This window comes from Lissotriton helveticus, chromosome 10 (assembly GCF_964261635.1).
Source record: "Lissotriton helveticus chromosome 10, aLisHel1.1, whole genome shotgun sequence".
NCBI lineage: Eukaryota > Metazoa > Chordata > Amphibia > Caudata > Salamandridae > Lissotriton > Lissotriton helveticus.
The window spans coordinates 661,136,351-661,273,635 of NC_136071.1; the positions used below are offsets into that span (position 1 = coordinate 661,136,351).

At 45.7% G+C, this 137,285-nt stretch overlaps 1 long non-coding RNA gene across 1 annotated transcript; it reads left to right on the top strand.

Annotated features, from left to right (window-relative positions):
- The first annotated feature begins 582 nt into the window (after window positions 1–582).
- Window positions 583–100,276, top strand: LOC144785442 (uncharacterized). Its single transcript, XR_013601887.1, has 3 exons — window positions 583–799; window positions 1,345–1,408; window positions 100,186–100,276. It is a non-coding gene; the product is annotated as an uncharacterized LOC144785442 (long non-coding RNA).
- Window positions 100,277–137,285: the final 37,009 nt, after the last annotated feature.

The window sequence follows — 137,285 nt, forward strand, 5'->3', positions numbered from 1 at the left end:
GTACTTGATGAGGGGAAAGAAGTAAACCCTCTTAATCATTAAGAAAATTCTGAGGTCAAGTCACAGTGGACCTTTAAATATCTTTTTAATGCCGTGCTATGCTACATTGACTTTGCCAGCATTGTATTTCAACATTCCGTTGTGTCAAAGCACTTTTTCAAATATTCACCGATTATAGAACCGGTTTTGATCATGTTTGCCTTCACCTGGTATAATTCTTGAACTTTGACACTCCTATCATACTTTTTTCAGCATTGCTTCATTGAATACTGACACTCTCCATTTATATATGGCTGTTTTCCATTTCATGGATACCGCTGAGATCCACTGTGACTTGACCTCAGAATTTTCTTAATGATTAAGAGGGTTTACTTCTTTCCCCTCATCAAGTACAGGCACCACGTATAATAATATTTTTTTTAAACCATCGCGCCACCCTGATTGATGGGTTTGTACTTTATGTATCAAAACTAATACCGACGCCTTCATTCAGCTGAGCACAGGCACGAGGGTATAGTGTTCTCTCTGAACACTACCGCGCATGCGTCTCCTGATTAGTGCCAGTACTGCATAATTGTGTTTAGCTCGGCTCCTAATTAACTCACTGCTGACTACCGGAGTCGGGGTTTTTCCTACAATGTACTGAGACAGACTTGATCGGTGATCTTGCGATCTTATGGCCTCTATGCCTGCTTTAATTGGCGGACGAGTGGAACAGCCCTTATATAAAAACGTGTCCGTCGGACCCTTCGGCGCCTCCCCTTCCGCTCGGATCGGAGCATGGGGTACCGACGGATAGGTAAGTTTAACGAGAGCGTATACAGATTAACTTGCAGCGCGCTTGTCTTTGAGATGAGTAGTACCGATAGTGAGTGGTTTTCAGTTTTAGTTGTAGTGAAGGTTTTGCAGTAATGTTTTCAGACTGTGTTTTGGGTCCGTCTGGTACTCTTTAGACTTGGGCCGGTTTCTGTTACACAACGTAGCAGTTTGTGCTACATACAGCATTGGTCACTAGGCAACATATGTGAGCCAACGGCATTAATAATAATAATTATTGTAGTTTTCCCACCTGGGGTTCTTATCCATCACAGGTACCCAGGACTATTTATTATATTAGCATATCACTACATATTACATTAGCAATGGTCATACTTTTTTGTTTTCCCAGGCCTCTTATGTGAGGCTTCACTTTTCCATCAATTGTGGCAATTAAGTGACAGTGGGAGTTCCCTGGCGGGTTGGATAGTAGTCTATCTCAGTTCAACTGGGTTTAGTGTTTGTAGAGCGATTCGGCTGGACACAGCAGGATGGTGCACTAACTGTGTCCTTTTCTTTACACATCAGAGCGGGGCCTCAATTTCCCGAACAGTTGCCGGGCGAGGTGAGGTCTTCACCCACACAAAGCTGGGTGAGTATCACTATTAGGAAATGCCTCTTAGTGGTCAAGCTAATATACTTTATGGTTGTGCAGAACGCAAATTGTTCCTGCAGGTGTTTACTGTTTTGGTGGGGTGCGAGGTGTTATGCGGATACATGTGCGTAAATCGATATATGGTATTTTTGTTTTTTGACAGGAAGAAGACTTTTTCCCGTGATCAGTGGACACTGGGGTTCCAAGGTTTGAGGGGCAGATATGATTTGTTTAAGTATATCACATGATATTGATTCAATTCATTCCCTCTTACGTATGTATATACCCCCCATTTTGTTTTGCAGTAGTTTATTATGTTTTATAAGGTCCTGAGGAAAGCTGGAGCAATACTCCTTCTAGCTGAAACTAGTCGACCACTTTGCACAGCGCCATAATGTAGTCTTACTCACCCACTACCAGGCGTGTTTTTAATCTTGACACCTAGACTAATAGCTGTTTTTCAATCTAGGTAGTCAATTTTAGCAAGCACTTCTTCACCAGCACTGCACTTTTTTCAACTTTTTTTCATCTAATTTTCAGAGAACTACTGTGGCTGAAATTGCCGCCCTCCATGTATGCAACGCCACTTGAAAGTGTAGGCGTTGTTTGGAGCAACCACTAATTCCCATATGATGATATGCCGCCAAATGGGTGGTCTGATGGTTTTTTTTCAGCCCAGCAGGACTCAATATTCTTTTTTCGCATTTCTGTATTCATGTTACTCTCGCACGCCTTTCCAATCAGTACACCACTTGTGACCTGGTCTTCTCTCTTTGTTGTTTCATGCCATGGCTGAGCGCCTGTGAGTATGGCATAAGCATAGAAACTGAGGGGGGTGGGGTCAAGAGGAATTTATACCCCCAGATTTTGGAGTGGGAGCACAGGGGACAATATCCACTCCCCAGATTTTGAAGTGAAAATCGAAAATTAAACATGGCAGAACGAACATGCAGTGGTGGCTCCTCCACTAAGGGGGAGGAGCGTCACCCCACTACTCAAAAAGGAAACTAAAATGATAATAACGTATAGTTATTATCAATTTATTTTCCCTATTGCAGTCAGTGGCGGGCGGGGCTGGCCAGAGAAGGGGAGGAGTAGTATTCACTTCCCATGTGTGCATGAACTGTTTGGTCGGACAGTTCATGTGCGCTTTGCATGTTCCTACCAGTCTGCATTACACTACCTGGTCAGGAACATGCACAGGCTCTTTGTTCCAGTCTGAGCGCAGATCCACGGCACACATACCAATCATAACGCTGCATTGGAGCAGTGATTGGCTCAGGGGAGCCTGTCTGCCCTGGTGCTCCTTGCTGCCGGCCGGGACAGGAAGATTAAGAGGATGGAGGAGAGGCGGCTGCCAGCCATTTTTAAAATTATATTCCTCTCCCTCACCATCCCCGTCTGGTAGCAGCCGCTACTCAGGACACGTATCGCTGAAGCAATATTGCATAACATAGCAACAGTCTCCTTGAAGCCCTGCAACTTGAGGAGAAAAACTCTCTAACGGTCATTCAGGTGTTGTGCCTCTCCTATAATCACTATGACCCTCATTTAAATATAGGCTGGTCGTTCGTTTCTCCATCACCCCGACAGAGGTGCTGTTCACCTAATTTAGAAATGACCATCAAGCTGGCGGCCATTTCTAAAGCATTGGCAGGAATCGCTCTCAATGTTGTTTACAGTTTGGTGCATGGGTCTGTCAACATGACAAAGCCCTTCACCAAACTGTTTTCTTCTTTATTTTCAAAAAGACAATCCTGAAGCGGGATTTACTTTTTTAAATATAAAATAAAATGCCCCCCCCTGCAACGTAGTCATCTGGGGAGCATATTGGGGGTTTCGCTGCCTCTTGCAGCCAGAGTTTTCCTGACAGTGTCCGGACCGGCAGTGAAAACTGGCCTCTAGTAAGGCACGGCCAGTGCAGGTAAGAGCGGTGGAGCCCGGTCGAGGTTTTGACAGACGACGGTGAGGGAAAATGTATTATTTATTTAATTTTCCCTCTTGGTCATCTGCCGAATCCCCCGCCAACCCGGCCCCACCGCCCTATTGCTCTTACCTGCATGGGCTGCGGCTGCCTCTAGTCCAAGCCATCTAAATTCCGTTGGCGGAATTAGAGGTCTGCCTCCCACACCCCTTACTCCAAAGGGGCATCGGAGGGGGTTTCATCACAGCAGAGATGTGATTAAACCTAAGGCCCACCCGCTTGTAAGTTTGGCAGGTGCACCTTTATCTTGGCGGGATCTATACTCAGTCTGCAATATTTTCAATAAATGTCACTCAATTCCGCAATGTAATCTTATGTTTTTAATTGAGACATTGAGAAATGTAGAAAAATAATTTTGGAAAAATGTAAAGTGTTTATCATTTTTTTTCATGACATTTGTTGCTTGATTTGCATCTTTTGATGGCTCACTCCATGTTTTGGCTCACAGAAACTAGCAAGACACCTGGTTCTTCCAAAGGCCGTCTGTGTCCCCCTAAAAAATTAGGGTCTCCGACGCCATTGCCAAAAGGGTTAAGGTCTTACAGTTTCTATATGATGGGCATGCCTGGAACGCGTGGCCCACTAAGTAATATCAAGCTATTTTGCTATTGGTCATTTCCAGTGGGGGGAAGGAGTTTTTTTTCATTTTCAGTATTTTCAGCTTAGATTTATCACTTTTATCGTAAGTCCATTTTAGTAAGATTGAGGTGCTAGTGTATACATTTACAATATATGCATGACGCTATTTAATTTCCTTGTTGTCATATCCTGTGTTGTCATTGATATCAGAGGTCGTATAACACTTACTGTGGTGTCATCAAATATTCTAACTAATTCTATTCCTTACCATTGAGTCCATTTTGTTCAAGGGGTGCCTTGGTGGGGAAGAGGGGCCTGCAACATCTCATGCTCAGGTCTTTTGTAGGAGTTGTGGATAGTGGTAAGGCAGGGTTGAGTCTTAAGAGGTAAAGTCTGGTGTAGAAAGGAAGACTTTTTCCTGCATTCCTGGAGAAGTCAGAGTTTACCCCATTTTCTCTCCCTGATTCCTGGGTAACTCCGGGGTGTACAGTAAAGGCTGCTGGCTTCTTGGGGGTAGGCAAGTTGCTGTTAACAAGCAAGGATGTTTTTTCATGCTCATTTCAGGTGAGCAGTGGTGGCCACCACTAACAAAGGGTGGTGAGGCGGGTGGGGGAGCATGGTGGCAGAGAGTGCAAGGGTTAATAGTCGCTCCTGCTGGCCTTTTCCTAGTCCCAGCAGCCCCTGGGACAGACTCCAATCCAATCCCCATGCTGCAGAGCAGCACGATTTGCCTGAGCAAGCAGGAAAGATGGTCCGCTCAGGCCATGGAGTCTGTGGGGTTTCTCTATCCCGGCTGTTGAATGCAGCCAGGAAGGAGAAACCTAAGTGGGCATGTGTGTTTTGGTACGGCCTGAGACAGCCGGCCAAACAAATACGCATACTTAAGGAGTGCACAATCACTCCTTCTCCCCCCTCCCATGCCCCCCCCATGCACAAGCTGGCTCAGCAAACGAAAAATAAAATTATGCTAGAGCATCTGCACCAGGCAGTGGTGTGACACTCTTCCACCATTGGGGAGGAGCCGCCACTGCTGCTGAGACAGATCCGAAAAAGTGGTTTCTGTTTTTGTTATTTTTGCTGCTGGAGGGACAGGTTTGCATTGTTGGTGCTCTGTAGGCTGGGGACTACTTTAAAGGGGCAGAGGAGTAAAGTGGCATGCAGTGGCGAAGAGTGGAAAGCCGTAGAGTGAAGTGGAGTGTCGTAAAGTGGAATGTGGTGAAGTAGAGTGGAGTGGTGTTGAGTGGAGTAGAGTGTCATGGAGTGGAATGGCGTGACAGAGTGGAGTAATGTAGAGTGGCATAGATAGGCGTAGAGTGGTGTGAGTGGAGTGGCATAGAGTAGAGTGGTGAGTGGAATGTTGTGCAGTAGAGTGGAGTGGCATAGAGTGGAGTAGAGTGCCGTAGTGCCGACTATTGTAGAGTGGAGTGGCATAGAGTGGAGTAGTGTGGAATGGCATAGGGTGAAGTGCCATAGTCTGGAGGGGCATAGAGTGGAGTGGAGTGGAGTGTCATTGGGTGGAGTAGAGTGTCGTAGAGTAGAATGTCATAGAGTGGAGTGGCATAGAGTGGAGTAGTGTAGAGTGAAGTAGAGTGGAATGGATTAGAGTGGAGTGTTGTAGAGTGGCATATATTGGACTAAAGTGTCGTAGAGTGGAGTAGAATGGAACAGAGTGTAGTATTGTAGAGTTGAATAACATACAGTGGATAGAGTGGCGTGGTGTGGCGTAGAGTGGTGTGGCAAACAGTGGCATGGCATAGAGTGGCGTAAAGTAGCATGGAGTGCAGTGCGTGGTTTTGAGTGTCAGAGAGTGTTGCAGAGTAGAGTGTTGTACAGTGGGGGGAAGTAGAGTGGAGTGGAGTAGAATGTCGTAAAGTGGAGTGCCTTAGAGTGGAGTGGGTGTAGAGTGGAGTGGCGTAGAGTTGAGTAAAGTGGTCTGTAGTGTCACGGAATGGAGTGGTGTACAGTGGAGTAGAGTGTTGTAGAGTGGAGTGGGGTGTGGTGTGGTAGAGTGGCTTAAAGTGGAGTAGTGTAGAGTGGTGTGTAGTGTTGTAGAGTGGAGTGGCATAGAGTAGAGTGGCATATAATTGAATGGTGTAGAGTGGAGTAGAGTGTTGTAGAGTGGAGCAGAGTGATGTAGCGTGGAGTGCTGCAGAGTAGAGTATAGTGTCATACAGTGCAAAGGCACAGAGTGGAGTAGAGTGGAGTGATGTAGAGTGGAACGGCAAAGGTGGAGTGGCATAGAGGAGAGTGGTGTAGAGGGGAGTTGAGTGGAGTGGTATAAAGTGGAATAGAGTAGAGTGGAGTGGTATAGAGTGGCGTAGAGTGAAGTAGTACAGAGTGAAGTAGAGTGTCAGAGTTGAGTGGCATAGAGTGGAGTGGGATCGCACAGAGTGGAGTGGCGCAGAGTGGAGTGGTGTAGTTTGGAGTAGGGCGAAGTGGCGTAAAGTGGAATGGAGTAGAGTGGAGTGATGTAGAGTGGCATAGAGTGGAGTGGAGTACAGGGTCGTAGAGAGGAGTGGCGTAGAGTGGCGTATGCATGGTGCCATAGTCCACTGCCATTACAGACTACACACTTTCACTTGAAATTACCTTTACATTTGTACAGACATACAGATTTACTGATAAAACTATACAACACACAAACGATAATGTGTGGAAATTGGCATCACCTAGTTGATTGATTTGTTTCGATCACATTAAAATATTAGTTTCCACGGCACTTCAGAATTACAAATAAATGTGCTTCATTTGTACAGTTATTATACTGGCATTTACATTTTGTTAAGTGCTAGAAACAAATAACATCCTGCAGCCTTTCCTTTCATACAGCAAGACTGTCACATAAATCCTCTCACTTTGCAGTCAGCGAAAGAAAAGTAAACACTAACCTCTCTCTGAAGACAGAGCCTAACATTTTACCTCTGTCTCACCAGAAGATCTGTAACACATTCGGTCCAACAACCCATCCCACCCCTCGCCTACACACACCACACCACAGTTCCCAAGAAGAACAATATAGACAAATATCACAACAATAAGTCCACAGCTGCGACCAAGAAAAACATTAGACTGGGGAGTCACTGACAACCAGCCACTCAATTGGGTCAGGGCTAGCAGGCTGTACAAGGAAGGACAGGTCGACACCCCTGTATTTTGCCCACCTAGTCCAAATTTTTCCATGTTTCTGTGGGCGCCCCCATGTCTGAAATACCGCCTCCTCAGCCGACATACGTTTGTCTAAGACCGTTTTCCATGCCGCCACCCCAGGAGGGCAAGGAGATTTCCAATGCTGCGCAATGTCACGCTTGGCCAAGGTGAGGCCTAGGAACAGAAGACGTTTCTTATATCTGTTTCCCCCGATGTCTTCCGTGCCATAAAGAAGTGTAAGTCTAGGGTCTGGCGGGATGTCCCTACCCAACACCCTCCTCAGACAAGACAACACACCCGACCAAAACTGTTGTAGTGCGTCGCATCCCCAGACGGTGTGGAGAAACGACCCATCCTCAGAGTTACAGCGGAGGCATGTAGGGGACTGAATAGCTCCCATCTTCCACAGGCGAAGGCGAGTGTAATATATTCTGTGTATGTATTTAAACTGAATCAGCTTGCACCTAGAGGAGACAGCAGCAAATTTAGGGCTGGCAAGGGCCTCTGTCCAATCATCGTCTGTTAGGGCCGGTAAATCTGCCTCCCACGCTGCCCTAGTATTATGTATGGTTGTCGTGGAGTGTGTAGTCAAAGTTTGATAGATTTTATGGATTTTGTGTCCTTCCAGATCCCTCAGTAACAGTCTACCCTCCAGTGGGTGGAATTTGGGCAGGGGCTCAAGGTGCTTTATCAGGGGGGACAGGGCATGGCGGAGCTGAAGGTACTTATGAAACTGAGATTTATGCAGGTCAAACTCCTCATGCAGCCTCTGAAAAGATTTGGGTGTGCGCCCACGCATCACGTCTCCCAGCATAGATATTCCTATAATATCCCACCTGTGAAATCCGGTTCGAGTGGAGATGGGCCGGAGGCGCGTGCCCTGCCAAATGGGAGTCACGCCCATCAACATGCCCCACCAGCCCATGATCCGGGACACACGTCTCCAAACCTTAAGTACAGTACGGCAGGCCGGGCGAAGGGCTTCTAATTATACTCTGTTTTTAACCCATGGAGACAGATTTTCCCTTTCTTTTCAAAGTCTTGGGACATAGCAGCATGAGTCTTGCCAGTTGCAACAAAATCTTCTCTCTCAGCCCATTTAGGTATCTGAGGTTTAGGTTCAGTAGCCCTTCTATGGAAATCCTGTCTCCTTTTCTCTACTAAATTCAAAAATATATTTTCTTCTTCATGTAACTTACAGGTAAATTGTGCTTATGTGCTGAAGCTATATCTATTGTCTTCATTGTTAGAAAATATTCACCCATAAATTGCGAATGTCTACTGCTAAGGACGAGGTTCATGTTTTTACGCAAGGGAATTTCTGAAAATAGTTAATCTATATTAAAATAATAATACTGTAATTTTCCAGTTCTATAAAATAAACTCGATAAAATACTACATGAAATACCATAGGTCAATGATAAATGATGATATGTTACTCCTTCTGCTACAGATGTCGGCAATTTCATACATACATAACAATCACTAACTTCCATGGTTTCTACATAATGTACTAACAGATTAGCGAAAACATTTAAATCTGTGTCATTTTTATACCTACTGTGATGTAGATCTGTCTCATCTGGTGCTTCTAATTCCACTCTGTCTTGCTTAATGTTAGCTACCTTTCCGTGTGCACTAGTGCTATTCTGTTTATTGGCAGGCATTAGATGAGGAATGGCTATTGTCAGTCCTAACCACACTATGAGCACTAAAAATAGGCTACAAATGCTTTTTCTACAGCATCTCTTTATACAATTTCGTTTCGGTTTTCCAGCAGCTCTATTATCAGCCATTTTACCCCTCTTTGTAACTTTTGTACCGAATTCAACTTGTGGATCTATTTTCTTCAAGTTGGTCTCGCTTCTTTATCAATTGGATCAACTTCTAATTCTTCATCACTTTCTCCACATATTTCTAGATTCTCAAAATCCTCAAGAATTACATATGTCCATTCAGGACCCCTGCATTTATTATTCAGTCTTTGCAATCGTGGACTTCTCCTTCTTGGCTTTTTAGTAGATGGTCCAGATTGGCTTGTTACTTCATTTACTTGGTCAGGTTCTTCATTTATTGAATAAGGCGATATTGCAGTCTCTCGATAACACTACGCCAAGTATCACCTTTTCTGAGTCTTTTAGCTGGCATTGTGCTTTCAGTTTCTTCAATTGCTCTTTTATTTTCGCTGATTTGTGGCACAATTCGATTATTTCCATCTTCTGAATTCCTCTCTATCTGACCCGGTCCAGGGCTTATTATCTCTGCTGTTTCTACCTGGATGTGTTCTTCGCTATACTGACCCTGTTCAGGAATTTGTTTGCTTTGACTTTGTTCTCCTTTTTCTTCCTGAACTTGTTTTCTTTACCTAACTGGTCCTGCTCAGGTCTTATAATTTCTTGATTGTCTTCTGCTTGAACGTTTTCTCTAGTACCTATCTGTCCCTCCTCAGACTCACAAGTGTTGCTTCTATTTGCTTCTGTCTGGGTACATTGTTTTTTCCTTATCTGGTCCACCTCAGATTTAATGTTAGCTTTTTTTCTGTAATCTGATTGTGTTCTTCTATTCCTGTCTCATCCTCACTATCACTGTCTGTCTAGATAAGTTTGGCTTCTTTTTCTCACAGTTATTTCAGGTATGTCTACTATTGGGATCCAGTCATCCTGACTAGTGCTAGGTTGTTCTTGATCAGCTATTTCAGAATCAATTGTCTGTGATTCTTCAGCTGTACAACCATCAGCCCTCTCAACCACTTGAGATTCTGTTTCGTCAGGTGTTGGTATCCTTTTCGTGTGGCTGGCATGTATCTAATTAGGCAGACCTGCACATTTTACAGCTGTTGTTGTAACCAATATAACCTGATGTGGCTTTCCCCACCTTGGTGCTAGGCACGATTCTCAAGTGTGATCTTTCACTACTACCCAAGTCACCAGGATTCAGATCATGTGCTTGGTTCGACTGCCTGGCAACAGCGTCTTCCCCACCCTGGTGAGAGATAGAACACACTTGGTCAGCCAACTCTTTGCAATACTCCAGTACCAAATCATCAGTTATATTCAACAGCTTGTGTCCTGGTATACATGCTTGCCTCATTGCCCTCCCCATGAGTATCTCATGGGGACTCAAGCCTGTATTCTTGTCTGGAATGCTTCTGAGTCCCATCAGGACAAGAGGTAAAGCATCAGACCACTCAAGTGGGGTGGATGCACACACTTTTCCCAGTCTTGACTTGATTGTGCCACTCAATTGTTCTACCATTCCAGAAGCCTCTGGGCGGTATGCACAGTGCAGCTTTTGCTCAATTTTAAATGCTTCACAAATTAATCGAATTATTTCATTATTAAAATGAGACCCTTGGTCTGATTCAATAGTTACTGGAAAACCAAACCTAGGAATGAGTTCTCCTAATAGGAGTTTGGCCACTGTCAAGCTGTCTTTTCTCCTGGTAGGGTATGCTTCCACCCACTTGGAAAATAAACAAACAATGACAAGTGCATATTTTAATCCCCGACAAGCAGGTAATTGAATGAAATCAATCTGAAGTCTTATAAATGGTCCCTCAGCTTTCCCAATCTTTCCTGGACAAACTACAGTTTTCCTGCCTATTCTTTCCCATTCCTCCTTTTCTTTTGTTTCTGCTTCATTTTGTAATTCTCTCACTTCCTCCCATGTTCCTTTGCCCCCAAGTAGCATAAGTTGGCAGCGGATTCCACATGCATCAATTTTCTTGTTTATTGCTATTTTGTATTTTGCACAATGTTGGGCAACTTGGTCAGCATAACGATTACCAGCTGTCACTTTATCATTTCCTGATTGGTAAGCAGCACACTTGACCACAGCCACTTCTTTTGGTAATTGAATTGCTTCAATTATTATTTTACAAAATGTCCATTCTTAATAGGGGTGCCTGAAGAAGTCATGAAATCCCTTTGCACCCAGAGTTGGCCAAAGTCATGCACAACCCCGTAACTATACTGGCTATCAGTGTAAATAGTTTCTCTCCAATTTTTCCCAATTTTGCAAGCTTTGATTAAAGCTACCAATTTGGCTAATTGTGCAGACTTGACTCCTGGTAAATAGGATGCTTAGACTATTCCAGCCAATGTACATACAGCATAAGCAGCACTCAATCCAACTTCATCGTGGCACATACACAAGCCATCTACAAACAGCTCATGTTCTGCATTCTTTAAAATGTTCTTCTTGTATGTCTGGTCGAGGTTTGGTGCTTAGTTCAGTCACATCGAGGCATTCATGCTCGACCTCATCTCTTACTTCTTCAAAAGGTGAATCAGGTAACAGAGTTGCAGGGTTTAAGACAGTAATCTGACTACCGTTACATTTTCAGCACCTAGTATAACTCGCTCATACTTAGTCAGCCGACTAGGAGTAAGGTACTGTGTTCGGGTTCCTGTCAGTAAAATCACAACTGCATGTGGGACATAGACTGTTACAGGGTGTCCCATTATCATTGATTCTCTTTGTTCCAGACTCATACATGTTGCAGTTACAGCTTTTAGGCACCCTGGCAATGCAGATGCCACTGGGTCCAATGTAGCAGAGAAATATGCCACAGGACGTCGCATTAAGCCATGTGTCTGTGTTAGGACTGAGAGTGCAAAATTGTCTCTCACATCACAGAATAATGCAAATTCTTTTGAATAGTCTGGCATACCTAACGCAGGTGCTTCGCACAGAGAGTTACGTAATTTCAAAAAGGCTGTCATGCTTTCATCATCCCACTCTACTGGATCTCTTGCTCTCTTGTTTGTCAATTGTATCAATGGTTTGGCTAGTACTGCAAATCCCTCAATCCACTGTCTGTCATATCCTACGACTCCAAGAAACATCCTTATTTCTTTCTGAGTCTGAGGTAACTTCATCTTTCTAATTATTGTGATTCTTTCTGAAGTCACTCTTCTGACCCCTCTTTTTATTTGGTGTCCCAAATATTTGACCGAAGTTGTGCAAAATTGCAATTTCTCTGGCGATACCTTAAGTCCAGCTTCAGCCAGGTGATTCAATAATGCAATTGAATCAATGACACAATCATTTCGGGTTTTTGAGGCGACTAATAAGTCGTCTATGTACTGCACCAAAACAGACTGTCGAGGCAACACCAACGATTCAAGAAATGTTTTCAAAATCTGATTAAAAATGGATGGACTTTCTGTGTATCCTTGAGGAACACGATTCCAAACATAAACATGTTCGTCAAATTTAAACGAAAATAAAAACTGACTCTCAGGATGCTAGGGAATGGAGAAAAAGGCATGGCATAAATCAATTACAGTGAACCATCCTGCTCTCCATGGTATCTGATATAGGATCACTGCTGGATTCAGTACTATTGGACAACATGGTACAATAATTTTATTTATTTTTTGCAGATCTTGGACCACTCTATATTTTCCGTTGGGTTTCTTTATACCAATTACAGGTGAATTACAGGGACTACTCATTATTCCTTTTAATATGCCTTGCTTGACCAAATGTTTAATTTCTGCTGCAACACCAGCTTTTATTTCTGGGCTCATTTTGTATTATCGGGTATTTGGGTAGACTGCACCTTCTTTTATAGTCACTTTTACTGGATCTATATTTGCCATTAATCCTACTTCTTTTCGGGTAAAATCCCACACATCAGCATTTACGGTAGTCTGAACCTCTTCTGGTAACTCATTTAGTGTCATTCTTTTGACTGTGTCATTTACTGCAGTTCCCTGTCTAGCTAAGATGATCTTATACACTCATCTTCATCAGAAGTCTGAATTGCAACACTATCCGGTGTGCAAAATATTGTGCAGTTCATTTTGCACAATAAATCCCTTCCTAGCAAATTTACAGGACTCAAGTCACACACAACAAACTTGTGCAGTTCTCGGAAATTGCCAATTCATACCTCAATTGGTTCGGTAATTGGAGTCCTAATCTGTTTATTAGAAACGCCCACTACTTGGGTCGCTTCACCCGAGAGGGGTAGGTTTGGGATTTCTGCTGTTCTCACAGTAGAACGGGTAGCACCAGTGTCTAATAAGAAGGTGATGTAATTTCCCTCAACCTTACCTTCTATGTATGGACCTGACTGATCTACCGGCAGGGATGCGCCAAGTACGCATTCTGTTACCCCCCCTCTCAGGCACTGTCATTGGGTTTCCTCGTCAAAAAATGAATCCTGCAAAAGAAACTGTGGTGTTACAGAAGTTTTCTTACCACTTCCCTCCTGGGATCCGGTGTCCACACAGCACTTGGCTTGACTCACAAAATCTGGCATAGGGGCAGGTGGTAACTGATGCTGTACAACCTGCTGCGGTTGCCTCATTAACATCTCATTCTGCATCTGTGGATTTAAAGTTTGATTTTGGACATTATTACTCTGTATAAATTTACACTCGTTTTTCCAATGCCCCAATTTTCCGCACCTGTGACAGGAACTAACAGTGTTTTCAGAAGCAGGGCACTAGGGGTAATTCTATTTAATTCTTCTTGATAGGGTGGAGCATTTTTCATTAATAAATCTTCAAAATAATCATCCCCAGAATCTCCACTACCAATCATTAAGTGTTTTGTTTTCTCTGTACATTTACTACCTATTGTTTGTTCTGTGGTCAGTACAGGATATAATCCTTCCACTACCATGGCTTGTCTCCATTGTTTCATCTGTTTATCTTGGTTTTCACAAGGAAATCTGGGATAAAATGTACTTAAGTTACTGTCACATTGTGGTCTGTCTCGTTCAAAAGCCTCAGTCTCCCATTCTTCTAAAGCTTCGTACTAAGTTAATCTAGGCCTTGGTTCTAATTCATTCATGCGAGTTTGTAAACTGTGCAAAATGCTCCCATTAAATATTCAATTTTCAGGAAATGCTAATAATCCATCATCTTTTGTGTATTCTATCCAATTTTCTAAACAGACACAAGTGTGATAACCTCTTTCTATCATCATATATGATGCAATGTATTTGGAGGAGGAATAATAATTCCTTCTCTAGTTTTAATGGGCTTATCTTTTTTTAAATAATTTTTAATCTTCTACATGAATGACATTTTTCTTTTCTCTCGGTACATGGTTCTTGGTTTCCTTCTAATGTACTGCTCGTGGGCAAAACCTATAAATCTTCTATCTGGACGGGACTCTATTATAGGTGGATAGAGTCACCACATATATTTTCCACTATCTACTAATACTGAATATTCAATTTTGACAACTAATTAATTGTTTACGTTTACTCTAATGCTTCGCCAATACCAGCGCGTTTTCTGCTCTGAGGATCAATTAACATTATGTTTACTATTTTCTTTAACAATTATTGAGTTTAGACTCGCTGAACTCCAGACGGGTTACCAATTCACAATGAAAACATGGTTTTCTATGATAAGTTCATTAGCATTTTATTTCCAAGTTTAACGTGAGTGTTACTTTAGCGTGTTAATATACGAGTCTTGGTTATAAGATTTGCCACACTGTGATGTTATTGCAATGAACTGGAAGTTGAGATCTATAAGGGGTTGCAAATCATAGAGGTACGCGACATGAGTACAATCAACTTTGATTAATTGAGAACGTTGTTTACAATATCGTTTGCCAGATGAATGTTATTTTTGTGCATTTTACTTTGCATGAGTTAAATGCATTGTTGACTTTATATGTAGACAATATGAGGAGTGACTAATCTGGTCCTGTTTTGTTTTCATTCAACAGACCCCTGACGAAGGGTCATGTATTTTCGACCCGAAATGCATTGGGTGTTGTCAAAATAGTAGATTATTTACATGGATGCCAGTAGCATAAGAATTGGATTATGTTACTAATATGAAGGAAATTGAAAAAATTTACAAATGAATCAAGGCAAATTTGAACATTGGAAATAAAATGCTAATGAACTTATCATAGAAAACCATGTTTTCATTGTGAATTGGTAACCCGTCTGGAGTTCAGCGAGTCTAAACTCAATAATTGTTACTGTTCATAAGGCACGCTTATGACTGTGTGCGACGACGTGGGAGACCAACAATAATAGGATTTAACTATATTGAACAGGAGTGCTCGGGATACTATTCTTTTTCATATTACTATTTTCTTTAACCAATGATTGCGCAGCTTTCTTGTGACGTGAATTCCACTCTCTTCACTCACCCCTCCTTTACAATTTTTACCTCAGCTATACACCCTCTGTTTCAACTAATCCCAGCGTGGCTCTCGGTGACATCAGTGCAGCACCCGCGACTGACCTCTCCTTTGCAAGGTAATACGAAAACTCAATTTCTTTCAATTTTACTTACACATTTAATTAATTAACAATGTATAAACATTCGCTACTGTGCCTGATTGACTAAATTCAAAGGGAAAGCAAATTAATTTCACTGTGGGTAAAACCCTTCCGTTTACCCTTCACACACTACAAGTAAAACCTCTTCTGCTTACTCTTCTCTCAAGCATCAAAGAACCTGTTACTCCTTCAGTATCGCCCTTTCTAGGTGATATAAGACCAAAATTTCACCAGCAAACTCTAAAGCAATCAGTCACTCTCACTTTTATAGGAAAATAATCCCTAACTAGTGCTTCAAGTTTTACCTACATGTTCATACTTTCTTCATCAAGGCAAGTAACCTAACTGCAGTGCGGCCTCCATTTACCACCTGCTATTCGGTATTCCCGGGGACTTTTAGACAACATGAAACAATACAAACTGGTTTTGGTTAATACATAAATCAATATTCTAAAACAACTTAACTACCTATCTTAACTAAAACCTAACCATCATTCTGCTTCCAAGAAATACTGATGGCGCGAGATTACCAGCTTGGGTTACTCATAATAAACCATACTCACCTGAGCCCATAAACATACACACCATAAGCCGGTAATTTATTTGCTGACAATCAGAAATTAATTTACTTTATAATGGTTTATACTTGTACACCATCTTACCAATTTCCTTGTCAGCTTGATTCTTAATTTTACTCAGGTCTATGGATCAGGGGATCAGGTTGTTAGAATAATAGGCATAAACAACAATTTACCTTATTTCATAAAATGATCACAGACTTGGGAGAGTATTAAAGCTTTTATCTATACAATATTTTGTGAGTCAAATACCAATACATGTCAATCACCAGCTTCTCACGGATAAAAATAACGATCAAAGCAACATTTTTTACAGATTTAGTAAAATCTCTCGACATTGGAACCTGGAAAGGGTGGAAAAAGGGAAAAGGTACAAGGACATACCACACAGATTTATATTTACCTAGAATGGTGCGAGGACCAACTCCCTGGCCAAGGGCTAGAAAAGAAAGGGGCTCCCGACTAATCAAGAGCCAGCAGGTCAGGACAGGTGCAGGACAGGACAGGAAACCTCCTCTAAGTGCAACGGAAACGCCCTCTATGCCGGAACCACAGCCAAGCTACAGAAAAGACTCCAGCGCATCCAGAACGCCTCCGCCCGACTCATCCTGGATGTCCCCCAACGCAGCCACATCTCCAGCCACCTGAGGAACCTGCACTGGCTCCCCGTCGACAAGAGGATCACGTTCCGGCTCCTCACCCACGCACACAAGTCTCTCCACGACCTGGGCCCCAAGTACCTCAATGACCGCCTGACCTTCTACACGCCCACCCGCCAGCTACGGTCCACCAGCCTCGCCCTCGCAGCCGTACCACGCATCCGAAGAGCCACCGCCGGAGGAAGATCCTTCTCTTACCTGGCTGCCAAGACTTGGAACTCCCTCCCCATCCACCTTCGGCTGACCCAGGACCATCTCGCCTTCAGGAAACAACTCAAGACCTGGCTGTTCGAGCAGTAGCATACCCCTCCCCCCAAGCGCCTTGAGACCCTTCCGGGTGAGTAGTGCGCTATACAAATGGCATGATTGATTGATTGATTGATCAGCGTTACAGCCCTCTCTGGTGCTACTCTCGTTCCCTTCTAGATGGATCGATTCTTCTCCTTCTCCAGATTCTTCTGTCAGAGTGCTCAACCAGCCTTCTGCGCTCAGTGACATCCACGATTTCACGCAGTAATGTTGGGTCAGTGACAGGTCTGTGACAAGTCGGACAATCTAACTGACTAAGCCTACCTTAATTATACTATTCACAATGTATGTACCACCCCCCAATTTTTCAATCTTTGTGTATTCCCTGCATTTGATTAGTCAATAGGATGGGGTGAGGTCATCACACCATACTAATATGAAGTCATCTTTTTTAGTTTAATTGTTCTAAGTTCCCACCCTTAATTTTATTTTCCCATGCTTTTATTCCTCCCAGCAACATTCATATTACTTTTAATACAATATATTTCATTTGTTCGCATCTTCTTCCCCTCTCTGGGTCAAGAGGTAAAGTTCCCAAAGGCATCGCTTGTGAGACACACATTCAATGTCACCGTCGCAGGAGGTTCCGGGTTCAGTGCGCATGTGTAGAGTTTAGACAAGATGGAGTATTCAGTCACCCTCCAGGCCCAAACACGAGCTAATAATAAAGTCAAAGAAAGACATGTTAGAGTACGAAAATAAATGAATGCACTGTGTACCACTTATTCCTACTCTAATCCCATTAATTTATTTTATCTATTGCATTAGTAGTTAAGCAAAACATATACGAGATTTAGATTAAGCATAGCGATATGCATTAGCATGTGAGGTTCAAAGCGGCCATTTTAGAATCTACTGCGCAGATGTAAAGTATTCCCACCAGAAGCAAAGGACGTCATACTACGTAGATGCAGTAGACGCATGCGAAGAAGAATTCCTGTTTTTTCGTCAGCCATATTAAGACACTCGGTTTACTTGTTAGTGAAGCACATTGGAAAGCTTCCACTACATGAAATAAGATGTTGTGTGGTGCAAGAATGAGTAATCACAAAACATGTTGGTTAATTTATTACATGTTATTTCGAGAGGATTCAATCTGAGCAAGTTTCTTTACATATGAAACCTTGCTCCATCACATATATCATGCCAGAGAGCGTTCGTGTGAGTCAATGGAAAGTCATCTGACTTGTTACCAATTGCTTGTGGCACCCGGCAGGGTTGCCCAGTATCCCCCCTCCTTCTTGCGCTGTACATGGAGCTGCTAGTGCAAAGAATCTGCGATGACCCGCAGATCGAGGGATCCAATTTGGGGCAGACACTCACACTATCAACCTCAACGCAGATGATGTCATTCTCTCATTAACGAACTCTCTGACATCTCTACCGACATTAATAGAAGAGCTAAGGTGCTTTGGAGAGATCTTAGGATTTAAAGTTAACTTAAACAAATCCCAAATCCTTACTTTATCAGTGGCCCCTTCCCAGGAAGAAAAGCTGAAGAGGAGGTTTCCACTGTCATCGGCAGCGCAGTCCATACCTTATTTAGGCATCCTGCTGGCCCAACCAACCCTAAGACCTTGGCACTAAAATATATGGGACTTATCGAACAAACGGTTAAGGCACTGGACTGCTGGAGCCGGCTGAAATTGGCTTGGTTTGGACGAATAGCGGCAGACTGCATTACGGTTGTGCCACGTATCCACAACACTTTCCAAACTATGCCACTAGTTCCATCCCGAAGGCACTCCGCACACTGTAACTCAAAATTAATATATTTGTCTGGGGGGCAAGAAACTACTCCTATTGATCGCACAGCTGGCGCAGCCCAAACACTATGGCGGGGTGGGGCTTTCATTAGTCCATAGATACCTCCAAGTGGCACACCTCCACTACATTGTTGAATGGAACCAACCACTATCTGAGAAATATTGGTCCTTTATGGATTTGATGGTTGCAGGAGTGAATATTTGTCGGGAAGTCTGGCTACCCTGTAAACACAGAGCTTGGGGGTTGTACTCTTCCCAAGTGACCTCATCACCTATGAGAGTCTGGGATAGAGTGGCCCGTGAAAAAGGACTGACACCGTTCCCCTCGCTGATGTCCCCAATAACATACAATCCCGATTTCCCCCCTGGATGCAGCTCAGAAGTGTTCAGCACAGGGATGCAAACGAATAGGCTTCAACCTAAAAAGGGAGGGAAATTGGAAAGGAGTTAGTGGAGTGAGGAAATTGTGGAAAGTTAAGGAGCAAAGAAGGTGACCCTAGGACGGTTAGATGACAACTGTGAGGTGAAATGGCTTGCGTGTGATTTAATAGTGTTGAGATGGGGAATTATGCATGGGCAGCATTATGATGGTTTGCTTGTAGGTATGAGTAACATATTAGTGACATGATTGTTTTGTGCTGAAAAGTGATGCCAGTATTTGTTACTGTTATAGCGCACCTATCTCATTCAAGCAGCCGTTTCCACATCATGGAGGCATATGCCATGATTTTCACCGTATTGCTTGATTGGGGTAAATCGGGACGATTGTACAACTGAATATTAACACCAACAATATTGTGGCATACTAATATCGTGAAAAAGCAGCAATGTGTCCTTCGTTCCACCTCTACTAGGAAACCCCTTATATATTCAACCATCTCTATCACACAGATTCAAGCAGGGGGGACACTGTTACAATTGGGAAAGCAGTGTGCCAATACACAAATAATATTGAGCTTATTATATATCAATTTATTAAAAACATATAAGACAAATATAGCAAGTTAAAAACAAGAGAACGATGAATCATGCCTAATTCATATTTTTCAATACAAAAACATCGCACCATAAGTTGACAAACAAATTTGATAACAAAAAAAACAAATAAAAAAGAGAGTATTAAAAGACACTGCACTTTGTCATTAAAAACACATAAATAAATTATCGAGAACAGAATATTGAGGGACAAAATATTGAAAGGTAAGTGATTAGGGAAGTATTGATTTAGTATCCCTAACTCTACATTTATGTACAGCATAGACACATATATGTTGAGCTAGGTATAGAAAATCTAGACTTACTTACCTGTCGATATTTTTTGTTTTTGATATTCTGTCCCATCGACATTCTATTATTGATTCAATATTCAGGGGGCACATCTATAATTCTTACAACTCTCACAATGCATTGTTCTATTCAATCAATCAATCAATCACTGCATTTATATAGCGTGCTACTCACCCGGGAGGGTCTGAAGGCGCTGGGGGAAGGGGTGTGTTACTGCTCGAACAGCCAGGTCTTGAGTTGCTTCCTGAAGGAGAGATGGTCTTGGGTGCGTCGAAGGTGAGTGGGGAGGGAGTTCCAGGTCTTGGCTGCCAAGTAGGAGAAGGATCTTCCTCCGGCGGTGGTTCTGCGGATGCGAGGTACGGTGGCGAGTGCGTGGCTGGTGGATCGTAGCTGGCGCGTGGGCGTGTAGAAGGTCATTCGGTCGTTGAGGTACTTGGGTCCCAGGTCGTGTAGGGCCTTGTGTGCGTGGGTGAGGATTCTGAACGTGATTCTCTTGCTGACGGGGAGCCAGTGCAGTTCTCTCAGGTGTCCGGTGATGTGGCTGTGTCGGGGGATGTCCAGGATGAGTCATGCGGAGGCGTTCTGGATTCGTTGGAGTCTTCTCTGGAGTTTGGCTGTAGTTCCGGCGTAGTGGGCGTTCCCGTAGTCCAGTCGGCTGGTGACGAGTGCCTGGGTGACGGTCTTCCTGGTTTCAGTGGGGATCCATCTGAAGATCTTACGGAACATGCGCAGGGTGTTGAAGAACGAGGAAGAAACGGCGTTGACTTGCCTGGTCATTGACAGGGAGGAGTCCAGGATGAAGCCCAGGTTGCGTGCGTGGTCTGTAGGTTTGGGGGCGGTGCCCAGGGCCGGGGGCCACCAGGAGTCGTCCCAGGTGGAGGGTGATGATCCCAGGATGAGGACTTCCGTCTTGTCTGAGTTCAGTTTGAGACGGCTGTTTCTCATCCAGTCGGCGACGTCATTCATCCCTTCGTGTAGGTTGGCTCTGGCGGTGGTGGGATCGTTGGTGAGGGAGAGGATCAGCTGGGTGTCGTCGGCGTAGGAGATGATGTTGAGGTTGTGTTGGCGTGCGATGGCTGCGAGGGGGCTCATGTAGACGTTGAAGAGGGTCGGGCTGAGAGAAGATCCTTGTGGTACGCCGCAGATGACTTCGGTGGCCTCGGATCTGAACGGAGGGAGGCGGACTCTCTGGGTTCTTCCGGTGAGGAACGAGATGATCCATTCCAGTGCTTTCTCTCGGATTCCGATGTTGCTGAGGCGCTTCACTAGGGTTCGGTGGCAGACTGTGTCGAATGCTGCGGAGAGGTCCAGGAGGATGAGGGCTGCTGTTTCCCCGTTGTCGATCAGGGTTCTGATGTCGTCAGTGGCTGCGATCAGGGCGGTCTTGGTGCTGTGGTTGGCCCGAAATCTGGACTGCGAGTGGTCGAGGGATCCGTTCGTCTCGAGGAAGGCGGCAAGCTGTATGTTGACGGTCTTCTCGATGACTTTGGCCGGGAAAGGAAGGAGCGAGATGGGACGGTAGTTCTTGAGGTCGGTGGGGTCCGCTGTTGGTTTCTTCAGGAGGGCGGTCAGCTAGGCGTGCTTCCAGCTCTCCGGGAAGGTGGCGGTGTGGAAGGAGGCGTTGATGGTGTCTCGGAGATGGGGTGCGATGGTGGCGGCGGCTTTGTTGAAGACGTGGTGTGGGCAGGGGTCGGTTGGTGATCCGGAGTGGATGGAGTTCATCGCGCGGGTGGTGTCTTCGGTGCTGATCGGGGTCCAGTTGCAGAGGGTGGTGGTGGCGGGCGTTGGTTCGGTGGTAGGGTGCGTGGTCTGTGAGTCGAAGCTGTTGTGTATGTCGGCGATCTTGCGTTGGAAGAACGAGGCGAGGGAGTCGCAGAGGTCTTGCGTGGGAGTGATGTCGCTGGTTCCGGCGCTGGGGTTGGAGAACTCTTTGACGATGCTGAAGAGTTCTTTGCTGTCGTGGGTGTTGTTGTCCAGTCGTTCTTTGAGTGCCGTCTTCTTGGTGGCGCGGATCAGTTGATGGTGTTTGCGGGTGGCGTGCTTGAGGGCAGTCCAGTTGTCTGTGGTGCGGTTGAGCCGCCAGGCTTTCTCGAGGTTGCGGCAGTTCTTCTTGGATTCCTTGAGTTCGTCGGTGAACCAGGGAGTTTTCTTGCTGCCGGGTCTGCTGGGAGGGTTCTTGAGTGGTGCGAGGTCATCGGCGCAGGCGGTCAGCCACTTGTTGAGGTTGCTGGCTGCTACGTTGGGGTCTGTTGTGCTGGTGGGAGTGTTCTGGCTGAGGGAGGCGGTGAGTTGCTCGGCGGTGATCTTGTTCCAGCTGCGGCGGGGGACCCGTTGCGGATGGAGGTGGGTCGTAGTTCTACTGAAGCTGAAGTGGACGCAGCTGTGGTCTGTCCAGTGGAGTCCGGTGGCGTGGCTGAAGGAGATGTGCTTGCTGGATGTGAAGACAGGGTCCAGAGTGTGTCTGGCGTAGATGGTGGGGGTGTCCACCAGTTGCTTGAGTCCGAGGTTGGCGAGGTTGTCCAGCAGGGCGGTGGTGTTTCTGTCGTTGTTGTTCTCCCGGTGGAAGTTGAGGTCCCCTAGGAGGATGTAGTCGGCGGAGGGGAGGGCGTGCGGGCGGATGAAGTCTGCGATGTCTTCGCTGAACTGCGTGCGTGGTCCCGGTGGTCTGTAGATGAGGGTGCCTCAGAGGGTGGTTTTAGGGTCGGTGTGTATCTGGAAGTGCAGGTGCTCGGCGGCGGGGAAGGTTTTGTCGGAGTTAGTCGAGATGCGGATGGTGTTCTTGTGTACGATGGCGATGCCTCCTCCGGTCTGGTTGACGCGGTCCTTCCGGGTGATCTTGTAGCCGTCCGGGAGGGCTGTGGCGATGTCGGGCGCCGAGGAGGCGTTCATCCAGGTTTCGGTGAGGAATGCGACGTCCGGTGCAGTTGTGTCGAGCAGGTCCCAGAGTTCCACGTGCCTGTGGACGGAACAGGTGTTCAGCAGGATGCACTTCAAGTGGTTGCTGTTAGTGTTGGCGTCTGCGGGGGCGGTGCAGGTCCGGTGGCAGGTAAAGCGGCAGGCTTTGCAGGCGAAGGTTCCGTTGGTGCGTCTCGGGGTGGCTTGGTAGCAGGCAGGGTTCCGGCCGGTATTGAGTGCGTTGAGCGTGGTGGCGTCGTAGGTCTGTCGTGGAGTCTTGCAATGGTGGTGGGGACCAGGGGTTCTGGCGCTGGGCGCGGTCCAGGTGCGGACGGACGCAGACGGGCTTACCTTTGGCGCACCTTCGGCGCTCATTCGGTGCTCCCGCTGCGCGCGTCCGCTGCGCGGTCGCTCTGGGGGCGTCATAAGAAGGGAGCCGGGAGGGAGGGTCCGCTGGGAGGCAGGAGCGTGGGAGCCTATCGGCTGGCGGGGGGGCGGGGCCGCGGCAGGCAGCGGCGGGAAAAAACGAGTGCGGGCTGGCGGGCGGCCCTGCGGCGGCTGGGGCGCTTGAGGGAGAAGCAGTCGGCGTAGGCAATCAGGAAGCCACAGGCAGCAGGAGGCAGGTAAGGCACAGGAAGCAGGAGGCACGAGGAGCGTGGGGGCGACCAGGCCGATGAGGGCACAGTGGTCGCTCCAGATAAGGAGTCGGGGTCCCCTTAAGAAGGGAGCCGGGAGGGAGGGTCCGCTGGGAGGCGGGAGCGTGGGAGCCTATCGGCTGGCGGGGGGCGGGGCCGCGACAGGCAGCGGCGGGAAAAACGAGTGCGGGCTGGCGGGCGGCCCTGTGGCGGCTGGGGTGCTTGAGGGAGAAGCAGTCGGCGTAGGCGATCAGGAAGGCACAGGCAGCAGGAGGCAGGTAAGGCACAGGAAGCAGGAGGCACGAGGAGCGTGGGGGCGACCAGGCGATGAGGGCGCAGTGGTCTATTAAGTTAATGACAGAGACTGGGATATGGTATCTTTCTCGTAATTTAGAAATGATCATAATCAGACATAGAGGGAATTTGGTCAAGCCACAAGTAGTAAAGCTTTGTTTTTATTGGACAGTATGGATATTTTAGGCACAATATTTTATAACACGCAGCTTACCTGTTTTGAACATGGCTGTTTATTACCGTTGCCCTATAAGGCCAAGTTTTATAACATCCTCTACGTAGGTTGATAACATTATCTCACTAAAATACACCAGATGCCATTTACTGATTTATTTGTTCTGCACGAATGCACAATAGGGTGATAATTAAGCTTTGTGTAACTACAGTTCATTAACTAGCATGCTGGCATCTCATCAAGGGACATTAGCTAATAATAGGACTGAACAGTCTTAATGTCTGGTGATAATCCTGAATGGGCTTTCTGATTAACTGGTCTTTAAATCAAATTAATTGAACGTTTGCAGATTCTTAAGCACAATAAACATGTTAAGACAAGGATAAGACATTAAAAAAAAAAGACGGATGAGACACGCAATCAGCACATTTGTTTATGGAGGAGACATCATCTCATCCCAGTGTTTGCTTATTTATGAAATAAGAAATAGGCGCCCCTCTCTAAATTTGTGGGCGGTGCCGTCCATGGCCACCTAACATAAAATGCCTACTGGGTTTAGGTACTGACTATTTTATTACCAGACATTCGTAAACCTGGTTAAAGAAGCACACTTTTTTCATGGTTTTTTTTTTCATTTTGGTATGGTGTTTTCTACATTAGCAGTGCTCTGGAACATAATATATAGGGACCATCTCCTGGGTAAGGGATTCTAGAGGGGCACAGCAAAGCATGCTCCCAGATCCGTGCTGAGGTTAAGTCTGAAACTAATATGGCACGTGTCACCCACCTGGATTCTGTGGGTTGTGCACTGATGCCATGCCTTCTCCGGTTCCCGAGAGGCTTGATCTGATGGAGTAATTGAGCCAGGCAACTACTGATCTGATTAGAGGACAGTCCTAGCCTAGGCGAGCCAGATGTATCACCCAGAGTGTAACCAGCTGAGCTCCACATTGGATAGGGCCTGTCGATGACATAATTTGGCCTCTACACTGCTTTTGAGTCATTAACCTAGAGTTTACACAAGTAAGTGCAAACCATGATTTTGTGGCATCTTGAGGCCACGCCATCATTACACAGAAAGCACGTGTTGGGGTGACATGTCCTTGCACCCACACCATCCGCGGAGAGATACAAGGGTTCTTTCATGTGAGAATATAGGATTTCTTGTTCAGCTGTGGAAGGTATTTGTCCATTGTGTAATTAACACACTAAGCATGAAGAGAGGTAGAGAAGGAAACAGCTCTGCTAAGTTGGCATCTAGATTGACCAGATCTGACTTAATCCCAGCCTTTGCCCACTCCTTCCAAGGTGTCTAGAGCAAAAGCAGGGTAGGACATAGTAGAGGTTAAGCTGCCCCATAAATCTAAGAGGGAGTCTAAAGCGCTATTGAATATTTTGTCTACTGTCTCAAAATGCAAAAGGTCTCGGGTGCCTGAAGGTTCTTCCATCTCCCTAAATTCCTCCTGGTGTTCCTAGGACACAGCGTTAAGGAAGGAGATGATGAAGAGGAGAGCTGCCAGTCATATAGGATCAGCCTCTTCACAGGCATGGGATGTATGTGTCTGCAATCCTAGGCTTGGTTTATGGTACACTTCTTATGGGCATTTCCTTCTTGTCAATAAAGTCTCCCTTGGCTCTCCTCTTCAGCATCAGAGTACATTGGTACTTAGCTGGAAAACAATATTTTTTCCCTTTTTTGAAAGTAGAATTCGCCTTCTCTGTGAGTTACAAAGGAACGCATAAATGTGTTGTGACCTAAAATGCGGTCACAAACCATTGAAATGTTGCCACCTCTTCAGTTGGGGTGGTAAACAGTTCGCAAAGGGAGAGCTGCCCTTCTCTATGCTGCAATACAGGACCTTTAGAAGGATAAATCACTTTTATTGGTGCCACAGAGCAAGTAGAACCTTGGAATGAATGTATAATGTTACAACGCAAACATTTACAACACATGCCTTTACAACGCAGTTTTTACATCACAACATCCATTACAATGCATGATTTTACATTGCATGCCATCATAACGCCTTTTTAGAAACTACATTTACAAAGCATTCCATTACAATGCACACCATTACAATGCATACCATTACAACGCATATTACTTTTAGGGCAACAATAGGGTAAGTGTTGGATAGTGTGGGGGTAAAAATGACTATTCCCACTCCAGTGAGTGCAACAGTAGGGTAAATGTTGGCTAGCATAGGAGTAGAAATTACTATTCCCACTCCAGTGAGTGCAACAGTAGGGTAAGTGTTGGATAGTGTAGGGGTTAAAATTACTATTCCCACTCCAGTGAGTGCAACAGTAGGGTAAGTGTTAGATAGTGTAGGGGTAAAAATTACTATTCCCCATTACTTATCTTATAATGCGTTGTAATGGCATGCGTTTTAGTGACATGCGTTGCAATGACATGCGTTGTAGTGAAATGCGATGTAATGTCTGAGCTGTAATGGCTTGCGTGTAAAGGATGTTGTGTTGTAATGACTGCATCGTAAAGGTAGTGCGTTGTAATGACTGCATTGTAAAGGTTGTTTCATCCTTGGAATGTACGCAATAGTTTTTGTAGTCTGAAAGTTATCTAGATGCTAATGTCTGATTCTGAAAATAAAGGCAGTCAATTTACATTTTATTCCAAGATGAACGCCTTCAAGTAGATAATTCTAATAGTTCTGCCGGTAGGTTTCATGGCTTCATTTGATTTCATTGATGCTTCCTTGCATATTCCTATTCAGCATTTTCTTTGATTTCCAGTTCTAGATTTCTTTGTTCAGTTTCAGGCTCATCTTTTTATACACAAGTCTGTTCCAAGATACTGTATTAAGATCCTTGCATTATTGATTGGGTGTCTCAGCAAAGGAAGGATAAAAATTCACTCCCACTTGTATGAATATTTTTTTAATTCTCCTTCCAGATTATTGATGTTTTTAGACACTCTGAAGGTATTTGTCTACTGAACACACACAGCTTCATTTTCAACCAAAAGATGTATTTCTCTATATCTCAGGATTCAAAGTAAGCTGCAGCCAGCCTTATTACCCTTCTTGGACCAGTGATTCTTCCAGACTCAAAGTCAATCACAATCACTGTAAACACATCCACTGTCCAAAATGTAAGAGATAACTAGCCCACTTTGATGGACTAGCTCTAGGTTCGGGTAAGAATAGAAGATTATTGTAATGTTGGGGGTTGTGTTACTTCTTTTGGAGAACTGTTTTATGCAACTCCCTTTCCAAATCCCATTTTGTTTATCCTTCTTATCTTATTTTCAGGCAGCAATTAAATCCATTGGTCAATGGACAGGAATCTAATTTATTCTGGTTGCAAGACATCCGTTCACTTCTTGCGGCAACATCCCCAACGATACAAAGACCAAATCTACAATGAGTTACGATGGTAGTTGGATCGCAATACTGTACCCCAAGTCATTCCCCCTTCTCCTTTCTCACCCCTACATTATTACTACAGATGTGAGCAGTTATGGATGAGATGCAATGCTGGGGGCTGCTGGCGGTTCTTTCCATGCAGGGGCACTTTGGAAATTAGTCACACCTCAAATTGAAAGGATATCTATGTGGTTTCACCACCCGTGGGAAGATGTGTTTCCGTCTTCAAATGCCAGGCTGTGGTGATCTGCATGGAACAATGCGGTCATCATGGTGTGTTCTTAGTTTCTTAACTTGTGCCTCTCCCTGCTAATGTTTCTAGGGTAATATAGGAAGGCAGGACTCCTCGCATTGATCTGTTTGCGAACCAGGAAACTGCTCATCTTTTCTGTTCTTGATCTCAATTCCTTGTGAAGTGTGCATGGAAGAGAATCTCTTTGGGTGTCTTACTTCTTAATGTCTGTCCCCATTTTCATCTCATTCCCAGGCTTCAGCTTGTGTCTGATGGGTCATGGCCCAGTTGATATTGGTGTAGCCTAGTTGCCAGAGGATTAACAGGTTTCACTCCTTTGCCAGGTAGCTTCTTGATCACAATGGATTTTTCTGTTGGTCTCGTATCTCAGATCTCCTGCCATCGCTATTGAGGTTTGCCTCCAGCCCAGTCTATAGGCACTTAAGTTTATGTGGTAGGCAGTGTAATGACCTGGCTTACACTACCCAGGTAACTGCTGACTCTTTACTTTGAGGTCTTTCAACTAACTTTGGTTTTCCTTACAAAGATGGAGTAACTTATAAGAACCATTGGATTATGATGCTTCACAGAGTCTCGCCTGACCAAGTGGGCTTTAAGCTGGGTATTGCTGTTTTAAAACATTTCATACAGTAGGCCAACATAAAGGTTTTCCAGTGTGTTTATTGGGGCTAGGCACTGAGTGAGCATATTCCCCTAAACACTTTTGAGGGAGATCACTCACTGAAGTTATTTGGCTTCACGCATTGGAATATGCTCTTCATTTTCCACTTTTGGGACCATTGGCTCAGAGTTTTTTAAAAAGGTGCCTGGTAGCTAAACAAGTTGAGTGGCTTTATAAATAGGCTATCCAATCTTCAAGTTTTTTAAAACATGTTGATCCTTGGGGTAGGTACTGGTTTAATTTTCAAGGCAATTGTTTGTGTTCACATTGAACGGGAGATTAACCTTCCTTCCTTCCTTTTGTCTAATAAAGCATGATGAAGACCAACCCAAAGGTCACATGGCACAGGGATGTAATGGCACAGGCTAATATGTGTATATTAAAGTTATTTCTTAAGCAAATTAGGAATGCAGTTACAATAGTTGAAAAATGCAAGGGGGAGAAGGTTAACAAAAAGGATGATTCTCTAGCGCATTCTTTGCTGAACATTGAGCATTATGCATGAATGTGGATGTGAACAGTCAGGACTAACAAACCTTTCAGAAAGAACAAAAGTAAAATAATTACATAATACATTAGGTAATATTTTATGAATGCTACTTCATCTCTAGCCATTCTGATACACTAATATTTAAATAGTCAATTCAGTTTCCAATGGATGTCACAAGATAGCCAAGCCTATACATCCCATTCATGACAATGCATCAGTCATGGATCAGCCATGAATGGGTGACCAGCACTACACTTTGATTGACTTGATTATTGTCAGGTCTGCAATAACAAATACCCTGAATATTCCTTCATCCATTTCAGGTAAGACACTTTTTTTTAAAACTGAGGCATGGCTACAGGAGGTCTGTTCATCTATATGCCCTTTTTTATTGCTCACACAGTTCCTAAAGGCTATACAATAAAAGTGTTGATTTGTTAATTTAAGATAATGGACAACCTACCTGTCATCTACAAGAAACAGTTGGAAAGTGTGGCATGTCCTACAAAAGAATATATGTGGACCTTAGCATGTATGCATATTCATGAGTTTCTTAATAACTAGGTGGCCCATTGGAGCTTGCTTTGTTATTACCCTCAAGGTGACACTGATGGTTTGAACAACCCTTTTACAGATGTTCTAGCCACCTGGTCATTAGCCTACTTGCATTAGCCTGTGCATTGAAAATGTTAGTACTTGGCTGGATGACACAGGTCTTCACGTTTCTTAATCTCTTTGATGTTCATGACCTAACTTTTCTGACCAACTGATAATCACATAATTATGGCCAATTTCTGGATGCTATATTTTGTTGAGGAATATCTGTTCCTGTTAGAGACACCATACAAATTGGTTGGTCTCCTTATTTCTCACATCTATTTCCTATTGAATTACCCAAGTCATCAATATGAGACCAGAGGCCAGGTTTATGTATGCGTCTTATCAAGAGATGAATGACCAGAGGGCCATGTCCACTCGAGACTCAAGTTTTGGAATAGTCATCTCCATCTGAGCGCTACGTTGGAAATTATGTTTCCTGTGGTAACCAATCTGAAGGATCACATGAGAACCAAAGGGCTGATATATGCAGAGTGGGAGCCCCTTAATATGGCATGTCGCCTAGTATAAAGAGCCCCTGGTTGAGATATCATAGTTGAGTTCTGTTCTGCCATAAGCCCTACACAAGTGGAGAGCAAGTGTTGGAAGCAGCTGGTCTTGCTGCGTAAAGAGGCTTGCCATGGTGATAGTGAACGGTCCCCTCATGCAGTTTACAAGAATATTATTATATCAGCTGTTCAAGCCTAGAAAGGAATATGGAGCAGAAAGAATGATCTCCACCAATCGATTTGCCTGTACCATGAGGAAAGGGTATCTCCGCTTGGGTTCTGGACTTGAAATGTGGGCAACTTCATCATTGGATAACAGATGTTTGAGGTTCTCGAGCCATTGAAACAACATGTGAGGAACTTGGGCCTGATGTTGGATTGTCAACCTTTTGAACAGGAGGGCCACTGGCAAAAACACATCACCTGCCAAAGACACCCCTGTCAGGAAGAACATATCAAGAAGGTCATGTTGAGGGCTACTTTCTGTGTTAGCCTCAGCACTAGGATGCTTTGCAATACGCAAATGGAAGTGAAACAGGGGACGGTTTTCTGACTGATAACCTGATGCAGGGGGGGAAATTTAACATGGAGTACATAACTTTATGGAAAAATGGATGTGGTGAAGCCGAAGATAACAGCTAGGGATCTGAGGCTGAAAAGACTGTCCACTACCGAGGTTGCCACTAATAAAATTGAGATGAAGTTGGTAGAGGAATTTTCTGTTAAATGGAAAGACACTAAAAAGGTGATCATCTGAAAGAATGTGGGGTGACCTCATTGCATCAAATAGAGGTGAGGTTGAAAAGATTGGAGAATACTAGAGGAGCTTCAAACATGAAGATACCGAGATGGCCCAACAATAGAGATGTATCTGAGCTGAAGTTTTCAGTACAGAGACTTCTTTATTAAAATTGTGAAACACCCTGAAAAAGGGACTCCAGTCTGACACCTTTCATGGGGGAAGCTAAAGCAGACAATACAAATATGGAGACCATCCATGCATTCCTACTAGAAAGGATACTCTAGGAGGGGGCATTCAAAATGGTGACAGAGAATAATGAGGTATACTTAAGGAATATAGAACACTGCTCTTCAAAGGCACATGCTGAGAATTGCAGAAATAAGACGAATGGATGATTTCAATAAAACACTTGCTGTTCCAGGGATGCAACAAGCATGTTCTTGGCCAGGATGGTGGTAGGAGGTAAGACTTTACTGTTGGCTCAGGTGAAGGAGGTTGCTGAGTTTTGTCAGATGCTTCAGGCTTCAACAATGTGAAATTTTGAAAATGAATTTCATTTTTGTGGTATAATATGCTCCAGGACCAAAAAACGTTATTGCAGACCGGTGAACAACCTTTACAACGAAACTTTTACAACGCACTACCATTACAACGCGGTCATTACAACGCAAACCATTACAACGCATTGCGCTGAGGGGCGCTCTAGGATAGGGAATACTTTAATTTACTATTCAACACCTTCCCTAGTGTCCACGGGGACTGGAGTTGGAATAGTAAATTAAACTTTTCACTATCCAGCACCCCAAAGCGCTATGCGTTGTAATGGATTGCGATGTAAAAACCACGTTGTAAAGGCAGGCATTGTAATAGCCTGCGTTGTAACGTCATACATCCTTGCAGACCTTTTGAGCAGAATGCCACTGCAAAGGTTTGAGTTGGATGGGCATGTGTGGAATGGTTACAATGTGGCTATTCTGTTGGTATGAGCAAGACATGTAATGGTGCAGTCAAAGGAAGTGGGTGGTTGGAGACGTATGAGAAGGATGCCACCTGTCAGCTGTTGGTCTTCGTGTGAAGAAAGGGTGGATCCAGATCTTGTTCTCTGTTCGAAGAGTAACCCAAGTTGAATGAGTAAGTACGGAATACTGCAATGGAGTCCTAAGGAAGTGAAAGGGGGCATTGAGAAATCCCATAATATGTACAAGAGATACTATGCTAACAAACCTAGAGTCAAAGATGTTGGTCTACTTGTTGGTGATTGGCTACGTATCAGGAGAGCAGCTGTTTGTTTAAGAAAGAAGAAGGCATGTTTTTTGAACTTAAGAGAATTGTGAAGGTGATGTGAAATGCTGTGAGGCTTTGGTGGTGGGCTAGTGTGCTATCAGGTACATCAGTCAGTTGACCAAGTCCCGCATGGATAATCATCATGGTCAACCCACACAAAAGGATGTAGGAATTAATGAAAGGTTGCAGAATTACATGCTTTCGAGTGAGAAGATCAATATTTCAATATAGTCAAGTGAGGGCAGTTATGTCTGGATCTAGTAAAGTAAATAATGCTTCTACATCTGGAGATAATGTAACCTGTGAAGATTCCCGCGGGTATGGGCAAGTTGTTAGTTACAGTGGGCTGCAGAATCTTCCAGTGGTACAGATGATCATAATATTTGGGATATTTGGATGTACTATCAAGATGCACACAAAATAGAAAGACTCTAAAGGTTGAAAAATAGCTTTGGTAATGAATTCTGTAAGTTAATAATTTAGGTCTTATTTGGGTTTGCAAAGAATGTATTTCGTTTTATTTGTTTTTAATGTTGATGCTTTGGGAAAAGGGTGCCTGTGTAGTGTGTAGTATGTTTGGTGGTACCACCCAAGTAGTTACACCTTATTTGTTGATCCAACTCCACATATGTTGTTTAGAATATTTACTTGAATATGATGATTGGTACTGGGAGAGCAGTGGAGGAGGGGAGCCAGATATACAGAGGCTGGCATTTATTTTGCTGTGTCCAGGGTTGGATCAATAAATCTTATTATAAACTTGAACTATTTCGCAGCGTCAGTACTGTTGTCTTAACCCGAAATATTTTTCCTGCTATTCACTTTTTTTCTATCACGGTTGTCCATTTTCAGTAATGCGTGTGTTAAACAACTAAGGGGCATATTACCAACAACTAGCAATATTTATCGCAAAGTAGGCTTAGCGTGAATATTTTTATCGCCGCGCATCGCCGGGTATTATCGCTGAGATAACGTGCTATTAGCAACGTTTATCTCAAAAGCGATAATATTTCCGGTTATAGCGGCAAAATCCGTGAACATCGCTCAGAATACAGCGATATTCATGCATTATCGCTAACAGGGTGTTAGCCATTATATCCACCTCTCATTGGCTATAATGGCTAAGAACTGGTCTGAGCAGGCGTTAGTTTTTGGAGATATTCACGCTTAGCGCGAATATTTCCATTGCTACGCCTGCCTTGCTAATAGGCGATAGCGACGTTAGCGACTGCTTTCAGTCGCTAACAGGTTGGGTACGCCCACTTTGCTTGTCATTAGCGATAAATATCGCTGACATGCAAAGCGGGCCCCAAACCGCTCGCTATCGCCTACAAGCTGTCGCTAACTGCTGTTAGCAACAGCTTGCTAATAGGGCAATAGAATTATCGCCGCTTAGTGGCCGAAAACGCCCGCTAAAGCGGCGATAATCACATATCGCCCGCCTTGGTAATATGCCCCTAAATACTTGTAGTTTCCTGTGCTTTCTAACATTTCCAGAAACAATTCAACCAGACGTATAAGTAGAAACTTGCCAAATCCAATATATCTAGTAAGCCACTTAATTAGGCTACACATACTAGACACTTTTTTATGAGTTTATATTCACATGTAAAAGGTAGCCGGACTAATATCAAATAAGATGACAAATATATCAAGGATTTGGGGATATCAGTTGAGAGTAGAAGTGACTGATTGATAAATCGTGATGCGCTTGTAGGGACACCAATGCATTCACAACAATGTAGGTATTTTGATTCCCATACGTAATCTATAGGGCCTGCTCCCTTTTCTTACTGCCCTCCATACATTGCTGATTGTTGTGATGCAGTTCTAGCAGGGCCTCCCCTTGTGAAGAATAGCTGTCACCCAGATCAGATCTGACAGCCCTGAAACACCTATTGATTTAACTGAGCAACAGAAGGGAAAATCAAGACAGAACACCTGGAGACATAATTTTAAGAAGACAAAGAGCGACAGGAACAATAAAATAGCGCGAAAGCTTAAAGCAAAACATGTCAAATGGAAAAAGAATATACGCGATATTAAAAGTCTGGGGATTTGACAATTTCAGTTGATTATTTAAGAGCTTTTTTGTCCATTCTGGATGCTTTGTCTCAGTGATCTGAAACAAGTGTTGACACACGTTATTTTTTAAACTCCAAGTAAACACAGGCAGCAAGATCATTCAAACTAACACACAAACCAGAAATGTTGTGCTAGGCGAGGAAGGAAGTAAAGGGAGATTCACTTACTCTGGTAGCTGCGTGCCACATATCTGTGCGCTTGCTACGCTTGCTACTGCTACCGTGTGCTGTGCACACACTGAGCCCTTGTCATCAATGCATCAATGACCGTAGAGCAGCGCAAATGATGAGAGTTTTCAGATGACCCATCAAACATAAGTAGATGTTAAATTAGTGCACGTGCACAGATTGCTGCACGTGAAGCCTGCTCCCTGCCTTTAACCCAGAAGAGGCTCCATCCTAGCTAGCACCGAGTTGGACTTCGTGGTTGCCCAACGCAATCGCTATTTCTGCACTTTGTTGGTAAGGAGATACGCCAATTCTACTCACGTTACTAATCATAAGAGCTCATGACAACGTTGCTGTAGCAGTGGCGGCCCTCAGTGCCTAGTTAAAAGTAGATGATGAATGGGGGTAAATACAGAGGGAATCGAGAGACACCTTCTATGCTGTGTTGAGGGAACTGACACCACATGCACTTTTGCCCACTTCTGCTCCTGCAGCTCCCCCTGCGCCTTTGCATCCACTTAGTGGTGACCCCACCCTCCTGAGGTCACCACACTCAGAGAACAATCCGCTTTTTCTTGCAGGCCAGTCTGGGGCTGCAAGGCATTATGGGGCGATTTGCTCCTGCCCGTGAATAACAGAGCAGCAGCTACCCCACTGCTCAGGGAGTGCCACGCTGCCATCGTGGGCAACCTCACGCCGCAACTGCTCTTCGGTGGGGGTCCGGTCCCACCTGGACCCCGTTCAGTTGAGGTCTTCCTGGCAACTCAGGGAAGCCCACCCCGGCCGCTCCTGCCAGCTCCCTGTCCTGCTCGCAACCAATCATTCTTCAATATACATTGGCATATATAGATATAACATTTTTGAACTTTTTAGAAACACTCAGGCACTGGATGATGTCATCAGTGATGTCATCAGTGATGTCATTTGAGATGTCATCAGTGATGTCATCAGTGATGTCACTGAGCATGTCATGAGTGATATAATATGTGACGTCATCAGCAGGGGCACGAGTCATAGTTAGCTCTACTAACCAAATTTCTCTGGTTTTGTATGAGTGAAATGTCCAGCTAACTATAACGTCCCTGAAACCTATGTTTTTTTCAGTGAATTTCTAAGGTTTTTTAAATGTTAATTTCTAACTGTATCGTACCTAAAACCTATGTTTGTTCAGTGAATTTCAAAGGTTTTTTAAATGCTAATTTCTAACTTTAACATAGCAGTTGGGTTTGCAGAGTGGTGGAGAAAGGTGAGCGTTGCCTCCGAACACCTCTTAGCAATCCCACTGTGTGGGATTTACTGGAAGTACAGGAGGGGTAGTTAGCCCCCAACGTCAACCTTGGGGGCCAACTACCCCTCCTAATACCTCCAGTAAGTCCCACACAGCAGGGTTGCTAACTTCTTTTACCAGGCCACGCCCCCTTTCTCCATCACTCTGCAGATGCACCTCCTGGCGCGTTCTGGGTTGAGGGAGTAAGTCCCCTTGAATCCTGAGGGTCCCTGGGGCCCAACTAGCCCACCAGGTACGTCCAGTAAGTCCCACAGAGAGGGATTGCAGAGAGGTGGTCCGAGGCCATGCCCCTTTTCACACCACTCTGCAAACGTGGCTCCAGGCGCACTGCTGCTTGGAGGATGAAGTCCACTGGTGTCCTGAGGTCCTCAGGACATAAGAGGACCTTATCGCCCCACTAGCAGTGCGCCAATAGGCACGTTTACAGAGTGGTGGAAAAAGCGGTGTGGCCTCGGAGCACCTCTCTGCAATCCAGCTCTGTGGCGCTTACTGGATGTACCTGGGTGGCTAGTTGGCTCCCAGGAACCCTCAGTATATAATGGAAGGACATTCAAGTTGCTGGTAAGTGCAGTTAAAATTATTTTTCAGGATCCGTACTGGGCTCAAAGATGCAGCACTGACGTCTCTCCTGATAACAGGTGAGTACATCAGAATTCGTAGTTCGGCTGATTTTAGAGGAATATTTGTAAGTTTCAAAAATCAACACTTCAAAACTTTTTCAGCAAAAAGCAGGCAACGATATCCTATGGAAGGAAATTCAAGTTACTGGTAAGTATGGTTAGAATTAATTTTCAGGATCAGTACTGGGCTCAAAGATGCAGCACTGAGGTCTCTCCTGATAACAGGTGAATAAATCGGAATTTGTAGTTCGGCTGATTGTAGAGGAATATTTTAAAGTTCCAAAACTCCACACAGAAGAATTTCCAAGTGAAACCAGTCAATGTTAGCCTATGGAAGGAAATTCAAGTTACTAGTAAGTACGGTTAGAATTACTTTTCAGGATCATTACTGGGCTCAAAGATGCAGCACTGAAGTCTCTTCTGATACCAGGTGAGTAAATCGGAATTCGTAGTTCGGCGGATTTTAGATCAATATTTTAAAGTTCCAAAACTTCACACTTGGAAACATTTCCAAGTGAAACCAGTCAATGTTTGCCTATGGAATGAAATTCAAGTTACTGGTAAGTACGGTTAGAATTACTTTTCAGGATCAGTACTGGGCTAAAAGATGCAGCACTGAGGTCTCTCCTGATAACAGGTGAGTAAATCAGAATTCGTAGTTCAGCTGATTTTACTTTGTTCCAGTATATATAGAGCCACTTTCCTACACCATCCCCTCCCTTCACCACTGTGCAAACATGCCCTATGGCACGTTTTAAGTTGGAGAAATAATTCCCCTTCAATCATGAGGGTCCCTAGGGTCCAACTAACCCACTAGGTACATCCAGTAAGCGCCACAGAGCTGCGTAGCAGAGAGATGTAAAATGGGGCACGGCCTGGACCACCTCTCTGCAACGCAGTGCAGTGGCGCTTACTGGAAGCATCTGGTGGGCTAGTTAGCCCACAGGGTCCCTCAGGATTGAAGGGGAATTATTTCCCCAACTTAAAAATGGTGCCATAGGGCGTGTTTGCACACGTCACCTCAGGTCCCGTCCCCTCCCTTCGCCACTGTATAAACACACCCTGTGGCCATTTTAAGTTGGGAGATTAAGTCCCCTTGAATCCTGAGGGTCCTTAGGGGCAAATTAGCCCACTGGGGTTCTCCAGTAAGCCCACTGCAGAGAGGTCTAAAAAGGGGCACGCCTGCACCACCTCACTGCAACGCAGCGCAGTGGCGCTTACTGGAAGCACCTGGTGGGCTAGTTGGCCCCCAGGGTTCCTCAGGATTGAAGCGGAATTTTTTCCCCAACTTAAAATGCACCACAGGGCGTGTTTGCACACGTCACCTCAGGCCACATCCCCTCCCTTCACCACTGTGTAAATGCGCCCTGTGGCCGTTCTAAGTTGGGAGATTAAGTCCCGTTGAATCCTGAGGGTCCCTAGGGTCAAACTAGCTCACTAGGTACCTCCAATAAGCGCCACAAAGCTTTGTTGCAGAGAGGTGTAAAAAGGGGCGTGGCCTATGAACACCTGTCTGCAACACAGCTCCCTGGTGCATATTGGAGATACCTGTTGGGCTAGTTGTCCCTCTGGGACCCTCAGTATTGAAGGAGAATTAATTCCCCAACTTAAAACGCGCCACAGGCGCGTTTGCTCAATGATGAAGGAAGGGGGCGTGGCCTGAGGTGACATGACTGCAGTCAAACTCTGCCACTCATCCATAGAGTTACTCATATACCTAGTCAGTAAAGCAAAGAAACAATCACATACCCATTTACTCATGTATACAGTTATACACACCAACTTTGTTATTTTTAGACATACCACATCATTTATTTATACAGATACTAACACATATTTACTGTCATATACAATCAATGATAGAAGCAGACACTTATTTATACACGCACTCTTCAAATAACTTAGTCTCACGTATACTCATTTATATACTCCAACACTCACATATAGTGCCTTAAAACATATGTAGTTAGTCACAGACATACCACTGAGACATTCATTCACCCAATAACCACACCCATACACACACTAACTCACCCATACAGTCCTTCCCAGATGCACTTTTGAATCCATACAACCACTGAATCACCCACTCAGACATCTATGCACATACTTATACACCCCCCCACGCACCCACCCACACACTCAGGGACCCATACAGATACTCAGACAACAGATAAATAACCTATATAGACACTCATGTAGCTATTCAGCAACCCATGCAGTTGCTTACACACCAACGGAGAGACTAATACAGACTTTTACATAGTTTAGTCACTAACCCATGCTTTCAGTAAGACACGTTCAGTCACTCACTTATACAGTCAGTCACGCACATATGAAATAATTCCTTTAGGCACATGTAAATGCATTCATTCTTCAATACACCTTGCCTTATATATATAAAACATATTTAACATTTACAGAAACACACATTCACTGGAGGATGTCATGAGTGATGTCATGAGTGATGTCATTTGAGATGTCATCAGTGATGTCACTGACCATGTCATGAGTGATGTAATATGTGACATCATCAGCAGTGCATTGCGGGCGCTCGAGTTATAGTTAGCTCAACTAACTATAACAGGCGAATTTCTCTGGTTTTATATGAGTCAAATGTTCAACTAACTATAACGTCCCTGAAACCTATGTTTTTTTGTGCGAATTTCTAAGGTTTTTTAAATGCTAATTCTTAACTATAACGTCAGTAAAACCTATCGTTTTTTCAGTGAATATATATATATATATATATATATATATATTTCACAAAAGATATCGGCAAAGTCCAACCCGCTTTCCGTCAGCGGGCACACGGCGTGGTAGCCGGCCCCGTAAATTCTAACACTTTCCTGGCTAACACTTTCTCTTGTAGCTAGAAAAAACAGTTTGCAGCCTCAGTTTTGCTCAAGTGTGTTTATTTGGCAACAAAAACACCCGACGGGTTTCGGAGTTGACTCACTCCTTTATCACGGGTAAGGTGACATAGTATCGTTTCATTTTTAAAGGTACAAACAAACCATAACGTAACATGCACGTGATCATAGAAATGAAAGCCAGAAATTCAGATGTTACTTTGTTGCTGTGTCTCTTAAATAAAGTTTTGTTTGGAATCAAAGCAACCGTATATCAAAACGCTTATTAAAATGAACAAAGATATCAGGTTTCTACGTAGTTTTCTTATACATCTACAATCGTGTTGTAAAGGAAATGTACTTGCATATTTACTTCGAGACCGTAAGATCTCCTATTGCTCAATTCTTTTGGGATTATCCAACCTTTGTGGAACATACCGTTTTTTTTCAATTTTGCCTCAATGGGCTAACATATTTACAACTAATTACCCCCGGTAGAGCAAACAATTAAATGTAAAACACAACTGTACAGCAATATAGAGTAAATGTAACTTTTTACAATCCGTTCATTTTTCTTTGCGTGAATGAACTTCAATTCAGCCCAAGTGGGCAATCAATTATTTGTGCTTTATGATTTCCAATCCTCTCATCTAAAACAGCAAAACAAAGAGTACAACACTTAATATTCAATTTTAACAAACAGTGCTCTATAAAAAAATATTTTAAAACTGATGTTTTTCGAGAGGAGGCAGCTACACTTATCACAGCTCTAGCCCTGACCTATAGGTGTACTGATAATTCTTCATCAAGGTTCAGGCATTCAGGATGCATGGTGTTATACTTTATAATCATTTTTTATTCTAATCTTCTTAATTCAGAGATTCTATTTCTTCCCTTTCTCTCATTGGTATACAGTCAAGGACATAGAATTTTAAGAGATTAGCATTCTGATTGTGTACTGCAGAAAAATGGCGAGCAATAGGATATTGTCGATCATGATTTTTAATTGCTCTGTTCTAATACTCTTTTTTTAGCCTTATGAATTGTGCTGCCTATGCAGAGCTTATTGCATGGTCACGTTAAGGCATATACTGCATATTCCGTATTACAGTTTACATGTTTCATGATTCTATTCGGGGCTTTATTTGCTGAGATTTTCAGTGTCTTACAATTCTCACTGTGCTTACAAGCCTTGCATTTTCTGCAAATAAAAAAATCTTGAATTTCGTTTTTCTTTTTTGCTTCTTTATTTAGGCATGTACTCAGTGGGTCTCTTAGAGATGTTGCTTTTCGGAAAGTTGGAGATGGATTTTCTCCAATGGACTCTTTAAGATCATCATCCAATCTCAGAACCTCCCAAAATGTCTTTAAGCCTTTTCTTATTTCCCATTATTCACAGTTGTAGTCGGTGATAAACTTGATCTGTTCTTTATCTTCTCTGACTTTAGGCACTAAAAGATCACTTATTATTAATTTATCTGCTTTCAGTTCTGCCTGTTTCACCACAGCCTTACTGTATCCCCTTTCTCTGAGTCTTTGGATCATGACTGTTTCTTCTTTTTGGTACCCAGCCTCAGTGCTACAATTCCTTTTGGCTCGTATTAGTTAGCCAAAAGGAATGCTGCGGATTAGATTTGGCAGCTTCCCGCATGTAGCAGGCTATTGCCCACTGTTCTTTTTCAAAATAGTTCACTCGTCATTCTCTTGTCTTTTTATCTCCAACTTGAGATCAATAAATGTTATGGCGGTGTCACTCAAATGACTCGTGAACTGTAGATTAAGTGAATTGTCATTAAGAAGGATTTCAAAATCTTTTGCCTGTGATTCTGTTCCATTCCATATACAGAAGATGTCATCTATGTATCTCACCCAGAGGACGACGTGGTAATTGAATTGTTTGATGGTGTTCACAACTTCCTTCTCTCACCAGCCCAGGTACAAAACCGCAAAGCTGGGGTGAAGCAAGTTCCCATCGCCGTTCTCTGGGTTTGCCTGTATATTTGTTTATCAAAGATGAAAAAATTATTCCTAAAATAAATCAGATTCTACTCCAATAGCATTTCAGTGCCCATGTGGAAGGAAAGAGATCTTCCTTTTAGAAAGTATCTACACGCATCGATCCCCAGATCTTGGGGGATATTAGTGTATAAACGAGTTACATCAAAACTATATAACATGTTGTTCTCATTCCATGTGATCTAATTTATCCTTCTTAGAAAATCTGAGGTATCTTTTACATAAGAGGCTAAAGCTTGGACAAATGGTTGCAAAAAGTGATCAACATATCTTGATGTATTCTCTAAGAGGCTCCCCCTAGAGGATACAATAGGCCGACCGGGTGGATTACATAGATTTTTGTGTAATTTTAATTTCGGCAATAAATATAATACCGGAATTTTGGGATATTTACACAATAGATAGCTGTATTTCTCTTTGTCTAGAATGCCTTTATCTCTCCAATCAATGAGTCTGCATGAATATTCATTATTTGCCTCTTCATAAAGCTATCTAGTAGATGGGATATATTTGTCTCTATCATTCAGTTGTTTCAATCCTTCTGCCAAATACATATCTAGTGGCCAGATGACCACATTGCCACCGTTGTCTGATTTTTTAATGACAACATCAGTTTACCCTCCTAGTTCTCTAATGGCCTCATTTTGTGCTTTTCTCAGATTGTATTCAAGCTTAGTTGTATGTCTCTCTATTCTTTTAAATTCTTTGATCATACCATTTTCAAAACATTCAATACTGTTGTTAATGATTTGAGGGACAAACACCGATTTTGGCTTGAACCCACTTTCAGTACTCATTCCAATATCAATGACTGTGTTAATCAAGTTTAAAATGGGATCATCAATAAAATCAACATTATCTCCCAGATTATGCATTACATGTAAAATCTCAGCATCATTTGTCGTAAGGGTGGTAGGTTTTTGCCTGTATCTTATTTATACGCTGCAAACCTTTCAATTCAAACCCCTTTTTAAATTTCAACTGTCGTGTAAAATTAAAAAGATCAATGCGGGTATTAGTGTAGTTAAATTTTGCAGATGGGAAAAATGATAGTCCCAACGATAGTATATCCAATTGATTAGTAGTTAAAATATGTTTAGAGAGATTTACCACAGTCATCGTATTATTCATTTTCTTGCTTTCCGGCCCCTAGTTAAAACTCCCACTGGGCTGTCTGTCTGGTTGTCGTTCTTGTCTGATTTTGCTTTGTTTCCTCATCTTCCTCCTCGCCCACGACCTAATGTGGGAGTATCTGTTTGAGACGTCCTTTTGCCATGAGGGTAAATTCCTTTAATATTCGGCCTTTTACATTTAGTGGTTCTGATTGAGTTGAGATATCACTCTCACTTGTGTCACTGTCATTCGTTTCAGCAATTGTTTCACTGTTTGCTTCTTGGTTTTGATCTGGCACTCTTCCTATTGTAGAGTGTTCTTGTTTTTTTGTTGTTATCGTGGTCTCAGTTGTTTTTCTCAACTGATCAAACCTTTTCCCAAATGTAAGGATCTGTCCTCTTTCATAGTCAATTTCGTTGCGTTAATACTTTCTTTGTTTCTTTGCTGTTATCTCTTCCTCATTTTTTTCCAGCTTACTTTCAATTTTGGTCATTTCTGCATTAAAGTCAACATCCTTGTATAACTCTTTCAGTTTTTTTTATTGTTTCTTCACTTTCAGTATTCAGTTTTACGCAATCTTTCTCCGCATATTTAATAAGGATCTTTAACATATTCATTGAGCACTCATGATTGTTTGTCATCTATTCATCGACCATTTCATGATCTGGTTTGTGAAAGGTCGGTGTTATAAAAATCAAGAGTCCACGTGGGATTCTATTACACTCCACATACTTGCTCAAAGCAGTTGCCTCCCACCACTTTGATTGTTCTTTCTTTAATACTTTCCATAGAGAATCCCAAAGTTTCTTTTTTTTTCATCTTGTTGGTTAGGTTGGGCTGCTATATTCGTTGTCACACTAGTTGTCGTTTTTGTAAATAGCTTATCAGCCATCTCTCTCCTTTTCACCTCTTTTGCTGTCGCCATATTTTTAACTGTCGGCGCAACTCCTGCACCGACTTGCAGCGTGTGCTGCACCCACACTAATTCGCACTCGAACCCCTAGATGTTTCTTACGGGTTCAACTATCGCCGTACTGCACCTTTAACATGTATTTCTCTTTGCTTAGTGACCCTGATGCTTCCGTGTCAGCTCACCTGCTCCGCGTCAACCTCCAGGAACGGGGAGGTCCTCTGACTCCACTTTCAATCGGCCTTCGCTTTGCACGGCTGCCACACCAGTTCAATCTTCTCCTATACCTCGGGGACTCCAGTAACAGAGCATTACAGTAATCCAGGCGGCTGAGAACAACACCACTAACCACTATGCCTCTGACCTGAGGCGGCAATAGTGGTAGTACCGTAAGGAGTCCTCTAATGAGTATGGAACAGTACCTGACTAATTTGTTTACATGTGATTCCAGGTTAAGCTTCTCATTGAAGCTAACCCCCAGATTGTGTACCATGCTCACAGGGACCAGAGGTGTGTCTGTAGGGATAGGCCAGAAGTCAGATGGCAAAACTGTCGGCACTCTGCCCACTCACAGTGCAAAATCTCCATCTTGTCATTATTAAATTGCAAAGCGTTGTTTCTCAGCCATGACACCATTTCACGCAAGAACACAATCAATTGAGTGTTGTCAGCGTAATTAACCACACTTATATTGTTCGCTTTAATGACATCCATCAATGGCCGCATATAGACATTAAATAAGATGGGACTGATTATGTCATGAGTGATGTCATCAGTGATGTCATTTGAGATGTCATCAGTGATGTCATGAGTTATGTAATATGTGACATCATCAGCAGTGCATTGCGGGGGCGCGAGTTATAGTTAGCTCAATTAACTATAACAGGCACATTTCTCTGGCTTTATATGAGTCAAATGTTCAACTAACTATAACGTCCCTGAAACCTATGTTTTTTTAGTGAATTTCTAAGGTTTTTTAAATGCTAATTCCTAACTATAACGTCTGAAAAACCTATTGTTTTTTCAGTGAATTTCAAAGGTTTTTTTAAATGTTAATTTCATATTTTAATGTTTATAAAACCTATATTTTTTCTATTATTTTTTAAAATATTTTGGAACTCTAGTATACTTCTTTTTTCAACTTTAAAAATTACGTAATGTTTTATATCTTCCCCAAAAAATATGTATATATTTTTTGGGGGAGAAAACTGCACTCCCATACCGGTAGCGTACCTAGCTCCATCACCACGCAAATCCATTCCACCATATTGCTAAACTCGTAAATGATGCGCATTTCGTATCCGACGAGTTCGTGGCACCGTGTCCTGCATAACATCATCTATGCATGAAGTCGCCCCAGCTGCTACTTTGGAATTTGATGGGTACGCAGTACCAAGCCATGCGTTACGTCATGTACATATGGGGTCACACCCGCTGCGCGTTGTGTATGTGACGAGTACACGCTGCCAGGCCCTGTGTTACATCACAGACTTATAGTGTCGCGCCATTCCCTCATTTCTTTTGTCTCAATACTATATCTAAATAACTTTAAACAGTATATGAGAGCAAGAGATAATCTAAAATATTTTAAACATTTATATTTAAACATTTATATATTTCTAACTGTATATTATGATAAGTATATTTTGTCAAAATTGTGTCAGGTGCTGCCTCCTTGCGCGCTCGGTGTGTGATTGCCATGTGACCTTAAACAAAAGCATTTGATTGCTTCATAACATTTCCCTTTGTAACAGTTGGACGACCCCACCCTTTTTAGTCATTCTCTCTACAGCATTTGATGAGAGACACCTCTTCTGCTTAGAGAGCTTTTTTGAAAAGTTTTTTCCTGTATACACATATCTTATACTACACACAACATGCAACTATCTTCTTGATCAATATTCATGGTCTGTACATTAGCCTTCCACGTGTTAATGTTAATGTTATTTTGGAATTTATAAAGCGCAAACTATCGCTCCGAAAGGAGCATCCTGGCGCCATAGGGAGGGGGAGGTCAACAGAAGTGAGATCTATATGGCAGCGAGTACATAAGCATCTGACAGATTAAAAAGCCAGGTTTTAAGTTGGTTGCGAAAAGGCATTTCCTGATCAAGTAGCCTTAGCTCCTTTGGCATCCCATTCCATGCCCTAGAGGCCAAGACACTGGGGGTTTTTCCCCCTTTAATTTTGAAGTGAAAGGCGGGGATATTGGCTAAATTACAGCCTGCTGATCTCAGAACTCTTGTGGGACAATAGTGGGAGTATCTTTTAATGAGATATTTGGGGCCGATGTTGTTTAAAACTCTAAAGGAGGTCAACAAAATTTTGAAGAGAATCCTTTTATGTAGGGGGAGCCAATATAGTTTCCGAAGCGCCACAGAGGCCGATGAATTTCTGGGGAGTTTCAATACCAGGCGAGCCGCTGCATGTTGGACACTTTGTAATTTTTTTAATGTCATTTTTTTTACTCCTGCCATAAGATCATTACAATAGTCAAGGCGGGAGAGTTATATAGGCCACCGCCACAGATTTTCTTACATCAATGGGGAGAAAGTCAAAGAATTTTTTCAATGATTTGATGATGTTAAAACAACTACCGGCCAAACTCCTTACTTGGTGGTCAAAAGATAATGACGCATCAAAAAGGATTCCCAAATTCCTGGCCATTTCTACTGAACTCGGAGGCGAAGTGGCTCCCTCTGGCCACCAATCGTTAGGACTAAAGTTAAAATTTTTCCCAATGGGCAGTATTTCTGTTTTCCCGGAATTGCATTTTAAACAGTTGTCATTCATCCATTGGAAAACGTCTGCAAGACAGTTCCGAAAGATTTGTTCAGCCGAACAGGAATCTTTATCCAGGGATACAATCAGTTGGGTATCATCAGCATATGATGTTACCATTATCCCATAGGATTCAATTAAATAAATGAGGGTCACCATATAAATGTTAAAGAGTAATGGGCTCAAAATAGAGCCCTGGGGAACTCCTGAGGTGATACTCTTCTCCTTTGAGTGGAAAGGCCCTAAGGCGATGGTCTGAGTTCTTTCTGATAGGAAAGATTTTATCCAATATAGAGCCTCGTCTGTTATACCACTTAGTTTCAGCCTATTAAGAAGGATTTTATGGGAGATGGTATCGAACGCCGCCGATAAATCAAGGAGAATCAAGACGGCGTTCTTCCCTTCATCCTGTACATTTCTAATGGTATCCGTTAATTCCATGAGAGCCGTCTCCGTGGAATGTTTTGGACGGAAGCCAGATTGATGAGGGTGCAAAATATTATGTGTCTCCACAAGATTTGATAGCTCTTGATGAACCATGTGCTCGGTAATTTTACCAAGGACTGGAAGCAAGGAAATGGGGCGGAGATTAGAGAGGTCTGAAGGATTTTTATTGTGCTTTTTCATCAGGGGTCTAACTATGGCCTTTTTCCAATCCCGGGGAACGGTCCCAGAGCTGAGTGATTCATTCACTATTTGGTTAATTATGGGATTAACCACCTCCACTATTTGATGAAGGATGTAAGGAGGGCAGGCATCAGACGGTGATCCTGATTTACAGGACATAATGACCTTATGCGTTTGTGCAAGGGTTACAGGCTTAAACATCGCAAAGGTATGCGGCCGTGAAGGCATGAGGCCACTAATACTCACTCTACTGGGGCACACAGTAGGTACAAAACCATCCTGTAATCGTTTTATTTTGTCATCAAAATAGTCGGCAATCTGGTCACAGAAATTTTGTGAAGGAGGGATTTCTTGTTTCACGACTGCCGGGTGGGTAAAAGATTTTACTATATCAAAGACGGTTTTCTGTTTTTGCTGGGCTTCCCGAATAAGTTTTGTGTAATAAGCCCTTTTGGCAGTTTTAATATTTGCAAAATAAAGATTCCTATATTTTATATACAGGTTTTTTGCTAGTGGGTCATAATTCTTCCTCCAGTTTCTACTGCCCGTCGTGTGATAGCCATGCATCTCAAACGTTACATCAAAAAACAAATGTGTGTTACACGATGCCCCTGGTGTGTGTGTGCACATTATTGTGCTCCCTTTCGAGCCTGGGTATTGGTGGCTCTAAGAAGTATCAGGAGCCACGGCAGAGTGCACATCCTAGATCACATGTGACAAACAGTAAACAGCAATGTGTAGATTTATTTTACTGTACGCTCTGTTGTCAGGCTTTACTAATATAGTAGTGTGTTATATGTGAGACTTACAGATTCACATTTGACATGCATTGCTTGACTGTAATGAGGGTTATCACTGTGTATGACGTAGCCTCACTGCTGATCCTCCCTCCATCCGAGCACATTCACATGTGTACGCTTCGCGATAGCAACACTTTCAATAATACTGCACACCATTGACATGCGTGTCTGCGCATAGCCACAACCTTGACAAACAACATGTGATATTGTCCATTCAATGTTTTCGAACAGCATCTCATTAGCTATAGTTGCTGCCCTCCCGACACATGCTACATTAATGTAAATTGCGTATTCTGCATAGTCAAAACTAGAAAAGAAGCACACATAAGTACACTTCCTGGCAAGGCAGGAACTGAACAACGCACAGGTCCCCGGAATAATTATTCACACCCCTACGCTGGCCTGGCGTACGCAAGCCCAGCCCACTTTGCGTCCGTATAAATAGGATAACGACGACCCAACATGTCCCACTTCTTCCACACTGCCTCAGGTGATATGGCCGCATCCACCTCACATATCACAATGTGCAATAAAAAAGGGATCCATGAGGTGTACACTATCCTGCAATGAACACTGCAACTCAATTGTGAAACCTACTGCCCGTCGTATTTCGAAAGGGATCCATGAGGTGTACACCATCCTCCAATCAACACTCCATTTGAATTGTGAGCACTGCTGCCCGTAGTGTTTGCACACACAACAATTACAGCAGGTGAGCAGCGAGGCCTGGGTGCACAGAGGCTCCAATTGAGAGCGGTGCGGCGGGAGGGGTGGGGTGCACCAGCCTCGCTGCACAGGTGCAAACAAGCGATGTTGCCATGCGGAATTATGTGATCTCTGACCTGATTCAGTCTCATCTCTGTTTCTTTTTAAAGATCCGCCGGACCGTACTGTAGGCCTGAGCCAGCGGGCAGCGCTGGCCTACAGATACTTGTTGACCGCGGTGCTGCGAGAGGGGTGCGGTGCATCAGCCTGAGTGCGCACGTGCGAATAAGCGATGTTGCCGTGCGTAATGTTGTGATCTCTGACCTCGTTCAGTCACATCTCTGTCTCATTTTAAGGACCTGCTGGACCGTACTGTAGGCCTGAGCCACCGGACAGCGCTGCCCTACAGACACATGTTGAGCGCAGTGCTGCGAGAGGGGTGGGGTGGGGTGCATCAGCCTGGGTCCTTTGGTGCGAACAAGAGGTGTTGCCATCCATAATGATGTGATCTCTGACCTGATTCAGTCTCATCTCTGTCTCATTTTAAAGACCTGTTGGACTGTATTTTACTGTATTTTACAAGGTGGGGAATGCACACCCTCTTTAATAATGTTCATCCTTGACTTCAATTCACAACTTATTTTTGTAGTCGCGTGCTCGTCGGATTGGTGCCCTGCCCTGTCGGCACCATGGGTACTACATTACTGCATTTTGGGACGACATTCCGCCCCAAATTCCGAGGCACAGCGTAATGCTAACTTGCATGATATGTTCCATGTTTTCTGTTTCAATGTTTAAACGTAACTTTCCTTCGCTTTTAATATGTTGTTCCATTTTTTCTCTTCTCATCACCTCCACACGCAAGGAAATATGCAAATTTTCAATTATTTTATATGTTCAAGTTTGTCCATCCGGACCTTACTCCAAGAACAAGTACAAGAGCACAGAGTTCATCAATAAAGCAGTATTTTATTGACCCAATGCATTTCGGGCGTGTCCCTCCCTTCTTCGGGGGTAACTACAAACAACAATAAAATAGGCATCATTATTCTGTCAAACACAGTTTGAACTCCAACATTAGTGCAACTTCCTGCTCAAAATTAACACCCCAAGATGTTTTTACAAAACAAATTTCACCTTTTTATTAAACACCCCATTTGCTAAGTGGTTTCCCAGTGCCATCCCACGTGTGCTTACTAAATCCTTTTCTCTGCTTGGTTACAATTATTTATTTATTTATTTATTACACTTATATGGCGCACAGCTACCCAAAAAGGGTTTCCCGGCGCCGACGACATGTTGTTGAGCAGGGATATGGGATGAGCTTGGTCAGTAGAGTTATTTCTGGAAGAGCCAGGTCTTTATGTTCTTCCTAAACTTGGCATAGTTTTCCTCCTTTCGAATGTGAGGGGGGAGTGTATTCCAGAGAGTAGGCCCTAGGACAGAGAAGGATCTTCCCCCCATTCTCGCCAGTCTGAACCTGGGAACCACAAAGTTTGCTGCGGTTTGGGAGCGCAACTTCCTTCCTGGGATGTAGGGAGTAGCTAGTGATTGCAGGTACTTCGGTGCTGTTCTGGATTTAATCCTGAATATGTAACTCAGGGCTTTGAACCTAAGGCGGTTTTCAACCCTGAGGCAATGCAGGTCATTCAGGTGCTTCGACACACTGGCCGTTTTTGGGATTTTACATAAGAGTCTTGCAGCTGAATTTTGGACAAGTTGTAACCGTTTAATGATTGCCTGATTTGAGCCCAGATAAAGGATATTGCCGTAGTCAAGACGAGATGTTATAAGTGCATTGACTACGGTCTTTTGGGTATCTGGGGGCAGCATCCATAGGATTTTTTTCAGCCACTTCATAATGGTGAAACAGAGGCCTACCACTTTGTTGGCCTGTTGTTTCATGGATAGGGCGTTGTCAATGGTAACCCCTAGGTTTCTTACATGAGTTGCAGGAGTGGGGAGGTTTCCTAATTCGGAGGGCCAGTGGGAGGAGTTCCATAGATCTTTGTTTTTCCCCAAAAGAAGGATCTCAGTTTTGTCACCGTTTAACTTCAGCTGGTTGGAGGACATCCAGCTAAAGATATTTTGGGTCCCTGTCTGAGAAGGGATGGAGCTAAAGGGTTGGACTCTGATAGTGAAAAGATGATCTGAGAGTCATCTGCATAGGTCATGAGAGTGAGTCCTGACCTATCTGCTAAGTCAGCCAGGGGTCTGAGATAGAGGTTGAAAAACAGTGGGCTCAGGATGGAGCCCTGTGGAACTCCATGTGGGGCACTAAACGTATCGGAACAAGCGAGAGAGGATGTGATCTGGAACGTCCTGTGTGTCAGAAAGGATTCGATCCATTGTAGTGCGGCACCCCATTTCTCCCGAGTGTGGCCAGGAGTTTGTTGTGTGAGATGGTGTCAAAAGCCGTACTCAAGTCTAACAAAATGAGTGCGACTGTTTGGCCCTCATCTAGGAGTTTCCTGATGGTTTCGGTTACTCCCAGCAGGGCGGTGCCATCCCACGTGTGCTTACTAAATCCTTTTCTCTGCCTGGTTACAATGCTACTAGAAAATGTTTTAAAACTACCAGTATACAGGTACGTGAATAATCGAGCTGTATACTGGTAGTTTTAAAACAATTTCTAGGTATGTATGCGAGTAAAAGAGGGATGTGAGGGGGCTAATTGGTTTAGCTTGTGGATGCACACGTGGGATGGCACTGGGAAACCACTTAGCAAATGGGGTGTTTAATAAAAAGGTGAAATTTGTTTTGTAAAAACATCTTGGGATGTTAATTTTGAGCAGGAAGTTGCACTAATGTTGGAGTTCAAACTGTGTTTGACAGAATAATGATGCCTATTTTATTGTTGTTTGTAGTTACCCCCGAAGAAGGGCGGGACACGACCGAAATGCATTGGGTCAATAAAATACTGCTTTATTGATGAACTCCGTGCTCTTGTACTTGTTCTTGGAGTAAGGTCAGGATGGACAAACTTGAACATATGAAATAATTGAAAATTTGCATATTTCCTTGCGTGTGGAGGTGATGAGAAGAGAAAAAATGGAACAACATATTAAAAGCGAAGGAAAGTTGCGTTTAAAAATTGAAAAAGAAAACATGGAACATATCATGCAAGTTAACATTACGCTGTGCCTCGGAATTTGGGGCGGAATGTCGTCCCAAAATGCAGGACTGTACTGTAGGCCAGAGCCAGCGGGCAGCGCTGCCCTACAGACACGTGGCGTTTAGGGCACTGTAGTGAGCTCATTACTAAGTGTACATTCACACAGCCTTCCGCCACTGCATTCCACGCGCACATTATGCTTCTACCATGTGCTCTGTTCCATTGTATGTGAACCTTCGTATAACATATTATTATTTAACCTTGTGTATTCTCGTGCACTCCAACTCTTCTTTGAACCACGATTACCACTAACAGTTGATAGATCGTACTTCAAAAACGAAGGATGCACTCAACTGCTGTTTTCTATTAAGCTTGAAATAAACCTTCATTTACCTCCGGGCGTTTCCACCATTAAATTATTTTTCCCTTTTCAGACACTGAATTGATTTACCCAAAATGGGTGGAGTGGGAGCCAGGCCCGGACTGGCCGTTGCGGGCACCAAGCAATCCCCCGGTCGGCCGCGAGGGTGGAGGCCGGTTTTGGGCCCCAGGGGGCCGGTTTTGTTACAGGGACGTTTTTTGCAGCATAGCTGCAAAAACGGCACTGTAACAAAATCGGCCGAAAACCGGCCCTAGCAAAGAGAGTGGTCGCACCCCCCAACCCCTCGGGGGGGGGGGGCCGGCCGAGCACTTTGCCAGGGCCGGTTTCGGTTCCCAGTCCGGCCCTGGTGGGAGCTCACCCCGCGATGATGCCCTAGGCATTCGGACGCCTTCCATCGTGGTATCAAGACACCGTCCCCGACCAGAGACCTGCTCTCCTACCCTACAAACTTAACCCCGGACTAGGAGCTTGCTCCAACACGTCGTTGGACACACCGATGGTGGCAGGTGAGCAGTGAAGCCTCAGTGCGCAGGACCTACAATTGAGCACAGTGTGGGGGAAGGAGCTGGGGTGCAGCACACTGGGTGCACAGGTGCAGGCAGGCGATTTTCCCGTAGCTAATAATGTAATCTCTGGCCTCATTCACCTGTTTCATTTTAAGGACTTGCTGGACCACACTCTTTCTCGTGGACCCCAGCGTCCTAGACAAACGGGTGACGGAAGGGTAAACACTGAGGGCTGGGTGCAGTATGTTGACGCTCTGTCTCCTCCTCCCTCTCTTCTTTTGACTCTCCCTCCCCTTCTCCCTTCCATCCACTCCCTCTCCCTCCCATTCTCACTATCGTCCTTTCATTCGGACTACCTTTCTTTACCTCTTCCACATGGCACACATACTTATGTTTAATTTTTGTCTTGCAGGTTTTGTACACTGCTTCCACAAGAGTCCAACCCACGTTTTTTATGTTATACTGTTGTTTGTTCTGATAAACTTACGTTTCCATTTATTTGTGTTTTAATAAAGGTTATTTTTTTCCAATAAATAACTGAGTGTGTAGGTCTTCTTTTTCAGACAACAATTGACTATAGTTTATTGTGAAAATCGTCTGTTTATAGGAGATTATGAGGGAAAACCTTTGTAGTTTTGCGGTACACCTACCAAACTGACTATTACACAAATGAAGCCTGGGTAATTTTACAACTGCAAGGGTTCTATGAGTGTATCACTTTATAACACCATGAGTACTACCCGTGTGATTACAGAACCAATAAGGCACTGCCTAGGACCACCGAGGCTTCAGGTACTGCCGAGGCCCACCCCGCATATTTAAGTAAAGCCCCAGAGGGTGGCGATTCCCGGGCTTCAGTGCCCTCCCACGCCTAATTTACATGTGACATTAAGATCCCCAGTCCTACAGAGACCCCGCAATATAATAATAGGATTGGCGACAGAACATTACCCACCAGGGGCCTCATTTAAATGAACAGGTAAGACTCTGCTTCTTTTTTTTCTTCTCTCCCATTTTTACCATCTGGATCCACTCTATTAAAGCGATACAAGGTTTTCCTCCTCTCGCTTCACTAGTCAAACAAGGATTTGCTATCACAGGGTGGAAGCCATGCACCCGCCCTCTAATAGCAAACACAAATGTCCCGCGGATGCACACACCGGAACATTGTATGAGCTGCGCCTGGGAGGTCACGCTCCCTAGGACCATGATGCATTGGTTAGTATAAACGCATACTAACACTACTTACAAACATGTAGTACAGCGACCAGAGTTTAGTGAAGTGGCAGAGGAAGGGCAAAATCTAAAAATATAAATCCTACCAGAAGTCGGATGACATAGTTCAATGAGCCGACGACCCTGGGATGAGTAGAAACTGGTACCCAAAGAAAATGGGTCTTCAGCACAACGCAAGCAATTTTGAAATATTGGTGAGTGCTGCCTTCTTTTTACCTTCTCCCGCTCATTGCCAAATTTATGTAGTGAAGAGGCAGACAGCAGTAGATCCGATAAGTAGATTTATTACAGGAAAACAAGACACCTGAAACAGCCACCAACAGGAACAGACAGCAAGGCAACCGTCTTCTCCAGCACCTTGTACAAACTCCCCTAAGGTTCCCCTCATGACAGCCATACATTCTAACATTACATAATTATACTCTAGTAGAATTGCAAACTAACATTTTACTATGACTTACATTGGAATACGGTGTCAAAAACAAAAGAGGGAGGTAGAGCGAAAAAGTCTGGATTCTTGCTCCACGGGGGTACTTAGATAAACACAGAGAATCCAACAAAGATTGGAAAAGAAGAGAGTGATCAACGTGTGTTGAAGCACTCAGTGTTTTGTAAAATACCCCTCACACACCAAAAGGCCCCTTGGTGTCATGCTTCATCATCGGGGTCTTCGCACCCCTCTATCGGGATGCGGCGTGCTGCGACCTACGACTACGCGGGAGCACTAGTAGTAATGACTATGTGTGGTGTTGGGTGTGTGGGGTGTATTTAGTTTAAGTGAGTGGTGGGATGTGGTGAAAAATTAAAAAATACCTGGCGCGTGAGTTGAAGGAAAAAATGTATTCTGAACTCTGGCTGGTATTGTTAAAAAGAAGTGCAATGTGAGGTCAGGGCTGTTATATTAGGGAACAGGACCTCTGGTGTGCATTGTCGACATGTTTCGGAGCAAAGCTCCTTCTTCAGGACGGGGGCACGACCTCCCCACCTTACTCACGTTTTTTTAAATAAAAGGTGTATTATACAGAAAAGTGGCAAAAAAATATGGGCTAAGTGTGCCTACAGCGGTCTGCTACAAGTACAATGACTTATGAAGCTTCCTTGTGGGCTTCATGAGCAAAAAGAACGTCTGGGGTGTTGCTATTATTGCAATAAAGACAGGGCGCTATGGACACCGTCTACCCCCACACGCTGCTCCGCTGGTTCTGTGAACCAGCGGAGCAGCGTGTGGGGGTAAATTTCAATTTATTGCACAAAAGTCAGCAATGACACTCAACGTGTTTCAGGAATTCTCCCTTGGTCGCGAGTGCCGGAATCCATGTTTTTTCATTTTTTATACTAAACATGTGATGCAATCACACAATAGATAGTGAAGATAGACTGTCGTGAAAGTAAATAACCGAAAGAAATTTTAATGTAATTATGTAGTATGCTGGAGTTAATGTTTGTTGATCACTGTTATTTATTATTGTATTATTATTTTTTGATTTTAGATATGACTGTCAGAGGAAGAAGATTTATTGAAGGATTCATGTATTCGAGCGTTGATCCCACTTGGGAGGAAAGATGTCTATTTAGACGCTGTTTAAACTTGGGCCCACTTGGGCAATATTATATGAAAGATTTTGTCATTCTATATTCTATTGATTTGTCCCACTTGGGCATGATTATGAGTTGATGACCAGTGACTATTGATTTAATGCATTAAAGAGTCGCTAGACACGGCGAGAAAATATGTTTTATGCAGCCGTCTTCCATCCGACATTTAACTATAGTTGGAATAGGAAAGGGTGACTATTAGAAACGGCAGCAATAAAGTTTTATTGAAAGCCGGGTCAGACGATAAACTCAAGCTTATATTCTGAGCATTAAACATGACGTATATTTTTATGAATGTAATAGAATGTATGATTATCTTTATCACGTTTGTGACAGGATTCTTATTATGATTACGGTTATTTACTTTCACGACAGTCTATCTTCACTATCTATTGTGTGATTGCATCACGTGTTTAGTATAAAAAAATCAAAAAACATGGATTCCGGCACTCGTGACCAAGGGAGAATTCCCGAAACGCGTTGAGTGTCGTTGCTGACTTTTGTGCAATAAATTGAAATTACTGCCGAAAACACCTTCGTTGTGTCCGTGATTGCTGGGTGTGAAGAAACGCCAAACAGCCGTGTTGTGGATTTAGAGGCAGCCTGCCTCATCACGGACCGCTGTCCCGAAGTGGCCAGGGAAAGGCGTTGCAAGCGTTTTCGCTTGCGTTTGGAAATATATATGTATATATATATATATATATATATATATATATATATATATATATATATATATATATATATATATTCACTGAAAAAACCATAGGTTATAGACCATATATTGTTAGGAATTAGCATTTAAAAAACCTTTGAAATTCACTGAAAAAAACATAGGTTTTAGGCCTTATATAGTTAGGAATTAGCATTTAAAAAAACATTGAAATTCACTGAAAAAGCATAGGTTTCAGGCCTTATATAGTTAGGAGTTAACATATAAAAAACCATTGAAATTCCTCCTATATAGTTAGTTGGACTAACTATATATGGCCACCCGCAATCCACTGCTGATGATGTCACATATTACATCATTCATGACATGGTCAGTGACATCACTGATGACATCACCGATGACATCTCAAATGACATCACTGATGACATCATCCAGTGACTGTGTGTTTCTGTAAAGTTTAAATATGTTTTACATATTGAAGAATGAGTGGATGTATAAGTGTCTGGATGAAGGATTTAGTAGGTGCGTGACTGACTGTATGAGTGAGTGATTAAATGTGTCTTACTGAATGCATAGGTTAGTGACTAAACTGAATCTGTGCATCAGTATGTCTGTTGTTGTGTAAGCTGCTGCATGCGTTGATCAGTAGCTATATGAGTGGCTATATTGGTTATTGATTGGTTGCCCAAATATTTGTATGGGAGACTGAGTGTGTGTGTGGCTGGCTGGGAGGTGTGTGACTCTGTGCAGATCAATGTGTACTTGTATCAGTGATTGTATAAGAGAGTAAGTATGTGTTAGTATATGTTTGAATAAGTAAGGTGTAGTGTGTATAACTATATAGATGAGGAAATGGAAGTGTGATTGATTCTTTCATGACTGACTAGGTGTGTGAGTAACTCCATGGATGAGTGGCAGTGTGTGAGTGTCTGCATAGGTGTATGAGTGCATATGATAGTGTTGCATTGATGAGTGACTGTATGTATGAGTGATTGTATGGGTGAATGAGTGGATGTGTGAGTAGACCTAGGAATCAGTGAGTGCCTATGTAGTAACTGGTATTGGTGTGTCAATAGTTGCAAGAATGGTAGTCTTTATTTAACACTGGGTGTATCAAATGTTATATTAGAGTGTGAGGAGGTGCATCGTATTATCGCATAAATGATGTACTCAGTGATGTCATCAGTGATGTCAAATGAGATGTCATCAGTGATGTCATCAGTGATGTTATTTGAGATGTCATCGGTGATGTCATCAGTGATTTCACTGACCATGTCATGAATGATGTAATATGTGACATCATCAGCAGTGGATTGCGGGTGCGCCATATATAGTTAGCCCAACTAACTATATAGGAGGAATTTCAATGGTTTTTTATATGTTAATTCCTAACTATATAAGGCCTTAAACCTATGCTTTTTCAGTGAATTTCAATGTTTTTTTTAAATGCTAATTCCTAACTATATAAGGCCTAAAACCTATGGTTTTTTCAGTGAATTTCAAAGGTTTTTTAAATGCTAATTCCTAACTATATATGGTCTATAACCTATGGTTTTTTCAGTGAATTTCATTGTTTTTTTTAAAGCTAATATCTATAGCTGTAAAATATATTCTTTATTACGTGATGTATCACGTAGCCACGTGAGACGCCTCATGGGTGAAAGAAATCTCATCAGATGCATTTCGGGCACGTCCGTGCCCTTGCTCACTGTGTGTGTGTGTGTGTGTGTGTGTGTGGAGGGTTAGTTAGCCTTACTGTGAATGGTATTAGGACAGGTATGTTTTGGCTCCGGTGTTTACTTTGACAGACTGGTGTACTTCATACCTGAAATTATAGTCCGTTACCTAGGTCACTCAAATACGTGTCCATTGTGCTTCCTTCTATATATTGCTTAGTGAGAGGATCCAAAATTTCATGTGGCTCAGCCACTGCTCCCAAAATCAGTTTCCACCCTGTGATGATAATCTCCCAAAACCGTTTTAGGAGTATGTCTTCCTTAAGAAGCAGCATTCATTCTACTTTTGTGACTGTATGTAAAACAGTGCTTTTCAATCATGCTGCACAGGCAGTTGTCAGAGCTGCGCATGCCATTGATTTCAGTGTACAGAAGACTTACGCTTAGCAGAGCTGTTTGTTTTCAGTGGATATCGGCGTTACTCACCCAGTCCTGCCAAGCGTCACGCAACAGGTGTGACGCTCACGCATTCCAGTGCGGTGATCCGCATCACCGCACTGGAATGTATTGTCACGCATAATTGCCACCTGCCTGCCAGGCATGCCAGCAACGGCACCAGGCTGTGCCCGGGCTCGCTCTGCTGCTCTGAGAGAGGTGAGCCTGCTTCGAGTTCCGAACAGTTAACAAGACTGCTCTCAGCTCTGTGGCTGAGAGCGCTACAATGTTTCCCTCTGACTCTCTGCACTCTGCCAGGAGTCAGTGTTGCCCTGGAAACAAAATGCGCAAATCATGGTGCGGCGCCAGCGCGGCTCTCAGATATAGCATCACTGCAGGGGGCCGGGCTGCCCTCTCACTCACTGCAGCTGTCAATCACTGACCGGCGTGGCACCAGGAGGCCGGGAATAAATTCATCCGGATGTGCGGCTGTTAGAGTGCCATCACGTCCGGAGGAACAGGAAGTAAGCAGAAGCGCCGGGAATCTGAGAGAGTGCAGGCTGCTCACAGTGTCTCTCATGCCATGGACGCCCCGCTAAACACCGCCGTTCACGCTGTAATTTATGTGGTGCGGCGCCGCGCGGCTGAAAGGTATTATGTAAATCTTGACAGGTCATTTCTTAGCTTGAGGCTGGCGTGCGTTTTGGAAAACTTTGTATTTCGAAGTCTGTTAGAGATACTCTGTGCATCAATGGAAATTAATATGCCAGTGTGCTTTTTCAAAAAACGTGTCTGTCTTCCTCCTGGTTTTTAGATCATTTGACAGCTGAATTGGTGATTTGGAGATCTGTTTACAAAGGTCGGTGTTGTAGTGTGCTTTCCGGCTATGATGAAGCAGCTGTTTTGTTCCCGTATTATAGCGTGTTTCATAATATCATTTTTTTCCTGCATAATATTTTAATGTTTTGCGAGCATGTCTTTATTAAAAAAAGCATGTTTCTAAGCCATTCTGCTCATGGATACAAACAGCGTTGTACAAATTACCATAAATACGTGGTAACAACCTTAAAATATGTATTGTTTGCATTAATGAATATAATACAAACTTTCATTGTGTACACTACTAAACAGACATAATTTGCTATTAAACTTGAAAGGCACTCTGGGCTTTGACGAAAGTGCATTATAGCAGGATATCCGCCACCCTCAGCCTGTGTCCGAGTCTGGGCCGCCCCTGTAATTGCTGATGTCACCTGACAACACTAGAGCTCTCCTTCCACACGTGCTCTGAGTCCGGGAGAGGCTGAGCAGGTGGAGTTTAGGGCAGGCCCACGGCCCGCCTCTAACATTAGCCGAGCAGGACCACTGTGACCCGTTCTGCATTGAGAGCTCCTCACCTCTACTGTCGTGACTGGGGATAGACAGACTGACCTGGCTACTGTACAGCAGCTGAGTGTATGCAGGCGGCTTAGCCAGTGAGTGTAACAAACACAGACACACTAACTTCTAGGACATCGGCAGCTGCATTATTTTTTCCCCACCTAGTCGCATCAGTGTAGTGTTGTGACTATTAGACACAAGGTATTATTAAATTAAGGCTACCACAATAATGTCACACTGAGGAGGGTTAAATATCCCTGTTAAAAGTACTTGACTGTACCAATGATGCAACGCATATTCCCAAAAACTACCATTCGTTTACAAGGGGACTAGGTTAGTTCTCTTGGATTTCTGGTGATGTGCGGCAGGTTTAAGATTTTCTTAAAGTTTCCTGTTGCTCAAATGAGTGTCATTTCTGATATTTATATGTTTTCCACGTCTTTACTGCTTGGTTTTGCTTGCGAAAAAGTGTCACTCATAGTGGTTGAAATGTCACTCATAATTACACAGAGTTTAAGAAAGTGTCACACATAGCAACCTGAAACCTTGGCAGCTATGCTCACCGGCTGCTCTGCGGGCGGGCTCCTCGCTTCCCCGGGCGGCGGCTGGACTGCGGCGGGGGCGGGCACCGACAATGTGCCCCGCGCCCCCTCCGCCACTGCTCCAGCCTCCCTCTTGGTCTCCGGGGCTCCCTCGGCACAGGGGAGCCCCGCACCTGTCCGTCCCGCCTCCTCTTCGTCCTGGTGCCGGCGGCTTCCTTCTCTCCTCGGGGCTCCCTCAGCACACGGGAGCCCCAGCCGCAGACGACGCTTCTCTTCCAGGTGGCAGGGCTCCATCCCATCACGGGAGCCCTGCAGAGTCAGCCGCCATCTTCCTTCTTCCCCCTCGCGGCGGGGGCGGGCATTCCCGGCCGGCCGCGCTGGGATTGGCCAGCCGGCCCCAGCACTTCCGGGTCGCCGCGGGCAGCGCGGCGGCCCGATTTCAGGCAGGCAGGCGGGGACAAAAACGAAGTGGGCACTCAGCCGCAGACGACGCTTCTCTTGCAGGTGGCAGGGCTCCCTCCCATCACGGGAGCCCTGCAGAGTCAGCCGCCATCTTCCTTCTTCCCCCTCGCGGCGGGGGCGGGCATTTCCAGCCGGCCGCGCTGGGATTGGCCAGCCGGCCCCAGCACTTCCGGGTCGCCGCGGGCAGCGCGGCGGCCCGATTTCAGGCAGGCAGGCGGGGACAGTGCGCGCACGGGTGCGCGCCAATAGATATATAACTGATTTTAAATGCAATTTTCTCAGCAAATACTGGACGGATTTAGACCATTTAAAGAAAAGCGTAATCTGCGAACCAGTCTCTTCCATTTTACCAAATTACAAATAACTCCGTTCAGCTGTTCGGGCTGTAGCCGTGTCTAAAGGTCCTATGGAAATTTGCATGGGGAAAACACGTTTTGGGACCCCCCTTTTATCTCAGCCCCCACTTGACGAACCCCCCTCAAACTTTCAGGGAAGGAGCGGAGCGTAACGGGCCATCTTCTTTGAGAAATTCACGTAGATTCAGTAACCGACGCCAAAGTTATTCCCAATAGAATGTTTTGGATTTCCTATGGAAAATAGGTCCTAACTATATATACCTACTGGCGACCGCCAGTAGGTAATATATATATATATATATATATATATATATATATATATATATATATATATATATATATATATATATATATATATCCTGAACACTTGAACCACTTCCAAATACCACACACAGCGGTTTAGGCGAGGAAAGAGACACAGACCTCTGCAGTTTCTTCTGGGCAGTAAATCTTCTTTATTAGAGAGACCCAAACACACAACGCGTTTCAAGCCCTAAAGCCCTTGTTCACGTGTAAAACAGTGAAAACGCCATCTACCATTTAAAATATCAACAACCACACCCCTTGTCTGACATCACAGGTCACATGATGATATGTATAGACAAAAGACTAACTATGCCACAGAAGTAGTTCTGTAGTTCCATATTGAATAGGCAGAATTGCGACATATAGCACACTCTCTATAGTTAAACATGTTATTAAAAATATAAAACATGTAAAGTGCATAGATGTCCTAATATTTGTGTAAAAATAAAAATATATAATTTTTACATCACTCTCGTTGGATAAATCCAACCTATATATATACATATCAAATGAGATTCCTGCAATCCTGGCAAAGTTCACCGTTGCAGAGAACAGGAAAACAGCCTCACCAACGCAGTTTAGTTAGCACAGTTTATTATATATATAGATATAGCTCATCAAGGTACTTATATGTGGCGTTAAGTATAGTAAAACGGTGCTTTCTAATGAAACTTACCTGTGCAATATTATCATCCTTGATATTCTTGATACACTTTTTTGTGCACAGATATTTTGGACTCAATATTTCATCTAAACACACAGTAATTGTCAGTATGTAGACTCGAATCACACAATTCTAGACAATGATAACACCATATTGGAGGTATATTTAATAAAATATTGATTTGAAAAAATTTACATAGGTAAAATATAGTGAAGACTTAAAGAATGAATGTGAAGACATGCTACCTAATTAAAAATCATACTGCAAGACGGACAATTGCTCATATTAAGGAGCAGATCATTTAAATCATCATGGTTTTACATTTACTGGGATATGTTATGTTATGTTAAAAATTATTCATAGAGGCAAGTTCACGGACTGGTTTCTTGGCGCCTGGTCTAGGATAGGCTGGAGCCTTGTTAATCTGTCATGGACTTGATTTAATCGTAGGCTTGGGCAAATAACCAGGTCTTAGGAAGCTTTCTGAATTTCATGAGGTCCGCACATGCTCTGAGGTTAGGTGGAAGGGAATTCCAAAAGCCAGGTGCCAACACTGCAAATCTACAGCCACCTTGTGGCTTCAGTTTATAAGCGGGTGTGGTTAGCAGATTCATATAAGATGAGCGCAGGTTGCGCATAGGTATGGGCCTTTGGATGAGGTTGGAGATGAATTTGTGACTTGGGCCATGTAGGTATTTAAAATCAAGCAGCCCACTTTAAAAGCAGAGCGTTGTAGAATGGGGAGCCAATGTAACTTCCTCATAAGGGGGGAGACGTGTTCCCACCTGGGTTGCTGAAAGATCAACCTAGCTGCCTGATTTTGAACTAGCTGCAGTCTCTTAATGTGATACAGTGGCATGCCAAAGTATAACAAATTGGCATAGTCTAAATGGGTGATCACCATGGCTAAAACAGCCTGTATTAGTGCTTATCTTGTGAGCATTCTGCTGAACTTCATTATTTGCAAAAGTTAAAATAACATTGATGATGGCAGGTAGAAGTTACCAATGTGATTTGGGTTTTCATCGATAGGTCATTGTTTATTATCACCCCAAGACTTTTAGCTGAGGAAGATGGAATGGGGGGAGCGCCCAGCTCATTTGACCAGAACCGTGGACTCCAAGGGTTATTGGTTCTTCCTAACAGGATCAGTTCTATCTTATTCGGGATGAGTTTCAGCTGATTACTATTCATCCAATGGTGGCTTCAAATTCTGATGCCGAGTCAGGGGAATTATTGATGGCAAATATAAGCTGTAAGTCATTCGCATAGTTAAATGTGCCCACCATCCTGTTTTTTAAGGACTGAATCAACAGAAGGAGGTAGAGATTAAATAGGTGAGGGGATAGCGGAGAACCCTGGGGTACTCTGCAAGTTACACTCCTTTTCAGTGCTGTGAAATTGAATAAGCGGACTGACTGGGAGTGGCCCTCCAAAAAAGACCGCATCCATCTAAGGGCTGATCCCTGAAGGCCAGCGGCGCGGACACAGTCAATTAGAGTGTCATGATCGACCGTGTCAAATGCCGCAGACAGGTCCAACAGCACCAGAGCCTGAGGGGATCCGTTGTCTATTTCATTCCGTTGTGTGTCCAGGACTGTCTCGGTAGAATGGGCTGGGCGAAAACCTGCTTGGTGGGGATTGAGAAATTCTGACTGTTCAATGAAGGCACATAGACATCTTGCTTTATGAGATTTAAGTACCTTGGTCAGATAGGGAAGCAGCGAAATTGGACGGTAATTGGTCAATATTTCAGGGTCAGCCCCTGTTTGTTTTAAGAGGGGAACAATAATAGCCTCTTTATAGGCTTTTGGGACGATGCCCTGAGTCAATGACTCATTTAAGAGAGAGAGTGCAGGCTTAGGAAGTAGAGAGAAAACCTCTTTTAGAACATAGGGTGGGCAGCTGTCCATCTGGGGTCCTGATTTTACATTGGACAGGAGGTCCAGAAAGTCCAGAGTATCGATCGCGGAAACTGCTCAAGAGAGTGGGGGTTTTCCGGTTTGATTGAGGGTGCCCTAGGAGCAGCAGCGGTGCGTCCATTGGGGCGTAGGGGCGTAGCCCCACCAGCCACATGGACCCGCATCGCGGCCGCAATCCTCTTACAATAAAATTACTCACAGAACAGAAGTGTACGAGTCAGCCGCCGGGACACACCCGGCGATTTCGGAATGTGCAGGGGGGGTGGCCTGCTGCAGCTTGAGTGACAGTACACTCAGGCTGCAGCAGACAGACGGACCATAGTGCGCAAGTGCGAGTTGGGATTCAACTTTCCCAAGCATGCGCAATGAAAGTTCCCCAGCGGGGCCCAGGGATACTTCTTAGCCAGCCTAGCCCGGGTTTGAAGGGGCGACAGGGCGAGCAGCAAATGTGCCCCCATAGCGCCAGGATTGGCTGGTCCAGTTCAGGCCAATCACTGTGTGATTTCGGGACGCCCGCCGCTGTGACGTGTAGCCTGGAGCTGGAGCTCGCCTCGTGCGCAGGCAGCAGACCGTGTGTGTGACTCCCGCCTCACAGTCGTCACGGTACAGGTAAGGCCACAGTTAGTGCGTTATATGCGTTCGCATGATTTATGCCAGTGTCTTTGAGCCCTGTGTGTTTTGCACTGTCATCTGCGGCCAGGAAGTCTTCGGAGGTGTCTTTGTGGTCTGTGCAGGGCTGTTTCTACAATTAGGCAGCACTAGCTAGGGCGGCAAAAGGGCTAGGGCGGCAGAAGGGGGAAACATTTTTTAATTCGAAGGAGGCAGCAGCACCTGTACGTGATTGTGAGTGCAAGCGCACCTGCTTGCACTACATGCTGCGTGCGCAGCGCACGCTAACGTAGTGCCACTTTGCTGGAGTGGGCCGGCGGTATGTAACAATGTATGTGGGTGACTTGTCCCCAGGGCCGTCAATCTTGTAGCGCAGGAAAGCGCTACCAATGACGGCCCTGGGCATCAATTTTGCCAGTCCCCGAGAGATGCTTAAAAAGTGACGGTGACTCACGGACGTGCACGTCGTACCACCCCATCTCTCAGCGTGCGGGGGATGGCTGTGTGTGTCGGGCTGTGCAGTAGCAGGAGGCCGAACGTTCTCATGTTGGTTGAGTGACACGCACCTCCAGGCGTGTGCCATGTCTGTTCAGCATGTTGCGGTGAGAGCAAACAAGGCAGGAATGTGAGCAGGCCTGGATGTGATGTGGTCCTGTGGGGTCTGTTCTGTGGTCCTGGGGGGGGGGGTCACCTGAGGCAGAGTTGTGAGGGCAGTGGGCACGCAAGTAACAGGACAGTGTGCGCAGGCAAATCAGCGAGGTGACGGTAGCTGGGTTAGGGCACAGTGAAGAAGAGCAGCAGATAAAGTAGGCCAGTGAGGGTAGGTGGAACACTGTGAGAGCAAGCAATGCAGGGCAGTGAGAGCTGATGGTACATTACAGTAAGTACAGGTGGGCAGTATGGCGAGTGCAGAGAAGGTAGACTGGGGGTAGGTGCGGGTAAAATGGAGCAGTGAGAGCAGACGAGACAAGTCAGGAAGTGGAGAGGAGACAAATGGTGAGGGCAGGTGAGTCATGGCAGTGAGTGAATGCATGTAAGTGAGAAGAAGTGAATGAAGGTGAGAGGGGTGAAGGCAGGTGGGAAAAGGCAATGTGATAAGGTGAGACAGAAAGTCGAAGCTGGAGAACATTTGTGACAGGACAGTAAGAGGTGGTGAGACAGGGCTGTAAAAACAGATGAGAAAGCACAGCGAGTGAAGCAGGACAGTGGGAGGCAGAAAAACATAGTTGCAGTAGGATGGGGTAGTGTAAGTGAGACAGGTCAGTGAAAGCAAGGGGATAGTGAGGTGAGGTGAGACAGGAAAAGAGTGAAGATGAGGCAGGACAGTGAGTGCAGCTGTGTGTTTTTACACTGTCACCTGCTGCCACATAGTCTTCAGCAGTGGCTCTGCTCCCTGTGTGTTGTACACTGTCATGTGCTGCCACAAGCGTTTGACTGTGCCTCTGGGCTCCCGCTGTTCTACAGTCTCACAATCTGCCCGGTATTCTTCAGCGGTGTATCTGTGTGCGTTTTACATTGTTACCTGCTGCAGAGTAGTCTTTGGGAGTGTCTCGCTCGCTTCTCTGAGTGTGTTTTACACAGTTATCTGTACTAAACAGGCTTCCGCAGTGTCTGCGAGCTCTGTGTGTTTTACACTGCTACCTGCTGCAATGTTTTCTTCGGTGGTATGATTTAATAGCCATTCAGCACACAGCAATGTACTTGGCATCTGAAGAAGATTAGAATGTTTCTTTACTACTGGCAGAGCGCAGATGTGGAAAATGCCCCAATTTGAAGCATTTTATCCTTGCTACTTTAAAGTACAAAGGCATGCTCTTGCTCCTCTTTCAAATCTCGTCCCAGGTGCTGTAAGGTTTCTTGAAGCCACTGGGCAGAAGGTCTTGTGGCGCATATTAAGCAGATTAATGTATGTAGGAAGGTAGATCCCTGACTATGGTTGCCCCCAACTTTTTGCCTGGTGTTTTGCTGGTTTTCTGACTTAGTTGACCTGGGGCCCTGCTATTCAGGACCCCAGGCCTACTGCTCTCTCTGTAAAATGGATTCCATGTACCCTAGGTACATATCTAATTGGATACTGAGTCACCTTATCAGTCCCTGTACAGTGTACCTTAGGTACCCAGGGCATAGGTGTAACCAGGGCCTACCAGGGGCTGCAGCATGTATTATGCCACCCCTGGCTGGCCATCCAGATCTGACACAACTGGCTGCACGACAGCTGGGGCAAGGTGGTGTAATCACCCTTTGCTTTAGATATAGTATACCTATATCTAACCCTAAAATGGACACACAGATCTCCTATCAGTCACTCCTATGGCAGGCCTTAACAATCCTGAAGGCAGAGTGCTTGGAATCGTGTGAGATAGTGCTCTGGCATGAGCTGAGCCTGTCTGCGGCTTTCGGGATCCATCCCTTAGCCGTTTCCATGATATCGCATACCATATACTCTTAAGTGCATTATAATCCTCGCGGTTATGTGCCAACTCTGGTATCGCTTTATCAAAACATGTCGAGTACGGTGTCATACGAATTGGAATACTAACCCCTCGCCAATTCTGGCGACGGGGTTAGCATTGCACCCTTCTAGAGGGACACGACATGTATGTAACCTGTAACCCCGGTTAAAATCAGACAGAGCCTTAGCTCCACAAAATGGATGCTGCCACCGAGACACAAGTCTGCCCTCCTGCTGCTGGGAGTCCTCCCAGCCCAGGAGGCAAGGACAAAGGGTTTCCTGCCAGGGGCGGTGCCAGCACCGTCCCAGACAGGATTTTGTGTATTCTAGGTAGGCAGGGCTTTAGAGGAAGGTGACTGCAAGTGGCACCCCGGTGCTCACTGTGCATAGGCCGGCTTGAACCAGTTCCAGGGGCACTCCAGCCCCTGAGCTGGGGAAAGCCCGCCAAAGGAGAGGGGTGTAACCACCCCCCTCCTAGTCCCACCCATAGGGCAGGACTTAGTCGCGTGCCAGCCCCTTTTTGCAGGATAAAGGTAGGAACTGGCCCCCTTCCAAATCAGATCAATCTTTGAATCCTGAACCGACCTTCTACCCGAAGAACTCAAGACTCTACTCAAGATTTTCTCCCTTGTGACTAAGGAGTAGTCACCCTGCAGCAGCAGGCACCAACCAAGCTTCGCGGTTTGTTGCCAGTCTCTCCTTCGGATCAAGACTGCTTCAGCACGACGAGAACTGGCTTCCCTGGCACCTCTGACCTCAACCTACCTCATCAGCCCAGCTGTGATCCGTGGGTGCGACGAGACCTCGAGGGACCGGCCATCTTCTGAACTGCACGACTCTTGTCCAGCACGACCACCGAGTGACCCTCGACCGAGTGCTTTGGGGTAAGAGAAGCCCCGACCCTGAGCAGCTCCAGCACCGAAGTTCAGCCCCCTTGCATCCACGAGATCTGTGTGGGGCCCTTCTGCTCTTGGCTGCTCACCGCGTTGTCCAGGTCGCTTGCCCGTTGGCTAGTGGCCCCTTTTACGACGCTCCACGACGACAAAGACTGCTGGTCTGGTTGCTCCAGACTGGCCCTTGCTTCCCTTCTTCAGAGAAGCACCCTGGACCCTCCTGGTCCACTCAAGACGCCATTTTAGGTCCACCGCGTGGGCCTTGCATTTGCCAAGACTTGTTGCCCCAATCCTGGGTCCAGCGACGTCGACAGCAAGAACCTTCGTGGGACAGCTCGCCCCTCCATCCTGGTCGCCGACAACGCCTCCTGGTCCGAGAGACTGCAGAGCCCAGCAGCGCCCACTCACCTGACTGCGGTGACTTCGCCCGGTGCCATCCTGGTGCCCACTTAATCACTGGCTAGTGATTCAGAACTTGGTCCCCTCTGCTTTCAGGTTTTCTTCTTCCCTGATCCAGGCTTGGATCTCTTCGAACTTTTCTTCACTGGCCGCCTGCCAGCAACTTCTTCTTCAGGCTCCTGGTCCGTCAACGAGGGTTTCCGACGCAACTTGAACCCTATGCAGCCGCAGCCCCTGGGCTAGGTAAATCCAGCACTCCGGTGCTCCAGCATAGTCCAACACTCCAAGTGTTCGGATCCACTCCCGTTTTCGTCCCAGCTAGTCGGGTTCGCCCGAGAACAGTAACTTTGTGAATTCTAGCTTCCATAGACTTTTTCCCGCCTTACGCGTGAGAGTTCCCACTCTGCACGTGGCGTCCCTAGGCCTCCTGCTCCTAACCTGAGTGTTCAGTATTGTAGGCCTAGCGTTTCTAAAGCCTCTGAGAATCGTTACTTACCTGCTAGTAATTCGCATTCCACTTTTGTAGTATATGGTTTTTCGTGCCCCTCGGGCATTTGTGTAAATTGTGCAACTTGAAGTATTTTTATAAGAGTTTTGTTGTGTGCTTAGCTCCCTGTCTCATAAAGAGCCAGGGTAGTCTTGTTATAAATAAATATACTGTTTATTTTCATAACAACTTGTGTGGTGTCCTTTCACTTGGTGTTCAAGGGGTAATGTGATGGTAAAACAGCTGGCTTAACACGCCCTCTTGAGTCTTAGCCTTAGACTGCTCGTATCCATGCTACTAGGATAGCTGGTCTATAAGGTTGACTTACAACCAATCATCAATAAGGGTTGTTTGGACTGATATATAGTGATCACTAGAATAGTGAGCACTGCACATCAGGCCAACTTCTCACATTGGTGAGCAGCGGTTGGGATTTGAGCTTGCTGTTGTTTTACCACACATATCCTAAGAATATCATTTGAAAGATCACATAAGTACTAAGGTACATATAACTTAGCTTAGAATACTCTGAGTTCTACTGAACCAGCTGTTGTAGCTCCTAGGGCCTAGCACACCCTAAACTACAACTCTAGCAAGGGATCAGTAGGTAAACATATAGTGTAGGTAAGTGCACCACTTACACCTCACTAGAAAAGCATGTCTACCCAGGGAGAGTCTACTGAGACTCCCCTTGTGGCAGTTGACCCTCCACAGGTCACTTCAAGATATGCAGCTCTCAGTTTCCAGGAGATGAGACAAGTGTGTACCTCCAGGAAACTGAAACAGGGGTCTAACCCCACCATTCCCTTTCTGATAGGTCTCTTAGAGACATATGATGCGAGAAAGATTTCTCAGCTAGATGGGAATATGCCAGCCTTAGAAGGTACCACTGGGGATCCAGACCTCCACAACACTGAAAATACAGTTGAGGAGGAGGATCTTGAGGAACTCTCTGAGGGTGAGGCAAACAAGGGTCCTGAGTTAGTCAGCAGACTCACTAGGGCCAACTTAGACCTACTTGGGCAAGGATCTGGGGGACCCCCAGTACTGACCCTGATGAGGCCTAACCTTGGAGTTAGGAGAGATAGATCTCTTTCTAGGGACTCCATTAGATCTCTGCACTCTAATGCCTCTTCTCAGAGGAGAGGGAACTCTCCACAAAGGAGATTGACTTCCCCTCAGAGAAGAGAACATGAAGCAAGGATGAGACAAGCTAAACTGAGGATTGAAAGGGAAGAACTTGCCCTGGCCAAAGAGAAGCTTGCCTTTGCTAGAGAGCAGCAGATGAGTGGGACAGTTCCCACTGGTGGCAGCAATCTCCCAAGAGAAAAAGAGAAGGGTTTAGATACTAAACACCTGACAAAGATAGTGCCCCCCTTTAAACAAGGGGATGACATCCAGAAATGGATGGCTGCTTTGGAGAGGGCCTGCACTGTACAGTGCATCCCCCAAAGTCAGTGGGCAGCTATACTGTGGCTCTCCTTTGATGGCAAAGGTAGAGATAAGCTCCTCACTACTAGAGTTGAGGATGCTAACAATTACCAGGTCCTGAAAAATGCACTGGTTGATGGGTTTGGCTTAACCACTGAGCAGTACAGGTTGCAGTTCAGAGACACCCAGAAAACTCAGTCTCAGGACTGGTCTGACTTTGTTGATTGTGCCACTAAGGCTTTGGAAGGCTGGCTACTGGGTAGCAAGGTTACTGACTTCACAGGATTATATAATCTTATTATGAGAGAGCAAGTCTTAAATAATTGTCAGAACCAGTTATTACACCAGCACCTGGTAGACTCTGATCTGACCTCTCCACAAGAATTGGGTAAGAGGGCAGACAAGTGGGTCAGAACCAGGATTAGGCCTAAGAACCAAGGTGGTGACCAGAAAAAGGAATCAACCAAGCCTCAAGAGAAGGGTGGGAATAAATCTTCAGATCAAACCACATCAGGGCCCCAAAAATCCTCTGAGGGGGGTGGGTCCCAGAATCCTTCTAATAACCAGAAGAAACCTTATTGTTATCCCTGTAAACAGGTGGGTCATTTGAAAACTGACAGCAGTTGCCCAAAGAATAACAATAAGGAGAACATACCCCCAAGCAACATTCCCAAACCTCCTGTTACTATTAGTAGTAATCCCCCAGGTGGTGGGAGTGCCCCCAAGAATTTGGGTGCATTTACTTTGGGAGTTCCTGGGCACTCTGGCCTAACCAGGTCCCCAAACATAGATACTCTTGTCTGTGAGACTGGCATGGGGTTTGCCAACTTCACAACTTGTCCCAACACTTTGGGCAAGTACAGACAGGAGCCCCTCATCAATGGTATAAAAGTTGAGGCCTATAGAGATACAGGGGCTAGCATCACTATGGTGACTGAGAGTCTAGTCCCCTCAAGGCAACTTTTACCTGGTGCCACATACCAGGTGACCAATATTGATGGAGTACAGAGAGATCATCCCATGGCAGTGGTCAATCTCAGCTGGGGAGGTGTCACTGGCCACAAGAGAGTGGCAGTGTCACCAAAATTGCCTGTAGATTGCCTACTGGGGAATGATTTAGAGCTCTCAGCCTGGGCTGAAGTAGAGCAAGAAACCCATTCCAAAATGGTAAACTTCCATGGTAAGGTTAGTGGGGCAGTGATAGCCACAGCCCCAGTCCAAGATGTCCTCCCTGAACAGGTCAGGAGGGCTGTGCCAGTCACAGCCCAATCTCAGACACCTTCCTTCCCAGAACAGGTTGTAAAGGCTGTGATGGTCACAGCCCACACCCAAACTGAGCCCCCTCCTGAAAAGGTTGGGAGAGTTGTGATGGCCACAGCTCAAACTCAGACAGATGATAGTGTTGTGAAGCCTGAAACTATGGATCACTCCACTCAGACAGAGAGCATTGAGGAGGAAGAGAAATCTCCCTCCCACCAGACTTTAGGAAAGGATCAGCCTCCTCAGGGAACTGATCTGACCCCTTGTGAAGGAACTGCCCCAGAGGTAGTCAGGCCTAGCCTGGCAGAGCCCCTGATGTCAGTGGACCCTTCCAAGGTGGGACCCAGTCTGGAGCAGGTAACCTGCCCCTCTCTACCCTGCCTCAGTCAGCCCAGGGCTGTAGAGGTCAGGGAGGCCAGTGGTGGACCCCAAAGGGCCCCCTGTCCAAAAGAACTTCCCAATCAACAGATTAAGGGCACTGAAGCTAGTAATCCTAACCAAGTGAAAATAAAACAGACTCCTGAGGGATCCCCCTTAAATTTAGTTAGGGACCTCCCACAGATGGACACTGTTGGGCACAGCCAAACCTGGGACCTGAGGGCCCCAAACCTGACCTGTCCCTCCAGTAAGCCAAACAGAGGGACCCAACCTCCAGCTGTAGGTAGCCAGAGGTTGACCCTGAGAGCCCAAAACAACTCAGTCTTTGAAAGAAAGGCCTCTATGGTGGAAAATGATTGGAGGAAGCTGATCCCAAAATTAGTGGAGCCTCACTTCAGTACTCCATTTCAGCACCAGCCTTTTACTTTACCAAAGCACACCACAGGTAGGGATTCCCTATGGTGGAGACCCTCAGACACCCTTAGGGTGAGGGATTGCTTAGTGGACTGTGGTATATAAATAAATAATACCGGATCTAGGTTTGACTGGACATAGCAATAACAGATAGCTCAATAAATAAGAGTCAAGATTCGAGGTAGTAGGAGTTTGCAGGTTTAATACAGCATAAAGGACAGGAACAGGACAACCTGCACAGGAATAGGATGGCAGCGCTGCCGGGGGCAGGATCAAGGAAAAGGATAACTTTTAATAACAATGCACAAGCATATATACTAAAACAGTTGCATTACAATACATATGATAGGCGGAGCAGTGGGTGTGGTCAATAGCAGTCGCGAAAGATAAGGGTGAAAGTGGGTGTAACAGGAGGCGTATACATAGACATGTGATGTAAACGTAACAGAATATGTCATAAAGGGGCGGAAACATGGAGGGGGCTACCTAAGGAGCCGGGACCTCTAACCTAATGGTGCGCACAAACTGACAATGACGTGTTACTAGGAGAAGCTGGGGGCTATGAACTCTGTGCTAGGAGTAGAGACTGAAGTCTGGAGAGTCAGGGCGACATGTACCTAAACCCTATCTAGTATCTAATGTTTAGAGAACATGTTGATATAAACTAAGAGTCAGGAGGGGAGAGGCTAACAGACTCTAAGACTGGAGCATGCATTATTCTACATGTAGTGCGTGATGAAGAATATTAAATGACCATTAATACAGTATTTCTCTTACATGGAGACGTAAAGGCTGGACGATGACGGAAACTATTGATGCGATTCAGTAGCTTAGGAATGCAGAGAAGGAGGGCTGGACTGATAACTAGAATCATAACATACTCTTGGCAGACTAGCAGGCAGAGCCAGGCCGAGCCGGGCACTGTGGGGCAGAAAGTAAGTGAAGGGTCGAGGATACAGGTGGGGGCTGTATCGCTCCTCAGCGAGGGTTCAGGAGACAGGAGCTGAATCTGGTGTCCAGGCCCTTTTGAGGCCTAGAAACGGGGACTTTTCAATGAAATAACGTGCACACTGAGAAACGTGGCAACGTAACTTTACATAGGCCTAATACTCGTAGCTTTCACGAGAACTGGAAACTGGCATACTAGGGATGGACACAACTGTAATTGCGTCTTTAATCAAACATGGGGAATACATATGCATATTAATCATGCACATATAACATAAGATGGGGGACACGTAGGGACACAGAACATGGCAAAATTTACTTTTCCACATTCCCTCCTTGTCACTACGTTTCCATCAGGAAACATCAATATTCATGATACCATCTATCATTTCATACAGTATCATTTGCTCGTCTCGAATTTTCTTGGAACGGGATTTAGAACGGGACTTGGGACTAGGAATACAAGAGGTAGCACAAATGCCGCAAATCGCAGGGCCACATTGTATACATAGGCAGCAACTGAATATGATCGCTACTGCAATACCTAGAAAGGACAATACTTTCCATCCCCAGGCGGAAATTATATTCCAGAACCAACCGGACCATGTCCAGGTGCCTGGATCTTTGTGTAACAGATGGGCAATTTTATGGAGTCTGGTTATAGCTGAATAAACAGACGGCGCGTTATTAGGAATGAAAATGCAGCAACTAGATCCGATGACTCTACATGCCCCGCCCCTATCGGCCAGTATGACGTCAAGGACGAGACGATTCTGGAGCACGACAATTCTCATAAAGGATTGCTCTTCGGTCAAGTTACCTAGAGCAGAAGTAGTCTCAATCACTACTGCTTCAAGGGTTCTCGTTAATCTACGTATCAGTTTACTATTCACAACAGTACCTAAATAAGGGAAGACACCTTTATTGATATCTATGTATTGTTCTAGGGCAGTTTCAGTATAATCGACAATCGGGAGGTCTCTCTTGTGTCTAGTATGTACTAGGTGGGAATTCCTATGGTAGTCGGGTGGGGCTAGAAAAACTGGTGGCAGTAGGAAGGCAATGTAACAGGTTCCCTCCCAATCGAGGGGCAGACGAACATATGCGGTCTGACCACAAACAAAATAAGAATGGCGTGAAGCTTTGAAAATAGATTTCCCACTGTCACTATACTTGACAATAGTAGTACAATCACTATGTCCTACAGGTACGGAACCATTCTTTCGGACACATAATTCACCTTTAACTGGTAGTACTGACATAGCAGGTAAGTCTGGAGTAGTATCAGATTGAACATTCAGGACCATGAAATTCGAAGAATAATTACCTAAATTATAAACTTCATTTTCTAGATCTAACCCTGTTCTGTGGGGAAGACCTTGCTTGTCTGGAAAACATGTACTGTTAAGAAAAGACATATCTGTTGAAGATGACGTTAACGTGGACCATGCTCCACACGAACCGTTATGTGAAAATGGATAAGGAAAGAGTGGCAGAACTCCCTTCGGTGTCTGGAAAGGGGGGAGTCGACCACACACCCAACAATTAGTGGCATTGCTGGTCTGGTGTGAATAATGTAACATGCGGATAAAGGAATTATTACGCATAGCAAGACGATAAGATAGTTCATGAGGAGGCAGATCACTAAACGTGTGCTCTACTGTAGCAATAGAAGACTTATTTACATGAGAAACTGGAAAACACAAATAAAAAGCATAACTTGTGCAGGTAGTCATAAGGCTGAAAAACAATATGAAACTTAGAAAAACGATACATCGGATTGAGTTTTGACTAACTCTCTCACTATGGGGGTCTATTTTATACATGTCAGAAACCGGTCTAACCGTTTCACCTAGGGGAGGACTTAGACAATCAAACTGGCTGACTTATTTTACTAGACCTTAATTTTAGCTTATACTCCTGTTGCGGAGTTTTCTCTAACAGGGAGGGTTTAGTATCATTGTCTTTTGCGGGACAGTCCTTAAGAATAGTACTTTGGCAGTCTTTCAAATCCTCGGAAATGTTCTTTGAAACAGTCTTTAGTCCATAAAACTTTTTCACATGTGACAGGTGGACCCAGCCCTTCCTGCCTTCCAGCTTGACGGCAGTACGGGTGGCCAGGAGGACCTGCTTGGGCTCTTTCCAGCGGGGCTCCAGCGGACTTGAACGATCAAAATTTCGGACAAGAACCATGCATCCGGGAACGATTTCATGCGGTGCCACCTCGGTATTGTCTGGAAATGCGGCGGCAACCTGTGAACGACAAGAGTGTAGGGCAGACATCAAGGAAGCTAGGTAATCTGTCAGCATATTACTTGAAACATCGGTAATACTTCGGGGTCTAGGTGTACCCCACATATTAGGGGGGCGGCCGAATATGACCTCATACGGGGACAGACCTGATCTGGAATGTGCGACCATGCGCATATAAAACAAAGCGACTGGCAGAGCTACTAGCCAGTCCACACCTTTCTCTTTACATATTTTGGCAATGCGGATTTTCAGGGTCTGATTATGTCTCTCTACGAGACCGGCTGCTTCAGGATGGCGTACACAATGGAACTTCCACTGGTACCCTAATAAAAGGGAAACATGTTTCATGAGCTCAGATGAGAATGGCTGGCCGTTGTCAGAATATACGACTCTAGGGAGTCCATAACGGGGGAAGAACTCACGAACCAACTGCTTGGCAGTGGTCGCGGCTGTGTAATCTGGGACCGGATATGCCTCTGTCCATCTGGACAAAGCGCATACAACTACAAGGACATACTTGAAACCTCGACATCGCTCCATCTGAATATAATCCATCTGGAGGACTTCAAAAGGGTGGTCAGGGGGCTGGAATCCACCTTGTTCCACCGGGACACTTTTACCTGGATTAAACTGGCAACATATCATACAGGTACGGACTTTCTGCTTGGCTGCAGCTCGTAAATGCTTGTTGAACCAAATGTTCTGGATACTGTCTATCATGGCTTTTTCTCCTAAATGTGCTGGACTATGTGCGGTATTAATAATGACTTGAACCATTGAGTCGGGGAGAAACCATGTGGCTCTACCCTTAGTTACCCATCCCTGATCTGTCTGGACCCCTCCTTGTTCGGACCATTTCTTGATTTCATCGGGAGTAGCATGTAACTGGATATCTATGACATCTTGAGTAGGGTCCTTAACTGTCATACAGGTAGTCGGATCTGGAGTATGTGTCTGTGTCGGATTAACTGAAATGTCTGGAGTCTGTGCTGTAAGCTTGGCTGTGCGATCTGCTAGATCATTACCTTGGGAAATAGTGTCAGTAACTTTCGTATGTGCTTTGCATTTCATGATGGCAATAGATGTCGGTAAATGTATGGCATCTAACAGAGCTTGAATAAGGAGACCATGCTGAATCTTGGTTCCATGAGAAGTCATGAAACCTCTCTCCTGCCAGAGCACTCCAAAGTCGTGTACAACTCCGAATGCGTAACGTGAATCTGTATAAACATTAACTTTCAGGTTCTTAGCGTGTATGCAGGCTTGGGTCAGAGCAACTAGCTCTGCTGCTTGAGCAGACAGGGTGTCAATACGGTGTGTTTCTATAACTTCAGTGTCAGTAGTCACTGCATACGCGGCTACTAGTTCTCCTGTACTTGTTCTCATACATGAACCATCCACATAAAGTGTCAGGTCGGGATCTGGTAATGGAATATCTGTCAGATCTTGTCTTGGCTTTGTCATAGTGTTAACTACTTCCACACAGTTGTGTGTGGCAGGATTCGAAATAACTGACGGTAACAGTGTAGCAGGATTTAGAACGTTGCAGCGTCTGATTTCTATGTGTGGCTGGAACAGTGTCAATTCATAACCTGTTAAACGTGCAATTGTCAAGTGCTGAGTCTGTGTACGGTTTAAAAGAACTTCCACGGAGTGTGGAACTTGTACTGTCAAGGAATGTCCTAATACTATGGAATCACTTTGTCTGATAGCTAGTGCTGTGGCTGCAACTGACTTGAGGCACGCAGGCAGAGCCTGGGCTACAGGATCTAGTGTGCTCGAAAAATAAGCACAGGGCTTGTATTGTCCTGCTTGATCTTGTGTGAGAACAGATAATGCTGTACCTTCGCGTTCTGTGACGAAAAGTGTAAAAGGCTTACTGTAGTTCGGTGTAGCTAGAACTGGAGCTTGGCATAAAGCTTTCTTTAACTCATTGAAACTAAGTGTATGTTCAGATGTCCAAGGGAGAACAGTCGATACGGCTGCCTCCTGTGTCGTTAACTGTATCAGTGGCTTAGCTAGAAATGCATACTGAGGAATCCATTGTCTGCAATAAGAAGTGAGGCCGATAAAAGCACGTACCTCCTTCTGGGTCTTGGGCTGAGGAAGACTCGCTATTAACTGGATACGGTCTGGTGTCAACTGCCTACCCCACTTGGACAGTAAGTGGCCTAAGTAGATCACTTGCTGGACACAGAATTGAAGCTTCGAAGGGGACACCTTGTGCCCCATCTCGGCAAGGAAATACAAGACTGTAAGTGATGCTCGCTCGCAAGCACGTTCAGAACGGGGTGTGATCAGTAGATCATCGACATACTGGAGCAGGGCAGTGTCAGTTGGCATGTGAATATTGTCTAGTTGTCTCTTAGGTGCTTGACTGTAAATACTAGGACTTTCTGTGAAACCTTGAGGAGCTCGTGTGAATTTATAGCTCCTTCCATTTAAACAAAATCCGAAAAGAAACTGGCTATCTGGATGAATGGGGACACTGAAAAACGCGTTCTTGAGGTCTATGACTGTGAAAAATGAGGCTTCGGAATCAATGGCTGTCAATAGGGAAGAGATATCTGGGACAACTGGGTACTGAGGAATAATACATTTATTGAGTTCTCGAAGGTCAATCACTAATCGATATACTGGCGGTGCATTTGGATCAGTACGTTTCATGACTGGAATGATCGGAGAATTACATAAATTGGAGTCAGTTTCTACAACTACTCCTTGAGCGATGAGCTCGTCAATAATTTTGGATAAGGCTGCTACAGCCTCAGGTGGCAATCTGTACTGTCTGATTCGTGGTAACACTACACCTGGCTTGAGAGTCACACGATGGGGTGTGATTTGCATATAACCTACATCAGTTGGACCTTGCGCCCATAGATGCTGCGGAACATTAGACAATCTCGGATCAAAATCTCGTAATACATAGTGACCCTTGAAGTCACGTAGAAACAGGCGTATTCCCTCTGGGGAGCAGCAAATAACTGCACCTAATTCTTTCAGTGTCTTAATGCCTAACAAATTTTCTGGACATGACTTCGTAAGTAACAGATCAGTAGTGCGGGACAATGGACCTACTTCTAGAGTAACTGGCTTAGATATCTCGTTTACAATAGGCTTTCCTGAAAATCCAAGGGAAACATTTCTAGAGCCTGAGAGCGGAGCCCCTGGAACTTCGGCGTGACTGATGGTGGTCCTACTTGCCCCTGTATCAATCAAAAACTTTCTGTCTTTCCCTAGTACTTGACTATGAACATAGGGACCTTCTTGATCTACAGGTATCTCGATGAGAGGCAAGCCTACCTCCCTCTCTAGGCTGTTTCATGAATATGGCTGATACTCTGGATACTCGGACTGTGCATACTGGTACATCTGCTGTGTAACATGCTGTGTTGCAGCAATAGGCTGCGGTGCTGGAACTGTCTGTTGTGCATTCTGTGGCTGAGAAGTCTGTGAAACTTGTTCTTGTCTAGGCGGACGTGGTCTTTCTTTAGTTTTACCAGTAGCTATATTATGTTTCAGAACTGCACACTCGTTTATAAAATGACCTGGCTGTTTACAATAATTGCATGTCCCTTTAACGGGAGCTGCAGAATGACTGGCTTGATTCGTACCCCTCTTCTGACTGTCTTGAGGAACAGATTGTGCAACTAGTACTTTCATTTTCGTGTCTTTCATACGTTTTCTCTCGTGTTCTTGCTCTTCTCTGATTCTATTCTGGTGGTACTGGAGCATCTGTAACATCTGGGACGGGGTACTAGCTTGCCATGTACTTTCGACTTTCAAAACTCGATTCTTAACTTGTGGACTTGAATTCTCGACTAATTTAGTAACAAAAAGATGAGGGTATGACTCGCTACTCGTCTTCAAGCCACTGTTTATAATAAAACATTTCTCAAATCTAGAATAAAAATCACTAGTGTCTTCGTCTTGTTTCTGTTTACAGGCTGAGATTGCATCCCAGTCTTCCTTTTTAGTGGCTAATAATCTTGGCAAAACTTGTATTAACAGTTCTGGTAATTCTTTACATTTCTCTCCAAGACCGGTACCTGGTACTCGTATCTTATCTTCAGCTTCTAGAACTGCCCAATCGATCTTTTTCTCTCCCACCTCCCATTCTTTTTCCTTGAGTTTTTCATATATGCCTGCGGGCAACAGGACTTTTAACATTTTAATTATATCTGGATACGTGTATTCTCCCATACGGAGCATGTCTTTTAATTCTCGGTGGAACCCTGCTGGATCTTTGTCATGACAGGGAATTAGTTTCTTCATTTCTAAGAGTTCCATCTTTGTAATCGGGGTGTAAACAAACACTCGTTGCATTTCACCATCTGTTGTCCTGACTGGGTGTACTTCTCGTAACGGGTTCTGTCTGTCTATGTAAAACGGTTTACTTTCTGGAGGTGAAACATGAACAAAATGCGGGTTCAGGAACGTTCTATATTTGTGGCGTTGTTCTAGAATGACACTAATTAAATCGGTACCTAAACCTTTCCATCTATACTGGAGTAACTCGTTCAGGACATCATGTAACGGACCTGGATCAGAATGTTGACCCTCATACAATGTGATGAGGTGCTGGATCATATACATACCCACCAGTCGTTGCTCGGCTGGGGGCAGTTTCAGAAACATTTGTGCCACTATTTCATCTGGAAAAGTGGTAGAATCAGTAATCCATCGGACTGCTGATCGGGCTAGTTCTTGTTCATGCATAGTACTTAACTCACTATAACCGATTCGTGATTTCAAAATATGATCGGTAGCTTGAAATACTTGTTCTAGGGAACTTTGTTCTGGTGCTGGATAATGAACAGTTTTCTTGTAGTCTAGACGTGAATGTCGGTCGGAAAGTCTAGTTCTACCTACATACGCTATTCTGGCGGGATTCTCGTCCTCTACCTCTTCAGTAGAAGAGTCATTTTCTTTCTCGCTTACTTGTGCTGCTTTACGTTGTTCATGTAACTTTATTATTTCCTTACGAATTCTCTTGTACATACTCTCTATACTACTGATAGTTCTGTGTTTACCCTCGGCTATATTATCACTCCACCTTGTCAGGATTCTCATTTCGGCCGGATCTTTGGTCGGGTAATCTTGTTCCCTTATTAAACAATTAATCAGAAACTTTAATATCATGAGCTGGATCTCAGCTTTCCTTTGAGACATGGCTTCACCAATACTTTCTGGATCATCCCCTGTACGGATGAAACGATATATTCTGTCTAGATCTTCTTTCATATTCGGTAGGGTGTCCAAGTACCCGGTCACCCGTCTTACACGGATGGAATATATAACTGTACTATCATCACCTGCAACTGGATCATAGCGGCATTCAGTAAGGGCTCGTCGGATATCTGCAACGGACTTATATTTGGGCGTACGCTGTAACGCACATTCATGTAACTCGACTAACGTTAAACGTTGGTGTGGTGGCGGGGTACCAGGAGGACCTCCTCCTGCGGCCCCTATACTGGAATCGTCGACTGATACTCTTCGTGCTGGCAGAGTGGGAAATTGTAATGTAGGCTGGACCGGGGGTACCGTAGCAGGTACTCCGGTGTCTGGAGGAATAGGAATGGCATGATTTACAGGGACTGGCGGAACAGGATTTGCATATTCTGGAACCGTGTCGTCCAAATAGGACGAAATAAAGATATCAGCTGCGGTCGGTTTGTGACGTAGCTTGGTCGGAACTAATGGTGGCGGAAAATTACTGGATGCCTCCGGGGTCGCTTTTGGCAAGCCCTCGGCAAGAAGAGGATACATACCCTTAATGAGGGCAATCCTCTGCCTGTCGGACTGTTCGGTTCTGACTCGTTCACCTATCTCGATTAATTCCCTTTCGTGGGCTCGTTCTAAGGATTCTCTACTTAATTCTGACTTTCTGATTTCTTTTTCGGTTCTTTTATGAGATTCTTTGCGCCATAACTCGATGGCATCTTTCTGTGACTGTCTGGCTTTCTTTTTCCATAATGCTTCTTCTACTCGCATGATGCACTCGGTATCCCATGTACCCGATACGGGCCATCTATACTTTTCTTCTAACTGTTTGGTATACTCTACCCATAAATCTAGATATAATATGGCACTTATGCCATGCTTCTGATACATAAAGTGACCTGGACTGTCCCTAGGCGGGACAGGAACTGCTTCTTCTAACAGACCTTTTCTAGTTTTTAACTGACGTAGTCTGGAAAATAACGGCATGACTGAACTGTAATCTGGACACAATTACAATACACAATGAACACGATAATTACACCACTCTCATACCACGACATTAAAATACATGAAGAACATTTAGAATAACAGTTCGAACAGAATACCACCTGGAATACTGAAAACAGAATACATGAATTTCTCGAGAACAGAACTGACTAGAACAGAGACTAGATGCACTGCTGAAACAGTACGAAACTTACCGGTCTCATAAAGAGACACGTCAGGACCCGCATCCACCGAAGTGGACACTTCGTTTTGGGATCTGTGTACCACCAAACCCCACGGACCAGAGACAATTAGATTGACCCTGTCTAGATACTACCCCAGCAACGGTACTCACCGGGCAGCAAGAATGGAAGGCCTCGGACTGGACTGGACTGCTTCGACGCCGGACGGACGAACTTCGGACTTCAGTTACGGGTGGGCCTCCGGATACCTCGGACCTTGGACTCTCGGCTTGGGCTCTGGTCGGGACTCGCCGCGTTCCTCCACCGCCTCGTCTGGATGCTGGACCGCCACCTCCGTCTCCTCCGTGGGCCTGAGGGATACTTGAAGCAGAAATATCTGCACGTGCACGGTATGGTTCCGTCACGGCTGCAGAGGGTCAGGGGGCCGGCGTGGCTTCACCGGCGCGTGGGGAAAGGGCAAGTCCCTATTCGGGCGCCATTATGTGGTATATAAATAAATAATACCGGATCTAGGTTTGACTGGACATAGCAATAACAGATAGCTCAATAAATAAGAGTCAAGATTCGAGGTAGTAGGAGTTTGCAGGTTTAATACAGCATAAAGGACAGGAACAGGACAACCTGCACAGGAATAGGATGGCAGCGCTGCCGGGGGCAGGATCAAGGAAAAGGATAACTTTTAATAACAATGCACAAGCATATATACTAAAACAGTTGCATTACAATACATATGATAGGCGGAGCAGTGGGTGTGGTCAATAGCAGTCGCGAAAGATAAGGGTGAAAGTGGGTGTAACAGGAGGCGTATACATAGACATGTGATGTAAACGTAACAGAATATGTCATAAAGGGGCGGAAACATGGAGGGGGCTACCTAAGGAGCCGGGACCTCTAACCTAATGGTGCGCACAAACTGACAATGACGTGTTACTAGGAGAAGCTGGGGGCTATGAACTCTGTGCTAGGAGTAGAGACTGAAGTCTGGAGAGTCAGGGCGACATGTACCTAAACCCTATCTAGTATCTAATGTTTAGAGAACATGTTGATATAAACTAAGAGTCAGGAGGGGAGAGGCTAACAGACTCTAAGACTGGAGCATGCATTATTCTACATGTAGTGCGTGATGAAGAATATTAAATGACCATTAATACAGTATTTCTCTTACATGGAGACGTAAAGGCTAGACGATGACGGAAACTATTGATGCGATTCAGTAGCTTAGGAATGCAGAGAAGGAGGGCTGGACTGATAACTAGAATCATAACATACTCTTGGCAGACTAGCAGGCAGAGCCAGGCCGAGCCGGGCACTGTGGGGCAGGAAGTAAGTGAAGGGTCGAGGATACAGGTGGGGGCTGTATCGCTCCTCAGCGAGGGTTCAGGAGACAGGAGCTGAATCTGGTGTCCAGGCCCTTTTGAGGCCTAGAAACGGGGACTTTTCAATGAAATAACGTGCACACTGAGAAACGTGGCAACGTAACTTTACATAGGCCTAATACTCGTAGCTTTCACGAGAACTGGAAACTGGCATACTAGGGATGGACACAACTGTAATTGCGTCTTTAATCAAACATGGGGAATACATATGCATATTAATCATGCACATATAACATAAGATGGGGGACACGTAGGGACACAGAACATGGCAAAATGTACTTTTCCACAGGACCATGAGATAGGGGGTAACCATGCCAGTGCTAGTACTTCCTTATATGGCCACTCAGGCAATATAGGCTTACCTGGCAAGGATAGCCTTATCTCCTTTCGTTTGGGGGGGGGGGGTATGTAGGAAGGTAGATCCCTGACTATGGTTGCCCCCAACTTTTTGCCTGGTGTTTTGCTGGTTTTCTGACTTAGTTGACCTGGGGCCCTGCTATTCAGGACCCCAGGCCTACTGCTCTCTCTGTAAAATGGATTCCATGTACCCTAGGTACATATCTAATTGGATACTGAGTCACCTTATCAGTCCCTGTACAGTGTACCTTAGGTACCCAGGACATAGGTGTAACCAGGGCCTACCAGGGGCTGCAGCATGTATTATGCCACCCCTGGCTGGCCATCCAGATCTGACACAACTGGCTGCACGACAGCTGGGGCAAGGTGGTGTAATCACCCTTTGCTTTAGATATAGTATACCTATATCTAACCCTAAAATGGACACACAGATCTCCTATCAGTCACTCCTATGGCAGGCCTTAACAATCCTGAAGGCAGAGTGCTTGGAATCGTGTGAGATAGTGCTCTGGCATGAGCTGAGCCTGTCTGCGGCTTTCGGGATCCATCCCTTAGCCGTTTCCATGATATCGCATACCATATACTCTTAAATGCATTATAATCCTCGCGGTTATGTGCCAACTCTGGTATCGCTTTATCAAAACATGTCGAGTAAGGTGTCATACGAATTGGAATACTAACCCCTCGCCAATTCTGGCGACGGGGTTAGCATTCCACCCTTCTAGAGGGACACGACATGTATGTAACCTGTAACCCCGGTTAAAATCAGACAGAGCCTTAGCTCCACAAAATGGATGCTGCCACCGAGACACAAGTCTGCCCTCCTGCTGCTGGGAGTCCTCCCAGCCCAGGAGGCAAGGACAAAGGGTTTCCTGCCAGGGGCGGTGCCAGCACCGTCCCAGACAGGATTTTGTGTATTCTAGGTAGGCAGGGCTTTAGAGGAAGGTGACTGCAAGTGGCACCCCGGTGCTCACTGTGCATAGGCCGGCTTGAACCAGTTCCAGGGGCACTCCAGCCCCTGAGCTGGGGAAAGCCCGCCAAAGGAGAGGGGTGTAACCACCCCCCTCCTAGTCCCACCCATAGGGCAGGACTTAGTCGCGTGCCAGCCCCTTTTTGCAGGATAAAGGTAGGAACTGGCCCCCTTCCAAATCAGATCAATCTTTGAATCCTGAACCGACCTTCTACCCGAAGAACTCAAGACTCTACTCAAGATTTTCTCCCTTGTGACTAAGGAGTAGTCACCCTGCAGCAGCAGGCACCAACCAAGCTTCGCAGTTTGTTGCCAGTCTCTCCTTCGGATCAAGACTGCTTCAGCACGACGAGAACCGGCTTCCCTGGCACCTCTGACCTCAACCTACATTATCAGCCCAGCTGTGATCCGTGGGTGCGACGAGACCTCGAGGGACCGGCCATCTTCTGAACTGCACGACGCTTGTCCAGCACGACCACCGAGTGACCCTCGACCGAGTGCTTTGGGGTAAGAGAAGCCCCGACCCTGAGCAGCTCCAGCACCGAAGTTCAGCCCCCTTGCATCCACGAGATCTGCGTGGGGCCCTTCTGCTCTTGGCTGCTCACCGCGTTGTCCAGGTCGCTTGCCCGTTGGCTAGTGGCCCCTTTTACGACGCTCCACGACGACAAAGACTGCTGGTCTGGTTGCTCCAGACTGGCCCTTGCTTCCCTTCTTCAGAGAAGCACCCTGGACCCTCCTGGTCCACTCAAGACGCCATTTTAGGTCCACCGCGTGGGCCTTGCATTTGCCAAGACTTGTTGCCCCAATCCTGGGTCCAGCGACGTCGACAGCAAGAACCTTCGTGGGACAGCTCGCCCCTCCATCCTGGTCACCGACAACGCCTCCTGGTCCGAGAGACTGCAGAGCCTGACTGCGGTGACTTCGCCCGGTGCCATCCTGGTGCCCACTTAATCACTGGCTAGTGATTCAGAACTTGGTCCCCTCTGCTTTCAGGTTTTCTTCTTCCCTGATCCAGGCTTGGATCTCTTCGAACTTTTCTTCACTGGCCGCCTGCCAGCAACTTCTTCTTCAGGCTCCTGGTCCGTCAACGAGGGTTTCCGACGCAACTTGAACCCTATGCAGCCGCAGCCCCTGGGCTAGGTAAATCCAGCACTCCGGTGCTCCAGCATAGTCCAACACTCCAAGTGTTCGGATCCACTCCCGTTTTCGTCCCAGCTAGTCGGGTTCGCCCGAGAACAGTAACTTTGTGAATTCTAGCTTCCATAGACTTTTTCCCGCCTTACGCGTGAGAGTTCCCACTCTGCACGTGGCGTCCCTAGGCCTCCTGCTCCTAACCTGAGTGTTCAGTATTGTAGGCCTAGCGTTTCTAAAGCCTCTGAGAATCGTTACTTACCTGCTAGTAATTCGCATTCCACTTTTGTAGTATATGGTTTTTCGTGCCCCTCAGGCATTTGTGTAAATTGTGCAACTTGAAGTATTTTTATAAGAGTTTTGTTGTGTGCTTAGCTCCCTGTCTCATAAAGAGCCAGGGTAGTCTTGTTATAAATAAATATACTGTTTATTTTCATAACAACTTGTGTGGTGTCCTTTCACTTGGTGTTCAAGGGGTAATGTGATGGTAAAACAGCTGGCTTAACACGCCCTCTTGAGTCTTAGCCTTAGACTGCTCGTATCCATGCTACTAGGATAGCTGGTCTATAAGGTTGACTTACAACCAATCATCAATAAGGGTTGTTTGGACTGATATATAGTGATCACTAGAATAGTGAGCACTGCACATCAGGCCAACTTCTCACATTGGTGAGCAGCGGTTGGGATTTGAGCTTGCTGTTGTTTTACCACACATATCCTAAGAATATCATTTGAAAGATCACATAAGTACTAAGGTACATATAACTTAGCTTAGAATACTCTGAGTTCTACTGAACCAGCTGTTGTAGCTCCTAGGGCCTAGCACACCCTAAACTACAACTCTAGCAAGGGATCAGTAGGTAAACATATAGTGTAGGTAAGTGCACCACTTACACCTCACTAGAAAAGCATGTCTACCCAGGGAGAGTCTACTGAGACTCCCCTTGTGGCAGTTGACCCTCCACAGGTCACTTCAAGATATGCAGCTCTCAGTTTCCAGGAGATGAGACAAGTGTGTACCTCCAGGAAACTGAAACAGGGGTCTAACCCCACCATTCCCTTTCTGATAGGTCTCTTAGAGACATATGATGCGAGAAAGATTTCTCAGCTAGATGGGAATATGCCAGCCTTAGAAGGTACCACTGGGGATCCAGACCTCCACAACACTGAAAATACAGTTGAGGAGGAGGATCTTGAGGAACTCTCTGAGGGTGAGGCAAACAAGGGTCCTGAGTTAGTCAGCAGACTCACTAGGGCCAACTTAGACCTACTTGGGCAAGGATCTGGGGGACCCCCAGTACTGATCCTGATGAGGCCTAACCTTGGAGTTAGGAGAGATAGATCTCTTTCTAGGGACTCCATTAGATCTCTGCACTCTAATGCCTCTTCTCAGAGGAGAGGGAACTCTCCACAAAGGAGATTGACTTCCCCTCAGAGAAGAGAGCATGAAGCAAGGATGAGACAAGCTAAACTGAGGATTGAAAGGGAAGAACTTGCCCTGGCCAAAGAGAAGCTTGCCTTTGCTAGAGAGCAGCAGATGAGTGGGACAGTTCCCACTGGTGGCAGCAATCTCCCAAGAGAAAAAGAGAAGGGTTTAGATACTAAACACCTGACAAAGATAGTGCCCCCCTTTAAACAAGGGGATGACATCCAGAAATGGATGGCTGCTTTGGAGAGGGCCTGCACTGTACAGTGCATCCCCCAAAGTCAGTGGGCAGCTATACTGTGGCTCTCCTTTGATGGCAAAGGTAGAGATAAGCTCCTCACTACTAGAGTTGAGGATGCTAACAATTACCAGGTCCTGAAAAATGCACTGGTTGATGGGTTTGGCTTAACCACTGAGCAGTACAGGTTGCAGTTCAGAGACACCCAGAAAACTCAGTCTCAGGACTGGTCTGACTTTGTTGATTGTGCCACTAAGGCTTTGGAAGGCTGGCTACTGGGTAGCAAGGTTACTGACTTCACAGGATTATATAATCTTATTATGAGAGAGCAAGTCTTAAATAATTGTCAGAACCAGTTATTACACCAGCACCTGGTAGACTCTGATCTGACCTCTCCACAAGAATTGGGTAAGAGGGCAGACAAGTGGGTCAGAACCAGGATTAGGCCTAAGAACCAAGGTGGTGACCAGAAAAAGGAATCAACCAAGCCTCAAGAGAAGGGTGGGAATAAATCTTCAGATCAAACCACATCAGGGCCCCAAAAATCCTCTGAGGGGGGTGGGTCCCAGAATCCTTCTAATAACCAAAAGAAACCTTATTGTTATCCCTGTAAACAGGTGGGTCATTTGAAAACTGACAGCAGTTGCCCAAAGAATAACAATAAGGAGAACATACCCCCAAGTAACATTCCCAAACCTCCTGTTACTATTAGTAGTAATCCCCCAGGTGGTGGGAGTGCCCCCAAGAATTTGGGTGCATTTACTTTGGGAGTTCCTGGGGACTCTGGCCTAACCAGGTCCCCAAACATAGATACTCTTTTCTGTGAGACTGGCATGGGGTTTGCCAACTTCACAACTTGTCCCAACACTTTGGGCAAGTACAGACAGGAGCCCCTCATCAATGGTATAAAAGTTGAGGCCTATAGAGATACAGGGGCTAGCATCACTATGGCGCTCACATTGCCTTAAGTGACTTATCTGAAGCAAAAAAAAGCTAAATCTTGTAATTGTCTGAAAGTGATTGGGAAATGCTTCAAATTGAGTTTTTTGTGAATACATTTGCATGCAAAAAATTGAACCTGCACAAAGATTAATATTTAACAAACCTACAGCTTTAATTGAAAATACAGGACTTTTCATCCTATTTCTCGTGAGTATCCCACCAGATGCTTCAAATAAATTCCTTTCCCTGTCCACTAAAAAAGCACCCTAGTGCGTGGCATATATTTCTTTGCTTGGAAGGTAATCTACCATCTCTCTGTGCTGATCAGGGCACATGCCTTCTAGAAGCTGTTCAACGAGAAGGTTTGTTATCTGTGAGGTGCACTGGCACCGACTGAATAGTGTCTTAGTTATTTATGCATGCCGAACTGAAGTCCCAGAGGGCTTGATTCAGGCCACAATTTTCAGGATTCCTCCTGAAAGTCAACGAGATTCGCAGGGGTTCTTTGTATGTACATATACCGTATGTGGATGTCGGGAAGATGCGCAGTTTATCAGTTTGGGTGAAAGGGGAAGAGACGGGGACATGGATATGCATGCGGTGTGGCTTTGCTTTTATTTGATAATGCATGGACAGATATAGGGGTCAGGCAGGCTTGTTTGATTAGCCGTCCTTCCTAGGAAAAAAAAAGCTCTGTTCAGGAGGGCTTGCCACTTGTTGGAGGAATAGGCCAAAGGATTTCCCTGGGCTGTCACATTTTGAACCGAATTGTAGGAGAGTAATGATCTGCGTTACACCCTTCTTTTTTTCTTAATCCTCCAAAACGTGGGTGGAGGTGTTTTATAGTGTCGCCTGCTGGCAGGTATTCCTCGGTGTTTCTGAGCTCTGTGTGTTTTACACTGTCACATGTCGCCGGGTATTCTTCATTGGTGCCTCAGAGCTGTTTGTTCTAAACTGTCACCTGCAGCCAAGTATTTTTCAGAGGTTTTGGCTTTAACTCTCAGCTTTGGGTGTTTTATAGAAGCAGCTGCAGACAGGTATCCTGCCGCGGATTTCCTTGTGTTTTATAATGTCACCTGCTGCCAAGTATTGCTCAGCCGTGTCCCTATGCTCTGTGTGTTTTACGTCACCTGCTGCCAGGTTTCAGCTGCATTACCTCTGGGTATTCACTGTCACCTGCTGGCAGGTTTAATTCGATTAACTTACAGCCTAGACATGATGATTTACCTACTACAAGCAGGATTTTCCATTTGCTCAGCGCTGGCTTGCCCATCTTGAGTCGCACAGAATTTGGTTTGACTTACATTTATATAAATTAAATATATATTGTGAAGTATTTACAAAGGTTGAGTGAGTCCCTGTCTAATAGCTTAAAAAGCTCAGTTGAAGGGAAATTGATGAACTGGGTGCTAAGTGGTCTGATCTGGGGTGTGAGCACTTTTGAGAATCACCGGCCGGCTTGGGAGGAACTACAAATGAGGCATCAGACACTGGATAAGCATGTACCTCATCTATGCTTGGGATAAACTTAAAAATAAGAATGTGTCATTTTCCAAGTGACCTGAATGTTATAGCAAAGAAAGTTGTTCAGCAATTATGTGGAACGTTTCTGTATGACCGAGTAGCTGATCCAGTCCATGTTTTTCTTTGCATTCTGGTGCTTGTTGTCCCGGCTTTATAAAGGCATACACATGACTGAAAGTCCCAGATTTAATGAAAAACAGTGGCTGGAGTAAGCTATTCCCACGTGGACCTAGAAAACGTCAGAGCTCTGGAGTAAAACTGTCAGAGCCTACAAGCTACTTGATTCCATTTGTAGGCAAGGGATTCATTGCACTACTATACATGTAGTCTGAACATAAACAGGTCATATTAAAAGTAACCCTTAACACGTATCACCAATTGACGTTGATGGATTTAGGATTTCAAGGATTAGGCAAGGTTTCATATCTGCTAAGTGGCTTCCTAGTTTGCAACACTTTCACCCAGTTCTGCCAACATCACTGCCAATGCGGGTGCTACCTGACAACACTTCTAAAAAAGAAAAACAAAACTACACGTATCAAGTTACAAAGTGTCCATAGCTATTAATGTTGCTCTTGATGACGGCATATTAGGTGGCATATAGCCTATTGGCAGCTATTGGGTGGCTATCATCAGCAGGACACTCAGAATTTTCACTGTGATCTCAATCTTTGACTACTTTTGAGGTTTAATGTATAGTTTGGGGGTAGGTTTACTGGACAGACAGGAAAACATTTGTTGACATCTGTGAATGGCTGATCCCAGAGTCCCTGGGCAAGTAATAGAGAGCTGGTCTCATTATGTTGTCTGTTAAGATGCAAACGTGGCATTTAACTGGGGTTCTGCATTGTGTGACTAGGCTGGAATTAGAGGAAAAAGTTAACCATGTCCTAATGAGTTTTGTGATGTGTGTTTATCTGAAATGGGAATTAAATAAAAGTCGAACAAATGTTACGTCGTTTTTTATGTAAGATCAATATTGTGGCAGTTTATATTTTTAAGTCTGTTACAAAAAGTTTGTCATCTGAAATTATTATATTATAAAGGTGTGTTAAATGTATCTGGGTTTCTGTTGAAGTGCTCCGTATCCAGTGGGCTGTGTCCTTACACCATGAGTTTCAGAATGGTGAACTACACACACTTAAAGTGGCCAGTCCAGTGTGGAGAAGAAAATCAGATCTCTTTATCTAGGCTTGCAACGCTAATACCTACTAGCTATAGGCATTCTAGAATGTTACTTTGTTTAATGTCAGCTTGGATTTTGAGATGTATTCTGACATCTTTCACCGGATTGCTTTTTAACTCCAGTGTTAATACTTTGAAGATGTGCATCACCTCCAGTTTTTGAAAGCGCTAATGGCGCTCATAGTAATTGGGGTTCGACACTGGACAGAAGCTACGTTGAAATCTCTTGTGTCGCACAGTGATGTTTGATGTCCTTCACAAATAGTACTTGAACATGCATTTTTATGGCAGTGAATTTTCTCAAGAAAATGTGATTCTTAAGCATAGAGCAATTAAAGTAAGATACGAGAGTCCGGAATTTCTCAGCAGGTCGCAAATAGTCTCTACCAATTTTAGCTGAGGTCATGGTCGTTATTCTTGAAACAGATGTTGACTTTCATGTCAGTGAGGCTTTTGTTTTCATAAGAAATATTTTGTACACATGTAATTATTTGACATGGTTTTAAAATTATTTTTTTATATTCGAAGTATTTAGTCTTTTAATGCTCCCTGTGGAGGATGTTGGTTGCAAGATTAACCTCCCAGCTACTGATGGAGACGCCACAATGCTGTGGGTCGAGGAATCTGGAAGATGCATAAACATTAAATATATAGGATAGTGCTGTATGGGTGTTGCCCTTGAGCAGAAATCCTCCCCTTATGGAGGTCACTAGTTCCCTGTTTATCAGTCTAGCCATTGGCCAAGTGGATGGAAGCTGTGCCTATTTAATATGCAGCAAGTCCCTGTGCCCCCAAATTGTTAACCAGCCACTATAAAATTAACCAAGTATGTTGCCAACAGGTTTAATAGTTTAGTCATGCAGTCTTGTAACTGTAGAATTGGATGATGTTTTTATGTCCTGTCTTGTATGCTGTGTATCCAGCCCTGGTTGTGGAGGTCGCACCTGCAGGTTGAATCCGTAAGTAAGAACATTGTCTGCTAATGGAGAGAACATCTAGAGTATTGTGTCCGGGGCCACTGCTCCAAAAATATAAATAATGCAGATTGAAGACAGATGTGAGGCAAGCCATGAAGGCTGTACAATGCTCCTCTGATATTTTATGAAGAAAGATGAAAGGACAGGGTGGTCGGAAGGTGGACAGGGGGCAAGGGGTGGGTACAGGTGGTCATTATTCCCCAGGCTTTTCCAGGGCCCAACGCCCATACTGCCAAATGTATTTATGATTTTTGGAGCAAGTCTGGTCTGTTTATTAATGATGACACAACCAACACAATTATGCTACTAGATGGCGCCAGACGCTTCAGCTGCTCTCTTTTCTTTTGCTCCAGTACCATCGGGTCGAGTTCGTTCTATATAAAACTGCAAAAAAAAATCGTTTCACATAGGATGGGTCATGAGGTCTTGCGGTGCAGGAAACCCATCTTGGGGAGTGGATATGAGATAGCACAGGGTTGAAGTCACAATGTGAGGAGTGGACATGAGCTAGTACAGGGCAGGAGCGACATTCTGAGGAGAGGACATGGGGTGGTACAGGGCAGGAGCGACAATCTGAGGAGGGGACATGGGGTGGTCCAGGGCAGGAGTAACATCCCATGGAGAGGTCACTGAGACTCTCAGTGACCTCTCCATGGGATGTTACTCCTGCCCTGGACCACCCCATGTCCTCTCCTCAGATTGTCGCTCTTGAGACTGTGTAGGAGTCTCACCCTTTGAAGTGGGCATGAGGTGGTAGTGTATGAACCATGTTTTATAAATCTTTGATTGATTGATTGACATCCCAAGGTGTGGCTATGAGGGGACACGTTGCATGAGTCTCATTCGGTGGCGTGGATATGAGGTAACACTGTGTAAGAGTCAAAACCCTATGGGCGATCTGGTCTTCGCCACTGACTGGACTCAACACGATCTCATGTAGATTCCAACAAGTAGAGTGAGCATCAGAAGACTGATGCATGCTTTGTCAAGCAGGCTGTGAACGAAGTGACATGGGGTGGGCAGATTGGACTCCATTTGAACGAGGGTACGCTGGACTTCACGTGACACTCTGCAGGCCACATCCATGGGTAGTGAATGCATGAAGCTCTGTGGTTATACTGAATAAGCAGCTACCTATGTTATGCCATCTATTAATGTAATAACTGCACTTTCACAATTGCTTTATTAACCTTCCTGCTTTCTCAAATTTGCTTGAAAATGCACGATTTTTCTTCTTTTTTTTCAAAATTTTCTTGAGGGGGGTTATCCCCCCAAACCCCCCTTTTGGGGTTCAGGCTCGCTCGCTGCGCTCGCTCGCTGACGTGCTGTATGCAAATCACTTTGTGCCCCACCACTTTCAAATGTCACCCACCGCCCCTGCCTAGGAGTGGTGCCCTAGGAGTGGTATGTTGCATACCTTTATTAGAATGAGAAGGCTACAGGGCCTTAGAACTAAGAGAAAGAGAAAGAAGATTGATAATTAAATATCAATCAGTTCCTGAAGGTCTGAATGCAGATTCTTAATACCTGTGGAGCTGTGAGGACACCGCCCCCCTTCTGCGGAAGCCTGCCTGTTCCTACCTCCCCTGAACGGAAGCCTGCTCCTGTTTGAAGCCGCGCCTCGCCGGACCCGCTACGCGGGTCCCGCTTCGCGGTTGCGGTGCAGCAAAAGGAAAAAGCACTAACCTCACCGGCAGGGCTGCGAGCGAGAGCGGGGGACTCCGAGGACCAGGAGCCCCCGCGCGCCCATTGACCAGCTGGGCTGCTCTCCCTGCCGGTCCCGCCCACCCTTCTCCAACATCAAAAAGGGCTGTGGACTGGCGCTTGGTGGAATACCTGTGGAGCTGTGAGGACACCGCCCCCCTTCTGCGGAAGCCTGCCTGTTCCTACCTCCCCTGAACGGAAGCCTGCTCCTGTTTGAAGCCGCGCCTCTAAACTATCCCATTTAGATTTTGGCAAAAAACTCAAAACTGTACCCTCCCTAGGCAGGGATAACGACATGGCGCCTATTGAGATCCCCCCCAATGATATCAGTTCTAACACGGCCACTACCATTAGTGATCCAGCGGCTAATACGTCTAATCCAGTACCTTCTCCTTCATCCCTGGGGAGTATTGAATTCTTACTTCGCTCACTTTTACAGCCCATTAGTGAAAGCCTGAAAAAGGTGGAGATAAGGCTTACCATCTTAGAGGCAACTCTTACTACCTTGAACACCTTAGTTAGTAAGCAAACCAAATGTACGGGGTCCAATCCTCTCATAGCCAATCCTCTGAGAACTGGAGTTGAGCAGGGTATTACCAAAGCCCCTTCTCAGGGTATACCCACTGCCCCCCCCTTGCGGCCGCTTATGGCCATTCAAGTCCCGGCCCCACGAAACAACTCAACTAATAGGCCTCTTGAACCATTACACACTGTCCCCCATAGCTCTCAGACAGGGACTAATCCTGACTTTTCCCAAGCTGATAACACTTCCTCTCCCCCTCCGGCCCAACTCGCCCCAAGACCTCGGAGGCCGGACTTGCCGCCAGAAGCCAATAGGCTCACGGTGGTACTAGCAGGGGCCCCTCAATTACAAAGAGGAGAAAATGAAGACTTCCAATCCCTGAAGAAAAAAGTCATCAAATGGCTGAATTGGAACCGACCCCTGCCACCACGATTCAATAATAAGATTATCATGGTCAGAAGGGTCCCCTGGCTAGGGAAGACGAGGAAATCAATAATAGGGGATTGTATTTTGGTAACCTTTAAAGACCCGGGCACTGTTCTGCACATCTGCGAAGGGGTAAATCGCTCGTTGGATTCTACTATCCAAACCCTGCCAGTATCCTTTTTCTTTCCCCCAATTCGCATGCATTACGATCAACAGCATGAAGAGTGGACAAGGGTGGAATGCAGACACAGGCATACAGATCATGCCCGACGACCAAATTTCCAATTACCTGACACACCCTACTTTCACTTTAATCGCTTCAACTGCCTGAATGGTTTGGATGGGGTTGACTGACTGCCAACTAGTAACCCTGTGACTCTGGCGATTGGCTCTCCAACACACCCCCATCCATCCGCCCCCACTGATGGCAACATTTGATTGACCCAGAACCTGCAACCGTCCCCGTTCATCTTTCTGGCACGACACCCGGCACCCCAGGACTTTTGAGACTAATATGGTGGAATGTCGCCGGATTGGCCAACAAATTGACCGATCCCGACTGGGCGAACTACATTGAGACTGGAGACGTTTGCATGTTCCAGGAAACCTGGGCAAGAGAAGACCATGGGCATCAAGGTTTACAGTCATTTTTCATTCCAGCTAGGTGGGAGGGTAAAGGACGCCCGTCAGGCGGGCTCACAACATGGGTTGCTTGTCATCTAGGCTGTAAGGCTACACGGTTATTAGTCAGCTCTGACGACATTCTTGCGGTCTCACTATCCTGGCCAAATCAAGCTAAACTTGTTCTAATCAACATCTATTCCAGGCCTGTGGGAATTGCCAAGGAATCGCCGCCCATAGCTGAACTTACGAACTATTTAACCGAGCTACCGAGGGACTCATTCTACCTGGTGGGAGGGGATTTTAACTCTCATTTTGAGCCACTACCAGGTCTTTTAGAGGGATTCCCATCAGAAGAAGAGGCTAGATGGGCGGTGCCCGCGGTTGAAGCTCCCCCCCGAGGGCATGGACCCCACTTGCATTACAAGTCACAGCCCTCACCCTAAGGTTCGGACTTAGAGCCTGTAATGGGCGAATGAGATCTGACATACCCAGCAGAACCACCTACAATAGGGTGGGAAGAGAGTCCCGCTTGGATTATGTCATGGCCCAAGTAGAGAAGTGGTCAACCATTCGAGACTTTAGGGTAATGGAAAGGGTAGACAGTGATCACAATGCACTAGAGCTCGACCTAGCCCACCCTGACCTTCAGACTCCAATGATCGCTCTGGAGGGGAGCAAACCTGCGCTTCTCCTGGAAAACAGCAGGAGAAGAATCAGGTGGGAGCATTTGGTTGCAAGTGAGAAGAAACTTCCCATGCTTTACGAGGGAATAATTCCAATATTGGAAACTGTGGGGAGTTTGGAGGCGGAGGTGAATAACAAAGATGCCCAGGTTAAACTAGGTAAGGCTCACGAGGACCTCATAAAAGTAGCGGGCCCTATCCTCTTTAGTAATACACGGAAACCAAGTAGGGGGCAGCATTGTAAGTTCTCATGGTACACCCAAGCATGTAGAAGGGCAAAAGGGGAACTTGTCAGATCCATCAAGGAGGGTCTAGGGGGGGGCATTTTAAGAGAAAGAAGACGGGCTTATAAGAAACTTGCTGCCCATGCCAAAGCTGAATGGGAGGAAAATAAGTGGGAAGAACTCACTAAGGCCCTAGCAACGAAAGATCAGCGGCTGTTCTGGAGGATAGTGAGTGGGGGGTCGGGAAATCTCCAAAGGGCAATTGAGCCAAACATTGCTCCAGAGGTTTGGCAGGCACATTTTCAGTCCCTATACAGCTCTGAACCAGGAGAATTAATCTCTGACACCGGGGCTGGCTGGCCAGACTATGAAGGGGATTTAATAACACTGGGCGAGGTTACGGCTGCTATAGCCGGACTTTCCTCGGGAAAGGCGCCGGGACTGGATGGCCTGCCCGGAGACCTGTTTAAACTGGAACCTATTGTTTGGGCCCCCTATCTTGCTGCTCTTTTTAATGGAGTGCTCAGTGGCATGGAAATTCCTAGTACTTGGCTGGGGGCGGAGGTGGTGCCCATCTTTAAAAAGGGTTCGCCTCTCCTCCCAGTCAATTACAGACCCATTAGTTTAATCGATGTTGCGCAGAAACTGTTCGGCAGGGTTCTGCTGAACCGGCTTCAGGACTGGGCAGAGGAGGTGGGTGCCCTCAGTCCCTACCAGGCAGGATTCAGGAAGGGGGTTTCCACAGTGGACCAGGTTTTTAGACTAAACATTATTTACTGGAGGACAGCAATACTCGAGGGCGGCAGTCTCTATACCATCTTTGTGGACCTACGGGCCGCATTCGATCTGGTCCCCAGGGGGAAACTCTGGAGCGTCCTGGCAGAGATGGGCGTTCCCCCGGACATCCTATTAATCCTGCAGAGGCTGCATTACAACAATTATGCCCGAGTGAGGTGTGGAAGGTCCGGGGAGCTTACTGAAAGGTTCCCCGTTGACCGGGGGTAAGGCAGGGTTGCGTGCTGGCTCCGACCCTGTTCTGCCTCTTCGTCAACGGGGTAATCGCCCACTTGAATGCCACTGACTATACCGACGCTCCCAAATTGAATGGCAACAGGGTGCCTGCAATAATGTTTGCAGATGACACCCTGCTGCTATCTAAAACCCCTATGGGGATACAGAGGATCCTCGACTCATTTGTGACCTTCTGCACCGACAGGGGGTTGGAAATTAACGCGACCAAAACAAAGTTCATGGTTTTGAACCCGAGCCAAAAACTGCGGCCAAATCCGATTCTAGGAGCAGTACGGCTCGAGAGAGTATCCACCTTTGAATATCTTGGTGTGACTCTTAACGAAACCATGTCCTGGGGATCCCATCAGAGTAGGGCAAACCTTAAACTGACACAAACTACCGGGGGTATTGCCCGGATGATGATTGGTTCTTCATACCGCCCGCTGGGGTCACTAATCCAGATATATAAGGCCCAGGCTAGGGGAGCGACATTGTACGGGGCTGAACTTTGGGGACACACATCATGCCGCAGTCTGTCACTAACAGAAAACAATTTTATTAGGCAGATAGCCGCACTTCCGCCCAGCACCCCGCTCCTCCCCCTAAGGCTTGATTTAGGTCTACGACCAATAGCCGAAGAAATAGGTCTGAGACCCATAGCCTTCTGGCGTAGGCTGTGGAGTAGTAACAATCTTGCTGCCTACAGGGCGGAGTTGCTGGAATTATTGACCCATCCAAAAGCGCTCCGCATCCCTTGGATAAAACACATCCAAAACATTTGTATGGAACTAGGGTTATCCGACTTATGGTATGATCCACCCAGCGCCGTAACAAATATCTCCAAAAGATCTCTGGCTAATGCATACTTTGAACAAAAACGAGCGAGGGCCCTAGACAGCCAGGCCGAAGGGTCACTATCGTCGGCATTTGTACAAAGCAAGGACCTATATAGGTTTGAGGGGGTCCTGGATGCCATTTCCCCAGTGCTGGCCAGAAAGCTCTTCCTCCAATGGAGATACGGTATGCTGCCATTTCGATCATTTACTAGTTCCTGGTCATCACCCCCTTCCACTAAGCAGTGTCCGGCCTGTGATGCCACGGAGGAAACTGATCTACATGTGGCTTTTTTCTGCCCAGCCTACAAGGTTGCAAGGAAATATTGGCTGTTGCCACTGATAAGAAATATGGGCTGCAGGGAATATGCACCAATGTACAGGATTTTAAAATCTGATGTTTCAGGTCCAACTGTGTTTGCTCTGGCTAAATACCTTACTAATGTCTGGCATACTCGTAATCGCATTTTAAAGACCCCGGTTTCCCCCTAATTTTAAGACTCATAGCTTTTAATGCATTTTAGTATATTATTCCAATGTTTTATATTGTAAATGCACTGATTCTTATTTTGTATATGTGTATTGTGTATCTTTTATGGCCAAATGGCCGAAATAAAGATTGGAAGAGAGAGAGATTCTTAACTTAATTTATTTTTCTAAGGACGTTGTATTAACGTACTCAATATCACTGACTGATATGGGAGACTTTGGATTTTAAAATAATTGGGATTTGATAATGATTATATAAAATTAATACTATTCTTAAATTTTATTAATCTTTATAGAACTGTGAGACCAAGTCACTGGCATTAAAACAACTAAACCAAGACTGTTGCTAATGAATATTAGTTCTTCAATGCTGCAGACATATATTTTTTCATGAGATTGCATTAATAAATTAAAGATGCATGCATAAGGCAATGTGTAATAACTAATTTGATCAAATTAATAATAGTTTTGAAATGTTTTCTGTGAAAAAAGTATACAATATTCGTTATTTATAGGGTAGAGTAAGATAAAGGCCACTGTATGCAAAAACTAATAAAGGTAATAGTGATTTTAGTGTCATCAGCATGTCTCCACACACATGCTCTCTGGCTTCTTCCTCTGCCTACACTGAACCTTTTCTGCCAGTCCCATTAGTAAAGTAATGGCCAGACACACAAGAATGCATCAAATATATGATGGATGCCATGTCCAGACAGAGATACAATGAATCAAAATGAATGGAGATTGGTGGTTATTGAAGCAATGTTGAGGAAGGTATATTATTTAATTATATAAGCAGTATATATGTTAGTTAAATAACTGATTAGAACAGAAAACGTTTTAATGCACAATTGTATTTTAGTTTTCAGCAACTCAAGGAATGTTGCAAAACTTGTTGGCTTCAAACAACAATTATTGTAAAAAAATATTTCAAGGGATGTATACAAGAGTAGTGTGAATTGGCAGTGATAGAGCAACTCCTTAATCCGGCTTCATATCTGGATTGAACTGTATTCTCAGCCGGGCTAGATTAGAGCTCAAGGGCATATGTATATATCCTCTTAAGAATAATTTTACCATGAGACTTCCCACTAATATACATATAGGCTTTTCCAAAGCAATGTAACAGATTATAGAATGTCCTGCTTTAAAGCTAATTCTAGAACAAGAGGTTTGGTTTTGTTGATGATCTCCAATTTTGAAAAATCAAAGACATAACCAAAAGCATCTTCTTTGTCACCTCAAATCCAGAATTCAAAATAGCTGCATCCTCATACTGCTCTACTTCTAATGCGTTTTTATAAAATGCATAACTCATGAGTATTTTAATTATTTTAATGTATGGAATATAAAGGTTTAGGGGCCCATGCATCAAAATTTGGAAAAACAAGTCCTTATTAGCTATAAATAAGGAATCGCTAATAAGGATTCGTTTTTCGGGATGCATCAACAGATTCGGTATTTATTAGCGATTCGGTAAAAATCGCTTGGAAACACCGAAAACACGATAGCGATTCCATAAAATAAAGAATAGCAATTACCGAATTAGCTAATACCGAAATCAGTATTAGCGATTTCGGTATTAGCGAATTCGCAAAAAACGGGTTGCATTGGAAGCAGCCTGATAACATCACAACCAGGAAGTCATCCAGCCCATGCTTCATTCAATGCCCTGAGAAGCTCAGAGGAGGAGGCAGTGCACAGGAGCTGAGCTGAGGGACTTAACCATGACAACCCAGCCACACCAAAGCTATCCAGGATGGACAAGAATGCATCCCAACCATCAGACACACCCAGAAAGAGGAAGAGAAAGTTCTCTGATAGGGAACTGGAACATTCGATAGAGGGGGTGAGCAGCAAGCATGGCAAGCTGTTTGGAAAGCTGTCACTCAAGGTGCCCGAAGCTGAGAAGCGCTAGATCTGGCTGCACATCAAGGAGAGGGTAAATGCGGTAGGAGTCACGCAACGCAGCATTGACGATCTTAAAAAGAGGTGGTATGACCTCATGAAAAGGGCAAAGGAGTGCATTGCGGAAAGGGTGAAGGAAGCAGCTGGCACAGGAGGGGGGCCATCCAGAGTACCTGCCAACACAGCTCTTGAGGACCTCGTTGAGGGCACTATTGAGCAAGAGGCAGTTGTGGGAGTCACCCAAATGGACACTTCCGGTGCAGTGACAATAGAACAAAGTAAGATGCATGCCTGTGCTGATACACTGCGTATTGTATACCCATGCCCATCCCCCCAGGCTAATCACAGTGTTCAGGAAGAAGTGCATAACACATATACCCTCACAGAAGTGTTGCATCATGGGAGTTGTAGTCATGTCAGCCAAGTGTGCATGTATGATCACCAAAGCGCAAGAAATGAGACCAGCAGCACAGGTCTAACAGTCTGTCCAAATATGTCATTTATCATGTTCAAAGTATGCGAAATGATACACAGATAAAGTAAAAAAAAATAATAATCCACTGTTTCACACACAGATGCATCTCCGGTGGACTCTGATGACAGCGAACGCCTCATCATATCCAATACACCGGCAGAGACCGATGGAGAGACTCCGCAGGGACCACCACCACCGACATCAACGCCATCACCACCACTACCGACAACACCACCAAAACGCAGGGCACATGTCCCCTCCCTGCAGGTAATGGAGACGGAACAGAGCCCAGCACCCACAAGTGTTCCCCGCTAGTCATGTGTCACTCCGCCAGGTCCAACACCAGCACGTGGCCGAGTCAGACAGCGGCGCAGGTCTATGGGCAGACTTGCTGAGGGATCCAAACAGCCTACACAAATCTATGGTGAGGTAGAGTCCCAGATGCTGCGTGTTCAGCGCCTGCAGGGGAGACATGATATGTTATGTTATGTTATAAGCAGTTTTGTAACGCGCTCAATTACTACCGGAGTATCCTGGCGCGGTATACCGCTGGGGAACCCGTCCTGGCTTTCCCTGTGTGATGGTCCCTACTGGGAGTCCCCAAGGTGAAGCCAGGCATCCCCGGCGTTGATGGGGCCGTTGTGGAGATTAGGCAAGCTAATGCCCAGAGTTGCCGAGTGGGACCCCTGGTTAGAGTAGGCACCGAGGCGAGAATTATCGAGTCCGCTGACCCTGGTCCACGACCCTGCCGGGTCGGGAATTGAACCCTGGTCCCGGGCCGACTCCTGCTTCCGGATATGCCGCCTCTAACCAGTGAGCCACACCACTCCATATGGGAACAATGAACCTAAACATCTCCAAATTGGCAAAAAACATGTGCACAATGACAGACGCTGTGCGTCAGCTTACCACAGTTGTAGCAGAGGGGAATAGTGACATTAAGCAGTGCCTACAGGAGCTTACCCGTGCCGTCCTAGCAGGACAACCCAGCGAGCGCAGGAGGCATCGTCAGAGACCAGTGACAGGAGGCGCAGTTCGCGCAGCTCTACAGCCACCGACACACATCGTGGTGATGTAGAGGAGCCACGTGGCAGGAGGCTGGGGGTATGTGGAAAGCGCAAATAGACATGTACTACTTGTCTATTTGGCCATGGTAATGTAACCATGGGCCTCTTACATATCGTGATCGTACTCCCATGATGCCAACTGATATGTATCTGTCACAATGTGGTATTTATATTTACTTTGACAAGTGCTCATGTGAATTAAACATTTGCACCTCAGAATATATTGTGATGGCTCATTCTTACCTGGCTCTGAAGTGATGTTGTGTGATGTATGTCCGCCTCCTTTGACCTTCAGCTGTGTTTGGCATGTGTGCCTGTCGGTGTTGTGTGGGGGGTTGTTCATCACGAAAGTTGTCCTCTCTGTTCACCTCTATTGGTATCCCCCTTCTTGTAGCAATGTTGTGCAGCATGGCACACACTGCTATTATCCTGCAGCAGATTACAGGGTTATACTACAATGCACTCCCCATCTTGTGTAGGATCCTGAAGCGACTTTTAAGGATACCAAATGTTCGCTCTACCACATTCCTGGTACTGATATGTGCTGCGTTGGAGCGCTGCTCCAGAGGTGTTGAGGGGTTGAGGTAGGGAGTGAGGAGATATTCACGCAAGGCGTATGCGCTGTCACCTACAGGGTGGGGAGCAAAGGGTTAGCGGCATAAATACAATTACATATGTGATGATGGCGTAACAAATAGGTATATGTATGTACCAAGTAGGTGTCCCTCTCCGAATTCACCGTTGAGCAGACGCCTGTGGATGCCACTGTGTCTGAATATGTAGGAGTCGTGTGTGCTCCCGGGAAATTGCGCTACAATGACCGTAATGATGTGCTTGGCATTGCAAATGACCTGCACATTTATCGAGTGATAGGACTTCCGGTTGCGGAATATGTACTCGTTGGCTGAGGGGGGACAGATGGGGACATGCGTGCAGTCGATGCATCCTATGACATGGGGAAATTGTGCCACCTGGTAGAAGTCCTGTTTGGTCTGGCTCAACTGCTGTGGGTTTGTGCAGAAGCTGATGTGGGTATGTGTCATTGTCAGCATGGCATCAATGATTTTGCTGAAGAAGCGTGAAAGTGCGCTTTGTGATTCGCCTCCGGCAACCGCTACGACCCCCTGGAAACTTCCAGACGCCAGCATGTTCAGGCTGCATAGGACCTGGACATGTGCAGGGATGGCATTGGTCCTACGGGTCTGGTGCTGCAGTAGTGGTTCCAGGTCAGTAATAAGGCGCATGATCATGACACAATTCAGTCTGTACGTGTCATAGATTTCGTCCTCATTTTGGCCCAGCAAAGTGATGCGCACCCTGAATACCCTCTCCTGGATCCTCCTCCTACACTGTGCAGCTGCATTAATTCTCATCCTCCTTGCAAGCACATAGAGGGCAGACATTTTGGTTAACATACAGTGTCTCCAGTGGCATTTTTGTAGGGTTTCTGGTGGTATCCACCTGTTTGAATTTTTTTAATCTTTTTTTCTCCTTTCATCAACTTTACCTCCTGGTTGAGATTCCCCTTATTCTGCTCATGCTAATTAGCGAATTTGGGGATTTTCGGTATTTGCAAAGTTTGATGCATTCCATTGCGATTATTTAATTGCGATTTGCTATTTCCGGGAGGAATTGCATTTATCGGTATTTTCAAATCACTATTTTGCGATTCGGTAATTTACTGCATGGGCAAATTTGCGATTGTTTAATTTTTGCGGTATTGGGGTTGATGCATTGGGAAATTATGTTTTGAGTTCAGTAACGGCCTGTTTTATCGATTCGCTATTTTACCGAGGGCAATTTTGGTTGATGCATGTGCCTGTTAATGACGTATAATAGATTGGATTCATTTAATAATTTCTCATACTGTAGGTATGCAGATATTGTACAAAACATGTCGTGCTTACATAAGTCAGAGAAATGTGAAAATTCCAATGGAATGTGGGTTACACTTAGAGGGCAAGGTGGAACAATACATGGCAGTTTGTGCTTTAGCTAAAGGGTACCGCTGAAAAAGCATAACTTGTCATGCAGTAATGGTGATGACAAATGTTCTAGAATTAGTATTCCAAGGATTTATCATAATCTATGCAATTGGAAAACACAAATGTCTATAAGTGAGCATGGCACTACAATACCACAATTTGCAACTTCCTTCAAATAATTGTTACAGTTATAAAATAAAATGATGAAAGCACTTAAGGGTCAAATCATCCTGTTGAGGAATATTAGCAAAGGCCATTTTTTCAGCACTGTCAATATGAAGAGAGAGTTGTAGCACTCCTCTCCAAAATGCCTTTATCAGACATTAGTTTTAAACATTCTAGGATGTGCTTGGATGTACGTGGGAGATATTGTCAGTACTATGGAATATTGATGAATAATGTTTGCTCAAGTAGGGTCATTATAAGACTGAAGGTAAAATACAATACATAATGAACAATGAGTTAGAAAGTTAAAACAGAAGCAGCAGGAGGTGTGTGTGTGCTATAAATGAAATTCAAAAAGTAATAAACAACTTTAAAAATTATATAGTGGTAATGACCAAGAATTTGACAGTTAATTGATATTAAAAAATCCAGTAAACACCTGCAACTCATGGTGTTCAATTTTGCAAAGAAAATCACAACATTTGCGCTTCCTCTACCTTGATGAAATTATGCAATCATTGGGACTTTCCACTAAAGATAAGAATAGACTAAAATTCTAAATTTACATATTCATCTCTAATCTAATTATAGCTTGGACTGGAAGATTCATTCATTTAAAAATGTTGGCAAATAGAATAGTCAAGATAATAAACAAATTGCGCAATCTAACACAGCATGACGATATACCTAAAAATAATCTGGTAAACTACAGAAATATGGCGGTTCGTGATCACTATCATAAAGAAACAGTAGAACCTATTTTAGACTCTAAAATTGTTCAATAGGATACAGTGGCTTTACATTTAGCCTCTTCTTAGTAATTTGCAATTTCCAAAGCAGTTAACAGTATGATTCACTTGATTTAGTCAGTGGCAAAGGCAGTATTATGCATTATTATTACACTTGTGTAAGTTTTTGTATAGAAAGGGGGCCAAGAGGGTTGCCTTCTCTCATGTTTTTTCAGACTACTTACATGTTCAAAGTACCACTCAATTTAGATGCTAAATGGGCTCGCTCTGCTAAATCCCTAACTGAGCTCTTGTAGCTACCTGGCCCAAACTGGATAGCTTTGTGAAAAGTTGCAACCCTGACATAAAACCATTTCGTGTTCTCCATCTGAAGTATTCTAGATTTTAATGAGTATTGAAACTGATCTATCTGAGCTTAGTCCTTGTAGACAATTAGTCTCAGTCTATTTCACCTTGTATCGGCCATAAGAATTTAAAAAGGTTCACTGAGATTTTACATGTTTCTTGTGGTTTGGACTCATCCAAAATAATCCTTGTGGCCTCTTGGAATTACTGGCTCTAAGCCAATTGAATCCTTCCCTCTTACAATGGCATATGTACTATTTAGTGTGGAGACTGCTTCCAAATATGTAGAATTCTAAGATTGGTCTTTCAAGACATCATTTTTCACCATAAAAGATCCAAAAGGGACTTCTAGGAGTTTTGCAGGCAAATAATAGATTGCATGTTATACTTCATTAGCATCATTACCCTCTATCACCTCAAATATGAAATGTTGAGCTTCAGTTTTTTAATGTACAGCATTGCAAACTATTGTATCTGCCCTGCAAGGCATCAAACCATGTCATTAGTTCATTTTTATTTGGATATTGGTCAGACCATTGTCAAGTCTTCATCCTTTTCATGTGCTTCCCTTTTCTTTTTTTTTGTAAAGTTTCTGAATTAGAGGAGGGGTATTGGTCTATTTATATGATCCACACTCCATTTTGTTATTACCGTCTACCGGGTCTTTCAAATGGCCCTCAAATCCCAACACTCACTGTTGTCAATCCCCGATAACATACTATGAATGACATATGCCAGGTAGTGTCTGTTAGGACTCCTGACCATCTTTCAGCTAAAACCCCTCCAGTAATGCACTACTGGGGATCTTAGTTGTGGGAAGAGATCTTAGATTGCTATGATGTAAAAAGCAAGACATACCATTTTCTTCCACATCTGACTCTGGCCTTTGGCTTTTCTCACCTCACTCTACTACTTCAATAACTGTCCTTTCAAGCCTGCAAAGGAAACAAATTGTCCTTGTCTATCAATAGGAAGAATTTCCTGAAATGTGATCACCTACCTCTCATTGAAGTGCCTTAAAGCTATGCCATGTGTTACCTTGCATATTTTAGCGCATAATTAAACAGTTGAAAAGAACCACCCCCTCCCTAACACTGTACTTTCAATGTTGAATTATTAGATTTTACATATACATAACCCCGAAATTCTAAGCTACACAGAAAATATTTCTGGTTATCACTTTCCCAGGATTATGAAGAAGCCAAGTTTACAAATGGTCCATGAAACTCCAACCAACAGCTAGTGCCAGAATTCTTTTCATTATACTCAAAAGCCCCCGAGTGTTTATAGTAACGTTTCTACTTTACAACTGTTATTTGCAGAAGCTGTACTTGAAGTAATGGGTTCTAGCCTGTGTCTTTAGTTTTAAATTGCTCTGAGTAAGCAATAAATAAACAATCAAAATGCAGCAGAGTAACGTCTAATACACATCCATCTCCAAGTGGGACTCTTATCACAGTGTTGTCACAATACAGCTTATCAACATCTGGATGCGCATACTTCCCTCCACATTAAAAATACAGACCTTGGGGACCACTGTCTGGGATTCGCTGTGCTCCTTTCATACACTGATCAGGAGAACACATTGGGGTTGCATCAGGCCACACGTCTGCGTCCCAGTGTACGTGGAGGCAGGCTCAGTGACAAAACTGGTTTCCAGACCCACTCGCCAGATACAAGCCTCTCAAAGACCCTCTCATTGACTAATCACGGGACTCCGCCTGCTGAGACGCACAATGTGCAGACACCGACTTCTTGACTATCATAAAAATTACAAAACTGCCAAGAGACAGGTTCGTCTTCGAGTCCCTAACTTTGTGAATTGAAGAATTTTAGTTTGAAGATCTTTAACTGATTACCTTGTTTATGTAGGCTGGAAAAACTATCATCCTGATAGGAATGCAACCTATATTGGTGCAATATTTGTAGGAATCTGGCCCTGTATATACTATACCAAAGTAAGGTATAGTGTGCACAGAGTCCAGTGGAACCCCAAAGGTAGGCAGTAAAAGTAGATAAAACCTTACTCTCCATTTGTGGTAGTGTGGGCGAGCAATAAGGCTTTATCAGAGGGTAGTGTGCATTTATTGTATACACTCAGGACCAGATGTACGACCACTCTTACATTGCGACTCACAAATTGTGCTTGATTGAGAGTTGCAATTTAGAATGTACAACAGTGTCAGAGATGCTGTTAGCGATTCCCAATGGGGTCTCAAAATGTGAGGCTCAATTTGCGACCCCATTGGGAATGGCTGGCCCTCCCAGGGTTGGTGGCCTGCTGGGCTCAGTAGACCTCCATGTGTGGGACATCTAAACGGGATGCATTAAAAAAAAAATGTAAATATTTCATAACATTTTTTAAGGGCAGGTAGTGGTTGCTTGGACCACTGACTGCCCTTAAAAAATATTTCTGGAGCCAGTCACAAAGGGGAAGGAGTCCACTGGGGGCCCCTTCCCATGTGCGACTCCATTACCTCCCTCTTGAAGAAGACGGTAATTTGTGAGTGTTTTGCAACCGCAATTGCGGTCGCAAAACATTCTTACATAGGGTAAAGACTGGCTATCAGGAAGGGACGCCCATGGCATGCCCCTTCCTACTATCGACTTGCAATTCATAATTAGCGAGTCTCAAATAAATTGTGACTCACTAATTCAGAATTGTACATGGCCCTGTAACATTTTACATGCGCAAACGGGTCGCAAACGAGTTTGTGCATGCAATTTAGGGTTGTACATCTGGCCCCCTGGCAAGAAATGATGACACACACTCAAAGACTGAATTCAGACCAATTTGATTGTATAAAAATATCATTTAGTTGTTGTAGAAAAGTAGGATCTACTTCTCATGGTTACACCCACTTTTTGCTAAATGTGATTCTGTCTTTGACTAGATCAAAGATCAAAATAACCTTTATTCGGATATTACATTATCCATAAAAGCATACACATAATTACGTACATGGTCAGACTTAAAATAAGATAACTGTACTACATTTTCCTCATTAAAAACAATGACAACAATAAAGTGCAAGATATCAATGGTGTCCGTGTCCACCAATTCTTGTATATTCCTATAACTCTATCTAATGAATATACATATACAGAGGTCACCATTAGACCAGGTGCAATATATACATAGAACGAATATTTAGCAGCATTATTTTAAACACAGGTTTTCTAAAGTGCATAGGGCATGCATCCCAAATATTAGACTTTCTAAATAAAGTGCACAGTGTAAATAGCAGCATAAGTTTAAGGTGCAGGTGTGCAAAGTGCAAAGAGGCCTCCTCCCGGTCTATTGAGGTGATATAGTTAATTTAAATGGAAATTAATTCTTAGAAATACGGGATTGTATGGCCATTTTTAATAAGGTGCACACACGGTATATTAATCCATCATCTTTGAGCTGTAAAACAGATTTAAATGCCACGTTAAAATCTTTTATGCCTTTGGCTCTAAAAAATGATATCAGGAGGGGTTTACTGTATTTATGATAATAGGAGCAAAAGAACAAAAAGTGCATTAGTGTTTGCTTTCCAGAGTTCTGACATGGGCAGACCAGATTCTCAATGTTTACAGTGGTAGCCCAAGGGGAAACACAATGGGTACTTTATGAATCCTGCTCTTAGACGAAACAAAAGGCTGCGCTCCCAGCATGTAATTTCTTTAAGGAGGTAGCCGGCTGGTGTGAGCGAGGTGGATACAATGTCATCTTCTATTTGGATATAACGTTTAACAGAAGATTTTGCTAGTTCTACATTGTATCTAGTCTCCCCATAGTGCCTGTAGAGGATATTCCGTATTGTCTTCCCATTAGTCCCCTCTAGTGCATTTGGGTTGTCAAATATGTATTCAAGATTGACTGCTGCCAGGCTTGCCTGAACGTGGGCAAGCCATGGGATTTTGTTACCCTGATCACATTGTAGACAGTCAGCCAAAATTTCTTTTGTCAGTGAGGCTTCGGGGTTTTTCCAAACCTTAATCCAGAACAACACAGGGCGTGCCTTAATATAGTCCTCCAAATAAAACAATTTTAATTCATTGTGGCTTATGAAGGTGGAAGATGAAATTAGTAGACCCAAAAGCCTTCTGCAAAATCTGTTCTCCTCAGCCTGGGCGTTTTTTAAATTAGAGTATCCCCAGATTTCGGCCCCGTATGTCATAACAGGGACACATTGTGTCTTATAGATTTTTAATAAAGACTGGACCACCTCAAATCTTTTAGGCTTAGGAAGAGACAGTACGGAGTTTATGGCCTTGATAAACTTAGACCGACCGTAAGCCAGGTGAGCGGTCCATGAGCCGTTATCGGCGAATTGTAGGCCCAGGTATGGAAAAGTGCGAGTGCATAACAGTGATCCCTGATCTGGAACAATCCTATTAATGTTGTGTTTTTTGGGGCCGCAACACATTAAAAACGATTTTTTTTAATTAGTGCAAAGGTCAAGGTTATACATAAAATCCACAAATCCCCTCACTAAAATCCTCAGGGCATTCGGTGTGCGACCCATTAAAACTGCATCATCTGCATAGAGTAGGGAGGGGAGGTTAGTGCCATTAATTTTAGGGACATCGGAAGTTGAATTATACAGGGCATTATGGAGTTCGTTGATATATAAAATAAATAAAAGAGGGGCAAGGACGCACCCTTGTCTAACGCCTCTGCCAACCGTTATGTCTCCTGACACTGCTCCATCCATGTTTATCCTTACTCTGGCTTTTAGGTCTCTATGCAGGTATGCTAGAAAATATACCAGATTATTGTCCAGGCCGTAATCCAAAAGGCAATGCCAGAGCTTCGACCAGTTGACAAAGTTGTAAGCGGACGAAAGGTCCATAAAAGCCAGGTACAGTGGACTGTGTCGGGCGATGGTATATTTTCCTATAATTAGGTTCAAATTCAGGCACTGTTCCACTGTACCCAGATGGCTCCGAAAGCCCAACTGGCATTCATTTAAAATATTTTCTTCCTCTGCCCATGCCCTGATTTTGTTAACTAAAACGCTTCCTAATATTTTGAGGGTATTGTCGATTAATGAGATCGGCCTATAACAACTAGGGTCCGATCTTGACCCTTTTTTAAAAATTGGTACAATTATGGAAGTTGACCATGTACTAGGAATGTCAGTTGTAATTAAATTATTAAAAACATTTAATATTAGGGGGCCCAAAATTCCTGTTCTACTTTTATGAGGTCTATCGGTAGGCCATCGGGGCGAGGGGCTTTATTACCCACACTCTGGGATATTGCCTCCTCGACCTCGCCTATAGTTATTGAAATTTTAGTAGGGCACATATTAGGCAAGGAGTTATCACAATATGGTGGGGGGGCATATATTTTAGAAAAGTGAGCAACCCATACTTCGCTGGAAATATTACAGTCTAGGGGTGTAGAGGGATTCCCAAGAGATCTTAGGGTTTTGGTTGCTGACCAGAAGGTGGTTGTGCTTTTAGTATTCGCTGCACAAACCAAAGTATCCCAGTGTTCTTTCAGAACAGTGTCACGCCTAGTTCTTAAGACCCTCTTATAATTTGACCTTAGTGTGCGAATGAGCGTGGGATCTCTGATGTTTGCTGACAGAGCCGCTCTCAACTCCCTATTAGCTCTGGAGCAGGTGTTATCGAACCATTTAGGGTCAGAGTTGCGTGTGGCCACTGGTCTAGAGATCAGATTTTTTATGCCTACACATAGTTCGATAAATGCAGTAACAGCCGTGGGGTTAGGGACTGACAAGACCAGGCACATCTCCCGTAGGGTGGGGTATGTTTTTACCATCTTCACAAAGATCTCCTTATAGTCTAAACCTCTCCATTTGACTCTCAAGGTGTCAGTGGAGAGGTGTAAATTGCTCGCGCCTAGTTCCTTCCTGAACTTGGGGCGACGTGCCACCTTTAGCTGAACAATTATGGGGTTGTGGTCTCCAAAATTGGACCGCTTTACCTCTGCCCCGAGGAGATAACTTTGTAACGAGGGAGATAGAAAGACGTAGTCAATAACTGACCCTCGTCCTAATCCTCTGTAGGTGGGCGTTAAATTCCCATTGATGTTATTTGGGGCAATATCCATTACATTTAGGAGGCTGGTGTTTACTAAATGATCTATTAACTCATACCCCCTTTTACATGGGTTGTGGGTGTTGAGGTCAAAAGGGAGTCCGTAGGTGCCTCTTCCAATCTTTGCGTTAAAATCACCCCCCAAGAAAATACCCGCCAAGTTATATTTCCCTAATAGGTTATCTTAATCCATAATAAAATTAAAAAGTTGAACGAAATTGGGATTCGGGGTCCTTAAAAAATCGTTGTTATAAAAATTAATGAAACAAATAGAAGGGCCCCGTGTGTAGATTAGGGCTTGGAAGTTGGTATGACCAGTTGGGATTAGTTTTGTTCTGCCCCCTGAGGCAATTCTGATCCATATTGATAGTCCCCCTATCGGTCTGCCGTGACAAAGGGTGGCGGGAATGGTGTTAAAGCATTCATAACCCCCAAGGTATAACTCTTTGGGGGCCCAGGTCCCTTGAAACAAAAGAACATCATGTTCTCTAATCATATTCACCCACTCAGCTGATTTTAACTTTGGGGCTAGGCCTGCCACATTCCAACTTAGGACGTTCAATAACGATTCATGAATGTCAGCCTTACAAGGGTTGGATACTTCAGGGCAGACAGGGGCTGTCACGACCACATTCCCACGTGCCAGCAAGTTATTAGAGGTGGGTGACTCAGAGGGTCAGTCAAGTGTGTCCAAATCAGAGAGGGCCAGGTATTAGTTTGTGAGCTGGGGGAGAGAAGGGACTGAATATTGTGTCAGTGGGCGTTTATAAAAGAACCCAAGGGGTAATGCACAGATGTTAGTTTGGCAAAGATTGCTTGTTTCCATGACTCCAAGTATGGATCCAGCAATCCTTGGGTGAGAAAAATTAATAACAATACAGTCCCCTTTGATAGTTTTTGGTGTAGGTCCTACCCAGCCCACCCTGCGAACCATGAGGATTTCACTCATATCGGGCCTCTTGAACCTTTTGTGTTTGGCCAGCCAATCCATACATTTATTTCTAAGCTGAACCCACGACTCAGGTTTATTTTTCTGCAGGGAGGGAACCCCTGCAAGAACTAAGACGTATGGACAGGAAGGAGGTGGCAGGTTCAGAATATCTTTATTGGGTTCGTCAGGCCCTTTATCCATAACCGAGGCTATGGTGGTGTTATCAATCGTCCTGCTATGAGCAGAGTTTGAGTTAGGATCGCGTGGTAAGCCAGGGCATGGGGATGTATTGCGATCAGTAATAACTGACAAGGGTTGGGGTTTTGCCGTTTGGATTACTGGGGGTGCGGGGGAGAGCAGTGATGTCCCAGAACGCTTGGGTGCTACAGATTTAGGCAATGAGGGTAGGGGGATATGCAGTTGTTTTCCTGGCATATGAGTTCTCTGAGTGGTATTTTCCTTGTTTGGCAATGTGGATTTCGTGGTTAAGCTTTCCAATCCATCTAATCGTTTCCACAGCCTATCAAAACTTAAATCTATCAGCCCTTTAATATGAGTACAAACTGTATCAACAATAATATCGATTGCAGTGTCCCCCAATGTAAAGTCTGAAAAACCAGTTTGTGTGGATTGTGTTTCCTTGAAATTACATTGTAAGTCCTCCTCAACTACGATGATTGGAGGACTGGTATCGCTACATCTGTTACCAATTGGAAGTTGATCTGTGGAGGGTTCGGGATCGATAGTAGGGTCTATAGTAGTGGAGTTGCCCTCAAGCCATTTATTTAAGGTTGCACATTGAGATTTCAAACGAGATGGCTGTTTTCTTTTGGGTTTGGGGCAAGACTGTTTGGATGCCTTCCTCTTCTTTTTAGTTCCACATATTTCTGGGTCGGGCGTGGTCGGTGCGTTCACTATGTGTGAGTGGTCAATTTGACTTAAATCAGCTTCGACATTTATGACCGGACTGGTCAGGTCCGGACCTTCCAAATCTAAAGAAGTTTCTCCCGTTAAAATTAGTGGTGTATGTACAGTTACTGTACGTGGCAGTGGTTGGGCCGTGCTTTTGTCTGAGGTGTCATGTGATTTTATGCCCGATTGTTTGGTGGAACCCACGGACAATCTCCTCTTTGCCATCTGGATTTCATTGCTCACCAAAGTCATAGCATGCTCCAGTACAGTGGCAATAGCATTTAAATTGGTCCCAGTGGCTATAGCACCATTCTTCCCCATTTTAGCAGCAGGTATGGATCGTAGAAGAGATGTAAATATTAAGCCACTCACCAGTCGCTTATCAGGAGATGAAATGTCAAGGGTTTGTCCCCGCCCTGCCTCCTCCTGCCCCGGACGGCCACAGACGGCCCGCCCTTTGCCCGGGCTTAGCCCGGCGCACGCCCGCGCGCGTCCCGCGACTTGGAGGGAGCCTGCTCCTTTTCAAGCGGCTCTGGGCGCGCTGGCAGGCGGAAGTGCTCGCCAAGCAGCCTGGGAGCTGTAGTCCCCCCGCCCCCGCGGTGTCCTCTGCTGTAATGGACAACTGCGGCAGGGTAGAACAACAGCGTGGGCTCCCCAGGGATGGCTGCTTGCTGCTGGTAAGTATTGCTGCCCCCAAGGTCCGTTTAGCGCTCCGAGAGAACTCTCCCCGCTCCACCGAGGGAGCCTGCTCCTTTTCAAGCGCCTCCGGGCGCGCTGGAAGGCGGAAGTGCTCGCCAAGCAGCCTGGGAGCTGTAGTCCCCCCCCCCCCACGGCGTCCTCTGCTGTAATGGACAACTGCGACAGGGGAGAACAACAGCGTGGGCTCCCCAGGGATGGCTGCTTGCTGCTGGTAAGTATCGCTGCCCCCAAGGTCCGTTTAGCGCTCCGAGAGAACTCTCTCCGCTCCACCGAGGGAGCCTGCTCCTTTTCAAGCGCCTCCGGGCGCGCTGGAAGGCGGAAGTGCTCGCCAAGCAGCCTGGGAGCTGTAGTCCCCCCCCCCGCGGCGTCCTCTGCTGTAATGGACAACTGCGGCAAGGGAGAACAACCGCGTGGGCTCCCCAGGGATGGCTGCTTGCTGATGGTAAGTATCGCTGCCCCCAAGGTCCGTTTAGCGCTCCGAGAGAACTCTCCCCGCTCCATCGAGGGAGCCTGCTCCTTTTCAAGCGCCTCCGGGCGCGCTGGCAGGCGGAAGTCATCTCTTTGACTAGTCTGAATGCTGACCCTGAGCTTCTACAAACTCCAAAGGCTCCAGCAACACAAGAGGTGGGTTTCTATGTCCCTCGAAGTCCAAGCTGCCCTCTCACCAAGTTGGAGATCAGAATACCTGAATCCCACAAGCCCTGAACCCCTGTGCACCGCATACATTTGCAAGTGCATATGCTTGTTTGCGTTTCCCAAACAAGTGCACTGGGCTTCAAGTAGCCCCAACCTCTGGCACCATTTCCTACAAAGTACTCTGGCCTGCTCACCCGAGTGCTCTGTGGGCTGTTGTTTGGTGAAATTGCTTGGGGTCCTCTTGCGACTCCTGTACCTCCGGCCTGTGAGTCCACTTGAGGGTCATCTTTGCTTTCGTTGGGCTCCCTTGGTTGCTCCAAGCCTGCCCTTACTCCCTGTGCTGTGGTGAGTCTCCTGGACCTTGCTGGTCCGAATCATAACCATCTTTGACCTTCTGCATGGGTTGCCGATGCCAAGGCTTATTAGTGCTACCCCCCCGGTCCCCCCCCCCATCCCCAGATAATGACCCCTCAGCACTCGACATCCTTTGTGGGACAGCTTTTTTTGACAGCTGATTGACAGAGACCCAGGACACATCAAGTCAAAGTGCATCATAAATCTGCCAAAAAGTGGGGGGTTCCTGCAACAGAAAACCAGCTTCCTGCAATATTGTTATGCCTTTTTGTTATTATGGTATCTGATAGCAGTCCTGTGGTATTTGGGCATGCAACTACAGAAAGTCAGCCAGTCTCCGACTGAGTATAAGCATTAAAATAAGTAGACTACTAACTTTAAAAAAGTGTATAGAAAAACATGCTATTGCATTGAATGAAGTATATTCAGTCATACTAAATATATATTCCATTTTGAAAACATATACATTTTTTGATGCAGTGGCTCAAGATGCAAAGTTATTTGGGAATCCATGTCTCTGCAATTAGAGTTCTCTCTTTTGAAGCCCCCTATCATTTCTTTCTGGATTTTAAATCTTTATCTTTTCTTTCATGTACATCCTTGCTCTCTGTTTTACAATTATTGATGTTTGTAAATTGCTTTCATATAAATAGCATAAATAGAATCCACCTAGCAGGCAGATAGTGTATAAAATGGAAAAACATCAGTATAAATATGATCAACAGTCATAAGGGGTTCTCTTGAAGTCCAGGAAAACAAAGACGATTCAATACAAAATTAGAGACATTGAGGTGAGGAATATCAGAAATGTGTACATCATAACAGAAGGCTACAGAGAATCATGAATATCAACCTACCAAAATTAAAACAGAACTCAATACTAGAATGGAAAAGTCTTCTGAAATTGAGGACCCATCTGTAGGAGTAGCAGTGGTTTTGCCAAGTAAGAGATGATGCATTGATGAAAAGACTCTGGTCAGGCACTGGCAATGTTCACCACATCTGCTGCCATGGGATCCAGCCCCTAGTGACATATCCAGCCAGATGGCAAAGTCTGTGTGGCCACAGAGAAACTTGCCTGGAGCCTTTGAGATTGTCTGGTTTTGGCCAGACAAAACGTTGTTGAAATATAGAAGACAGTGGAGTGGAATGCGGATTCCATCAGTGCCTGAATGTACGTTCAGACTGTTTTGAAACAGGGAAGTGCTCCTCTACCAGGAATGGATTATTACAACCAATACTTAGTGTGGCCAAAAGTGAAATCAACAAAAACAATACCCCAAGCTATCGCAAATAAGCCATGAGCCTTAAAAAATTAGGGAGTGGTGGGAAGATAAAGCATTTTAGTCCTGATCAGTCTTAGAGAAATGAGTGTCTTATGATAGCCACGATGGGGGGATGTGGCCAAGATGTCGGCTTCTCCTCACAGCTCCAATACCAGACTCCATTGGCTCGCTGTCTCAGCCTCACTAGCTTGCCCCTCTCAGGCCCCATCGCAAAGATGAGTGTCCCTTGATAAAAAATGATTGCCCCAGCATCCTTCTCCGGGTGATGGCACAAGTAGATGAGAATTGGATCTGACTGGGTTTTGTACGCTGCTGAACTGAAGAGTACGGCTGCCATTGGAACAATGCCGGGTGGCCCAAAGGGATCCCACCACCTCGCCCACAGAGCACGCCATTTCCTGAGGCCCATGGGGACATTGGACAGAGCAACAATGCAGCTATACATCTTGGCGGTAGCCCCTGGAGTCTCAGCACTGTCACCATGACTAGTGAAGCGTGGAGCATAATATCAGAAGCGGCCTGGGAGACAGAGTCACATTGCTGGCAGTTGAACCAATCGAACTGGGATACAGCATTAAGAAAGACCTGAGATGCCACAGGTTGAAAGGCAAACTTCTTCTGCTTTGCCAACCTGACCACGGACATTTCAGTGATAGATTAACAGCAGACATAGGCGGCAGGCCGGTGGAGTGTGGACTAGGGGCATTGACCAGAGACTAGATTCGGGCCGGGGTACCCTTAGGGGCCCTCTAAGAGAGGCCACTTTGAAGTGAGTCACAGCCTGCACAACCTAACAAGCAAACTGACTGGCTAATCCCCTGGGCAAAGAGGAGCATGAACCACAGAGTAGGACTAAAAGGAGAGCCCACCTTTGCACATCACCATTGCCACAGGTCCTCGAGCTCCTGGATATTTAGAGACACATAAAAGTGAAGAGGTAAGTTTTATGGGATTGTGTCTCCCTCAAAGGGTCTCTACTCGCAGTCCAAATTGAAGTGTTCTCTTCCACTGGGGCAAACGAGCATTAGCAGCCCATTGCAAGGTAACACTGTAACACATCACACCTCTAAAGCAACAACTCAGAAACGAGCTGAACCCTGCACCCTTGTATTGCATGAGGTGGAGAAAGGCAGTAGGATAACCAAAAGGTATCACTTCCAAACCTTGACTTCTGAGCAGCTTGAGACAAGCACCTGCCCCATCACTACAGCATAACGAACTGAGATAGGCACCAACATTTGTTCCTATGGACACAGCAACTCACAGGTAGCCACCATGTTCTCACCTTTACCCACACTCTCTTGGGTACCTGGCCCGGCTGCAGCCCCCTGAGGGGCAGTGAATGTGATCTGTGGGAGAATGGACGTCTTGAATACCTGTGCCTACTATCAACCAGACACATTGTTGTATGGTCATCACAACACAGGGAGTGCTCCTTCTGGAGCTGTGGTCATCCCACTTTGTGGCTGAACTGCAAGCCTACAAAATATTTGGAGGATTCTCACGCAGACCCCCAAAACCGCTATAGTGAAACAAAGCAGCAAGAAAGACTCAACTCTCAAAAAGAAACTAGCTAAACCCTCCGCAAAGAAATTAGAGTCTCCTAAAGCTGCAGACCTGGCTTGACAACAATGATTCCCCATCAACAAACCCTCATCGAGGGTCGACTAAAGCACCTATAACCAGATCCTACATGGACCTCTTTGGCGACTTTGTGAAGACTTTGCAGCCCTACGAGAAGTCGTCGCCACAGGCCTGAAGGGTATAAAGCCAGGCATAATGGACCTAGGCAAGAGGGTCACAATACTGCAGAACTCAGGTGACACCAAAGAAGAGGAGATGGAAAAATTCCACTCTTTAGTTTTAGAGCTAGAGGAGCAAAATCTCAACTCACAGATCACGCCACTCTAAAGTCAGATTCAAAGGAGTCCGCACGATGCAGATGAAGACACATTGAAGGATAAATGAGGCAACTCTACAGGCATGTCCTTCTGACCTGCTAGAAACAAAAATTAATCTGAATTGAACTCACAGGTCAGGTCTACTTCCAGGTGCCTCCCCCCCCCCTAACAGGTCCACTACTTATGACAGAAAAAGGCATTCATGAACTCAACAAGAAACTCTAGTTCAATTACTATTGAAGGTTAGAAAATCTGACTTAATAAAGAATTATCCACATTACACTTCGAAAGAGATACTAGCAGAAAATAGCCATCTCATTCTTTAGAACAAAGGGATAAAATATAAATGGGGTCCCTCTTTCCATCTCACATTCCCATGGAATAATGAAACACTTAATTCACACTGTGGAAAAGTCCCACACTATAATGGATCTGGAGGATGTGACAGAAGATCCACAGCTGAACACTAAAGAGTTTAGAGCAGTCACAAACTAACAACATGGGTGATGAACCAGGCGCTCATCCAAGAAAACAATCCACAAACTCACAACTGAAGTCACCAAGAAAGAACAATGAAGAGAGACACCAAAGAGAACAGTTGTGATCTACCTGTTATAGAGTCAATTCACTGATCACACGCCTTGAGATGGCCCACAAAGGGAGATCTCTTGACATGGTTCCCAACTAGGGAATTGACCACATTGCTTATGAACTTAGAAATGAATCCCTGAACAGGCTTGGACTGGCATTCTACTTACTTTAGACTCCAACCCTAGTTCGAACACTTACTACCACTCCATCTGTCCCCATGTGCCTACTTCAGACAGCTCAGTTAACTACCATGAAGAAGCAGGTAATTTAGTTGTTTTAGCTCCAGTTCAGTATCCCTATCCCCACTTTTGAGGTCCACTAATTCACTGCTACTCATCACAAGACGCATCATGGGCAAGCAAAGGTCATCCTTTACCCCATATCATCAGATAGATCTGGCACTAAATACACGGCTGATTGCCCACTCATAAATAAGGGGTTATATCTGAACCTCAGGGGCCTAATTGCCCCTCATAAATGGCTGACTTTACAGACGGTGTACAACGCAGAATATGATATATGGCTGAACCGGGAGACTCACCTTTTAAAGGGGGCAAATGCAATCATCATCATTCTCTAGGCAAAACTTCTAAATGAAAAGCATAAAAAGCACAATTAGCCATCCGGCTGGCAAATAACTTTCAAGGACAACTACTCACTACCATGGCAGAGATACCCGAGAGGCTATTATCCTCATAACTCTCTCTAAATAGCTGAACCCTCACCATATCCACCATGTACTACCTAACGAACACCAGGAACCCTTCATATGCAAAGTTCTCGCTCTCGTTTTGACCTCACCTAAGAAAGATTTTTTTATTTGAGAGGACTCTAACCTTGTCCTTGACCCAACACTAGACAGATCATCCCAGAAAACTGGTCAAACTGGGACCTTCTCCCCTGAGGGGCTACGATGGATACACAAAATCGGCCTGTCAGATGTCTGGAGATCCATGAACCGCTCATCAAGAGGGTAATCGTTTTACTCAGCCACTCGACAAGACCTACGCAAGACTTGACAACTACCTGGATTCACCCCAAATACAAGCAGCAATCATTCATGCAGAGATTATCATTACAGTCTTATTGGACACCCGCTATCATCACCACTCTCAAAACACATAGAGCACTGTCATTAGGCATTCCTGGAGACTCAATGACAATCTTCTACAAAGCAACTCAGTCCAGACAGAGATACAGGAAGTGATGCATCATTGCATGCAGGCTAAAGGTGCTACAGACACCATGACTGCTCGCTTATGGAAAACAGTTAAAGCAGTTGTCAGAGGTGTCTTAATTGCTACTGCCTCCAGATTCAATAGGGATAGAACAGAAAAAAGGCTCGAACTGTGAAGCTCACCTGCATTCACTGAAGGGAAGAAATGGATGGAAGTGATGCTAGGTCCCAACTTCCCTCACCTACCTCCTTCGCCCAACTAGGTCAAAGCAAAAGAAGGAAGGTGGGGAAGGAGGGAAACAAAACAAGGGAAGGAAGAAGGGATAGACGTCCACTGGATCTTCTGTGGGGTGGTCTCCAATAATACTGAAGGAGAAAACACAAGGTAAGTACTACGTAAGAGTGCAAGAAACTAGCCGTATGTTGCCCTCCCCCTTAGTTCTAATGAGATACCTGTAAATAAATATGCCAAATACGTGAAGGGAACACAACTTCCATGGGCTGAAGAAAACTCCTGGTGTCTAAATAGAAGAACAATAGTTTGCATGTGGACGGACTGCAGAAGTTTGACATAAAACAAGAAATGAACACTAATATACAAACCTATGTTAGCAGAACCATAGGAGTGAATAGGACCCGTATTAAAAACAAGCATTTGCAATGCAATCGGTCTCACCTTTGGGACCTTATAATTGTTTAGACCTGCATTATATTGTCCCATATTACTGCAATAGACTGTGTTGCATTGATTATAAGTGTGGCAATACAGATCCATGAGCGCCAATGTAAAGGGTTAACAATACGTACATTTATATGCAGCGCAAAGATGCCCGAAGATTAAACGTACTCTTTACAGCTATACGTTATATTATGCTTGTTGTAATGAGCACTCACTATAAAGTTCACTTCACTGCCCATGGTCCATCACATCTATCCTCTCCGGTGGTGCCTGCCGCAGATAGATTGGCAGCGCTTGATATATGTATAAATAAGCTCCACTCAGCTTTAGTTGGAGAAAAGAAAACACCTGCACAGCGCAAGAGGAATGCCACCCAACAGTACTTAAATCAGGTTTGCTGTACACCAACCCCATGTCCCAAATGGGACTTGCACTGTATACGGCGTGAAATGGGCTTTGCACCACCAGCACACTTTAACATTCCCAGAAGGCATGTTTAAACAATAACACATTCCCGTTTAATTCGGATTACGAAAGGAACCTGGTCAAAAAATATAGAAATAAAGCGAGATCTCGTAGACACTGTTTTTCTCAAAAAGTCAAAGAACCTATTGTAAAATGGATTGCGCCTGTGTACACTGTACGAAGGTAAGAACGTGTTCTATGATGTCCTTGAACATATTTATTATAAAAGTAACGCTCTGAAATGTAGCATCCTCCTTTACTTGTATACGTTTATATTACACTTTTATCTAATATCTAAATGAAGCATACATCTTTAATAGACTCTTTTTACGATATGGGCAATTGTGATCACAGGAGACGATAATGGTATACTGAGATGATTTTAACATCGGAATTAAAGTGCAGAACAGCCTTGGGGCGATACAGGGTCGGCTCTAGGCTCATGGCGGCCCTGGGCAGGGAGCGCCCCGTAGGGGGCCCCGGAAAAGGGGGTCCAGGTGGGGCGGAGCGCGGAGGCCAGTTAAGAGGGGGGGGTCAGGGTGTTTGCAAGAGGAACAGAGCCGGAGGCCGCCACACAAATATTAACCATCCTCAGAGGATTATTATATTAAGGATATATATTGGCGTGGCGGCCCCTGGGGTTTGGTGGCCCTGTGCAGGTGCACAGCTTGCACATGCCTAAGGCCGGCCCTGGGCGATATATTTACAAGTGACCTATTAAAATGTGGACCTCTTGATTCTTGGCCTGTCCTGGATTGCGGGTGCCTAGGGGAGTGAAGGGCCAGCCTAGATTAGAATAACCTGCACTCCGGGAAACTGGCATTGAAATCAAAGGCCCCGTCTAGGCACGTCTAGGCACGTCTAGGCACTTACCGCTTGCCAGAAGCCCCCTTCTATGAACCCTCCCCTGCAGTGCACATATCACACTGGCAGCTATCCTGGCTGAAGAGGGGTGAAACCCCGAAACCGGTCCTAGGATGCTTGTTTCCAGTCCAGGGAGGACCTGGCTTGGCGGTTCGGGCTGGACTGTTCCCGTGAGGCACAGGGTCAAGACTGATTTGCATATGGCTGAGTTCAAACTGGAACGGCATGGTGAGCAAAAAAACTATGAATTTAGGCCCAGATCTCTGTACTGGGGTGAATGTATGACATTGTTCTGCATTCTGTCCATCAGCAGTTGTTTTTTCATTTGTCACCCCGAGTGGGACAGATATATGCCCAGACATGGGTCCTGTGCTCTCCATGCCACTGGAATCAAGCTATCCTGGCTGAAGTGGGGTCAAATCCAAAACCGGTCCTAGGATGCTAGTTTCCAGTTCAGGGAGGACCTAGCTTGGCAGTTCGGGCAGGGCTGTTCCCATGGGGCACAGGGTCAAGACTGGTTTACATATGGCTGGGTTCAAACTGGAATGGCATGGTGAGCAAACAAAACGATGGGTTTAGGCCCAGATCTCTGTACTGGGGTGATTGTATGACAATGTTCTGCATTCTGTCCATCAACTATTGTTTTTGCATTTGTTACCCCGGTTGGAACAGGAACAGGTATGCCCAGATGTGGGTCCCGTGCTCTCCATGCCATGTAAGGAGTGCCTTCCTGCACATAAACAATCACTTTTTAAAACATGATGAGTTTCAACTTCTATGTGTGCTGCTCAAAGTAGCACACATAGAAGTTACAAATCGCCATGTTAGATTGTTTATGTGCAGGAAAGGGCACCTTCTTGCACATAAACAGTTCTTCCCCTTAATGCAGGCACCCTGGCACTATCGTGCAAGGGTGCCTCTGTTGGCGCTAGGCAGCTGTAATTAGCGCCAGCGCAGGGGAAACTCAGGGCTGCGCTCTGCCACTTCATTTGTAAATATACCCCTCAGTTCTCTGGAAAGATGGGCAAGAGATCATTTCATACATGATGTGGGCAGGAGACAGATTCTTTACGAACCCATGTGGAGAGTGGAGACCACTCTATTATGAAAACGGTAATTTAGCCTTCTTGGGATGACCAGAGGATGAAGTGTGTAGAGCATTTCCTTGTGAAGATGGGTGGTTTGGCGTCATTGATATGACTGATGGTGGGAGAGTGGAGTGCATTTCATTATGAAAAATTGAAATGCAGTTTTATTGGAATGATTGACGGGTGAGAAGTGTAGGCCATTTCCATGTGAAGATGGGTGGTTTGTTTTCATTGGGATGATCATTGGGTGGAGAATGGAGACCACTTCATTAAGAACATTTTTTATTTACCTTCCTTGGAATGATCAGTGGGTAAAGAGTATAGAAAGACCATTTCCTTGTGAAGATGGGTGGTTTGGCTTCATTGAGATGATCTGAATGGAAAGTGGAGACCACTTCATTATGAAGAATGGTGATTTGGCTTCATTGGATTTATCATTGAGTGGAGAGTGTAGAACACTTCTTTGTGAAGATGGGTGGTTTGGTTTACTTGGGATAATCAGTGTGTGGAGAGGAGGGAACACTTCATTTGAAGAATGGTAATTTAGTTTCATTTGAATGATCAGTGGATGAAGAGAGTAGACCATTTCCTTTTGAATATGGGTGGTTTGGCTTCATTGAGATGATCGATAGTGGAAAAATGGAAACCGCTTAAATCCGAACAATGGTAATTTAGCTTATTTGGAATCATCGGTAGGTGAAGAGTGTAGACCATTTCCTTATGAAGATGGGTCCTTGATTGTCATTGGGATGATCGGTTGGTGATTTAGAAAGATGCGTAAGGGAATGTTCTTTTAATGTTATTGAAACACACAAAAGGTAAAGGGAGGCATCCTACAATAAGTCTAACCACTTGCAAGCGTTCGGGGTAGCACTCCAACCCATTGTTCTTTGGCTCACCATGCCACCTTAGTTTAGACCCAGCCATATGCAAATTAGTCTTGACCCTGCTCCTCTTGGGAACATTACCAGCCCAAACTGCCAAGCTAGGTCCTCCATGAACTGGAAGACAAGCAACCCAGGACTGGTGTCTCTCTCAGGGAATGTTTTCTGAAAGTTAGTCAGAGGGTCACTTATTGGGTAGGTGTTTCTTGGAGAAGTTCACTAGAATATTTGGCAGTGGGACGCTTCTTCTTTTGAAAGGTCAACTTGGGAACAGTTTATTGGGTGGGGTACCACTCAATTTTGGAAAAAGTGGCAGGGACGCCTATATTGGGAAATTGTAATAGGAATCATTTCATTGGAAACCTGTGAGAGCGCTTGCTTTTTTTGAAAGATGGGCAAAGGAGGCACTTCATGTGGATGAAGGGCAAGGATTTATTTTTTAAAAGGCCGGCGGGCGGGGTCACTTCATTGTGATGGTAGACAAGAGTCACTTCATTTGGAAGGTGGATGGAAGGTTCATTTGAAAGGTAGCCAGGGGTCGCTTGATTGTGATGGTGGGCGAGGGGGACTTCACTGGGAAGGTGAAGGCACCCAGAAGCTGGCAGGGTTCTCTTCTTTGTGAAGAAGGATGGAGAAAGGTTTATTTGAAGGATGAGCAAGTACTGTTTCGTGGTGACTGTGGACGAGAATCACTTTACAGGGAAGTGAGTGCGGGACAAGTTTATCTGAAAGGTATGCATGGGTTGCTCCATTGTGACAGCCGGAAAGGGCCACTTCATTGTGAAGATGGAAGGGGATAGGTTTATTTGAAAGGTGGGCAGGTGTTGCATCATTGTGATGGTGGATGAGGGTGGCTTAATTGGGAAGGAGTATGAGGTACATATTTATATGAAGAGTGAGCAGGAGTTGTTTCATTGGTAAGGTGGGAAGAGTAATTTCATTGGGGAGGTGGACAGAGGCAAGTTTATTTGAAAGCTGGCGGAAGTTGCTTCAAGAGAAGGTGAGCGAGGTGACTTCAGTGGGAGTAGCTGATAGACTGGTTTAATGTAAAGATTGGGAGGGGTTGCTTTATTCTGAGTGTGCAAGGGGATCTTTAATGAGAAGGAGGTTTGGGCATGTATAATTGAAAGGTGATCATGGGTTGCTTTAGTTTCAAGGTGGGTGGGGGACTCATTTATTTGGAAAGGGGTTGGGATCACCCCGTTATGAAGGTGTGAAGGGAGCGGATGGGAACCCTTCAGTGGGAGAACACTTGATTGGGAAAGGGGGCAGAGGTTGTGTCATTGGGAGAGTTGACAGGGATCTCTTCATGGGGGGGTGGGGGTGGACAGTACGTTTTTCATTCAGTGAAAGCAATCTAGATTCCTATATCCTGGTGTTGAGGGAATTTCCTTTGTTTGGTGGGATCAGTCCAACTTCACGTAACATTTGATATTATACCTGCCCAATAAGTCTGTAAGTCCTTACATCACAAAGGTCATTGTTTATGTCCCAGTAAGGCCCGTTGGTCTTATGAGTACGATTAACAGTGGTCCGCCCACACTGACAATCATTACTGATTATGGTTACAAATGCACAAATATGGCCCTTTGTACCTGTTCTTAAAACTCATGGTTTTATCAACATAAACCTGCAATTTATTTTCTTCGTATGCTCACCGACCCTACCATATGCTATTCTATGTAAGGATTCCTGAAAAACGCTTATGTCGGCACAATGCTATCAATTTTTAGCTCCTGCTTAGGTGTTGGTGCACTTTATACATCTCTCTAGAATTAACGTCAATGTATTGGTACGCAAGACTGATGAAATAATCATAGGAGGAGTTGACCTACTGGCTAGGGGAGTCGACCTCGAATCTGAGGAACCAGGTTCGAGACTCGGCAATGACGCTGAACATCCTGTGATTCTGGACAAATCCCTTAATCTCCCCGATTCTAACAAAAATGAATATGTCCACATGTAACAAAACTAGTGCTCTGATACCTTCGGGTCAAGTTCACACTATATTAAAAAAAACTCCATAGGAGAGTGATTTTATAGTATGGGTGTTTTATTCTGCTGAACATTTTATCATTTCTTTGCTTTTTAACCTGCTACCACGGAATGAAGATAAAATAATTGTAAGAGAGTGATTTTTTATGATTAGATGACATAGAACGGGTAACTGCCAGGAAGCTCTATCTGCAATTCAGGTATGACACTATGCCGCTTCTTTCTTTTCCAATGAGTTGGGGGCGTGCACTTGGGCCAAGTGACAGACAGTGCCCTTTCTGTACCAATTTGAAAGAATCGTTAGAATATGTTATGCTCTTCTACTCCACTTACCAGATTATTAGGTGGGAATGGATCCTACCACTCCGTTGGAACTGAGTAGTCAGGGACTATAAAGAGACTTTGCTAATGTTTAAAATTGATACAAGTCAGTGTGTAGTATTTGCGGTCTCTAGTTTCTTGTTGGCAATGTGTAGGATCAGGAGGAGAAATATGCCATAATGTGTCCATATGGATTTTTAAGTATATAATAAGCCAAGCATATTTTAAGCCTTTTTAATCTTTTATATGTTGTAGTCCAGAGCAAAGCCCAGATTGCTGCAAAAGTTTTATTTTTTTAATGCATATTTACATTTATTGTAATTTACATCTTGGTTTCTACAACTGTATGGTGATGTATTATGTACTTTGATGGCAACTTATGGAATAAAGTTTTCTGAAACGGATTAGTTTATTAGTTGCTGAACATTTGATGTAATTACTGGCTTTTTTCAAGTGATTTATCGTTTCTGCTCTTTAATGATTATACATATATAATTGAATAAAGATAAGCAATCAACCTATTTTAAAGCAATAATGTCTTGCGAAGGTGTGGATAGATGTCCAAGCAGCTGCTCCGCAAATATAGAGGAGTTTATACAACAAAACTTTAGAAAATGTCATTGAAAAATGTGTTCCCATAATATTGAGAGCACTCTAAACGTGTTGAATTTTTCTCTGCTTGGTCGGTGGACCTTTTATTAGTAACATGAAAGGTAAAAGAGAGTAAACATATGTTGCATATCACAGTAACAATGTTAACAACTAATCACACAATAAAGCTAGGACTACTGAAGAAAGTTGAAGAGTTTTATTACAGACTCAGAAACAAACTGATTTAGATAAGTCTCAAAAGCATATTGTAGAAATTTAGTGTAACAAGAATGAGTCCAAATCTCCTATGATTACCAATAGGAATCACAGTGTTGGACCCGGCCTCGTGGCGTGGTCCTACCTCTCCCGCATGGCGGGCCCTGGACGACATCGGCCCTCCATCGACCCGCTGTCGCCCCCCCAGACACCACCCTCAACGACCTCTCGACGAGAGCCGCCCCCCTGGCAACCACCGGCTCTCCCCCCCCTGGAACCCGGCGACCCTGGCTCGCCCCAACTCTGCAGGTCCGGTCACCACACCGGGCCACCCTTTCAGGCCCGACTCCATCTTGGGCCCATCACGTCCCGAGCACGTGGCCTCGGCCCGGCCCCGGCCGCGGCCCCAGCGAAGCCCCGACATCGTGGCACCGAGATCAACCCAGGTGGTAAAGTGGCCACTTGACGGATCCAGGTGGAGAGGAGTTTCGAGGCGCGAGGGTCCAGACATCAAAGATCTCCAGTCCTATATCTGGGCCAGCCCTGGATCAGGAAGTCAGTTGTATCTGGGAGTCGAAGCCCTGCTGACCTCGTCGCGGCTGATCCTGATAAGAACTCTTGTGCCTGGAACCTGGAACCTCTGAGCCCTGCTGACGCTGTCGCGGCTCCACCAAGCTGAACCATCCTTCGAGCCCTGCTGATGCTGTCGCGGCTCCACCACGCTGAACTATCCTTCGAGCCCTGCTGACGCTGTCGAGGCTCCCCCAAGCTGAACCATCCTTCGAGCCCTGCTGACGCTGTCGCGGCTCCACCAAGCTGAACCATCCTTCGAGCCCTGCTGACGCTGTCGCGGCTCCACCAAGCTGAACCACCTTCGGAGCCCTGCTGACGCTGTCGCGGCCCGACCAAGCTGAGCCATCCTCAGAGCCCTGCTGACGACGTCGCGGCTCCTTACACCCCCCAGCTCGAGGATTGAGAGCTGTGCGCCGGGTATCCTAGTACCAGCCGGTACCAAGACTGTCCCGCTACCCCCCTCTCCGGTCACTGAGACTTTTTGAGGATCTCACGATCCCCCTGTACATATTGCTGCGGAAACTTGCCTTTATTCTCTATATAAAGACTCTTAAATCTACTCTCGTGTGGTGTCTCTCTGTGGTGGTGTGATTACTCGGCTGTTACGATAGTAGGAGAGGAGCCTCGCCAAGGAGGCCTCTCGACGGCGCTCGGCCAATTCCATACGGAGAGGTGGTTCCTGGGGCGGGCAGTCAGACATCTTCTGTCTCCCCTAGAATCGCCTTTCTAACATTGGTGGCAGGCGACGGGATCCGAGCCGACGCATATCATACAGCGAGTAACTCGCCCACTGCTAACAGAGACCCACAGCAACCATGAGCGATAAAGAAGCCGGAACGACCGCAGAATTCCAGAAGGAACTAATGGAGGAGTACACACATAAAGAACTCAAACAGTTCTGCAAAAACTTAGGTATCGCTACCACCGGACTAAGTACAAAGGAAGATTTTAAAGAAGCGCTGCAAGCATGGGTGGAGGCCCGAGGGACACCACCCCCGACCGAAGGTGACCCGGTCCCAGACGTGAACCAGGGGACCTCAGCAGCCCCCGCAGAGGAAAGAAACACCAACAGAGACCCGGGCCTCTCCCACGAAGACGCCCAAGAACGAGAGAGAAGCCGGCTCCACGAGTTGGAGCTCGCCCGACTCCGGCTGGACGGAGAACTCCAGTTAGCAGAAAAGAAGATCGCCCTTGAGCAACTACGGCTGCAAGGAGACCTGGAGGAAAGACGGAGGCAGAGCAAATTGGAAGAAAAGAAACTCACGTTCGAGCACGAGCGTGGCCTCAAAGAACTAGAGATCAAGGCCAAGAGCGAAGAAGCTGGCGCCGCTGTGATCCGGAACCCCCGCCTCCTGCCGACACGAAGGTCCACATTCCCAAGGATGTCATCAAAGAGTACTACAAAAATGACGACATCCAGCAGTGGTTTAAGGCCTACGAAGTCGCCATGGCCGCGCACCGCATACCCCGAAAAGATTGGGGTGCCGGCTTATGGGGGAGATTCGTCAGCGAAGGAAGAGACACCCTGCTGGACCTGGCCGATGACCTGATGTCCTCCTATGATCACATGAAGGACACCCTACTCACCCGGTATGGACTCACCCCTGAGATGTACCGGCAGAGATTCAGAGACTGTAAAAAGATCCCCGGTACTACATGGGTGGAGTACGTGAACTTTTATAGCAGAGCACTAGAAGGGTGGATCAAGGGCAGCAAAGTGACCACCTACGAGCAGCTGTTCGACCTCATCGTATGGGAGCACCTCTCCAACAACTGCTTTGTCGAGCTCAGACAGCATCTACTCGACAGCAAACTGACCGAGCCACGGAACTCGCCGTCGAGGCCGATCGATGGGTGAGCACCCGGGTCCCCCGGACCCCGATAGGAGTGTCAGGATGGAACACGCAAGGGCACCCCCGCCTAAGCGGCGGAGGAGGCCAGAACCGGAGCCGAGACTTCCCGCCTGCGCCGCCCCGGAGTCCACCCCGGGGGTCGCCCCAGAACAACACTTCACCGTCCCTGACCCGAAGAGGGCCCCCCCCAGCACGGCCGGGGCCCCGCCCGAACATTACCTGCCACAGATGCCAGCGGCCAGGTCACTGTGACCCCCACTGCCCAATGAACCAGCGTACCGGCACCGCCGGACCTCCGACCCGCCAGATCACTGCCGCAGCCCTGGGAGAAGGAGGGGAGGAAGAAGAAGAGGTCTACAACGAGGACCAGACCGAGTGGGAGCCAGCTGCCATGGCCCTAATCTGTCTGGGCGAGAGAGACATGATTCCCCGGGCTCCACTCCCGAGCAACACCCAGAAGTACCGTCAGTGGGTCAACATTAATGGGCGCTGGGCCGAAGCACTCCGTGACACTGGAGCCAGTGTGACAGCCGTCCGCTGCCACCTGGTGACCCCCGATCAGATCCTACCGAATGTGCTGTGCCCCGTGCTGGCCACCGACAATTCCGAGACCCTGTGCCAGAGGGCCCGAATCCCCTTCGAGTGGGGAGGGGTGTCGGGCATGCTAAAGGTGACCGTCCGGGATGACGCCCCCGTGGACTGCCTCCTCGGAAACGACCTCGAGAGTTCCCCCTGGGCCCAAGTCGAGCGGAGAGAGCATCTGGGGATGCTGGGACTACCCGAGTGGGTTTGCGCGACAACCCGATCCATGGCAGCCCGGGCCCTGGCGCCGACTGAGGCCGCCCCGACCGAAGAACAGGAGTGGCCCGCGCCCCCACCGCCCGTCATCGATGAAGGAACCGGCCTTGAGTCCGGGCCACCAGAGCCCAACCGCGAAGACATCGCCGAGCTCGGCGACATCCCTGAACTAGGCCCATGGCGCCAGGAAGGTGGTCCCACCCGAGAACAATTCCGGCAGGAACAGAAGACCTGTCCCTCCCTCGAGGGGACCTGGCAGCAAGACGCAGCTCAAGCCGCCGGGGACACGTTGGGGTCCCACTGGGTCTACTGGGACCACGACCTCCTATACAGTGAACAGAAAGTTGCCGAACTGGGGGCAAACCGAGTGTTGGTGGTCCCCCTACGATTCAGAGACTTCCTCTTAAACCTGGCACACAACGTGCCCCTCGCAGGGCACCTGGGGCAGGACAAAACCTACAGCCGCCTGGTGACCCATTTCTACTGGCCCAAAATGCGCAACGATGTGAGCAATCACTGCAGGACCTGTCCGACCTGTCAAGCCAGCGGGAAGAGCGGGGGAAAAGTCAAGGCCCCGCTCCAACCCTTTCCCGTGGTGACAACCCCCTTCGAGCGAGTAGGGATCGATATCGTGGGGCCCCTGGACCCCCGCACCTCACAGGGACACCACTTCATCCTCGTCCTGGTGGACCACGCCACCCGCTACCCAGAAGCCATCCCCCTCCGGACCATAACGGCCCCCGTGGTGGGCCGAGCTCTAATGGGAATCTTCTCCCGAGTGGGATTCCCCCGAGAGGTCGTGAGTGATCGGGGCACAAACTTTATATAGAAATATATGCGGTCCCTGTGGCAACAATGCGGGGTCACATATAAGTTCACCACCCCGTATCACCCCCAAGGGAATGGACTTGTGGAGCGGTTTAACAGAACACTCAACGGGATGATCAAGGGCCTAGAAGAACCCCTCCGTCGCAAATGGGACGTCCTACTACCCTGCCTCCTGTTTGCCTATCGGGAGGTACCTCAGAAGTCCCTGGGGTTCAGCCCCTTTGAACTATTGTACGGACACCCTGTCCGAGGTCCCCTCAGCCTGGTCAAAGAAGGCTGGGAGAATACCGTCCGAGATGCCCCACCAGATGTCTACCGGTACCTCCTGACCCTCCGGAACCAGACTCGGAAGTTCAGGGAACTTGCCGAGGCCAACCTGGAGGCCAGTCAGGAGGAGATGAAACGCTGGTATGACCAGAACGCCTCGTCCATCGAGTTCGAGCCGGGCCAACAAGTCTGGGTCATGTCCCCGGTCGAACCCTGTGCCCTCCAGGACAAATGGACGGGGCCCTTCAAAGTATTGGACCGCAAGAGCCCGGTCACCTATCTAGTGGACATGGAGTCCCCCAGGAACCCCCTCCGGGTTCTGCACGCCAACCGGCTCAAGCCTCACTTTGCCCGCACGGAGCTGAGCCTGCTGCTAGCGACGGATGACGGGACCGAAGATGACTCCGAACCCCTGCCCGACCTCCTGAGGTACTCTGAAAAAGATGGCTCCGTCGAGGGAGTCCCCCTCTCCTCCGCCCTGACCTCCGAACAGCGCCAGGACTGCCAAGAGCTGTTGGGGCAGTTTGCGGACCTGTTCTCGCTCACTCCCGGGGTCACACAGTGGTGTGTCCACGATGTTGACATCGGGGACAGCCCGCCCGTGCGACACCGGGCCTACCGAGTTCCCGACCGAGTCCGGGCCTGCATCCAGTCCGAAGTTGCCAAGATGCTAGCCCTGGGAGTGGTCGAGCCCTCAGCCAGTCCCTGGGCCAGTCCAGTTGTCCTGGTCCCTAAAGCCGCGGCCCCCGGCGCCCCTCCAGAGCTCCGGTTTTGTGTCGACTACCGGGGGCTGAATGCCGTTACCAGGACCGACGCCCATCCCATCCCCCGGGCTGATGAACTGATCGATCGCCTGGGGGCCGCCAGATACCTCAGCACCTTCGATCTCACGGGCGGATATTGGCAGGTCGGACTCACCCCCGGGGCCCAAGAACGATCTGCCTTCTCGACCCCCGATGGCCACTTCCAATTCAAGGTGATGCCCTTCGGCATGAAAAACGCCCCCGCTACCTTCCAGAGACTGGTGAATAGGGTGCTAGCGGGGTTAGAAGAGTTCAGTGCCGCATACCTGGACGATATTGCGGTGTACAGCCTCCACTGGGACGAGCACCTGAGGCACCTCTGGGAGGTCCTGACGGCCCTCCGACGGGCCGGACTAACAGTGAAAGCTAGCAAGTGCCAGATAGGTCAAGGGTCTGTGACCTATCTGGGGCACCAAGTGGGGAGCGGCCAGGTGGCTCCCCTCCAACCCAAGATTGACGCCATCGTGGCCTGGGAGCCCCCGGGCACCCAAACAGCAGTCCGAGCCTTCCTGGGGCTCACTGGATATTATCGACGCTTCATAAAGGACTAGGGGAGCATTGTGGGGCCCCTCACTGAGCTGACCTCCAAAAGACAACCGCAGAAAGTACACTGGACCCCCGAGTGTCAGACGGCCTTCGAGACTCTGAAGGCTGCCATGTGCACCGCCCCTGTGCTCCAAGCCCCCGACTACAGCCGAGAGTTTGTGGTCCAAACCGACGCCTCAGAGCACGGCATCGGGGCGGTCCTGTCGCAAGTTAACCCCGAGGGGGTTGACCAACCTGTGGCCTTCATCAGCCGGCGGCTGCTGGCTCGAGAGCAACGGTGGAGCACCATCGAAAGAGAAGCCTTCGCCGTCGTATGGGCCCTAAAGAAACTCCGGCCCTACCTCTTCGGCACCCACTTCCGGGTCCAGACCGACCACCGGCCCCTGCGGTGACTGATGCAGATGCGTGGCGAGAACCCGAAGCTGCTGCGATGGTCCATCTCCCTGCAAGGGATGGACTTCACTGTGGAACATCGCCCTGGCAACGACCACGCCAACGCTGACGGCCTGTCCCGCTTCTTCCGCCTCGACGAGGAGAATCCCCAAGAGGATGGGTGACTCTCCCCGCCTTCAGCTGGAGGGGACGTGTGTTGGACCCGGCCTCGTGGCGTGGTCCTACCCCTCCCGCATGGCGGGCCCTGGACGACATCGGCCCTCCATCGACCCGCTGTCGCCCCCCAGACACCACCCTCAACGACCTCTCGACGAGAGCCGCCCCCTTTGGCAACCACCGGCTCTCCCCCCCCTGGAACCCGGCGACCCCGGCTCGCCCCAACTCTGCAGGTCCGGTCACCACACCGGGCCACCCTTTCAGGCCCGACTCCATCCTGTGCCCATCATGTCCCGAGCACGTGGCCTCGGCCCGACCCCGGCCGCAGCCCCAGCGAAGCCCCGACATCGTGGCACCGAGATCAACCCAGGTGGTAAAGTGGCCACTTGACGGATCCAGGAGGAGAGGAGTTTCGATGGCCCTCCAGCCGTCCCCGGACGCCTGGTATCGATCGCCCTCCGGCCTCCCTGGGCGCTGGCTCCACCCCCCTGCTGGGTGTCTGGACACCTTCATCCCGGCCCCTCTGGCCCCCAGGCGCGAGGGTCCGGACATCAAAGATCTCCAGTCCTATATCTGGGCCAGCCCTGGATCAGGAAGTCAGTTGTATCTGGGAGTCGAAGCCCTGCTGACCTCGTCGCGGCTGATCCTGATAAGAACTCTTGTGCCTGGAACCTGGAACCTCTGAGCCCTGCTGACGCTGTCGCGGCTACACCACGCTGAACTACCCTTCGAGCCCTGCTGACGCTGTCGCGGCTCCCCCAAGCTGAACCATCCTTCGAGCCCTGCTGACGCTGTCGCGGCTCCACCAAGCTGAACCATCCTTCGAGCCCTGCTGACGCTGTCGCATCTCGACCAAGCTGAACCACCTTCGGAGCCCTGCTGACGCTGTCGCGGCCCGACCAAGCTGAGCCATCCTCAGAGCCCTGCTGACGACGTCGCGGCTCCTTACACCCCCCAGCTCGAGGATTGAGAGCTGTGCGCCGGGTATCCTAGTACCAGCCGGTACCAAGACTGTCCCGCTACCCCCTTCTCCGGTCACTGAGACTTTTTGAGGATCTCACGATCCCCCTGTACATATTGCTGCGGAAACTTGCCTTTATTCTCTATATAAAGACTCTTAAATCTACTCTTGTGTGGTGTCTCTCTGTGGTGGTGTGATTACTCGGCTGTTACGATAGTAGGAGAGGAGCCTCGCCATGGAGGCCTCTCGAAGGCGCTCGGCCAATTCCATACGGAGAGGTGGTTCCCGGGGCGGGCAGTCAGACATCTTCTGTCTCCCCTGGAATCGTCTTTCTAACACACAGCAAACATTTCACTCAGTGGCTGTGATACAAAAGATGAAAAAAATAATCTGAAGGTTTATTTGCAGAATTTGATCCGGATGTCTTGTCATTAGCACCTCTAATAAAAATCTAACAGACTACTCTTTACTACCTTTGAGGAACCCCTAGTAAACTATGCAGGGCACAAGTCCTAAAAAAAGAAGTGGTGGGACGCTGACGTCACGACAGGAAGTTACGTCACGAAACATGGCTTGCACTCAGTTGCAGTTTATAGTTATCAAGCTCCCGGTAAAATAAGTGGGGGGACGCCGTCCACTCGCGTGGTACCCTGACTCGAGCCCTGAAACTATGGGATGCAAGGAAGAGGTGTCAGTATAATAGAGTCTTTCGTAAAAATACTCCAAGTCTAGAGAGTATAGCATGAAGCTACATAGTGAGAGGAATCGCATAAGAAGGCTGTACCTCATGAAATCCTAAAGGTCTCTGCTCCCTAACAATACAACATCTATTAGCACATGAAGCATTTCAGGTAACCAGCGCCATCCCTTTCCAGTACATTTCCATTGTCCTAGGTAGAATTTAGCAACATCCAGCTCTTCGCTCACACTTTAATTGAGCACATTTAATTGTCCTTGCGCGTCCCTTGTCCGCCATGAGAACTTGTCTCCCACCTCGTTAACACATCTTATTCTTGCCAAGAAATTCCTCCTGTACCTTACTATCGCTACAAACAAACAATGCCTTACTCTAGCTACCAAAGTCTTGTATCTGCACGTACAGAGGAGAGAGCATTCAAGCAAAACAATTCACACATGAAAATTAAACTTTTAAATTCAGGAGCTTCAGGCCCTTGGTTACGCTAATTTAGCACAGCAATGAAAGTGCACTTGACGTTTGAATATTTGTGCATGCAGATTTCACAATTAATAAACATATGAAACATCACGTAGAGTAAACCATAACTCCATATAATTGTGGCTGACATTAAATATTTGTATAACTATAAACGAGAGCAAAATTTTTAGTCAACGTTATTAGTATGCACACGTTAAATAATCCTAAATTTTATTATGGAGTAGTTCAGTAATACATTTGAAATCCCTCGTTTATTAGAAAATGAGAACACACATAATAAAGAAATGTTAATCCACATAAATCAATGTGAATAAGTGACATATAAGGGCGGAGCCAAGTTAAGCTGCTCCAATTCCTACGGGATTTAGATTTCAGCAGGCGGGATATCCCGTAGTTACTCATTGGTGGACATCAAACTCAAGCCCTATTTTATTTATTTATTTTTTGATGCATTTTTATAAATCGCAGACTTTACCCAAAGGTGTCAGAGCACTGTACAATAGAACCAGTTACGTTACATGAGAGAACTGTTACAGGAATGGAACAAACAAAGGTAGCAGGCCATAGAGTCAAAACAGCGCAGGCAAAAGGCACACATTATTAAACACAGAATGTACAAACAAAAATATATGAGTATATATGACAGATTTACAATGACTAAAGAACTTCCTGGCGGGGGGAAACATCCTTTACAATGCAACTTTTACCACGCAGTGCCTTTACGACGCAACTTTTACAATGCAAACCATTATAACGCATTGCGCTGGGGGGCGCTCTAGGATAGGGAATAGGTTTAATTTACTATCCAACACCTTCCCTACTATCCACGGGGACTGGAGTTAGAATAGTAAATTAAACTATTCACTATCCAGCGCCCCAAAGCACTATGCGTTGTAAAGGCATGCATTGTAAAAACCGCGTTGTAAAGGCATGCGTGGTAAAAGTATGCGTTGTAATGTCATACATCCCCTGGCGGGGTCAGAGCAGAAGGGAATTAGTTCTGAAAATGTATTTAGAATAGAAGAGATTTGAGGTCCTCTTTGAAGATCTGGATGGAGGTGATGGCACGGAGCAAAGGAGGAAGTGAGTTCCACATTCTCCCCGCTTTACCTGAGAACGATTGCACCATCTGTTTTTCCCTTTTGAAGATGGGGGCTCAAGCAGGAACTTTTCCGCATTCCGAGAAGGTCTTGAGCCCCCAGACAATTTCAGTTTATTTGCCAGATAGTGAGGGAAGGAAGAGTACAAAGCTTTGTGGGTGATGCACTCGATGGGAAGCCATCTGAGAGAAGACAGGATAGGAGTGATGTGGTCCCTTCGTTTGGACCCTGAAATGAAGCGAGCTGCTGAATGGAGGACGGATTTGAGGGGGGAGAGGTGAGATTTGGGAAGGCCAGTCAGAAGAGAATTACATTAATCCAGTCTAGAGAGAACTAGCAATTGGACCAAGGTTTTAGGTAATTCTCCAGGAAGAACCGATGAATCCCCCATAGAAGGCACAGATGATAGAGTGCGCTCTTGGCAATGAAATTGATGTGTGAGATTAGGTTGAGTCTTTTGTCAAGTATGACACCTAAGGATTTAGCGCAGTCCACAATTACAGGTTTACTGTTGAGTAAATTCAACTGATCCATCCAGGATTGAACAGGAGGCGGGGAGAGATAGCTAGATAAGAGGAGGAATTCCGTTTTGGAGGGATTGAGAATGAGTTGGTGAACTAACATCCAGTTGTGAATAGAGTTGAGAGTTGTGAATAGAGTTGAGAGTAACCAACCACCAATGGAGACAAGAGAATGTTCGCAATCTTGATCATTTGGGATCTGTCCAAGAGGAATGAGGCAAACCATTTGAGGACTGTGCCTTCCACGCCCATTCTCTGTTGAAGAGTGTTAAGGAGGGTGCTGTGATTAACAGTATCAAAGGCTCCAGAGAGGTCAAGAAGAATCAGAAGGCACGATTCCCCCGAATCAAGAATATGCAGCGCATCATCGATCACTCGCAGCAGGGCTGTTTCAGTGCTGCAATTTTGAATAAAGCCAGACTGGAACATGTCGAGGAGATTATTGTCCATAATGTGTTGGGAAAGCTGTTTTGCAACACATTTTTCTGTGATCTTTGAAAGAAAAGGGAGATTGGTGATGGGGCGGAAGTTATGGAGGTCGGTGGCATCTGCGGAGGTTTTTTTTTAGAAGGGGGGAAACCTGTCCTGTTGTGAGAACAACTGGGAGGGATCCTTGACTGAGGAAGAGATTGACTAGCCTGGTCCAGTAGGAGAGAGTGTTGGTATAGAAAATGGCGATGTCACTGGGTATGGGGTCAGAAGAATGGTTGGAGGGTTTGGTTTCGAGGATGCATTTGAGGAGATCATCTTCCGAGATGGCGGCAAAGTTCTGCCAAGTGGGGGGTGTGGCTTGGCCAGCGGACATGGCGGTCTTGTAGAGCCGGAGCTCCGACCAGCCTTCAACAATCCTAACGAATTATCCTAGCCCTGGTCACCTGTTACAGTTCCCTGCAACGCTGTATACATCCTGGTCCCGGAGTTATCGGGGGACTGCGTCTGGGGGCACCGAATCCGCTCCTAGGGCGGTGAGGAGATCCGGAGGGAGACTGTGTGACGAGCGGTCCGAAGCGGCCTACTAAGCCGGGACCTCGATTTCTGGGACCTCGATTTCCGGCCCGGGCCGGCTGGCAAGGAGGGCCGCGCCGAGGGTTGGAGAGGTTCCAGCCCTGCTGCATCTTGAGGGATCCTTGGCCCCTGGGGTGATTGTCCCTGACTAGCGACGCTGCCGGAGACGTGGCCGCGGTGTAGAATTGGCAAACACCGGCAACGAGGATGGCCAGAGAGAGCGGCCGCCATCTTCGATTGGGAAGGAATTGGCGCCGATTT